Source organism: Periplaneta americana, chromosome 1, assembly GCF_040183065.1.
Source record: "Periplaneta americana isolate PAMFEO1 chromosome 1, P.americana_PAMFEO1_priV1, whole genome shotgun sequence".
NCBI classification, from domain to species: domain Eukaryota; kingdom Metazoa; phylum Arthropoda; class Insecta; order Blattodea; family Blattidae; genus Periplaneta; species Periplaneta americana.
In genome coordinates this window covers 3,053,451-3,197,629 of record NC_091117.1, presented here as the reverse complement: position 1 = coordinate 3,197,629, position 144,179 = coordinate 3,053,451, and the positions used below count along the sequence as shown (strand labels likewise).

General features: G+C 35.8%; 1 protein-coding gene and 1 pseudogene across 3 annotated transcripts; both read left to right on the top strand.

Moving 5' to 3' along the window:
• Positions 1-16,730, top strand: part of LOC138699219 (uncharacterized) — a 126,180-nt pseudogene extending 109,450 nt beyond the window's left edge.
• Positions 16,731-52,305: 35,575 nt separating this feature from the next.
• Positions 52,306-114,869, top strand: LOC138698910 (nuclear factor related to kappa-B-binding protein-like). Of its 3 annotated transcripts, none has more exons than XM_069825190.1 (22): positions 52,306-52,448; positions 52,875-53,095; positions 55,289-55,482; positions 56,686-56,933; positions 58,540-58,763; positions 61,380-61,604; positions 64,501-64,700; positions 67,573-67,911; positions 71,442-71,671; positions 74,525-74,817; positions 77,129-77,303; positions 80,204-80,434; positions 82,431-82,765; positions 84,421-84,690; positions 91,546-91,647; positions 93,243-93,509; positions 96,245-96,431; positions 98,004-98,222; positions 100,090-100,241; positions 103,314-103,604; positions 108,574-108,811; positions 110,380-114,869. In XM_069825190.1, exons 2-22 carry the CDS (start codon positions 52,883-52,885, stop codon positions 110,547-110,549), a joined length of 4,803 nt encoding a protein of 1,600 aa, XP_069681291.1. In that variant the 5' UTR covers positions 52,306-52,448; positions 52,875-52,882; the 3' UTR covers positions 110,550-114,869. The 3 variants fall into 3 exon arrangements, with proteins under 3 accessions (XP_069681291.1, XP_069681281.1, XP_069681244.1); XM_069825180.1 differs by having other exon boundaries at positions 91,543-91,647; XM_069825143.1 differs by having other exon boundaries at positions 91,414-91,647.
• The last annotated feature ends 29,310 nt before the right edge of the window (positions 114,870-144,179 follow it).

The following is a 144,179-nucleotide window of genomic DNA, read 5'->3' as shown; positions in this document are numbered from 1 at the left end:
TGATTTCACTAACACTTCAAAAACATTTCACTGTTCAAATACTTTGCACTGCCACTATAAACTATAAAGCTTCCCTGACAGGAACACGTTTCACTGACACAACACACTTCACTGACACGACATACTTCTTCACTGATACAACACTTCAATAACAAAATATCATTTACACCCTTTAAATACTGTGTATAATTACCGTCTATTAGTAAAGTCCTTAAGCCTATTTTTAAATACGTTTTTGGTTGTTGGTAAAGCCTTTAGTAAGTCTGCAGGTAAAGCATTCTAGTCCCTGATAGTAAAATTGAGAAAAGAAAACTTTCCAGTGTCCGTCCTCTGTCTTCTTTCCCTCAATTTATATGAGTGGTCGTTCCTTGAAGAGTAATTTGGCGGCTGCAACCTATTTTTTATTTCTCTCCAGGCAGGCTCACCTCTGGATGAATGAATGAATGAATGAATGAATGAATGAATGAATGAATGAAAAAGTTGAAGTAGTTTGTAAATCATAATTCAGTATTGATAGACAATTAAGTACCTATTCGTTTCCTGCATTAATTTAGAGTCTTCATTGTACATAGCTACGGAGTTCTTAGAAATCTCGGCATATTTTAAGAATTTGGTTGAATGGATTAAGGAAAACAGCGAGGTGGGCAGGATTCTCATTGCTTCAACACGATGCCCCAACGTAATCGATTCACCACACAGCAAATTATATAATACTAGTAGCTTGTGCAGCAAATACTGCTGCAAACTAAGTTCGTTAGACGTTCAAATAAAAATTTTTCAGATTTATTTTCAATGAAGAATACTTGTCTTTTTGATAGTTAGGCCTATTTGCTTCCATAATAATGAAACATACTCCCTCTGAATGGATTTTTTTAGGCCAAATACTTTTTCTTGAACCTATCCAACTTCAGTTTTTGAGTTTCAACGCGAAAACTCAAGTATCAATGTCAGGACGATAGCAGTAGCTATTTCAGGTCATTGTGGATTGTAGGCGAAAGTTAAAAAAATGTCAGGTTTGATAAGCTTTCGAACAATAGCATTTTCGTATAGCTGCTGCATGTAGAACTTAAAATGTAGAGCGTAAAATCATTTTATCCTACTAAGAGATCTTGCTGAAATGATCTCTTATTTTATCAGTAAGTAATACCTTTTGATCTTTCCTTAAGAATTGTAATTTTTACGCTCTCTCGAGCCAATACTGAAGACAATGACACATATCAATATCTACACTACACCGCTATTAAGTATATGAAAAAGACCCAACCCCACTGGGTTAATAAGTATAAAAATATTTGATTTTTAATAACAATATTTTTTATCTTACTTAAGTTTTGTAGTTATATATAGCAACCACTCAGTAAATTATAGAAATGAAGATATAAATTAAGATATTCTCTACATTTACTTACATAATCACAAAACATTTCACTTTCATGTCATCAATATAGCATCAATATTATGTACAATTAATGAAAAATAGATTCATTGTGATATTAACTATAATAATATTTAATTTCTAATGGTAATAATGTCATCAAACCACCTCAAGTTTCGTAGATTTCAATATCCAATACACAGCTGTACTCAGAAAATTATACACTGCAGAATCAGTTTTTAATAACAAATTGAATTGAGCTCTAAATATGTCGGCAATCCTGCAGGTCATGGCCTTCGTGTAATAGCCTGTTGTTTATTGTAGTGTGTGTTTTGTTCTGAAATTCAATCAAGTCGGCCGTGATTCAATAAAATTAGTTCTCAAAACTGACAACAGATGGATTTTGGAAAATAGGAAAATTATGTAGGAAAATCGACATTTCACTGAAAACTACTACTTTTCCGAAAAACTTTGGATGCCAGGCATGAAAATGAGGGGTCACTCATTAAAATCTGTTCAGCCGTTTTCCCGTAATTTCCATTACCAGTTCAAATTATATATATATATATATATATATATATATGTATATATATATGTATATATATATATATATATATATATATATATATATATAGATTAAGATTATTAATTATGACCCAAATTGCATTATTAATTCTAGAATCAGCACTAGCCATTACACTGTGTTATTTCTACGGCAGGACAGGGAAGGTGAAGGGCATCGAACGCCTTCTGGGGACCGTGGAGACTCTGGAGCAGTCGCTCATCGAGGTGACGTCGGGTCAGGCCAAGTACGAGCACCAGCACAGAGCCATTGTCTGGCGGATGAGTCGCCTGCCCAAGGAAGGCCAAGGTGAGGCTCAACTTAAAGAGTAGAGCGGTAAATCCGAAATTTTACTGAAGTCAGCAGTAATTGAACACTCAGAAACTTCACTGAAGGCTAGAAGAATGAAAAATTAAGTTTATATCCTTCTTCTGTCAATATAAAAAGGCTTATTGTCCTTTCTATTGCTGAGGAATTTGTCCCTGAATTTCTCTTTATTACAATGTCTTAACACATGTTGCTCGAATAGTCTGAATGATTGGAAACGCACAATTTTCAAATGTAACCGTGGCCTGCACAGTCACCAGACCTAAATCAGGGTGTCCACCCATATATATTTGAAAATTCCCTGCCATCCTTGATCTACAGACACAAAGTCATATTTTCCATTCAACATTACCTTACTACCCATTAAATCACTTTTCGTACTCCAGCATTATAATAGTACATTATGCAACGAGCCTATAGTGGAGGTAATTAAGGAGCGATTATGGATATTTATGAAACGAGCGCAAGCGAGTTTCATAATTTTCATACGAGCTTCTTAATCACCATTATAGGCCAGTTTCATACGACTTTTTATGCTCGACCATATTTCTAACTTGATATTATTAATTTCTGAGCAATGTCCCGTATGTTGTGAGATGTGCGCAGACGCGAAAGTATTGATTTTTTCCGTGGAACAGATGTGCACATTGACCTTGCTAGGCCATAAGAACCTACAGAGATAACATTAAAATTAAATTAGACATTGAAAAACGAGATGACAAATTGAATTTATTTGAATATTATTTACAATTAACGCTAATTATTATAGTAACAGAACATAACCTTCTGCGACAGTATTGGATTTCCAGCCTCCGTGACTTTTCGCTAATTCTCTTTCGATTGCATATCCGAGAATAATCGATACTTGCGGTTTTATAACGGTAGAAAGCTGACCTGTCATTGGCTGAACAGTTGTAACCTGAGTCGTCATTGGCTGAAAGACCTGACCTTTAATGAGTAGGTGTACTTTAATGACATGCATTAAAGGTCTGCTACCAGGTGTATAATTACTACATTTCGGCATGGTCGAGCATAAACAATCTTTATCGTTAGTAAAAATCGTGCATGATATGCCACATTATTGTACTAGAGCCATAAAATATCACCATGCCAACCAAAACGTCACGACTTCTATTATGACGGCATAACTTGTGCTATAAAGTTAACATTATGAAACGATTTGACATGCTATAATATTTAATACATTACTGTTGTCATAGCAACCTCTTTCTTCATAGACCATGATATCAAACTGCTCATCATTACAAATCTGATGTTATTTCTTTATTAATTGTTATTAGAAACAAATAACATACGAAACACATTTATGATATTATACAGTTATTGCACGCATCAAAATTAGGAATTCGATTCGCCCGTTTCCTAAACATTGATTCATGTAATAAAGTATAACCACAGTCTAGTATACACAGTCACGAAGCTTAAGTTGCGAGAGTGCTAGGAACAGTAGTACTATTTCGCATTGTCTGTAATGAGGCGATATTAGCGATCCTAGTGGTGAGCAACTATCTATGGATGCATATTTACTACGTATTGAGTTTCGTCACTGAATATACTAGCCTGTGGTATAACATTATAAACTTGTTTCATAATACTGGGTGTTCAGTTCAAAGTGTGTCATGGCTCGCTGTATGCCGTCATGTGGCTAGCCAATGAGCCTACAGAATTCAATCTTCCTACACTTCCGCAGAGGTGTATAACCTATGAGGCAGAGAAGTTGCCTATCAAGTACGGCGTTCATTCTGAAGAGTACGTATCGATACGTACGGTAACGCCGGTAGTGGCAAGAATGTGAACTGTTTGGAAATACGTACTGTCGGGATATGGGGAGAGGGTTAAGACGATTACTTACGTATTTGTTGACATTAATTTCGACGGTCAACATGGACACGGAGCAAATTAATTTGTATTGTGGAATGTTGCCGTATGCAACCGATGATAACAAATACCCTGCGTACGACTTGCCGGCGCAAAACACAGTTCGAAAGAGGTTATGGTAGCACACAGACCGTACAGACCGCCATCTGTTGCTACGACGTTCAAGTTATACCGTACACGTTCTCAAGTTCAGATTGAAGAACGCCTTAAATAATAGGCAACTTCTCTAACATATAAGCTGAAACTCGCTTCAAATCGGTTACCCAACAACTGTGACGTCATGACACACTTTGAAATGAACACCCAGTATTAATACTATTATGAGGCTAACAAACTTTAATGACGCAGATTTATAATATTCTATTTGCTTGGAAGCAGTGTTAAATCTCTAAAGGCTTATTTTGAAAATAATTACGTAAATATGTTCCAAATGCTTTACAAACGAAGATATCTTAGCACTGAAATATTTATTTAATATTTTAGTAAAATTTTGTTGATATTGTTACTTTGTATAATGATCACCATTCCACATGGCGAATACTTGAAACAAACAGTACAAGGAATGAGATACTTTAGTATACTGGGTGTTCATTTCAAAGTGTGTCATGACGTCACTGTTGAGAGTCAGCGATTTGAAGCGAGTTTTAGCTTTTATGTCAGAGAAGTTGCCTATTATTCAAGGCATTCAATCTGAATTTGAGAACGCGTACGGTATAACTTGAACGTCGTAGCAACAGATGGCGGTCTGTACGGTCTGTGTGCTACCATAACCTCTTTCGAACTGTGTTTTGCGCGGGAAAGTCGTACGCAGGGTATTTGTTATCATCGGTTGCGTACGGCAACATTCCACATCACAAATCAAATGCTCCGTGTCCATGTTGACCGTCCAAGTTAATGTCAACAAATACGTAAGTAATTGTCTTAACTCTCTCGCCATATCCCGACAGTAAGAAAAAAACTCACCTCAGTACGTGTTTCCAAACAGTTCACATTCCTGCCACTGCAGGCGTTACCATACGTATCGGTAAGTACTCTTCAGAATGAACGCCGTACTTGCTAGGCAACTTCTCTGGCACGTAGGTAATACGCCTCTGCGGAAGTGTAGGAAGATTGAATTCTCTAGGCTCATCGACTAGCCACATGACGGCATACAGCGAGCCATGACACACTTTGAACTGAACACCCAGTAGTTAGACTAAGTTATGAAGGCTGACTGATGGTTACCAACTACTGGTGATGGTTCAATTACAGGTGCGTACACCACCCACTCGTTCGTGTGTCGGATGGGCCTGACGTCGTACGACCAGATCCCGGAGCAGCTGGCAGAGTACTGCTACGTGGAGTTCACGATGCCGGCCACGCAGGTGTCCCACACCACCGTGCGCTCCGTGTCCCTGGCGAACGGCGCCAAGGACGACCCGCCAGAGAAGTACGTGCGCTACCTCGCCCGCCACGAGTACAGGTACGGCTCCTAACCTAGTACCTCAATCCATGAATGGGAGGGGAAACATTTATGCGAAAACACGTCCTGCAAAGGAGTTTGGAGCTGAGAAGAACTGAATGTGTGAGCTCCAAGCCTGTTGGCCACTTGTCTCACTCCGAGTTTCGCTGTTCCACTGAAGGATCTTCAGAGAATTTTGAAGGGGAAATCTAAAAATGGACGTAACCTAACAGCTACACCGCGTCGTCACTAACACCGCGATTTGGCAGTGCGTTCGTAGCTCGGCCGGACCGTTCCGCGGCGGCCTTGGACTGAGTGAAGATTGGCGCGTCTGCCGCCAGAGTTACACGTAAACGACCGGCAAGTCATGGGCATGGAACATTTTTATTTTTTATTTTATTGGGTTATTTTACGACGCTGTATCAACATCTAGGTTATTTAGCGTCTGAATGATATGATGGTGATAATGCCGGTGAAATGAGTCCGGAGTCCAGCACCGAAAGTTACCCAGCATTTGCTCGTATTGGGTTGAGGGAAAACCCCGGAAAAAACCTCAACCAGGTAACTTGCCCCGACCGGGATTCGAACCCGGGCCACCTGGTTTCGCAGTCAGACGCGCTGACCGTTACTCCACAGGTGTGGACGGCATGGAACACTAACTACTCTACTAACATTAGGCTTACCTGATGACCTTCAACTCGAACACATTCCCTTTATCTCCGAAAACAATTCTGGTTCACTCGCAAAAGTTCGTGTTGACTGATTGCCTGTATTTCTCTCTTGATGTTGTCCTTCAATTCTTGTAACGTGTGCGGATTTGATGCGTACACTTTATTCTTTAACGTTCCCCATAAATAAAAATCGCATGGAGATAAGTCAGGGGAACGAGGTGGCCACAATCCTCGACTAATCATTCTGTCACCAAACACACTTCGCAATTCATGCATAGAATTCGCAGCAGTATGCGCTGTAACTGAATCCTGCTGAAACCAGCCACTCAATCGTTCATTTCTTGTTAGTTGCGGAAAAACATTATTTTAAATTGAAGTTACATAAACGTGTGAATCAACGGTTGTGTCGAAAAATATTCTATTCGCACTCACTGCACACCAAACCCCAACCTTTGCAGCGTGGTGAGGAACTTCACGAATAATATGGGGATTTTCGGTAGCCCAGTATCTATTGTTCTGAGTAGAAACGTGACCGTGAAGATGAAACCACGCTTCATCAGTGAAGAACGTTAAAAGTGGGTTGACGTCGCCTTTATGAACGGACTGCACAAACCAATTGCAATAATTAACCCTACTTACAGGATCTTGTGGTTATAAAGCATGAACTACAGTTACCCTGTACGGCTTAAGTTTCAGAATTATTAATAAGTATTTAATGAATTTCAATCTTAAGGCATATAAACTTGCAAATGTTTATTTGCTATTTAATAACAATATATGAACGTTTTCGCCGTTTAGGGCATCTTCAGATATAACAAAACATATTATCTAGACCTATGATAACATATTATACAAATAACAAGGAAAATAGAGAACAATATATGTGGTACATGAAATTCATGAGCTTTATGTAGATATAACATGAAACAGGATGAATATTGAGATAATCTTTGAATTTTAACTTAGACTGGACGAATGTTTTATTTTATACATATAGCTCATGTTACAGTTAATATACAATGTTTAAAATTTGTCAATGATGTTAATTTTAAAATTTAAAATGATGATAATAAAATATTTAAAGTAATCATGGCTGAAAGTTGTCGTAAGTTACAAGATAGTATGCGTAGTAATGTTCTTGTGTTTTGTAATTATTTCGCTTAGAGGTCATTGACTTTGAAATGACCTCTTGTGTGTTTTGTAATTGTTTCACTTAGAGGTCATTGACTTTGAAATGACCTCTAAGTGAAACAATTACAAAACACACAACATCAACTACGAAAACTATCTTGAACTTACGACAATTCCCAGCCATGATTACTCTAAATATTTTATTATCTTCATTATAAAATTTAAATTTTAACATTGACTAATTTAATCACTGTATATCAATTGTAAAGTAGTCATCAACGTCAAACAACATTCATTCAAATGCCAACGGCCTCTCTAAGCGAAATAATTACAAAACACAAGAACATTACTACGCATACTATCTTGTAACTTACGACAACTTTCAGCCATGATTACTTTAAATATTTTATTATCATCATTTTAAATTTTAAAATTAACATCATTGACAAATTTTAAACATTGTATATTAATTGTAACATGAGCTATATGTATAAAATAAAATATTCGTCCAGTCTAAGTTCAAATTCAAAGATTATCTCAATATTCATCCTGTTTCATGTTATATCTACATAAAGCTCATGAATTTCATGTACCACATATATTGTTCTCTATTTTCCTTGTTATTTGCATAATATGTTATCATAGGTCCAGATAATATGTTTTGTTATATCTGAAGATGCCCTAAACGGCGAAAACGTTCATATATTGTTATTAAATAGCAAATAAACATTTGCAAGTTTATATGCCTTAAGATTGAAATTCATTAAATACTTATTAATAATTTACCAGGCATATTGATATATTAAAATGAATTGTAAATTAAGTTTCAGAAGTTTCGTCGCCACAAAAGCTGACGTCTTGGAAATGTTAACCTCTTGTGCTAAACGTCGCAGTGATTTGCGGGATGAGTGCTCTAACCGGCCCTACTTCATCAAGCTTCTCTTCTGTCAGTACACGGCGTTGTTGAACACGTTTCTTATTCAAAAAAGATCCTGTACGTCTGACTTTATTGACAAGGTCATGAATAGTTGACCTGCTAGGAATTCGAACACCTGCAAACCGATGTTCAAATTCTCTTGGACACCTTCTTGCAGAAGAGTATTCCACATACGCATCACAGAGAAAAATACGTTGTTCTAAAGTGTACTCAACCATTATTAATAGAACTTTATCACCACGAGACAACACAATTTTACTCACAACACTCGCACAGACGTCTTTCCCTCACGACAGATCCAAATCGACTAACTGGCGCGTCAGCGGTAGCTACAGCGCTACTCTGGCGGCAGGCGCGCCAATCTTCACCCAGTCCAAGGCCGCCTCGGAACGGTCCGGCCGAGCTACGAATACACTGTACCACATGAGGGGTAAGATGAGAGAAGCATGATAGGACAGCATCAGGACAGGAATGCCGGAAGATTTTTAAAGCCTGCACATTGAGAGGAACTGCCGCAGTCCTCGCCCTTGCACTGTGCGAGTAAACTCGCCCCAAGTGCCGACGGTATATGCAAAAACTAAGGCTGCTGTCCCGAAGGCTTTAATTTGGAAGAATGCAGAAACTTCTGTGGAGAGAGGGATGTAGGATCCTGATCCATTTCTTTTAGTGCTCATCTCGACATTTGATTTAGCGCCTTAGGCGCAGTAAAGGCCCATTCACAATGAAAATTAAACATAACCGTAACATAAACACAGAAGTTTGCGCCCAGGCTACCAAATGGGATCATTCACAATGATTCACATAAGCATTGACATAAACATTACCGTTAGACGTTAACATGAAAGTTTGCAAACTCCAAACTTTCATGCTTATGCTTACGTGATTTGCAAACAGAATACAATCGTCGAGCGCTGAAGTATACGACAGAATATGAGGAAATGGCGTCGTTGTTATGTTTCCATGGTTACCAAGTATGTTTGCTGTTATGCTGCCATAGGATCTCACGTGTTAAAATCATCCCTAGCTATAATTAGTAATCATTTGTACCCAACAAAATTTTTATTGTAAATGATTTCCTACGTTTTCTTATCTTAATGTTTTTTCTTTTTCTTTCCAAGTGTCACAAAATTGTTTTGTTTACTTATTATTCTTTATGAATTGATTAGTAGGCCGATCTATCGAACCCTTATTTAGGGCGGCTTTTGTTTATACAAATTATCTCTTCCCATCGTGAATGATGGTATGACTTCTTGATTTTACTGTAACGTTAAGTTAACGCTTACGTTATGTTTAATTTTCATTGTGAATGAGCCTTAACACATCTCTGTCATCAGCTGTGCACAGGACGCATTACAAGAAATTTTGATTATGTAATTACCCTGAGTTTTAATTGCTGGAATGTTTCGGAGTGAGTGTTGCAATTGATTGTGTTCAGGGTGGGAATCGAACACACGCAAGGAGAGGGGCCAGGTGCATACATATCAGCGACCCTGACGAAGCCGGCTGAGCCCACGCCGATCCTGGAGGAGAAGCCAGAGCCTGTCGCTCCTGCTGCGGATTCCGACAGCGACTCCTCCAGTTAAACGCAAGGTGAGCACTGTCATAATATCATTATGCATTTCCAACACCAGATGATATACCATTGCCACAAACAATTTTCTGAACTAACCCAAACAAATCTCGTCTTTTGTTTCTAAGGGCCATATTCATAGACATTCTTAGCGCGGGCTTCCGGTGGATGATCAGCGAATTAGCGTTTTTTCGTATTCATAAACCAATGTTAGCGATATGATATGATATGAATCCAGTACAAGTAATCAGTCGATAGCCGGGGCTAGTTTAGCACGCTCGTAGCGCGGGCTAGTGAAATGTCTATGAATAGCACCCTACGTGTTTATAAAAGTGGAATATTTTATTATTAAAAGTACAGTTCTCACATTTATTTAGTAGTACTACTCAAAAATTAATTTTTTATCTTAAACTGGGGGAGGGGGGGCAATCGCCCTACCTTGCCCCCACTTAGTGACGTCTCTATATACCTTCTATTTTTAACACCTGTGGAGTAACAGTTAGCACGTCTGGCCGTGAAACCAAGTGGCCCGGGTTCGATACCCGGTCAGGGCAAATTATCTGGTTGAGGTTTTTTCCGGGGTTTTCCCTCAACCCAATATGAGCAAATGCTGGGTGACTTTCGGTGCTGGACCCCGGACTCATTTCACTGGCATTATCACCTTCAACTCATTCAGATGCTAAATAACCTAAGATGTTGATACAGCATCGTGAAATACCTACTAGAAATGTAACATAATTAAACTTTCTAAGAGGAATTTTAATTACTTAATTGTCCTGATATTTAATTTCAAGAATGTTTTTGAGTGTGGAAGTGTGTCTGTTATATTTGGTTAGCGTAGAAAACAACCAGAAGAAACGACTGAAGGATGGTGCCAGAAAATTATTAGAATGTATCATCATTGTCATCGGCTTCGAGGTGAGCTCACAGTTAGTTCTCCCAGCGTCTTCAGATTGTAGCATCTGTTATGTGGGTGTTGTTTCTTTCATTTTTAAAATGTAGGTATCTTTTCCAACTTACTTACTTTGTTTTTAAACTTTAAACTTTCCGTTAAAATTAAAGATTTTTATATTTTCATTTATATATATCCAGCAAATCCTCTTAGCATTCTCATTTGCGCCATCATTCTGTTAAACTTGTGCACTGTATCGTTTCTAACTTTGTTCCTCAATACTGATACGTATTTTTAAAGGAAGAATGGGAGAACCCATCTGTTGGGTCCATCATCAAAACCTATTCTCTCGAAATTCCTTTTCTCTACTTTCCTTGATGAAGAAGTCGACATAGGAATCCGAAACGGTACCGGTAATGTCATCACATCTAGGAAATGGTGAAAGTCTCACATTATACTTCTGTGCTAGGAGGAAAAAGTCTTAAGTAAAAATTTTATAATTTTCAGGAGAGCAGTAGAAAGATTGAAATTGGTGTCAATTATAGAGTTCTTTTAATTAAGAGGTTTTTCCTGGATATTATTTGTTATATTTCTTCTAAAATAGGTAATGTTGCTCATTTAACAATTTTCTTGATTATTTTCAAAAATAGCCGCACTTAAGTCCTTTTAAGACTGGAACCCAAACTGAGTAGAAGGGACTATTTAAACATAAGACCTTTTCATGTCAAAATAAATGAGAAATGTAAATTATCAGGAATGCAAAATGGGTCTTAAACAATTATAGGACTGTTTACCTGGTGCTTAAAGTTTTAAAAGGGAAGGGCATCAGTATGTGATAAAATGGCTAAAATACAAGTTAGACCTTTTTAATAGGGAAGCATGGAAAGTAAACATGTGATGGTTTGTAAGGAATAAAGTATTAAATATTCTCAAGTCCTTTATTCTGTGTGTGTGATAAAGTAACAGTAAGACCGCCAGAATTTATCTGTTTAGTTTCTGACCACATGTGCGGATCATAAAATGGCAACATCAGCTCCTAGTTTTGTTTGGAACCCATATCCTGCTGCCAAATTTAATTCCCTAGTTTTAATTAACATTGTTACTACTACTAACATTCCTAAAATTGTTACTGTACTAGTTTTAATATTGTTATTACTACTAGAATTATTGCTATTTGCATTATTATTACTACTAGAATTACTACTACTATTACTACTACTACTACTACTACTACTACTACTACTACTACTACTACTACTACTACTAGTAGCCTACTAACATTACTACTAACTGGTACTAGCATTGTTACTACTGCTAACACTACAAAATTGTTACTAGTTTTAATAGTGTTATTAGTACTAGAATTATTGCTATTCACATTATTATTACTACTACTACTACTACTACTAGTAATAGCCTACTAACATTACTACTAACTGATACTAGCATTGTTACAGCTACTAACACTACTAAAATTGTTACTAGTTTTAATATTGTTATTACTACTAGAATTATTGCTATTCACATTATTATTACTACTAGAATTACTACTACTACTACTACTACTACTACTACTACTACTACTACTACTACTAGTAGCCTACTAACATTACTACTAACTGATACTAGCATTGTTATAGCTACTAACACTACTAAAATTGTTACTAGTTTTAATATTGTTATTACTACTAGAATTATTGCTATTTGCATTATTATTACTACTAGAATTACTACTACTATTACTACTACTACTACTACTACTACTACTACTACTACTACTACTACTACTACTACTACTACTAGTAGCCTACTAACATTACTACTAACTGGTACTAGCATTGTTACTACTGCTAACACTACAAAATTGTTACTAGTTTTAATAGTGTTATTAGTACTAGAATTATTGCTATTCACATTATTATTACTACTACTACTACTACTACTAGTAATAGCCTACTAACATTACTACTAACTGATACTAGCATTGTTACAGCTACTAACACTACTAAAATTGTTACTAGTTTTAATATTGTTATTACTACTAGAATTATTGCTATTCACATTATTATTACTACTAGAATTACTACTACTACTACTACTACTACTACTACTACTACTACTACTACTACTAGTAGCCTACTAACATTACTACTAACTGATACTAGCATTGTTATAGCTACTAACACTACTAAAATTGTTACTAGTTTTAATATTGTTATTACTACTAGAATTATTGCTATTTGCATTATTATTACTACTAGAATTACTACTACTATTACTACTACTACTACTACTACTACTACTACTACTACTACTACTACTACTACTACTACTAGTAGCCTACTAACATTACTACTAACTGGTACTAGCATTGTTACTACTGCTAACACTACAAAATTGTTACTAGTTTTAATAGTGTTATTAGTACTAGAATTATTGCTATTCACATTATTATTACTACTACTACTACTACTACTAGTAATAGCCTACTAACATTACTACTAACTGATACTAGCATTGTTACAGCTACTAACACTACTAAAATTGTTACTAGTTTTAATATTGTTATTACTACTAGAATTATTGCTATTCACATTATTATTACTACTAGAATTACTACTACTACTACTACTACTACTACTACTACTACTACTACTACTACTAGTAGCCTACTAACATTACTACTAACTGATACTAGCATTGTTATAGCTACTAACACTACTAAAATTGTTACTAGTTTTAATATTGTTATTACTACTAGAATTATTGCTATTCACATTATTATTACTACTAGAATTACTACTACTACTACTACTACTAGTAGCCTACTAACATTACTACTAACTGATACTAGCATTGTTACAGCTACTAACACTACTAAAATTGTTACTAGTTTTAATATTGTTATTACTACCGGTACTAGAATTATTGCTATTCACATTATTATTACTACTAGAATTACTACTACTACTACTACTACTAGTAGCCTACTAACATTACTACTAACTGATACTAGCATTGTTACAGCTACTAACACTACTAAAATTGTTACTAGTTTTAATATTGTTATTACTACCGGTACTAGAATTATTGCTATTCACATTATTATTACTACTAGAATTACTACTACTACTACTACTACTACTACTAGTAGCCTACTAACATTACTACTAACTGATACTAGCATTGTTACTGCTACTAGCACTACTAGCATTGTTATTAATACTACTGGCATTACTTCTACTAGCATTACTATTACCGTACTAACATTGCTATTATTACTAGTACTACTATCACTACTACATTACTGGGATTAAGAGAGCTAAAATGAACCAACCAGAGAACGGGATAAATGAAACAGAGTCTTGGAATAGTGAAAGAATTGTATAAAGCATGCTATGAACTATCCACAATTTTTCAGTTAGTACGTTAGAAGTTAGAACTCCTCACTAGCAATAAGTGCGGAAATCAATTAATACTTTTAAAACCAAGTACAAATACAAATTCACATGTAATATTTGCGACAGTTTCTACATTGGACAGACAGGCAGATCATTCCAAACTCGATACAAAGAACACATTAAAGCAATAACCAGAGGACACAATACATCTACATATGCCGAACACATAACTAATGCTAACCACACACACAATAACATAAATACAGACATGGAAATCCTACACATACAACCCAAGAACCAAAAACTCAACACATTAGAACAATATGAAATATACATACACACTAAAACACACCCTGATCAAATTCTCAACACACAGATCAATTTCAGAACACACACACTATTTGACACAACTCTTCATCACACGAACGCACCCACACAACAGGCAGCGAAGTTGAGATAGTGCCGAGATCTAGTAGGCTCTGAGGATGGTGTCGAATAGCACCGAAACAGCTGTAAGCCACACAAGCTTACATAATTAACACGAGTAAGATCGCCATTTAATCAATTATTCATTATTATTATTATTATTATTATTATTATTATTATTATTATTATTATTATTATTATTATTATTATTATTATACACTGCCCTCTTAAATTGACAGAGCATATTGGGAATTAAATCAATGGCTTTTCTAAAATACACTATGAAATGTTTCGTATAAAATAATTTTTTTCTCGAAAAGGAAGCAAAAACGAGCAATTGTATTAAATGTTTTCGTTTGAAATAATACAAAAAATAACCCTTTGAAATTAATTATATTATTTACAGTTCACTCTTTGTAGTGTATACTCTATTTAGCGATTCTTATAAAATTAACTTTCAAACTCTTTTTTCGAAACTTACAGTACACAATGAATTAAATACTATTATAGTCACAATCATGCCATGGTATGAAAGAAAAATTTCACAACCTCAAGCGGGAATCGAACCTGCGACTTCCTGTTCTCCGGTCAGGCGCTCTACCACTGAGATATCGAGTTCGTCTCACGCCAAAGGCTTGGAATTATCCTTTCATACTGGCGACTCTGTTATAGAGTACTGTCCATAGCGTCTGATCTTAGTCAGCACTGCTTATGGGTTGAAAGAAACTTTACAAAAGTAATCTTCATCTTACGATGTTTGGATGACGTATATACGTCCGTTGATGTGACATATTAATGAATTAAATACTATTATAGTCACTTCTATAACAGAGTCGCCAGTATGAAAGGATAATTCCGAGCCTTTGGCGTGAAACGAACTCGATATCTCAGTGATAGAGCGCCTGACCGGAGAACAGGAAGTCGCAGGTTCGATTCCCGTTCGAGGTAGTGAAATTTTTCCTTCATACCACGGCATGATTGTGACTATAATAGTATTTAATTCATTAATATGTCACATCAACGGACGTATATATGTCATCCAAACATCGTAAGATGAAGATTACAGTACACAGTTTAGGCCTACTCAAATTTGATTTGATACTTCAACAGCTTTTGTTTAATTCGGTTGCAACTTACATAATATTTACATGTTTAGATATCAGATTCTCTGTCCAGTTACGTAACAACATGCCACTAAAAACTAAAGCTGTGTTCAGCATAGTAGTGGTCGTGTTTTTTAACTCTCATCTCATTCTTTCAGTTCTTCATTTCTGGTTCTCTTTGTCTCAGGAATACAATGTGTGTTGCTTAACTCACGGTTGTGCATGTAACGCTAACCCACTAACCTCTTGTCTTTTTAGATTCCAAATGTGGCATCCGTCAGCGCCTATGTCCTTCCTGAATGGACCAAAATGAATCCTATTTGATGATTGTAAAGCTTGAGCTTACCGTGTCAAATACTCTTCAACAAACGGACAATACAACCCTAGGGTAGGCGTTCCTTTAGCACTAGTTATTTGAAACAATTATGTCAGAGTGGTACGTTGAACTTGTAAAAACTCCTTGTTTTAACGATGATGTTTCGTTTGGATGACATTGCCACTGTTTACATACATGCATGTGTGATCTGGATGTGTGTCTGTGTGTATAACTACTATCTTCCATTCTAAACAGTGTTGCTAACATGATGAACGTCTCGCAATGAAATGGAATGGATTGCGTTGCCTTACTAAGAACCTCTAGCATTGAATATTTTGTTTTACAAATCATATTCTTAATTTGTTACATTATTGTAATGATAGGCTTTATCAAAATTATGCAGCATAGACTTCCTACATAATTCCAAGAATTAACCTCATAAAAGTTGAAATAAAATGTCAGGATGGACCTACGACAATTGCTTTATATGAGTAAATCACTTTAAAAATATTTTAAATAGTCTAAAATTGTTGAAATCAGTTAATACACCAATCAGCCAATTATACTGATAAGTTTAAGAACTGTCCATTCGATAAAAAAAAGAGAGTCCATGATGAATATCAGAAAATTCTAAACTATACCCACAGTTTGTATAAAGTCAATATTAATTAATTCATTCATTCATTCATTCATTCATAATTTTCTGCCCAACCTAGCATTCTCCAATCTATCATCTGATATCTTCTTCTGCCCTGAACTCTTGTCCCATTCACCATTCCTTCCAGTGCATCCTTCAGTATGCAGTTTCTTCTCAGCCAGGTGACCCAACCAATTCCTTTTTCTCCTCCTGATCAGTTTCAGCATCATTCTTTCTTCACCCACTCTTTCTAGCACAGCTTCATTTCCTATTCTGTCTGTCCATTTCACATGCTTCATTTTTCTCCATATTAACATTTCAAATCCTCGTATAATGCCACATTCGAGACAAATCACTTCACTAGTCTCTTCCTTAGTTATTTTTCCGAAGGTCAGCAGAAGATGCCCCTTTTTTATTAAAAGCTTCCTTTGCCATTGCTATCCTCCTTTTGACTTCCTGGCAGCAGTTCATGTTACTGCTTATAGTACACCCCAAGTATCTGAAGCTGTATTGTTATTTCCTAAAGATATCTAATTCTGAAAGCAATATTCATTTAATGTCTTTCGTGAAATTCTTCTAAGGACTCTTTTGCATAAAACAGCTCTGAAACATTCCAGGCATTAATGGAACGATCTACTAAAAATTAACTAATTGATTAACTAGCGGACTTACTCATGTTAATTATGTAAGTCTGTGTGGCTTACAGCTGTTTCGGTGCTTCTTCACACCATCCTCCTGATGGATGGATAGATGGATGGAGGATGGTGTGATGAAGCACCGAAACAGCTGTAAGCCGCACAGACTTACATAATTAACACCAGTAAGTCCGCTAGTTAATCAATTACTTATATTCAAGTGTTAAGTAATGTACGCAAGATTCAAAATGGAAAATTGACTGTATTTATTCTGTGCATATGTCCTAGTTATAAACATCAAACAAATTTATGTCAATTTAAGAATGCAATGTAATGTCGAAAAATGATTTTCAATCTTAAGTCTTCCTGAATTTTGTAATAATATTTTCTTCTGCAGATCTTAACGTTATACATGCATATATGCATACATACATGTAAGGGAAAGTAATCTATATAAGTATAGTTGATGTTAGTTCTATATTTCATTGTGAAGAAGTATCAGGTATGTTTGAATAATTTCAAGGGAAAAATTGTTCCGGGGCCGGGTATCGATCCCGGGACCTCTGGTTGAACGTACCAGTGCTCTTACCAACTGAGCTACCCGGGAACTCCACCCGACACCGTCTCAACTTTTCCCTTTATATCCATACAACTCGCATGGGCTGACGAAACGCCAGAGACCCACATCGAGTGCACACAATCTCTTTGTGACTTGGAATTGTGGGAGCTTTACCTGAAAGATTAGATTTGTATCAGGTATGTTATTTTATTTTTTTGTTAGGTACCGGTACTAAAATCTTGTGTATATATATTTCTGGCTGAGACACACTCTAAAATTCTGTTATGTGCTATTGCTTTCATATTTACTTGTATGTTTATTCCTTTCGACAAAATAAAACACATTTAGTACTAATATCAAGACAAATTGTTGGCAACACTGGTTATGATGAATACTTTGTGACTGAAGTTTGTTCTTCAATGTAGGGCTGGTCCTATTAAAAGTAATAGAGAAAATATACTAGAATAATGTTGTCACTTGCTATCAAGCAAAGAAAACAATGTGTAGCTCAATAGATAAGCACTTGTAATATCAGATGTAAATATTATCAGATATTTCTTAGAAAACGGCAAGTATGGGGCCGGCCTGCATCCCTGTAGCTTGCTCATTATACATTGTATTGTACATAAAGCTAACTACTTCGACAGGGTTGTTTGTTTCCAATGTAAACTGTAACATATTCTTCAGTGGCATGGTAACTGAACACTAAAAAGTTTCTTGGACTTTGCAGATTCATCTTAGTAACAGTAAGCCAACATGGATGGTCGAACTGGGGATAAGAATAGCAGATTAGCAGATTACCATTCCTTTTATTGTCAGATATTTAATCCTTTTTGTACGGGACCATTTACACGTATTTTCAATCTGCAGAATGAATGTTGAAATGGCAGTGTGAGGATATTAGTGAGCATATTCATTATGTGAACACTGAAATTGCGAGGAAAAGAAAATAGATATTTAAGAAGAATATTCAGATCCTGAAGACTAAATCACATGAATTACCAAATTTCACCTACATTAAGATCACCCAAATTTATACAGACTAAAAGGACAACCTCACCTGAGCTAACCGTGTGCTTCCGGAATGTGAAACGCTGCAGCAAGTCTGTTTTCTTATACCGGTACACTTCGCTTTGGGTTCACTGCAGCATTGCTTTATATTCAAGGTTTGTTGGACAGTACATCATGACGGAATGCGTGTTTTCGTCTTTTGCAACGTTTATTATTGTTAGAATCTTCTCGTAATAATAATTCCATCTCATTATCACGGAAGTTGTAACTATTTAACATGTTCGGTTCTATTAAGGTTAAGTTTATTACTACAGTTGTCCACCATTTTGCAGTCAGCTGCCAAATTACGCTTTTTTTTTATTCTGTTTTTGTTGCAGCCTGCATGCAGCACTTTACAGAACTGCGTTAAAAAATAATGCACGGTAACCAAACTCAAGCCCATCTAAACAAATCTAACTCAATTTCGCCTATGCAAAGCTAACCCAACATCGACCAACCTAACCTAAGTCAACATAACCCAACCTCATCTATCATCTATCCTAACCTACCTCAACCAACCTCACCTACACCAACCAAAATATATCTCACCTGAACTAACATAATTCAATATCACCAAAGCCAATCTAACCAAATCTCACTAACCAAACCCAGTCTAACTTACGCTAACTAATTTACAATTCATGTTGGAAATGTTCAGCTAAGCCTCGTGTTAATAATATATATCAAAATATGATTCATTATTTATTCCGTCAATATGGCTTAAGCATTGAATTACATATGAAAGAAAATATTGATGTGTTACATCCTATTTAATATTGATACCGTACTAACGTTTTAGCCCCATAATGGGGCATCTTCAGGTACAATATATAAGTATCATCTAAAATCAATTACAATACAAGCTTTACATATGAAAATGCCATGACTAGAGTAAAATGTGGCATAGTGACAATATTATCCATATCAACATTAAATGTCCTGTCAAAATATTAAAAACAAATTTAATTTAAAACAATGTGAATTTGCATAGCTATATAAAGTAGATCCCCTTGTATGAATATCTTGTGTTGTTGCCAATAAGGTGATGATCACAATAAAATCAATAAAAATACTAAAAATATACAAAATTAAAACCTAATATTATTAAATGTGGAGTCATAAAAGCATGTATAACTAATTTTGTAGAGCGAGTGGAATTCTCGTTAAATGTTCAATGCTCTCGTATCTGAAAACAAACATATATCTATGATAGGTGAAATAGAGATTATTTTAAAATGCCATGTGAAGGTATGAAATTACTTACAACATCATGCAAGTCTATCATCATACACAGGTTGTTGAACAGAAGGGATGTGTTTTTTGCCCGTAATCAGTCTAATGGAATAAACTGCAATCTGATGACAAGTTGTTTGTATTCATTTTAATCTGCAACTTATATCTTGTACCTGAAGATGCCCCATTAGGGGCGAAAACGTTAGTATCAAGATTAAATAGGATCTAACACATCAAAATTTTCTTTCATATGTAATCCAATGCTTAAGCCATATTGACGGAATAAATAATTAATCATATTTTGATATATGTTATTTATGCTAACTAGCCAACCTTCAAATAAACTAACCTAAACTAATCTAACCTAATCCCACCTAAACTAACATAACCAAACGTCAAATTAGCTAACTTAATCGAACCTCACCTACGCCAACCAAAATAAATCTCACATGCACTAACATAACTCAATATCACCAAAGCCAATCTAACCAAATCTCACTAAGTTAACCAAACCCAACCTCACTTAAGCTAACCTAGCCAAACTCCAAATAAGCTAACCTGAACAACCCTAAGCTGAACTAACCAAACCAAACCCCACCTAAACTAACATAACCAAACCTCAAATTAGCTAATCTAACCCGAACTCACAAACTAATCCATTGAAAAATAACCCAGCTTCATATGACCTAAGTTTACCCAACCCAGCTGAACCTTATTTAACCCGCTAAACTTCAACTAACCCAACATATCCCAAAGAAGGAAAAGTACTAGGGTATGTAGATATATGATTTATCATATCGTATTAGAAGTAACTATTTAGAATACTGAATGGCACAGAGGTAGATGAGAAATGATGTTCACGCATCTCTGAAGTTAATTTTTGCACCCTTAACATTTTCGGTTTGAGTAAAACCATGTAAGACTAGATATTTAACTAATATTAAATTATTTCCGATTATATTTTCTTTGTAATTGTTGTACATAGAGATTTGCAAGCTATGGACAAGGACAATTAGTGCTACAATGTCTTCGTTAGCAGAACAGATAATTGCAACCCTCCTGTCTTGGTTCACATCCTTTGTCTACAGATTCTAGCAACGCCACTATGACTGGCATGCGTTGTTAATCTGTGACACTGAAAGTACCAAGAGACTGACTGACTGTAAAAAAAATTTCCATTTTCAGGTGGGAAGAAAAATTAATAAATGTCCAAAAGAAGCCCGAAACTCTAGTTGGCAAATTAATAGGTATGACTGAATGTTTTAACCACTGTCTGCCTCTACATTTAGTTTTTCGTCACAGAGAATCCTGCACTGTATTTCTGCCACAACCCTGTCTATCCTCAATAGATTCTTTGTATTTTTCAGTACGTACGGAGTCCGTTAAATATAGCTTGAGAAATTTACTTGATGACAATTGGTGGAATGCAGATTTTTGCCCATTCTGATGAGAGTGTTGTCCGAGTTTGTTGAACACAGCTATATTTTCACAAATACTGTCTTTAGATAACTTGTACTAGGATGAATACCACCGACTTTGCAACTGTTGAGTGAAGTGGTTGCAATCTTGCTAAATGAAAAGAATACAAATGTTATTTTCATACGTAACATTGGTTATAATTTTACCTTTCGCAGTGGATTACTTTCATTTGCAAATACGATGCCAGCACGTACCTTATATCCTGAATGAAGTGTGTCGTGATACATATTGAATTAAAAACAGTAGTCTATAATTTATTATTGTGTTCGATTTTTATCTCGAATTTTCATTGCAATTTCTCATAAAAATAATTCGTAAGGATGTACTTACCGGTACATACTATATTTAACAGACTGTAGAAAAGATGTAATATAGAAAATCATAAAATTGCTAAGGTAATAACGACTGTATAGTGCAGATAACATATTTTGTAACGGTAGTTGTTAATCAAGTCCCGCGCCGTGGCATCGTGGTCTAAGGCATCCTGCCTAGAACTCGCGTTACGGAATGTGCGCTGGTTCGATTCCTCGTGGGGGAAGAAATTTTCTCATCAAATTTCGGCCAGTGTATGGGACCGGTGCCCACCCAGCATCGTGATGCACTTGGGGAGCTACGATAGGTAGCGAAATCCGGTTGCGAATACCAGCTATAACAGCTGGGGGGATCATCGTGCTAACCACACGATACCTCCATTCTGGTTGGATGATCGTCCACCTCTGCTTCGGCATGTGGGCGTAAAATACAGTTTAACTATAGATATAGAAAGGCGCTGTGCACATATTGCCATTACATTTAGATACTTTTCTCTCTCACATAAAGTTTTGTTTGTAGTAGTTAAAAATTCTGAGCATAGCTATTTTATGTTCGATAAGGAAGCCTTGTATGTAATTCCTTCATCAAAGTGCTCTTGTTTAAGGCAAATGCCTCACTTTCAAATCTCTCTACTATAAGAGAGACATCACTTTTAAAACTATGCAATTTTCCATGACAGGTACAGAAGTGTAGTGTACCAAGTGTGTGAAGTATCAGGGTAGGTAATATATCAATAATTTATTTGGGAAAGTCTCGCATTCTTGGCAATCGTTTAAATTTCTGCTCGTACTTTCGTTTTCATGAAGCTCACATTTAGATCCTTTCAGGCAGATGGTACTACTTCTTTAGCATAGACAAAAAGCACTGACTTCCACTTGGTTGATCGCTGGTAGATGTTGACATAGCTCTCTAGAGTATGTTAGAGTTAGGGTGGTTCTCGTACTGCCAAATGCGTTACACCACGTCCAAGAAACTTGGCTATTTTCTGTGTATTGGAAACACACAGAGACTTCACTTCGTAAAAAAGTAGGTTTTACAGTCATTCTAGTCATAACTCCATGCTTGGCAGTGTGAAGAGGTGATGGGGCATGGAATACGAAGTGTTACAGTTCTTTCAGAAGACAATTAGATCTACATTTCGAAATCATTATCACTGCAACATCTCTTTTTAGCTGCGGTGTACACAGCACTAGCTAAAATTCATTGCCTGCCATCGGTATACTTGATTTAAGGAGGGGAGGAGACGGGTGAAATTTCTAGCATTTCTGGTCAAAATTACTTTTTCGTTTCACTGCAAAAATAAACCTACAGATCCGAATCTGTCCAGGATTCTACCATATTTGGAGTTGCCAGTAATGACGTCATATTTAAATGTCTGCGCTCTTTAAATACTTCGTTGTATATTTTGAAAGTGATTTTTCGAAACTTTCATTCTGCATTACTATTTAATACGAGAAAAATTCGTACCGGCACCGGGAATCGAACCCAGGACCTCTCAGCTCTGCGCGCCGAGAGGGGTTCGGTCGGCGCCGTGGATCGTGTCCTGGCATAGCTCAGTTGGAAAGAGCGCTCAGCGCGCAGAGCTGAGAGGTCCTGGGTTCGATTCCCGGTGCCGGTACGAATTTTTCTCGTATTAAATAGTAATAATACATATTGGCTAATTCATATTAGCCGTGTAATATTCAATGAGGTGGGTGAGATCTCATACAAATGAATATGTGATGTATTCATTCTGCATATTTAACATCTAAAAGGTTCTACAATTTCAAAGCTATCAAACTGAATTATTTCGGAATATGTATGATAAGAACTTTCTTGTGTTAAATTTTACCGTACCTTGTTAACATGTTTCGACCTATTTTCGGTCATCTTCAGAACTGGTCGTTGTTGGTCTTGGCGCCGCTTGTTTCCTGTGAGGGTGCGTTCATAGTGTAGAGTCAAAGAGTGTATGTGTTTTGAAATTGAGTTGTGTATTGAGAATTTCGTTGGGGTGTGTTTTCGTGTGTCTGTATATTTCATATTGTTCTAGTGTGTTGAGTTTCTGGTTTTTTGGTTGGATGTGAATTATTTTCTGCATACTTTATAAAGCATGTTTGGTTAAGTAGCCTACAACATCTGATTTTTTATATACATCTTGATTACACAACTTTTAACATAAAAACACACACAAGATTGCAACCTCATTCAAAAAATTAAATTACAACGTTGTATACAGAACAAAAAACGCTCTACACAAGTATCTCAACACACAAACAACACAAACAAATACAACCACACAGATGTAGGCCTATACAAACTCAAATGCAACATCAGCAACAATTTCTACATAGGACAGACAAGCAGATCATTTCAAACACGTTACAAAGAACACATCACAGCCATAACAAAATTACAAAACACCTCCACATATGCAGAACACATCAGAAATGCTAACCACACCTACAGTAACATAAACACAGACATGGAAATTTACATATTCAACCGAAAAACCAGAAACTAAACACACTACAACAATACGAAATATACAGGCACACAAAGAAACACCCACACGAAATCTTCAATACACAACTCAATTTCAGAACACACACACTTTTTGACTCCACATTACACTACACAAACACACCCCCACAGGAAACGCGTGGAAACCAGGACCACTCAGTTCTGAAGATAGCCCACAACAGGCTAAAACTAGTCAACAAGGTACCGTACCTAATATTTAACACGCAAAAACAATAAGCTACATATTCCGAAAGATATTTATATTTTAAAAACTTTTTTAAGTAAAAAATAATATCTATACAAAAGGCACAAAAAACCCTGAAAATTATGTCTCAAGCAAGTAAATATTTTCATTCCTTTTTCTCAGGATATATTTTAAACATATTGATAAGCAGTGTTTTTCTAAATTTAGCCTACATTATAAATCTTTGTGCATCATATACATAAAATATGTAGTAGGAGGTAGATTTTCAAAATATATCATATTTTCCAAAAAAAAATACATAACTCAAAAAATACTTAAGTGACACAAATTAAATTTTGTAGTATGTATACATATTCCAAGAGTAGCACGTGTGCGAAAAATAAACTTTCTAGTTAAAAAATTGTATAAATTAGAATTTTCACCCATCTCCTCCTTTAGATATCGGCAGTATGTGAAATATAAAAGCAAAGACAGGACTCAGAATAAAAAGTGTACACCAGAATTTTAAGAGTTTCTCGAACTCGGGCAAATGATTCATGTAGATATAGTGAGAAACTGGTAACTAACATTGAACAACCATGCCTTGCCACTGACTTCCACTCAGACATGTCAGCCTAATTTGTATATAATGTGTGCGAAGAAGTGTTCAGACCGCTTATGGTGGTATTTTTAATAGTAAGTGTGTATTGCTTTGCAGCGTAGAAGAAAGAATATTGACTTTAATCAATATTACAGGTGAAAAATATATCGCTACTTTTCTTGTTTAATATCAGCATTGAAAGAGAGTATATATAACTAAATAGATTTGTGACAAACCCTGAGTGTCTCAAAATAACAGACGTTGAAGACTGTTTTGGATATACTACCATGTTGATAGCTTTCCTCACAAATCCAGATTCTAAGATATACTAAATGACGATAATTTTATACAGGGTGAATCGTAAGTAATGTCATTAGTTTCAGGGGGTTATTCTATGAGGTATTAAAAAAATTTTAATACAATTTTGCTCGTTTTTGCTTCTTTTTCGATATAAAAATTGTTTTATGTGAAACATTTCATAGCGTGTTTTGGAAAAAATTTTCATTTAATTCACAATATACTCAGTCAATTTAAGAGAGCAGTGCATTAAGGGAAGACTCCACTGAAAATCATGAAAATTTTTCCAAATTTTTTTAGCTATTTCACTTATTCAGAATTTATATTTTCATATCCCAAATGGATTCAGCTCAATTCTGATTACAAATACTCGTATGTTTACACTTTTTAAATTAAGGCTGGAAGGGGGCGTGGAATTTAAAGAGCTGTCAAAATTGTTTTTCATCGAAGAATTCTTTTTTAAAATTTCTGATTACAAATCTAGTAACTTTTTGTTGGCTCCCTGAAGTTACTAGATGAATGTAGCGGAGGAGAATATTAATTTACATAAATATTCATTTTATTTTCAAATCTATTTTTCTGTATTCATTTTTGTTGATTCAACACCAATTTTCTTGTGCCAAATATTAATAAATCTGGATGAAATTTTTACTGCAAGTATTTATGAGGTAGCTGCATGTTTCTATGCATTTATTTTGTGTGAAATGCAGCTAGTTTTTTTTATTAATATTTTTGTTAATGCTGCTAGTTTATTTTATTAATATTTTTCATAATGATGCTAGTTTTTTTATTAATATTTTTCTTATTTACTTTTATTTTTTTATTCTATTTTTATTTTTTTTTCCAGATGTATTAATATTTGGCATAAGAAAGTTGGTGTTGAATCAACAAAAATGAACACAGAAAAATAGATTTGAAAATAAAATGAATATTTATGTAAATTAATATTCTCCTCCGCTACATTCATCTAGTAACTTCAGGGAGCCAACAAAAAGTTACTAGATTTGTAATCAGAAAGTTTAAAAAAGAATTCTTCGATGAAAAACAATTTTGACAGCTCTTTAAATTCCACGCCCCCTTCCAGCCTTAATTTAATAAGTGTAAACATACGAGTATTTGTAATCAGAATTGATCTGAATCCATTTGGGGTATGAAAATATAAATTCTGAATAAGTGAAATAGCTAAAAAAAATTTGGAAAAATTTTCATGATTTTCAGTGGAGTCTTCCCTTAAGATAATAAATGATTGAAAGAATTTTAGTTTTATCTTTTAAATGTGCAGAAATTTGATCTGAACAAATGTAACATTTTAAAATTTCTTTTCAGAACGAAAAGTTACATTTTGTTCAAATCAAATTTCTGCACATTTTAAGGACAAAACTAAAATTCTTTCAGTCATTTATTATCATAATACACTGCTCTCTTAAAGTGATTGAGCATATAGAGAATTAATTCAGTAGCTTTCTCAAAATATGCTGTGGAATTTTTCATATAAAATATTTTTTTTTCTCGAAAAGAAAGCAAAAACGAGCAAAATTATATTAAACATTTTTGTTTGAAATATCCCAAAGAATAACCCCTTGAAATTAATATTATAATTTCCAGGCATGATCTCTTTCTGGCTGTTAAATACAACTGGCAGTGCTATAAATATGTAACATTCTTTAAGTAGGCCTAGTTGAAAGTATATTCAAAATTTTACGTTCCAGATCTTGCTATATTAGCACTTGAACTTCCTGTACTATCTTGAAGGCATTGAAATTAAGGTGATGCGTTATTGAGTTTTTTTTAATTTATACAATTTCCAACATATCTACTTGGAAATTACAGATAAGTTGTTACTAAAATACATATGCACAATTTTTTTATCAAAGTTTTATGTTCAAAAGTATGCCAAGAAAAAAAAAAATTATATTTTTAGTGAACATTTATCTCGATCTCTAATAAAGATATTCAATTTTCTAAAAGTTTAGAATGAAGCTGAGACTACCTATGATGAAATGGTACATTAATTTTCTTTCTGGTCAATATACTTTATTAATAAAAACAAGTACTTTCAACTTTTTTTTCTTTTCATCTTCACTGGCCGACATAAAAAAATCACATCTTTTTTAATAATCATTCGTAAATTAATGCAGCATTTTATGCACAGACCTGTAGTGAATATGTGAGCAAAGTTTCATTATCCTGGGTATAGCCATTCAGGAGATATTTTATTTCTCGTAAGTTAAAGTGTAAAAACTCTGATTTGCTGGAAAATCACTTTAAAGTTTATAATATACATTATGAATATAGTAACTATTTATATGAGATAAACTAAATTGCTAACTTAGAAAAAAAGATATCGCGATGAAATCTTCACTAAAGTATTTCTCAAGAAAACGTAGATTTTTGGCACCATATTTAAAAAATGAAGAAAATGACCAAAATTGACCAAAACTCTGTAGAGCGCCCCCTTAAATAAATGAAAATGTTGATTGCAGTTATACTTCGTAATATGAAAGAAGTCGCCTGACAACTGTCAAGCTAGCAGTATAGGTGGGATTAAAGTTGCTATGGAAACAGACAGGCAGTAGCACAGTTTTAACGTACCTTGTTAACATGACCGAAAATAGGTCGAAACATGTTAACAAGGTACGTTAAAATTTAACACAAGAAAGTTCTTATCATACATATTCCGAAATTAATTATTCAGTTGTTAAGCAATACAAAATGCAATAGACTTCGTCAAATACAGTTTAGTATACATTTTACAATATAAGTTGCAATAAAAAAGTGCAATATAATGATACTAACATAACTAAGACAGACTTATTACAATCTAGAAATTCTTTACAAGAGTAAAATGATTTTTCTTTTAGACACTTTCTAATTATTATAATTAATCTTTGTTCAGAGACCGACCCTGTAACTTAATACTTAGATTTTTTATAGCTATTGCTTGTTTTTCTGTAGGTAAATATAATATTTGAACTTCCGTGTTCAACTTGTTTTTTTTTTTTTTTTTTTTTTTTTTTTTTTTTTTTTTTTTTTTTTTTTTTCATAGTCGTGCTTTAAGTTTACAGTTACCAAGATATTCTTTCACTAATATGAGATTGGACTATACATTCGAACTTGGCGAGGTCATCATTTTTAATCTCGTGTAAACGGGTTTACAGGACTTATCATCATTATTTTAATTGCCTTTTTTTTGCCATATAAATACCCGAGCTTGAAAAAACACAAAAGCAAACCATATTGTAAATGGAATTGAAAGGATGTATAATATGCTGTACGGAAATGATTTTGTCAACACTTAAACAAGATTTAACTTTCCGTAAAAGATCAGTAATTCTTGACAATTATTCGGATACATTATTAATGTGAACTTCCCAAATTAGAGTTCCATCAAGGTGAATTCGTAGTAATATTACTGTTTAAGGTGTGTCCTCATAGTGATAGGTATTAATTACTAAAGGAATTAACTGCTATACCATCACAACTGTTATTTCTTTTAAAATAAATTTAAAGGAAAATGTTAACGAAGAATAACAAAGCACGAGATGGAATTCAAGGGCCTAACATTACTCAGTTCCTGTTCAGTGACGTTGCACATGCCAACAACAAAACTCAGGGTTAGGACTCGAATTTGGAAATGCTGAATAATTCCGTTAGGTTAATGTTAAGTAGTGTTACAATATTCAGGGCTACTGGAACTGGAATCTGTGTAAAGAGTTGGACAGTCCAACATTTCATTTTATAACAGATTATATGTTACCCTCGACCAGAGCGTGGTGCTGACCACACCACCTCATTCTAGTGCTGAGGTCAAGAAAGCATGGGGCTCTACCTCCATGCCCCCCAAGTGTCTTCATGGCATGTGAAAGGGCTAGCTTTACCTTTTATATGTTACTATAAGGGCAGAACGTACATACCACATCATGAAGAAGCATGAAGATGCGACCCACGCCCATCCAGATGTGCCAGCAATTCAGTTGCAGTCTCTCCGTCTTCAGATGGACCTCGTCCCTTCACCTGTAATGTTGTTTATGGACATGATACCACATTGCGTGTGTTGTTAGAGTAAAAGTGTTTTCAAACAGCTAACCCTCATTGTGTACATATTTAAAAAAAAAAACATAAAAATATTTTCAATCATATAACTACCGGTACATTAAATAAAAGAATATTTTATAATGTTATATCATATCTTGCAAAATAAAACCTAAAAAAAAAAATATATATATGTATATATCAGCATTGCAGCACCAAATTAAAAATAAATAAATACAGTGGAACTTGTCCGCCCTAGTGTAACATTTTATATATCAGCTGGTAAATGACATTCATTGCCTTTAATGACTCTAAATGTCATTTGCCTTTTTCTGTCTGTATATAAAAACAGTTGAATTCAACTAATGTATTTTTAATGCTTGCAAGTTTGTACCAATTTACTTTTATGTAGTGTTAAATATTATGCAGCAATTAGCCATCTTTAGGCAGATTCGCAAGTTTTTGGTTTTAGTCAGACATTTAAAATAGTGTTTTTAAAGGTTTTTACTTATGAAATTGATGATGGTCATAAATATCATTTCTCTTGCATCAAGTTGTGTATTTCATTACAAATGAAATATTCAAGGTTATCAAATGCGAATTGCAGGACTTTATAATATAGTACCGGTAACTTTCACTTAATAGGTTTAGGAACAAAAATTTAGTTTCTCATTATATCTACCAAACTGAAAAAAAAAACTTTATTATGAGATTCTATGACATCTCAACGTTCAATTAAAAAAAAGTTACTTGCTATTTTTTCATAGAGATGTTGCAAAAATGGAATATGTCCAGCAATAATAGGTCCAAACTAAATAATAAAATCGAACTGTGAAGACAAACTGTGCCAGTACATAATACAGATTAACTTTGCACAATTTAGTTACCGGTACAACTAATAGCATTCCTTCCTAAATTATAACAGAAAACATATTTGGCAACATTGTCTGCTATACAGAAATAAAGTACCGAACTAAGCTTTATATTATGAAAAAAGACGCCAATGGGACAAAAATGAAAGTTCACATAGGAGTTGCTATGGAAACATAAATGTACAATGCCACTTTAACTTACTAAAAAAGTAAGATCACAGCATAGAAGAAGATGTATTAGGTTACTGGGATGTACTTGAGTACTAAATTACAGACAACATTACTAAAAGACTTGGTCAATTTCTGGAAGAAGAGAAGGATGACATCCATCATGAATCTTCTTTCATAAATACACAGACGTACTGGTAGTGATCGAACAAACGCGTACAGGTGTAGAAAGGGAGAAAGTTGTTGTTTTCTAATGCCAGGCATTTGACAATAAAGTCATTTGACCTCTTGCACTCCAATATTTTTCAAAGATATTGAAAATGGCAAGTTGTAGCCGATTTAAGCGAACACCATATTTTAACGTTGTGGTGCCTACTTCATTCACACACAACCCCCAGAATGTCTGGAGGACCACACCTGCTGTTGGTCGACGGGTCCATTGGACCTAGCTGGGAGATCTTGTTGATCACCAGCTTTCCCTCCTTAAGCCACTGGAGGACGATTTTAGTGCCATAGCAGGTCAGCACTAGCAACAGAAAAGTAGAAAGAGGAGGAAGGAAAGGGAAATGAACCCCTAGGCCTCGAATGCTCTAATGCCGTCGGGGTCGAAGAAAGTAAGAGTTCAGTCAGAGGACTGGATAGGAAAGGGTAAAGAGGGAATTAGGTATTGAATAGAGGAAATTATACCAAATTCGGTCATTAACTCATCAAGCTGACCAGCGCTAACTGATGAGTAGCCCCTCCCTTTAGTTCAGCTTGTAAAATTATGCTTACTAACAGCTGCACCACGGGAAGGTAGGGATGGGACATTGGGTATTTGTCCAGGTTGGTTCCTTAAAGCCTTCAATGGGAAGGATCAATGGCTTCTCCCTCGTATTCGACAAATACCGTTTTGCAGCCAGAAAGGGAGAAAGTAGAGAATATGAATTGACTGTATAATGTTAATAAACTGGGGAATAAAATCTTAACAGGAATTAGTTGTGACGAATTATCTTATCAGCCCGTGCTGATAATCCCACGATTTAATTGCTTAGAAAGTAACTTTAAAATTGTCCAAAAGGGCAAGAAGTCAGTCCCCGACAAGATTCCCTAAGAAGAAAGATATAAATATGCTCCTCACATTGGGAAATATTTTATGTCAGAAATTATTTCATATAGTTGCTGTCGAAAGTCGTGCTAGTAACATAAAAGATGGCATTTGTTTTCTGTTGTTGATTTTGGATGATATCGATATTTATAATTGTTCTTTATTATTATTATTATTATTATTATTATTATTATTATTATCATCATCATCATTATTATTACTATTACTGTTAAATTAATAATAACAGAACATTCATTGTTGTCAGAAAAGAATTCATAACAGGAATGTTAACTAAAAGAGAAGTTGATGTCGCCAATCATTAATGTTCTTCAGGCAGTGTTCAGTTTGTACATATATCGCCGTTACTTTGTGACTGAAGCGGACAGGTTTCACTGTATAGTCTCCTGTTTATACTCACATAAATGTATATGCAATTTTTATGTGGGGCAAGCGAGAGTTGGTCTTTAGTTCGCAGATGATTTCTCACTTGCCTGAAATTCTGAGAATCTGATAATTGTAAGTTGTGCTGACATTGAATAATGTTATTCCAGGCTGTGGACCTGTACTCATAGTGCAATATTATTTGTAAGTACATTTGTTTCCTGCAGGGGACAAGGCAGGGATTCACATGACATACAAATGTACGAATGATGAAATTTCATTATTTCTAGATGTTATTGTAATTGTGAAATATTCTGCCCTTCGTCGTTTTAATTTACCTACTAAAATGAGGACAACTTAGAAGCTTTAGGTGATTATTGACTGTTAAATAAACCATCTTTTGTTTTTTGCTTATACATGTGTTTTTCTGGGTATAGCACATAGCTGGATTTAACATTGCCATACGAAACCTATGTATAAAAACAATGAAGAAAAATAACTTAATCGGTGGGCTATGTTTGGAAATTAGGAGGCTTTGACGATTTGTGAAACAAGAGAACATCATTTAAAGCGTGATGTTCACTTGTTTTACAAATTGTCAAAGCCTGCTAGTTTCTAAACATGGCCCAATGATTTAAGTTACCGTATTTCTTCATTGTTTTTATAATTATATAGGTTTCTTATGGCAGTGCTAAATCCATATGTGCTATACCCAGAAAAACACGATATATTATTTTATTTACATTTAATGAGAGTGACGTATGGACTTGTTAACTGTTGCCAATGGACATATATCTTAAAATTTATGTAAAACATTTTCATTAAATGCACAACTTCTTATACTGTATGATTTTTATATGCATTTTTTAAAGCAAAATTAATTTTTATATAACTTATTTATCACAAGAAAACAACTTTAGAGTTGGAGTAATATTTCTGTGGCCAGGAGGAAAAAGGTCTTAAGTCAATTTTTTGTGAAAATGAGATTTTTATATATTCTGAAAGCGCCAACAATTCTCTACAATCTGGTAAAACGGTTAAAGTCAAATAAGACTCCTGACTGGATTTATAGAGCGTTACCAAATGTCCTAAGTACTTTTTGAATCGAGCACACACAGAATAAAGGACTTAAGAATATTTAATACTTTATTCCTTACGAACCATCACATGTTTACTTTCCATGCTTCCCTATTAAAAAGGTCTAACTTGTATTTCAGCCATTTTATCACATACTGATAGCCTTTCCTTTTAAAACTTTAAGCACCAGGTAAACAGTCCTATAATTGTTTAAGACCCATTTTGCGTTCCTAATAATTTACATTTCTCATTTATTTTGACATGAAAAAGGTCTTACATTTAAATAGTCCCTTCTACTCAGTTTGGCTTCTAGTCTGAAAAGGGCTTAAGTGCGGCTAGTTTTGGAAATAATCAAGAAAATTGTTAAATGAGCAACATTACCTATTTTAGAAGAAATATAAACAAATAATATCCAGGAAAAACCTCTTAATTAAAAAACTCTATAATTGACACCAATTTCAATCTTTCTATTGCTCTCCTGAAAAGTATAAAATTTTTACTCAAGACCTTTTTCCTCCCGGCCACAGATTTGCAATCAGTGAACAGTTTATGATTGAAGACAATTATAAACGTGACTTGTAGAAATACAAGCACTTACTGCCTCTCACATTCTGCTGTGTTCATTAACGAAAAGGAAAATAAGTTATTTTAAGTCTTGAAGAAATCCAGAACTTGAAAGAAATTATAAAAATAAACTCCAGTTTGATTATTTATCTTTGCAATTTTGATTAATAAAACAAACTTTGGAGCACAGAGGAATTTCAAATAATAAAATGTTAACTTGCACTGGAAGTCTTCTAAGTATGTAAGTAGGCTAGACTAGAATTGTATCTGTGTACTTCATGTAGGTCTATACTTTGATACGACTTGAACAAATGTTCCTTTGTTTTATACATACACGGTAAATTAATTTGTATGAATTGTAAATTTTGACAAGTCCCATAACATCTTTAATGTTCCAAACAGTGATAACAAATTATTGATTTCTAAGAAATCAAAAGTACAGTAACAAAATTTATCCATGACCATAACGAAAAGCATGCCTTTACTAAATACTTTTGCGTTTGTAAAGTAGGCTTTTATTCAACATTACTTTATTTCACTAGTGAATTATCCTAGTACCCGGGTACACACGTATTCTTTTCCATTCAACTATTACTCAAGAAGTTAATATATTAGTTACTAGATGTCACTACCTCTACTTCTTTATTACCATTTCTTAAATATACATACACTCAATCTCCTTCTCTTTTCTCTATCTGCTACGTCGTAATTTGTGCATTACATCCATATCTAACATGTATTTTTAAAATTTTTGTAATAATTTACCTTTTGGGATGCGAGGAGACTTGAACCTGCGAAGTTGAGTTTATAGGATTTTAAAACTTTTTAAATTAAAACTTTTAAAACAACATGCGTTAGTCAACTGAGCTAAACAGACACGATGATAAATTACGTTTTAATATTCCTCTTAAATTCACAGAAGTAAAATGTGAAATTATTTTAATCACATTAGTCCCGTGAACGCTTCTAAATAATCCCTGAAACTTAAAAAAGATGAAAATACACATTTAAAGTAAAAAAAATATATATTAAAATTATATAATTAATTATAATTTGTTATTTATCCAACGCTTTAGATACCATTCTTCACTAATCCTACATCATGACCTACCTAGTTCACGTATTGATTCTAAAATCCATGCCATGATATGTGATTATATGAGGACTTATTTTCAACATATTTTCTTTTATAAAACATAATTTTTCGTTATGGTCTTGGATAAAATTACGTATGGTACTTGTGAGCGTGATCTTTATCGTACCCGGCTGACGCCTCGTCCTTAAATCTTTCCACTCATGCAATAAAGATGCACTTACCTCACAAGTACCATAAATAACTATTATGCATTCACACAATTTGGATGCCTCAAGAAAGATGAAATAATTCTATAGGCTATTTGATACCGGTAATCCTCGATATTTAATATGTAGGCATACCGTACACTATTAATAAAGTAACTACTTGATTACAGAACCATTTCCAACAATTATTGTTGAAAGCATATTGGCTTCAGCTTCATGTGAATCATATCTCTCCCCTGCAGAAGTTCTCTCACATAACTTTGCAGTTAAAACTGTGAAATGTGTGACATGCAGCGGCATACCAAAGACGAAAATATAAGCAACATGTATATATGTTCCATAGCACTTTATACATATGCATATATACATATACAGATCATTATTTAAGTGAAATCAAGTTCTATTTTTATTCATAAGTGTGCAATACGAGCTGGAAGGTTATTAGTCACTGCACACCGGTATCATTGCAAGACTTCAAGCAAAGAATTATTTGAAGACATTTCGTGGCTCTCTTTATCGATCAGTTATTAGTCTATCATTTTCTGGTTCAAGTACTCTATGCCGATGATCAAGTCATAATTTCCAATTCAGAGGATAATTTACAAAGAGGATTATATACATTAAATAAAATATTAAAAGATTTTGGGATGGAAATTTCAGCACAAAAATCAAAAGTAACGGCATTTTTAGGACAAGACCCAGTCAGAAGTAAGATAATACACAATAACCAATGCCTCGAACAAGTAAAAAAATTCAATTATCTGGGTTGTGAAATATCTTATCAAAATGAAATAGATGTGAACAAGAAAATTACCAAATTTACACAAATTCTAGGAATAATAAACAATACATTAAAAGCTAAATTAGTACAAAAATCTACAAGAATAAAAATATATAATACACTAGCATTACCCTCCGTTTTATACGGAAGAGAGATTTGGATATTAAAGAAAAAAGACATGAACAGAATCAAAGCAACGGAAATGAAATTTTTCAGGAGGACAGCAGGATATACTCTTTTAGACCGAAAAAGCAATGAAGAAATTTTAGAACAATTAGAAGTAGAGTCAGTAGAAGAAAAAATCAACAGATACAAATTAAATTGGCTAGATCATGTAAGAATGGGAAATTCAAGAATCCCAAAAATTATGATGCAGTATAAACCTAGAGGACATCGTCGACCAAGGTAGACCTTTTAGAAGACTGTTAGATGGGCCGAAACAGGTCTACAGAGGCCTAATTCGTGAAGGATGATGATGATGATTTCTGGTTCAAGCTTAGTTTTTCTGTAAAAAAAAACAAAATACAGTAAAACCCCACTTAACTGAAATCTGACTTAACTCAAACGTTGGAGTAAAAATACGTAATGTATTTTTTGGAGCATAACACGCATTTCTTTCTGAAGGGGTGGGGAGAAACTGTCTAAAATATAAATATCTCTTATGTTCCAAGGGTCTGTCAATGCATGTCAATGAGACAGACAGCTACCATCTTGTTTTCACCCATGGCAAGGCTACAAATAAGGGTGAATGCCCTTAAGGAATGCAGTAGGCAGAGAAATCAGCTCTCCACACTCTCAGTTCACTTGTTTTGAGTTCAGTAAGTCACCATTTGTATATTGGTCTTGTAAAGTGAAAGCTATTCTTTGTTTATGCACCTTTTGTTTCACCCATCCCATTCATTCATAGTTTTTGACCAAGGACAGGTCTTTCACTGCAAACCCAGCATTCCCCAATCTTTCCTCTTAGTGTCCGCATATGATCCATATATCTTAATGTTGTCTATCATCTGATACCTTCTTCTGCCCCGAACTCTTCTCCCGTTCACCATTCCTTCCAGTGCATCCTTCAGTAGGCAGTTTCTTCTCAGCCAGTGACCCAACCAATTCCTTTTTCTCTTCCTGATCAGTTTCAGCATCATTCTTTCTTCTCCCACTCTTTCCAACACAGCTTCATTTCTTATTCTGTCTGTCTATTTCACATGTTCCATTCTTCTCCATATCCACATTTCAAATGATTCTAGTCATTTCTTTTCACTTTATCGTAATGTCCATGTTTCTGTCACACTCCACACAAAGCACTTCACTAGTCTCTGCCTTAGTTCTTTTTCCAGAGGTCCGCAGAAGATGCTCCTTTTTCTATTAAAAGCTTCCTTGGCCATTGCTATCCTCCTTTTGACTTCCTGGCAGCAGCTCATGTTACTGCTTATAGTACACCCCAAGTATTTGAAGCTGTCCACTTGCTCTACTGCCTCATTTTGAATTCACAAGTTTACCTTCTTTATTTTTCTTCCGATAACCATGGTCTTTGTCTTGTTTGCGTACTCTTCACAGCTGTCATTTAGCTCCATTAGCATATCCCTTAGTATCAGATGTATTCATTAGCTATTTTTAAGATGGTCTGTATAAAAAGTGATTTACAATGTAATGTGCCACTGTTTATACAGGTACGTCCTATATCTTTGTTCATAACAAACCTTTCATCAGCTGATAAAATTTTCAACTTTATTATTCTGCTAATCTCATGTTCAATGTGACCATTTTTACTAATTTTGCTCTCAAGGTACATAAACTGTTCTACGTGTTGAATATTTTTGTCTTATGGAAGGTTCGGGGTTCGATCCCAGGTGGTGACAGGATTTTTTTCTAGTTGCCAAACTTTCAGAATGGCCCCAAGGTTCACTCAGCCTCCTATATACACTTTTTGCTGGTTGAGTGGAAGAGAAGGCCTTACGTCCTTAACTCTGCCAGCTAAAATAAATCATTATTATTATTATTATTATTATTATTATTATTATTATTATTATTATAAAATCGAGTACCGGGTCTTTCCCGGGGATAAAAGGCGGTCAGAGCGTGGTGCCGACCACACCACCTCATTCTAGTGCCGAGGTCATGGAAAGCAGGGGGCTCTACCTCCATGCCCCCCAAGTGCGTTCATGGCATGTTACGGGGATCCTTTTATATTTTTATCTTAATAGTTTTTCTTTCTCTTGCTGATGTGATGAAACTTTTTTTTATTAATTTTAAAGCAAACATTTTAGCATTTTTAATTCCACCTTGTTAGTAAATATTTTTGTCTCGATTTGATTCTAATTAATAGTCTTGTTGTGTATTCAACCTACAGACAATTAACTACTACTTCCTCATGAGCAGTTTATACCAAACAGAAAATAAAATTCCTTAATTGGGTGATTGTATTGATTACCTGGGTTACATGAACTGGTCGTGATCCTTAAGATGGCGCCATCTGGGAGGAAAGAAAAGCTGGTAGTCCGTGTCGTAGTTTTATGGCATGAAAGGAACCTGTTACTGGTAGAGGGCTCCAGGCAAAATTTGTAGGCAATTTCTCGCTCATGTTGAACTTCGACGCTGGATACCTGTTCAATTAAAAGCATTGTGAAATCTATACTAATAATAAATCTGTAGCCGAAATTTTTCTGGTAATTTTCGATTTTCCAAAAATAATTGGTCCTAACATATATAATTAACCACCCTGAAACCGAAAATCGCTTTTTTGAAATTTTTGTTTGTATGTCTGTCTGTCTGTCTGTCTGTATGTTTGTTACCTTTTCACGCGATAATGGCTGAACGGATTTTGATGAAAATTGGAATATAAATTAAGTTCGTTGTAACTTAGATTTTAGGCTATATGGCATTCAAAATACATTATTTAAAAGGGGGGTTATAAGGGGGCTGAATTAAATAAATCGAAATATCTCGCTTATTATTGATTTTTGTGAAAAATGTTACATAACAAAAGTTTCTTTAAAAATAATTTGCGATAAGTTTTATTCCTTGAAATATTTTGATAGGACTGATATTTAATGAGATAAATGAGTTTTAAAATTAAAATAACTGCCATCTAAGGCCGTGTAATGAATTAAAAAACAAATGACTTCGTCTATAAGGGGCCTTGGACAGCAACAATCGAAAGCTATGAAAGATAGCCTACAGAGAATGTTTGTGTGTTTGTATGAAGTAATATTGGAAGCTAAATTAACCGATTTGTATAATTAATTATTATTTCACCATTGGAAAGTGTAGTTTCTCTAGATGGACATAATGGTATAATGTTATTACAGTAACTTCTGATATAATATAATATAATATAATATAATATAATATAATATAATATAATATAATATAATATAATATAATATAATATAATATAATATAATATAATATAATATAATATAATATAATACCAGTATGTAATATTATATAATATAATTTAAGTTATTTGAAGGGTTCAGAACCATAGTGGGCCAAGCGCCATTTACTGAATATGTAGACAACAAGGGTTAAAATTAAGTTATTACCAAAATTCAATGGAAACCTATACCAAGTAAAATAAAATACACACATTAAATCTAAATGATGTCAATGTTCATTAAACTATGGTTGCATGTAATAAAAATTAAGAAACATGTTAAAGGAATTGTCATTGCACCAAATGAGTGTCTCTGGACCAAAATGATCGCATTTCAATTATTTAAATACAATTTAAATTAAGTAACATATTAAACGATTTATCCTTCTATCAAACACGAATGTTCCTTGGATCAAACGTCCTATTTTAATTATGTAATTACTTTATATTTATTTCTAACGGGTGCAGCGGAGCGCACGGGTATGGCTAGTAAAATAATAAATTCTTATGAAGTCTTGTTTTTGACAATATTGGTACTGGTGTGCAGAATAATTTATGTAATATCATATTAATAAACAACAGATTTAACATATGCTAAGACTTGTAAGTAGTGAACATTTTCATAGAGTCATACTTTATATCCCCAGTCTTTTTTTATTTCTTCGAGATGTATAAAACTTATATTTATTATGTTGTAAATAATAATTATTGGTTGTACAGTTGAAGTTTGATAAATAGCTTCTATATATTAGCAAGTAATCCGTAGTACACTACACTTAGAGCTTCTGTAATAGAGTTTCGTCATTTATTTTTATTATAGAGCATTACTGTTACTGGAGTGTGGTGTCCGTGCTGTAAATATAGTGGTATGAAGATAATACGTAAGTTATCTCAAGCTCACAGACTTTGGTTTCATTGTGATACTCATAGTAATATATTGTGCTTTTATTTACTATTATAATATTGGACCCAAATATGAGGAACAATGGAGTGCAATCTAGTCAACTGTGTAAATAGGAACTCGAAATGTAAATAACTCACTGTGCCATATTAATACATAAGTCAGCTCGTGATCTCATGACGTACGTAGCTTGTAAAGTTGCTGTTTGTTTGTACTTAGTAACAAAATGTCCACTGTACTTATTTGGTAACTTTAAGTACCGGTATTGTTCATTAAACCAGAGTAGAAGAATCCTTACTTGAAGCGAATCTTTATTCTCATTTTTAGAGTAATAATGGTCTTTATATTGTCGACCTGGTTGGCAAGTTGGTATAGCGCTGGCCTTCTATGCCCAAGGTTGCGGGTTCGATCCCGGGTCAGGTCGATGGCATTTAAGTGTGCTTGAATGCGACAGGCTCATGTCAGTAGATTTACTGGCATGTAAAAGAACTCCTGCGGGACAAAATTCCGGCACATCCGTCGATGTTGATATAACCTCTGCAGTTGCGAGCGTCGTTAAATCAAACATACCGGTAACATTAAAAAAAAAAGTCTTTATTAAACACAAATGTGTACAATTTTCAGATTTTTTTTATTTGTTCTGGAGGCCTGGCTCTGGACCTCGCAGAGAGAAGGTAAAATGATAATAATTGTCAGGGGAAACTGCAAAACCCCGAAAAACACCTCTTTGCACCCGCTTTGTCCACCATAAATTCCTTCATGACTCAGATGGGTATCGAACCCGGGTCACCGTGGTGGAAGGCACAGATAACTAATCACTCAGATGAACAGGCTTTTTGCTACACTATGCAGTAATTTGTAAGTGAAAACAAGAGCAGATACAAGTACAGCTGTAATTATACAGAGTGTCTCAAAAATAAACTAACAAGATTTTCTGGGATGTTCTTTAATTAAGAAAAAAATGCTTTCAATCTTTCAACTCAAATAGTTTTTGAGGTATAAAATAAACATAATTTGTGATTAGGCAGTGTTATTAGTGTACATCATACGTATTGGACAATTGTTTACTACCTGGCATCGAACTGTACAACTAACTTGCCACTTGGAATCCGAGAACACCTCTCCATACACTGCCTAATCACTCTGAGTTAGGTTGAGTTTACATAATTTTAACTACGATATTAAAAAAGTGTAAACCATTTGAGCAAAAAGAAATCGAACATTGGGAATATCTTTCCTAGAAACTCTTTTCCTTCTTTAAGGGGAGGCAGAGGTAAAATTTTCGAACAAAACTGAAGAAAAAATGAAAATTTGGTTTTTTCCATTTTTATTATCTTTATTTTGATATTCCGATGTTAGTTTTTGATTTTGTGCCCTTAAAAGTATGAAATTAAAACCAAGATAACTGTATTACTATATTATTCCCATAATAAACTAATACTTATCATTATTTATATACATTCTCTGAACATATAAATAAAAAGAAATATTGAAAATTTCTTACAATATGGTGCATGGAGCATTTTATATCAAATGATATAAAGTTTTATAAAATTATTAATATTTACAGAACTATTGTACTTAGAAAGTTGAAACTTGGTATGTCCATTACTAATAACATACTTAGTATCCATGATCAATTTCAAACAAATCGGATAAATTTTGTGGATTTTGAAATATTCACCTCTGCCTCCCCTTAAGCTTTTTAGAGATTGTCTAACTTTTACTATTGGGACTGGACTGTAACAAATTCACAGAATGATAACATGAAAAATATTTAAAATAGAACTGTGTGGTTTTCACTGGAATATTTATTTATTCTGTGGCTAATATCATAATTACTTTGTCAGTCTATTTTGAGACACCCTGTATACCAATGTGTACTCTGATTAAGTAATTACTTACGACTTAAAGCTGTATTTTCTGCAATTCAAAATAGTATAACTTTCGCACTGTAAATGCGATGAAATCAAGTATGTTGCGAACTTCACAAAATTATAAAAATCGACAATGTATGTTAAAGACATGGAAGCGAAAAATCAATCCTAACCATTTCATATCTTTTGCTAATTGAGGGAAATGAATTTCCAAACAAGTTTTTGGAGTTAAGAAAGTGTTACTAAAATAACATGATTTATACACTTCATTTTGCTGATGACCAAGTTGTTATGGCCCAAGATCAAGAAGATATGAAATACACGATTAAAAATTATCCGAAGAATATCATAAATGGGGATTGGGTATCAACACAACTAAATCATATTATTGGAGATGCAGGAAAAGATTTAACAATTGAAGGTGGAAAGGTTATTAAATGTTAAGATAAATTCAAATATTTAGGAGTTTAAAATAAACAAAGAGGAAAATATGGTGAAGAAATTAAAGGCAGAAACAATAAAGAAAAATTATATGCTATATTAACACTACATGAAAATTTATGGGGCAAAAACATTAGTAAAATACAGAAAATGGACATTTATAACACATTGTTAAAAGTATAATCACCTATGGAGTAGATATTTGGTCTCAAAATAGATTGCACCATTGTTAATGCATTGAAACTGTTACAGGTTAACCAAACAGTAAAGCAGGAAAAGTTAATTACCACAATTGCATAAAAATACCTCTTCCAAAGCCTCCTTAGTACTGTACCATTTTACAAATTATCACAGTTATCTTTAAATAACTTGAAAATGATAGAGATATCTCAAAACAGATTGCAACATGTTTGTTTTGTTTTATTCCAGAAAATTTCATATGATTTTAAGTACCTACATGACCCAATTTCCATTTAAAATTTCAAGGTTGCATCCAAAATGGCGGCTTTTGAGATAGCTGAGGGCTAGAATCGATTATGTCACTTGGTCTTACAAATACTGGTAACACCTATAGTAATCGAAAATCAAGCATATGGAAGATATTTATATGGTTCCAGACTTTTGATTCATTCTGTATTTTGAGGACCTACTTAATTTAACGAAAACGGAGTTATTCATTTCAGTTTATTCTTCAATGTCTTGAAAAGAATTGTTTAATAAAATTGAATTAATAAAAGGTTGTCAGAGAGGATGCCTGAAAATGTCAAATTAAAATTTTAAACTTGATCCTGCAATTAATTGTATAAAATGAAACCTCCTATATTAAAAAAAATATATATATTATCGTATAAATAATATTTACACGTAAATAAACAAACATTTTAACTGAACTTCGCTAAAATTATTAATACAGTACTGGTACCATCTTTTTCATTTGACACTCGTATTGTTTGAATTTTTGTAACTGCAATTATGAAAAATGGCACTAGGTCTACGTGATGCAACAAACAAAATTTTTGTACTCTCTCTGAAGATCGGAACTCTGGTTTAATGGACTAAACTCCAGGTTTTATGACATTAGATTCACTTGTGTAGATGGGGAAGCTTTCTTTTAAAGATTAGGAAATATTAAACGGAATGGCTGTTGGTGGATACAAAAACCACTTTTTAAGAAAGCTTCATTATAAGTGATTAGTTAAGGAGAAAAGTCTTGTAGTCTAGCTTCTGATAAGAAACTAATTGTGTTCACTTCTTTTATTTGTGATATCAGTGAACATAATGGTCTGCAACAGGCAATGGAAACTCTAATTTCTGGGGGAGAGGAGGAAGAAATCTTTTAATTGAATTTGAATCTCCTCGTATTAAAACTTTTACATTTTGTTGTCTGGTTCCAAAGGGTGCAATTGAAATAATATGTACTAAATATTTTGGATATTTGTATATTTTTCTTCGCTTTAAATAAACGCAACCATAGTATATTTGCATATACTTCACAATGTTGTTTGCAGTATTTTAAGAGACACTAAATGATTTCAAAATAAAAATTTACAGATTTGTTATTATTATTGAATTGGCTGTTTATAATTACGCAAATACATCCACGGTATGGTCTCTTAGGCGGGGATGACACCTGGTCAATTTACTCAGTTCATTTGACTTTACAGCTTTGAAAACGTAATATTGTTGAAGTCATCAGAAACCGTTTCTGAGAACAAAATTAATTAAATGAAATATCGTAACTTTTTCTCATAATTCACACTTCCCACTAAGACCTACATGCCTTTGGAATCTTAAGAATTAAATAGAAAATGTAGCTGATGCAATTACGAAAGTAACTTTAGATCAGAAAGTCTTAATTACATGTAACTTAGTAAAAAAAGATAATAGAGTAGCTAGGAAAACAAGGCAAGATCAAGAAATATGAAATATGTAAATAGATGAACTATCATTTTTGTAAAATAATATCATCAAGTATAATATTTATTTGACTTCATTATAGTCTTGTGACCATCATTTGTAAATATACGACACATACACCCCATAACATTTATGTGAAAATTGAGTTGATAGTACAGGGTTATGTCTCCCCACCTCTAGTTGACAGTGACAAATACTGCCGACTAGCTTTGAAGTCGATTTATGACGAAATCCAGAAATGTTTTGTAAATATATAACATATAGTTTTAAAAAAATGTGTAAAATATAAGTATACTTGTTATGTAATACAGCAAAACTGCATTTCAACAAGATGTAAATAAATAAATAACTTATTGTTAATTTTCATCTCTCTGTGTAAGATATATATAACTTATCTATTAACAAGTTCATGTTTCATTGCGATGTTGTAAAATTAAAGGGACTTCTCAATCATTAAGTCATAAATAGCAATTAACCTGGGCATCTAATCACACTAGGGATCAGACTTTGTGCAACTCCTCTCTGAGATACCGGTACCGGTACGTTTTAGGCATAAAATACTAAACGTTTTCGTTGGTATGAATGAAGTGTATACATTTTATAACTTCAGGACAGTGCAGATGTGACATTATTATTGTTTTATTTAAAAATTTGTTTTTAAGAATGGACGGTGGAAAGATGATTGTGTGCAATCATTTACGGACAGCTGAACGTACTATGCAGGTATTTTTGAAGTGGGGATGCGGCTTATTACATATGATTCTAGAAATAAAATCCTTGGTCACTGAGTATATATTATTTGGTTTCTAATGTTAAATGCTTGATTACTGTCGTGTTGATCTTAGTTAGCTTTTGTATAGTATAGTATTTATCAGCTGTCGTTACAGCAAAAGCTAATGGCATTGTCAAATTACACGTGTGAAATTATCGTGCAAAAATGAAAATTATTCTATTACAACACTAAACATAAAACAAAATGATCACAAATACTCCTTAGAGTTTACAATTGAGAGTCAAGATTATCAAAAACAGGCTAATATCTAGATGAAAATTGTAACACACTGATCACAAATATTATTTGATTTGCTCCGTTTATATACAATAAAACAAGAATTAACTTAACAATTTATGAGAATTTCCTAATATATTACAAAATAATAATACAATTCAGAGAAAGAAACCTAAAAAATATCTACAGCTTGATTTTCTGATTCAAAATATTCTTGCACAGAATAGAATGGGTTTCTAAGAAGCCACGTTTTCACTTTGACTTTGAATATGTCTAGTGACACTTCCTGTGCTTCTTGTGGTAACATGTTGAACATTCTACAGCCCAACATGTTAGCACTACTTTTAACTTTGGATAGACTGCAAAATGGTATGTCCAGTTTTTCTTTATTCCGAGTATTATACTCATGTTTATCCATCCTACTGGTGAAGCCATAAAGATTTTTTTTGATGTAAAGAAGGAGTTCCAGAATATATTCATTAACAACTGTTAAGATGGACTCCTGTATGAACGGTGGTTAGCTTCATTGATATCTAATTTGAAATTGTAAGATTTAAGAGATTAAGGTATTTTATTTCTCATGTCAAAACTAAACCTTGTAGCCCACAGCAAAGAAATATTAGGTAACTACATTCTCAATATTATAAGAATTTAGATTCATAAGTCATCTGTTTAGAGTTTCACGATCGTGTCTTCCCTAGTGTATGCCCATGATCAAATGCGTATCATTTCATCTACGTTAAGCAGTGAATTCTTGTTTAATGCTGTAGTTACTATTAAAACCACGGGGAATTAAACTGAACAATTTTATTGTAACCAAAAATCATTATGTATTGCCCTAGCCTACAACAACCACGTTACTGAATTTAATATATATTTTGTTCCTAAAATTAGTACCGGTACATTTCAAGCTGTTTCATTTGTCCATGAAAGGTTCTAATGCGTGTTGATTTACTTCATGTTCGAAAAAAAATTAAGTGAATCTTGTATCACAGTTATTTTGTAATTCCCCTGGTGTGTTAATTACTTCAGCAGTAAACAAAACACCACTGCAATATGAAAAATAACTTTAGAAATAATGCATTCCCTTATAACATTACACACATCTGAAAAATAAAAGTCTCTGAGATGGCAAATGCGACACTTATGCAATCATTCCATTAATAATGTTTTATAAGCATTACGGTCCAAAACAATGGAAAAGGTTGTATAACTTATCTGAAAATACTTAAATAATAATTAACTAGATGCAGTTAGAAGTTTACCTTACAAATATTCCTTCACGACTTAAGCAAACAACACAAATTACTCTGCAACAATGACATTCTAGATTGCGTCAGAGCATTAGTTGAAAAAAAGAAGCTTTCTGCGAATGTGCTGACACCTATCTGTCTGGCTGGCAAGCTGCACAAATATAAACAGCTTCCATGGTTTTGGCCCATAATAAAAACAAAGGAATACATACTCTGTATTTTACATTGAAGCATGCCATTAATATTGCTGACTAAATAAATAAAAAAAAAACCGTAAATTCTGTACTGTGGCATAATTGTTAAATTTGAAGTTAACAACAGTTCAAAGAAATTTGTAAATAGTGTTCTATAGTTGAATGTTTCACAAGTTATATTACCAGCGGGACACGTGAGGCGGATTTTGAAGTATTGTTGTCACAGGGCTTAAATACTAGTGGTACTTAAAAGTACAATTATTCATTTCTTCATAGTTACATGGACTTTAGAATACCCATACTGCGTATGTTTATTAAATGTAGTACTTTATATAACATTATGTGACAAATACTTGAATACTCTGGAGTAATCAACAAATTAAATATTGCAATTGTAATTATTTGTAATACTGACTTGGACCTTGATGAAAGTGTACATTCCTTCCGAGGTTATGTGTAACGAGCAAATCTGTGTATGTGTGTGTGTGTGTGGTGTGTAATAAAGGGGAAATGTAAGCAGTGGCAACAACTGTAATTTGTGTTTATTCCAGTGTGTGTAATGTTTATTTGAACATAGAAAACACAATTTAATATAATTAAATATTGTTATGTGTATTTTGCAAATTAAAATACAAAAGAGTATTTTTTAGTGTTGAAGTTCAAAGTATTGCTATAGCTTTGAATGGAGTTAAATGCATTAACTACGAAATTTAACACACTTTCTCCTCCGTGTACTGTACTGGATCCCAATGCGTATGGTCTGTCTGTTGTGTAAACAAACACAACACAGAGTGTCTTTTTTTTTTTCCGAGTGTTAAATGCAGTATTAAGTAGCAAGTCTTGTGAATGGGAGAGGACAGGCATTTGCATCGTTTAATTGTGTGGGTTGGCAACAATGTGAAGTAAATATGTTTGAATGTGATCATGTTGATTTGATGTCTTTCTGTAACAATGTTGTGGACCGACATTATTGAGTTTATTTTTGTGAAAGTTGTTTTATCCAATTGTAATGATGAATAGATATTTTATTTTTATTATTACTTATTATTTGTGAAGCATTTATTCTGAAGTGCAATAAATGTATCAGAGATACGAATATTAAAACCAGTTACGGACGTAAGCAGCCTAGAGTTTTACTTTACCAAATAAAAATAAAGTCCCAAAAATTAGTAGTGTACCGGTAATTGGAATGGGAGAAAACTGTACAGCAGGGCCATATGAAATGGTTCCCTTATAGAAAATTGGGAATCACTGCAGTAAACCTTTCTTGGGTCCTCTTGTTGGCACAGATCTGGTGCATTGCGGAACTGCTATAAAACAATGGTAACTTACTTACTTACTGGCTTTTAAGGAACCCGGAGGTTCATTGCCGCCCTCACATAAGCCCGCCAGCGGTCCCTATCCTGAGCAAGATTAATCCAGTCTCTATCATACCCCACCTCCCTCAGATCCATTTTAATATTATCTTCCCATCTACGTCTCGGCCTCCCTAAAGGTCTTTTTCACTCCGGCCTCCCAACTAACACTCTATATGCATTTCTGGATTCGCCCATACGTGCTACATGCCCTGCCCATCTCAAACGTCTGGATTTAATGTTCCTAATTATGTCAGGTGAAGAATACAATGCGTGCAGTTCTGTGTTGTGTAACTTTCTCCATTCTCCTGTAACTTCATCCCTCTTAGCCCCAAATATTTTCCTAAGCACCTTATTCTCAAACACCCTTAATCTCTGTTCCTCTCTCAAAGTGAGAGTCCAAGTTTCACAACCATAAAGAACAACCGGTAATATAACTGTTTTATAAATTCCAACTTTCAGATTTTTTGACAGCAGACTGGATGATAAAAGCTTCCCAACCGAATAATAACAGGCATTTCCCATAGTTATTCTGTGTTTAATTTCCTCCCGAGTATCATTTATATTTGTTACTGTTGCTCCAAGATATTTGAACTTCTCCACCTCTTCAAAAGATAAATTTCCAATTTTTATATTTCCATTACATACAATATTGTGCCGTTCCCACAAAGTCTATTCTATATCTAGCTAGTTCTTTTGCTACTAATGTTACCCCTCCTGTTCTATATAGACTTGTAACATTCCAAGTACCATATCTCAAAACCTTATTCCTTTGGTGTGGTCGTGCCAGAGAATCAGTCCCATTCCGAGGCTTATTTGAAGGATTCGTAACAAGCTGTTTTTTACGGTGATGGGTTGTTAGCCCTTTGCCCAACTCCCAAGCTGGAGGACCACCCCTCATCGGCTGTCCGCGACTGCTTATTCAATATATTCACAGCTACCCTCCATATCTGGAGGCTGTCTCCTCACTTTATTAAGAAAAAATGTTTATTTTCATGTCCTCTACCACATCAGAAAATTAGGAATAATTATTCTGTTACACCCTGTATAACAAGAATATGTAGTTTGCACTAACAAATGAATAGACGAAAATAGGCTGCAGAGTTTGAAAGGATCTGTAAAGAATAGCATCATGACATGACGTTCAGTGCTGTACGATCATGATGTGTGAGACAGAGGAGAAAGGGAATGATTGAGGGTATAAATCTCCAGAAAAAGAAAGTTTGGGGTAGTCCGACATCAAAACTTCTATTGTAACTTAGAGTTTGCTACTGAAAAGAAGAATCCTGTCTTACTGCTACAAAGCTTAAGGGGAGAGGATGTTATTTTTAAAAACGTTTTTCCTATTTGGTGTAAAATATTAATTTTTTGTATGTAGAGAGCTCATAGCTGTGGCAACTCAACCAAATAAAAATATTAAAAAAAAATTTTGAGGGCGGGGGCAATATTTGAAAAAAAATATATCCAATGCAGGATTGTACTAAAACCGATATGTCTAAACCGTTTTTAAAGATAGATTGAAACAGTTTTTTGCAATGTATTTGCAAAAGCATGTTCTACAAACTGTCTGTAACAGAATTTTGATATTAGTCCCTACGTTTGTAAAATAAACAATTAAAATTTAATAACAATTTTCTGATTTCCTTTCTTGCAAACAAACGAGCGTATTTTTAAAATGAAATCAATTAACAAAATTCTGTTACAGAGAAAAGTTTCCTAATAGTCTAAAGAATGTGTGTTCTAAATTTCATTCATGTATCTTTAATAGTTCAGAAATTATATCCAGTTTTGTCTGGCAATGTAGCAAAAAAAATGAAGTTACTGAAAACTGATAAAAGCGGGCATGTGATTTAAAAGTTCATAGTGCAGGAAGTTTAAAAATGACGTCTCAACATCCGATAAGGGCACAAATACCCTCAAAATGTTATGCAATGCATTCCACAGATATCAAAGGGCATTTTAAAGAAAAAAAAATTTTTGAAAATTTAATTTACCGGAAACAACAATAAAAGTGGACGAGTGATTTAAAAATCCATAATGCAGGAAGTTAAAAAATGACGTCTCAACATCCGATAAGGGCACAAATACCCACAAAATGTTATGCTATGCATTCCACATATATCACAGAGTATTTTAAAGAATTTTTTTTTTGAAAATTTACTCATTTTTCACCAAAAAATACCATCCTCTTCCCTTAATGTCCCCGTCTATCTTTGTCTCTTGCATACTACTAGAACAGCTAGGTGGGATCATTGTGCTGGACACACGTTACCCCTGTACTGGTTGGGTAAACGCTTATCTATACTGAGGCATGTGGACCTGAGGCCAACAGCCAGGTGGTCAGATTTCGCCCTCCACATTAGTGTGGTAACTACCAGAGGGACGAAGTGGAATACATTTGAATTTTATGGAGATGGAACAGACGCATAAGTCTGGTAAATTGTACAGTCTGTGATATTAGTAACTGTCAGTGGGACCAAAACAGTTTTGAGTATGTAGAGATCGTGTCATCATCAGCATTATTTCAGACAGCGGTCTGTGCAACAATTCTAGGCTAAGCTTACTATTCATAAATAATTTATTAAAAGGGCACAGCTTCAGGAAAATATAAGCGAAATAAGTAATTTTCATTAAATGTTAAGCACAGGAACGCTATTTAGAAATTACCAGTAAGAAACACGACAAACGAATTATCTTTGCACCAAAAACGGATGCTCCATGGACCAAATGATCGTAATCTAATTGAATGCAACAGAAGCCACAAGTCTTGCTAAAGATGTTGTTGCTAAAGCGCTACGAAATGGCGTTCCTGTGCTTACCAGTTCTTTCAATAAAGACTTATAATTACATACTTAAGGCTTTTAAGGAACCCGGAGGTTCATTGCCGCCCTCACATAAGCCCACCATCGGTCCACATCTTGAGCAAGATTAATCCAGTCTCTGCCATCATATTCCATCTTCCTCAAATCCATTTTAATATTATCTTCCCATCTACGAAAGATTTATAATACGATATGTATAGTTTTTGTAAATTTTATACAAGTTATTTAAAAAAAAACAGCTGTAACTGTTACTTCCTTTGAAGAGGAATTCCCTGGGTGTCTAGAGTCTGGAAATTTGTATGAATGTGAGTGTGCCGGGTTAATATTAATTAACCAATCATCACAAATATAAAAATACATCAGGACTGTCGCTGGGCAGTAACCTGAACACACGTTTCAGCGTCACATTGTTGACAAGTAACTCCATCTTTTAGCACAACGATAAAGCATCTAATAGATGCTATAGAGTTACCAAACGAAAAAAAAAAAACTGTTACTTCCTGCTCCCAACATTGTAACATTTCTAACGTACCAGAAAATATAATTATGTCCCCAATATAATTTAAGATGATGTACATTATAATACGCAAATGTATGTTACCATATGCAACTAATCTATCGTTGGTATTATTGCTAAAAAGAAGTGACAGTTGAATTAAAAGAAAAAAAAATAGGTACTGCATATTTGAATAACGCGGCGAATAATATTGTAACTCTTATAGACGACTCCAGAGGGGGTAGTGTTCAGAGGCATTACAGATAATACAAGAGGCATCGAAGCTTACAACCCAAACGTACAGTTTAGAGAGCGCGCCGATAGTTACGCTATAGTATCACGAGAGCGATAGAGAGGAAATGGAACTGGGAACAAATAAAGAGAAAATGCTGACGAATATGCCTGGAGATTGCATTATTTATTCACTGTAAAATTTGGTCTGATATTGTTCCTTGTTCGCATGATAAGGAATTTTATTTGACACACTCGCGCAGTTCACACAATTTGCAGTAGCGGCTTTGTGGTGTAGATGGCACTCTTTCTGTTTGTAACGTGCTGCCATCTGTCCATGTGCAAGCATTTTCGTGTGTCATCTGTTTCCTCTCTTCGACTACCGCTATCATCTGTGTTCTCTATTGCCAACTACCAAACAGGATTTGCCCACCATTTCTCAAACGTTGGTATTCCTTATAAAAACAGTTTATTCTCTAATCTTGAATACTTTTATACATTCTTTTAAAATATTATGTTTTCAGATCTAGAAGTAATTTATGTAATTTAATATACAATATGCACAATTTAAATTATATTTTAGTCCGCAATTATATGTCTCTTCAGTTGGTGCCTATCTTATCACATCCCAATTATGTTGGTGGTACTGGTACAAAGATGGTTCCCGTTCCGTCCGCCATGTCCTCCACGGTTGGATTCTATATTATCTGCATTGCAGACCTGGGATACCAAACGTGGAGGGCGTTGAAATTAGACAAAACTTAAAAACTACACCTTTAAGGTCGGTACAAATATGAATAATTACTATCCACTCAAAGTTTAAATTAGCCCCAATACCTTGTTGGTCGGTATCAGTACCGAAACACTTCTATTTGCCTTCTGCTTTATAAATATTATAGTTTAAAACTCTTTGATTTTTATGATCATTGCTGGGAATGGAATTTACAGGAAACATAGTGTCTTTAGACGAATATGTAATTCTGAGCTTATGTATTACTTTACATAAAATCCCCCCTTACGTGCTACAGTGAAGGGGCCCCTCGTACGCTTTATGGTTGCTTAAAATAAGAGCTACGCATTCACAATTAAATCATTATAATTTTTAGGTTAATTGCACGAACGGTCGGAGCAGGATTTTTATGTACGTTCATATAGAGAGATTAAACCAATATTAAGGTATTAAGGTTATCATATTTCATGTTTCTAGGCTCAAGTATGGACCTGGAATATTCAACAATGTCCTCTGACGGATCGTCAGTTGGTTCAGAACTGTCACAAGAGTCAACGCGTTGTGAAGAATGTCATATAGAAGGTGTACGCTTGCAACTACCACAAGGGTTGTGTGAAAATAAGAACATCTTTAAGGAATTCTTTTCTTATCGCACTTGGCGTGAATGCTTTACAGAACAACAAAGGCAACATCTTAAGGTATTAGTAGAACTTACTTTCACTAGCTATACTGGTACGTACATAATATTTCAACAATAATAATTTTACCATAATTGTTTGTAATTTTAAAATCATGTGCAGTTGTAAGCACTACTGACATTCTGCAAGCCATTATTATTTTTTTTTTCTCAGATAGCTCAGAATTGTTAAATGCTGTTGTAGGTAGCTTATGTGTAGCGTATCCTACTCAAAAGGAATCATTTAACAAACATGCTAACATGCAATTGAATTGTGTGTGCTTTACAGTGACTTGCTGAAGAGCATTTTGTTGTCAGTTGCATCTTTTATGAAAATGTGTATTCTTTTTTCCTTGAATTAAACCTAACTTAATCGTGAGTTACAGTTGCCCTGTTGTTTGCGTGGTCAGTACTTTCTCGGCCTATCAATTTGTCTTCTTACTGGATAGCACTATACGATTCTTATGGAGGTAATATTGTTTAATACATCCATTATTTGTGATCACTTCAGCGATTTCAATGCTTATTACCTCTTTTTTCCAAATTTCAGATTAATTGGTGTCTTACGTAATATTCTCTAATTTTTTGCTTGTTATTCTCTCATCACAAACCATAAATAATCATGAAGGAGACATTAGGTCTATGCTTTCTCTATACATTATGTAGTCATGTCGAAACAATTCAGTTATCATGTCATCAGTGATATTTTTGAAGTCTGAAGTAGTTGTGTGTTTGTACCTATTCTTTTCCAATACTCATTTACTATTTAGGTTATACCACAGTCTAGTACATACAGTCACGAAGCTCAATACGTAGGGAATATGCATCCAGAACTTTTTATAGACTCCAGTTTAACATGCGAAAAACATATCGAATATATATGCACAAAATTATCAAGAGTTATATATTTATTAAAGAAATTAGTGACTTGTGTTTCTCAAAATTATTTAAGATGTGCCTTCTTTTCGTTCTTTCAGTCGATAATTAGGTATGCCTTAATTTTCTGGGGAAATGGTAGCAAAATTGGGAGCGTCTTGATTTTGCAAAAGAAAGCCATTAGAATTCTATGTCAATCAAACTATCTTGAACATTGTCGACCTCTTTTCAAACAATCACAGATATTAACTGTCATAAATTTATATATATACGACCTAGTCCTTTACACTCGACAAAATATATACAATTACTCATTAATAGCCAATATACATGATCATGAAATTAGAAATAGTGAACAAATTAATATTCCATACTGTAGATTACATAAAACTAGTAGGCCTACAAATTTTTCTGTCATGGGATGAAATTATATAATAAGCTTCCCAGGCAATATTATAAGTTACCAACCAATAGTTTCAAAGCTAGATTTTATAATTGGCTTTTAATTAATCCTGTCTACTCTGTAGATGAGTTTCTTCACATAAATTCACACGAAATTGTTTTTTAATAAATAAAGTTATTTAGATTAGTTACAATCATTTTTCTGTTGCTGAGTTTTTCAACACAAATTTGTATGAAATTGTATTTTAATAAATAAGTTTAATTGCAATTTAGTTAGTTTTCTTCAATTTAAAAGTTTCAAATTATTTCATGTTTTCATTGTATTACTTAAATTTTACTGTTTCTATTATTAGTGTTTTTTAAAATGTATTTATATGTTTTTTCAATGTATTCTGACGAAGCCTAAAACTGTATTTCTAATGGCCAAATAAATTGAATTGAATTGAGTGACAGTTGAACTTTAGTTGCTAGCCACTAGGATCACATGGTTGCTCATAGGGAGGGAATTTTTCTTTTTGCTACATTTTATCCATTTTTTTTTTTCACTGAATTTAATAAATATTCAACCCCTTCCAAAATATTAACACACCTTTTTTTTTTTTATAATTTTTAGCAATAACAGTCCGATTGCTACCTGGTATACCTGCTTGTATAAAAAATTCAGAAACGTAGCTCAAGCCTTTTTTTACTAAAAAGTAGCATTTCTACTGTACTTTCAGGTCGAATATTAAAATGTGTATGTTAGCACAAAATTTAAGGCCTATAGCTCATTACCTGTTTTGAATGGGTGTCCTTAAACTTTTGCCGACAATGTGTTTCTCTAGACATCATTGGTGACATTTTTCTCCTTGACAAAATTTATATCATAAGAAATTCTTCATGTGAAAGCTGCCAGGTTCATACACTCTGCAGTCTCATTATTCTATATTCTGTTCAGAACTTTCTACCGACATTCCCTGAGAAGGATGCCCAGGAGAAAGAAGAAACATTACAGTGTCTGTTTGCGAGAGCAAACATGAGGTTTGGATCCCCGTTGTCAGACTTCCAAGCACAACTGAAGAACGGCTACTACAGGCCAGACATCGCCAAGATGCGTTCGTTGATGAGGAAGGCTCAGTTTCGGGAGTACAAGTAAGCATGACTAAGTGTGGATGGTTTTTGAAGTTCAGAAATTGCTTGGATGGAACACTTGCACTGATAGACTTCTGTAAAAAGTAGCCAAAATTACTCTCCTTCCCAACAGAGGTGTACAAGTTCATTCTCACATGTACAGTTGCAATACTAATTTCTCTCCTTAAAAATGCTGTTTGTCTGCCTTGAGAATTTTAGTAGCTTGTCCGGTATGCTATAACTCAGGGTTGGGCAGAATTATGCACTCTGTGCTTGCACGGTGTACTGCGAGAGGAGTGTGCTTATAGAGTGCACGAAAACCGGTTTATTCAAGTTGCGGTACGTACTGTATGTTTCAAAAGAAAATGTTATTCTACCAAACTAAATAAGAACACAAAGTAATGAAACAGTTCCTTAAACACAAAACAAAACATGTCTGTTGCACATTAATTCATATTACTCAATTTCTCAAGATTTGGAGAAACTGTATTAGCACAAGCTGTGCGAAGAACTGCCGCAAAAAGCCCATCATTTCTTGTTTGAGATTTGTTTATTTTCGTAATAGAAAGTAACTGTTCACATCTATAAGTGGAACCAAATAAACACAAAACTTTCTCACACAGTTTACACAGATTGGGAAAGCGTCCTCTTGGGAATCCGTCATAAAACTGCATAAGACTCGACCTTGAATCATATTTCACTTGCATCGCAGGTCAATCAATTCACACTATAATGAAGGGGGACGTTATCAATAATCAGTTGGAATCAGAACTTGTAGCAAAAATACGCAAATCCATTTCCAGGCAATCTAAACCGTGGAACCTTGATGTAAATTCCTGTAATAGACCGGATAGAATACATGCGTACATTTCGAAATTTTCATTGTTCAAAATTCTATGTGCTTAGATAAGGATGAGAAATGATATATTTCGCCCTTTTGCATTTGACGTATCCATAACAACAATTTCTCCTTAAAAGCTGCAATTCTACATGCAAATTGTGTATTAAGAATTCCTTTTCCCTGAAGTCCTAAAATTAGCTCATTTAAAAGCTGTAAGATCTGTTACAGCTGCTGGCACACTACAGCGTTCTGCAGCGCTCGCACTTGGAATTTCCCGTGCATACGGAGGGCAAATGCACTCAAACGCCTATTGCTGCTATAACTTGTAGAAGATTGGAAATTGTTGTTCAGTATTCCGAAATTGTCAACTTCACAATTTGTAGATACCAACAAAGAAGATACTACTTCCGTCTGATGAAGGAGATACTGCTGTCACGCCAACACCTGCTGGAGACAGCGTTCAGCCAGCCCCCCGGGGCACTGCCGAAGATGGAGCGCATTCCCCACCACCCCCCACCTCGCAACTCCCCAGCCGAGCAGAAGGCCAGGCGACGTTACTTCCAGGAGCTTGCGGCCATCAGACAGGAAGTGGGGGAGAGCGACCACAGCTCAGAGGACGACAACTATCCTGGTAATAGCCTGCCAAGTGAGCTGTTTCCAAACTTTATTAGGCATTTATGCTCTTGGCCTTTTAAACACATCAAAAGTTACATTTTTACTTTTTCCTTGTAAGAAGTATAGAGAGAAATGTAAGAAATGCTAAAGCAACAAAATAGAAATTTCACGCGCTATACTGGAGAATTACCACTGTCACTTTGAACCGTGCCGTTACGTTTACCACCAAATTTAAGTAAATACACAATGTCACCAACATAAGAACATGATGTTGGTGTGTGGCATAGTTGGCGGGAGAAATTTTTTTCTCTCTCTCTCTCTCTGTGCCTCCTTCGTTCTGAACATTACTGAGAGATAGCACCAGTGTTAGCTACAAAGTGTATTTGCGCAAATATATTGCAAGTAGATTACGTGACTTATTACGTGTCTTAGACGAGAGTCTCGAGACAAAACAGTTTTGTGCTATATTTCTTTTTTTTATCTACCTGTCTACCTCCTTCGATCTGAACATTATTGAGAGATAGCACCACTGTTAGCGACAATGTGTATTTGCGTAAATATTGCGAGTAGGCTAGGTTAGCTTAGGTTAGCTTAGCTTAGCTTTGGTTTGGTTAGGTTAGGTTAGTTTTGGTTAGGTTAGGTTAGATTAGGTTAGTTTTCGTTAGGTTAGGTTAGTTTTCGTTAGGTTAGGTTAGGTTAGCTTTGGTTAGGTTAGGTTAGCTTTGGTTAGGTTAGGTTAGCTTTGGTTAGGTTAGGTTAGCTTTGGTTAGGTTAGTTTTCGTTAGGTTAGCTTTGGTTAGGTTAGGTTAGCTTTGGTTAGGTTAGGTTAGTTTTCGTTAGGTTAGGTTAGCTTTGGTTAGGTTAGGTTAGCTTTGGTTAGGTTAGGTTAGCTTTGGTTTGGTTAGGTTAGGTTAGTTTTCGTTAGGTTAGGTTAGCTTTGGTTAGGTTAGCTTAGCTTAGCTTACCTATGTAGTAGTTAAAATTATATAATATGACAGTTTTTGATACGTAATATTGATAAAAAAATAATAGGCCTATAATGAAAGCGGTGAATAATTTCATGGTCTCTAAAATTTTTTTTCGTAAAAGGCTAGGTATTTTTCTATAGGCCAGAAATAAAACAGCAACGCCGTTATAATTACGTACTTTACGCTTTGTGGAACATTAACTGGAAATTTACTGTCCATCATTTTAATGGTATTCCGTGAAACACACTTTTTTTCCTGTTAATTTCCTTGTGATAAACTATTTTATGATCTTATTACATCTTCATTTTCTTTTAATGCATTCAAAAAACCGCCGTTGTACTACATAGAACCTTGAACTTGACTAATGGAGTGAATTATTTAAGAACATAGTGGCGAATTTGACTACCACCATTTCGATTATATTTTGTTTGATACGGCTCGGTACGGCCCGGTGACTAGTGGCCAGCGAGTAGTGTCGACTATCGATATTGGTCTGCCGTGAGTATTATCCAGTTGTTCCATTTCACGTATTTCATCCCTTAATATACAATTTTGTGATTACACACAACAAATCTGATTGAAACCCAGGTAAAAATCCTGCATACACCACTGTATAATATCATCCCAGTAACTTCATTGTGGTTGTGCTTGCAGAAGGGCCTCCTCCAAGACTGAGTAAGAAGCAGAAGAGGCAGTTGTCGACACTGGAATGTTCCCTGAGCCCCGACATGCGGCACGTGACGTCAACACTCTCACTGAAGCCGTCTGGGTTCGACCTGGAGTCCAACGTCACAACCAGCTACAACCCGTACGAGCTGAACGAAGAGCTGTACAAGGCCCTGCTGCTGAACCACAAGAGGAGGAGAATGGAGGGCGATGTGAGTGATGAGCAGAATGTAGGCCCGGTTATAATGACGAGGGGTGTCAAAGTTTACATTACTTTTGTTAACAGTTCGTTTTCAATGTTCATAATGGGGTGATAACTGTGGAAATTACGAGCATAGCTTAAGGGGTTAGGTACAGTTTAAAGGAGTAAAATTTTGGAAATATTCAACATTGAATAATTTCAAGGGAAAAATTGTTCCGGGGCCGGGTATCGATCCCGGGACCTGTGGTTGAACGTACCAGCGCTCTACCACTGAGCTACCCGGGAACTCCACCCGACACCATCTCAACTTTTCCCTTTATATCCACACAACTTGCGTGGGCTGACAAAACGCCAGAGACCCACGAGTGCACACAATCTCTGTGTGACTTGGAATTGTTGTTTTCTGTTAACGTACACAGTAACGTATATATTATGCAAATCTAGTCTTTCAGGTGAAGCTCCCTGTAAAGCAGATTTGAATAATTTTAGTGGTAGAGCGCTGGTACGTTCAACCAGAGGTCCCGGGATCGATACCCGGCTCCGGAACAATTTTTCCCTTGAAATTATTCAAATCTGCTTTACAGGGAGCTTCACCTGAAAGACTAGATTTGCAAAATATTCAACATTTTTTTCCTCCATTACTGTATCTTGTACAATAATGAAAATTAGTATATGTAAAACACTGTCCTTCTGCTATATGATAAACATATTTTTACGATAAAAAAAATTATTTATATTTTTTTTCAAAGTTCACTGTGCATTGATGAAGCATTTCCCTCATAACTCAAAAACTATCAAACATTCTGTGATGAAATTTTTTGTGTGTATTTATGCATGTCACATCTACAATATGATGCAAAATCACTCCTCTACCTTTGATAGATTGTCTGATAAAAAATAAATTAATTTAAAAAAATGGTCAAATATCTAACACAAAATTTAAAAAAATATTGTTTATTAAGGAATGTAGTTGAAAGAGCATGATATTGTAAACATGAGTTTCAGCAATAAAATAAAAGAGAGAGAACATGAAAAAGTTAACAAGTTTATGAGTTGTGAGGGAAACGCTTCATCACTGCACAGTGAACTTTGAATTTTGAAAAAAAATATAAATATATTTTTTTTTAAATCGTAAAAGTATTTTTTTAATTTAGCGGAAGGACAGTGTTTTACACATACCAATTTTCATTATTGTACAAGATACAGTAATGGAGGAAAAAAATGTTGAATATTTCCAAACAATTTACTGCTGTAAGCTGTACCTAACGCATTAAACAAAGTGCGTTTGCCTTCTGACCAGAGGTTGCATTTAGATGTGGGTTCGATTCCTGCTTGGGTTGATTAGTAAGATTTTCCCCAACTGCAAGGCAAATGTCAGGTAATCTATGGCGAATTCTCGGCCTCATCTCGCCAAGTACCATCTCGCTATCACCAATCCCATCAATGCTAAATAACCTAGTAGTTGATACAGTGTCGTTAAGTAACCAAGTAAAAAAAAAAAGATATACAGATTGGAAGTAAAATAACCCTGCAGAATTTGAGAGCAAATAACTCATGTTGTATGTAACAAAAAAAGTGTAATACCATATTGGTGGAAAGTTAATAGTTTTCTCAGAAAAAAATGTTCTTTCCCAAATGTTTAACACCCTCTTATTCGGTAATTATTGTGAGTATGATCGTGAGTTTTGTCCATATTAATAGAAAATGTAATAAAGAATCGTTTATCCCTCTAGTGTGTTTCAATAGAATGGACGGTTTTTGTGTAAATTTAATTCTAAAACCACTAATTTTAATACGATGAAAGAGTAATAGAATGGAGAAAAATTCTCTCCGGCGCCGGGATTTGAACCCGGGTTTTCAGCTCTACGTGCTGACGCTTTATCCACTAAGCCACACCGGATTCCACCCCGGCAGAGGGCGGCCACTAGAGGGAACCCAAGAGTTGGAACTTAAAACTGAGACGATTCTTTCGACGCCGGGGTGGAATCCGGTGTGGTTTAGTGGATAAAGCATCAGCACGTAGAGCTGAAAACCCGGGTTCAAATCCCAGTGCCGGAAAGAATTTTTCTCCGTTCCATTACTCTTTCATCGTATGATAACACAGAATATCTGCATGGAAATATCATATGTACTTCGGTACATTAAAATAATATATACTAATTTTAAGTCACTGAACGATGCAAACAGATTGCAACATTGTAGCTAGAGAGGGAGGGATGAGGTATTCACGTACAGAAACAGACCTGAGTTCGTTGACCTCTTACATCTGTTTTACGAGAAGAAAGAGGAGTGTGCTAACGGTGATGTTGCCAGACTCCTGAAACTTCCAACTCAATTTTCTAATTAACCGTGCATTTAATCACAAAATGTAATATAGGTTTCTATTCATTTAAGTGTACTCTAATGCCCCTTTCAATCTGTAGGATTATTTCACTTCCACTCTGTATTTGTGTACCAAAAATGAAAGCTGTCTCTTGAAAAACGAAGAAAGAAAAATTTTTTTTGTAGTCCTCACTTAAATTTGTGCCAGTTATTAAAACTGTATGCTTGCTGCAGTTTCTGGGCAAGCTTAGATACTGTAATTAATTTCCACCTCATTCTCTGAAGGATATAAAACTTTGCACAGGATCACCCGGAGCTAAACATTCTGGGCATCACAACACAGGACATTGCCATGCGTGCACAGCTGGGGAAGAGGCCACCGGTCAGTCGTACAAACCATAATGTGGGGAGTGAAACGAAGACACCAACAAAGAAGCGAACCAAGAATGAAACCAGCAATAACAAGGGAACGCCCACACTTGTTGCGGCACACATCTCACAGATGAGGCATAGCATAAGCAGTCCACAGGTGAGCTGGTACTTCCCGGGGTCTATTCCACAAAGATGTGGTGTTGTACATCACAAGTTGCTGGTGAAAGTTGTAAAGTGTGGAGTTGTGTCTTTCTTTTCCATGAAAGAATTAAAGTGTCTTGTACATTACCAGTGGCGGCCGGGTAGCTCAGTTGGTAGAGCAGCTGGCTAGGACTGGAAGGTCCGGGGTTCGATCCCAGGTGGTGACAGGATTTTTTCTCGTTGCCAAACTTTCAGAACGGCCCCGAGGTTCATTCAGCCTCCTATAAAATTGAGTACCGGGTCCTTCCTGGGGGTAAAAGGCGGTCAGAGCGTGGTGCCGACCACACCACCTCATTCTAGTGCCGAGGTCATGGAAAGCATGGTGCTCTACCTCCATGCCCCCTCCAAGTGCCTTCATGGCATGTTACGGGGATACCTTTACCTTTACCTTTTGTACATTACCAGTGAATCACTACAAGTGACATATGGTATGATGCATATAATAATTCAAATAATGGACTTAAATTAATAAAAAAATGGTTTGACATAAATTATCTTTCTATCAACTAAAATAAAACCTAATTATTCCATTCTCATTATCTGAAAAATGTAACAAACCTCCTACATCTATATTAAGTATTAAATTACATAATTCTGATTGTGTAAATGTCCGATTATTAAAGAGTCCTCTGAAGTTAAGTATTTGGGCATAATTTTCGATAATCATCTAAAATGGCACCAACACATTAATTACCTTTGCAATAAATTACGTAAAATAATATATTATTTTGTTTCATTGAGGAATTACTTGTCAATATTTTATTACGTACAATATATTTAACTTTATTTCAATCGGTAATTATGTATGGAATTATAGGATGGGGTAGCTTATTTAAATCCAATTTTAATCCACTTTATTTATTACAGAAGAAAATAATTAAAATATGTCTTCATAAACCTATTGATTTTCCATCTCAAAATTTGTTTCTAGACTTTAATGTACTTAACATAAGACAAATTTATTATATTGTATTAATAAAATTCATACATAAAAATCGAAATAATTTTGAATTGTATTCTCATAGTTATGAAACAAAAGGTATGAATTCTTTAAGATTGTTTGAACCAAAATGCAACACTGCTACAGTATTTAATCATAGTAATAATTTAGGCCCAAGAATATATAACGAATTTATATTTAAATATCCTAATCTTGTCAATTCTAATAGTTCTAGTATTAAATTAAAAAAGTTATGTATGGATTTTATAAAAATTGAAAAATTGTAAATTTAAATTTATATACTATAGTTGCACAGTAGACATAAGACAAATTGTATTGTATAATTATTAATTTCAATTCAGGGATCTGCCCCTGAGCACGAGTTCTACTCTTTCAGGGGCGAGCTAAAGTTTTTCTGTATATATTATATCTTATGTTACAATTGTTAGTAAAATAATAAATAAATGAATAAATAAATAAATAAATATCAATAAACATACTACGTCACAACATGAAACAGTCGATCTGGCTGGCGTAGTTGGTATAGCGCTGGCCTTTTATGCCCGAAATTGCGGGTTCGATTCCGGGCGAGGTTGATGGCATTTAAATGTGCTTAAATGCGACAGGCATATGTCGGTAGATTTACTGGCATGTAAAAGAACTCCTGTGGGACAAAATTCCGCACACCGGCGATGCTGATATAACCTCAGCAGTTGCGAGCGTCGTTAAATAAAACATAACATTTAACATTTTTTAACATGAAACAGCTGACTGCCTCCGTGGTCAGTTGGTCAACATGCTGGCTTCCAGATCAGGAGGTCCCGGGTTCGATTCCCGAGCTCGGCTCTCGGTGAATTTTTCTTGAAGGAGAAGAATTCCCTGGGTGTCTAGAGTCTGGAAATTTGTATGAATGTGAGTGTGCCGGGTTAATATTAATTAACCAATCATCACAAATATAAAATACATCAGGACTGTTGCTGGGCAGTAACCTGAACACATGTTTCAGCGTCACATTGTTGACAAGTAACTCCATCTGTTAGCACAACCATAAAGCATCTAATAGATGCTATAGAGTTACCAACAACGAAAAAAAAAAAATTGAAACACGTGTTTATCTTTGTACTTCGTCGAATTAGGTGATGTTTGTCTCTTTACTCATAATGTCGTATTTTAAGGTAGGTTATACAGCAAAGATTCATAGTGCTGTAATATTTCTGTGAATTTTGTAATCCTGCAGTATTATTTATTTTAATTCACTTCTTTGATAATGAAAAATTACTTTCCTATTATTATTATCATGTTCTTCTGCTATCTCTGCATATGCTCAGTGATAGTTTCCTGTAATAGCCAACAGATGCCACTAATAACGATCTTCACTCACCAAACTTAATTGTTACGAAATTACAAACACTGCAAAAGTATTAAAATGGTGCCAAAGGAGGCAAAATTGTTTGTTTTGAAGGAAATAGAAATGAGAAAAAATATTCTAGGCCAGGTAGCTCAGTTGGTAGAGCAGCTGGCTACGGACTGGAAGGTCCGGGGTTCGATCCCAAGTGGTGACGGGATTTTTCTCGTTGCCAAACTTCCCGAACGGCCCCGAGGTTCACTCAGCCTCCTATAAAATTGAGTACCGGGTCTTTCCCGGGAGTAAAAGGCGGTCGGAGTGTAGTGTCGACCACACCACCTCATTCTAGTGCCGAGGTCATGGAAAGCATGGGGCTCTACCTCCATGCCCCCCCAAGTGCCTTCATAGTGTGTAACGGGGATACCTTTACCTTTTTTTTTATCTTAATATTATGAAATAAATTTATAGAATTAGAATTTGGTATATTTTTGAAAATCAATGTTTCCATACCACTGAAACTTTCGTTTCCAACAGGTCAGCGGTGCTAATCTTTGTGTGTATTTTCAGGCCTTGGGTGGCTGCAGCTCGAATGGATCTGACATTGGAGACTCGGAAGATGATGATGCGACGTTGGATCATTCTGTGACTGATGACATGGAGCGAGTGGATGTTGAAGGAGAGGTGGAAAGCCCCCTAGTTGCTAGCAAGACCACGCCTGTCAGAACGCCCGTGGCTGCAAGTCGCAGCAGGCGCACAAACAGTTCTGGGTGAGTGCTGTGAGGTCATATGAATGAACGGATTAATTATAAGAGCAGGGCAACCTTATATGAACTCAGGCCAGTTAACTGGGTCCATTCTGCTACCTGTTAGAACTTTTATTTTGACATTTGCGAGAAATGACCGGTAAATTTTGCCTGAAGCCCTTTCATTTAGGACAGGGTTCTCTGAACGTATACATTGACTCTAGAAATGTCAGATTTCTTCAAAATTTTGATAAATGTTTTGCCTCATCCGAAAGCTCTTTTGTTCTCGTTTCAAAAAATATATAACTTGTACTCATTATCTCAATAATTTCATAATTATTTGGACATTTATAATATAAGCGCACTATAATTTCCATACCTTACGCCATCTTCAGTGTCTGTTTTCTCCTGTTTCACATTTTCCGACATTTATTATCTTTCCGACAGACAAAAGGCACACTTCCAACTGGGCAAAAGACTTCATTGAGGTATGAAATTAAAGCTTAAACAATTAGCGATATTCTAAACTAAAATTATCTTCAATCGATTATATTTGAAGAGTCCACTGCAAGAATGATGGATGTCATTTGGAATACATTTTTCAGGAGAAGCAATTGAAAGTTTGAAATGCTTAGCGCTCAAAGCTTAACTGTGATTTTCCGATCATTACTGGGCAATGACTATCAGTGTTTTTTTTTTTATTTTAGTAGGTTATTTTACGACGCTTTATCAACATCTTTGGTTATTTAGCGTCTGAATGAGATGAAGGTGATAATGCCGGTGAAATGAGTCCGGGGTCCAGCACCGAAAGTTACCCAGCATTTGCTCATATTGGGTTGAGGGAAAACCCCGGAAAAAACCTCAACCAGGTAACTTGCCCCGACCGGGAATCGAACCCGGGCCACCTGGTTTCGCAGCCAGACGCGCTGACCGTTACTCCACAGGTGTGGACGACTATCAGTGTTAATGCCATATAACTCTCTATGTACATTCTATATGTCTTAAGCTATGCATTGACAGTCTTGGTTCATTTTCGACAAGAAAGTGACATCCATCATTCTTGCAGTGGACTCTTCAATTATTTTATTCCAAAAAAAAAAAAACATATATATATTACAGTATATACAGGGTGATTCACGAGGATTTACTGCCACTTATGGAACTATTTCGGAAGTCATTTTGAGCAAAAAAGTCATATAAACATGTACTCTAATTTCAATATTTTCAGAGTTACATTAATTTGAAATTGTTTGTAAAATATCATTATTCTTTAGTTTTAAGAGTAAAAGAATATATATATATATATATATATATATATATATATATATATACTTATTTCTTAATGGTTCTGAGTTTAATCGGCCATGAAATCGTGATCATATAACCTCTCCAACTTGAAATTTTTATTTAATGTAAATTTGTGCTATTGTAGAAAAAAATATTGCATGATAACATCCGTAAAGTTGTCTTTTTGGCCCTCGTGTGTTTGTGAAACTTCGCTTCGCCTCATTTCAGAAACTTCGCTTCGTCTCATTTCAGAAACTTCTCTATGCCTCATTTCAGAAACTTCGCTTTGCCTCATTGTAGAAACTTCGCTTTGCCTCATTTCAGAAACTTCGCTTCGCCTCATTTCAGAAACTTCGCTTCGCCTCATTTCAGAAACTTCGCTTTGCCTCATTTCAGAAACTTCGCTTTGCCTCATTTTAGAAACTTCGCTTCGCCTCATTTCAGAAACTTCGCTTCGCCTCATTTCAGAAACTTCGCTATGCCTCATTTCAGAAACTTTGCTTCGCCTCATTTCGGAAACTTCGCTTCGCCTCATTTTGGAAACTTCGCTTTGCCTCATTTCAGAAACTTCGCTTTGCCTCATTTCAGAAACTTCGCTTTGCCTCATTTTAGAAACTTTGCTTTGCCTCATTTCAGAAACTTCGCTTCCCCTCATTTCAGAAACTTCGCTTTGCCTCATTTTAGAAACTTCGCTTTGCCTCATTTTAGAAACTTCGCTTCGCCTCATTTCAGAAACTTCGCTTCGCCTCATTTCAGAAACTTCGCTTTGCCTCATTTCAGAAACTTCGCTATGCCTCATTTCAGAAACTTCGCTTCGCCTCATTTCAGAAACTTCGCTTCGCCTCATTTCAGAAACTTCGCTTCGCCTCATTTCAGAAACTTCGCTTCGCCTCATTTCAGAAACTTCGCTTCGCCTCATTTCAGAAACTTCGCTTTGCCTCATTTCAGAAACTTCGCTTCGCCTCATTTCAGGAACTTCGCTTCGCCTCATTTCAGAAACTTCGCTTCGCCTCATTTCAGAAACTTCGCTTCGCCTCATTTCAGGAACTTTGCTTTGCCTCATTTCAGGAACTTCGCTTCGCCTCATTTCAGGAACTTCGCTTCGCCTCATTTCAGGAACTTCGCTTCGCCTCATTTCAGGAACTTCGCTTCGCCTCATTTCAGAAACTTCGCTTCGCCTCATTTCAGGAACTTCGCTTCGCCTCATTTCAGAAACTACTTTGCCTCATTTCAGGAACTTCGCTTCGCCTCATTTCAGGAACTTCGCTTTGCCTCATTTCAGGAACTTTGCTTTGCCTCATTTCAGGAACTTCGCTTCGCCTCATTTCAGGAACTTCGCTTCGCCTCATTTCAGGAACTTCGCTTCGCCTCATTTCAGGAACTTCGCTTCGCCTCATTTCAGGAACTTCACTTCTCATTTCAGGAACTTCGCTTCGCCTCATTTCAGGAACTTCGCTTCGCCTCATTTCAGAAACTTTACACTCATGCCAAAAAGAGAACCTTTACGAACTTGTATCATAAATAACTATTAAGAAAATGAGAAACTATTGAAGGCTGTTGTAAGTGATATTTTCTGGTGAGGAGTCTCAAAGCTCTGGTTGTTTTCCAGATCCTCACCCCGAACCAGCAGGACAGGGACGAGTGGTGCAGGCAGCAGGAGCATCCTGCAGAGGAGGATAAAGGTGGAGGCAGAGGAGGAGGTGAGTGAGGTGTTCCCAGTGGCCTCCACAAACAGCAGCAGCAACTTCACGGTACCGACCAGCGGGCAGCCATTCCAGCAACTGGCCAACAGCATCGCCTTGCCCAAGACAACCAACCCACCGTACACTGGCAGACACATCACGGCTGCCACCTTGTCTGACCTCGATGGGATCGACATGATGAACCTCCCTGTAGACCTGGACGAGTCCCCGACTGATCCTATGGACATCAGTCTAGACGACATCAAGTTAGTATTCGTGTCTTCTTCACTCGAGAGTATTTGTGTGGCATGTCTGTTACAGCAGTTCTATCCTTTGTGGAAGGTGATTCATTTCTCTAGTTCCCAGTGCTTATTTTACAGTAAAATTCTGTTGCTAAACTTTCCTCAGTAACTATAATTTATGTACAGATCTGTATGAAAGTTGACATGTTCTTCTTAAGGCGCGTCTCCACTATTAAACATTTAACAACAACATGTTAAATATAACATGTTGAATTTAACAGGTATATGGACATTTCAAGTCTCAATTGACTTACCATGGTAACTAAGTATGTTAGTTAGACGTAATGGAGTGGACGAAAGAAAATACATTAGAATAAAATTAATGCACTGATGGAAAGACCTTGTTTGTGGGATGTGTCTGCAAAAGAATACACGGACAAAACTAAGAAGGCCGACTGTTTTAGGGAACTGGAATTATTATTTAATATTGTTCTCAAGAATACAATAGAGAGTTTTCGCACTCTCATTGTACGCTAAACGTTAATGCTATGTTGACGTCAGTAATGGTCATATTTGGTGATGTATGTTAACATTCGTAAAACTTCGGAAAGAATAATTATACGATATTACCCGCTACTTTAACATCTATCATGTCGTAGGTCCTATGATAATCACGCTGTAATTTTTTAAATTGAGATGAAATGGCTGCTCTTAAATTGTGTATTTCTTTGATGTAACAGGAAGTATTTTTGCAGCATTATATTAAAATCGTGTTCTGACATTCTCAGCAAGTTTTTGAATCCAAATCAATACTGTATTTAATTTTAACCTCGTTTAGAATGTATCCTGCATAGCGTCTTTTACTAAGATATTGCCACATCCACATTCTCATTTTCTTCCTTTTCAAAGCCTTGTAACAAGCAATAGAGGCAATTACAAAAGTCATATCATCATCTGAGTCCATTGTCCAAGGTTTGAAAATAAAACACTATCTATATTAAAATCTCATAGACTGTTTATGGTGGACTACGCAAAGAAAGTCAAGTTTAACATGTTTAACAGTGTGGACAAAGTGTTAAATGAAATTAGCATTAACATGTTCAATCAACATGTTGGGATGTTAACGGTAAACAATTTAACATTTAACGTGTTGTTGTTAAGTGTTTAATAGTGGAGACGAGCCTTTTCTTTATATGTTGCAAAACAAGGTATGCCTAGAGCATATCGTCGTTGTTCCTGCAATAACTCCTATGTGCAAAATATACAATTTTTCAGTAGAAGGAAAAAACACATTTATTCATCCTATGACAGCCGTACGTAGGGGATTATAAATTCTTACATTTACTAAATCTACGTATTACTCTGTGAAAAGATTTATTAAAACTACATACTTAGATTTCAACAAACAAAATTTGATAACACAATCTCAAGGGAAAAAATGGAACTCTCTGCATCATAATCCACAGTTGATTCCCGATTTACCACGAAAATCGTCTGTAGCTGCATTTAGATTGGCAACAGGCCATGATTGTTTGGCCAAACACCTGCATAGAATTGGAATATATCAGTCCCCTAACTGCCCATTGTGCAACTCAAACCAAGAAATGGATTCGGAACACCTCAAAATCTGTGCTTCAGTGGCTGACCATGACAATATCTTTGAAAAATATTGGAGTGCAAGAGGTCAAATGACTTTATTGTCAAACGCCTGGCATTAGAAAACAACAACAACAGTGACATGAAATTTTCACAGTTTTGAATACTTGTGTCTTAGTTCCTTTTTCTAGCAATCAACAGAAATTTTTACACAGTTTTGTTACTTTTTTCTATCCATCAGAAGTACCAACATCAATACAGCATAAAATTCTACATATCAATCAACCATAACCTAAAAGTCCATGTTTTGGCACTTACTTCCTTTTGCCTTCTGATGCAAGAGATGTGTTATCTTCACTTAATTGTCGAGTCACTTGCCACTGTTGTGCCAGTTTTGGTCTGTCCCACGTATTTTATGTCCCTGATACCTGTCATATCTGGTAGACTTTCCTCTTTCTTCATTTGAGTGCATATTAAATGATTTCATTTGGTTTTATATTTTTAATTATATTATAATATATAATTTTTAAATTATATTATGTTATATTTTTAATAAGGCTGCAAAAGGGTATCTGTCGGATACAGGGGGGAGAGCCATTAATCCTTCCCATTGAAGGCCTTAAGGAACCAACCTGGACAAATACCCAACGTCCCATCCCTACCTTCCCGTGGTGCAGCTGTTAGTAAGCATAATTTTACAAGGGAGGGGCTACTCATCAATTAGCACTGGTCAGCTTGATGAGTTAATGACTGAATTTGGTATAATTTTCCTCTATTCAATACCTAATTCCCTCTTTACCCTTTCCTATCCAGTCCTCTGACTGAACTCTTACTTTCTTCGACCCTGACAGCATTAGAGCATTCGAGGCCTAGGGGTTCATTTCCCTTTCCTTCCTCCTCTTCCTACTTTTCTGTTCCTAGTGCTGACCTGCTATGGCACTAAAATCGTCCTCCAGTGGCTTAAGGAGGGAAAGCTGGTGATCAACAAGATCTCCCACCTAGGTCCAATGGACCCGTCGACCAACAGCAGGTGTGGTCCTCCAGACATTCTGGGGGTTGTGCGTAAATGAAGTAGCCACCAAAACATTACAATATGGTAAAGGTAAAAGGTAAAGGTATCCCCGTAACATGCCATGAAGGCATTTGGGGGGCATGGAGGTAGAGCCCCATGCTTTCCATGACCTTGGCACTAGAATGAGGTGGTGTGGTCGGCACCACGCTCTGACCGCCTTTTACCCCCGGGAAAGACCCGGTACTCAGTTTTATAGGAGGCTGAGTGAACCTCAGGGCCGTTCTGAAAGTTTGGCAACGAGAAAAAAATCCTGTCACCATCTGGGATCGAACCCCGGACCTTCCAGTCCGTAGCCAGCTGCTGAAGGACAGATGATATATTGTGTTCACTTAAATCGGCTACAACTTGCCCATTTAATCACTCCAATTGAAATGAGTACCATTAAGATAAAATTATCTGGAGGTAAAATAGTCCCCCCTCCGGGCGGGGACTACTTTAATGGTACAGAATCAACTAAATATTTTACAACAGAATGCTGGCGGTATAACATCAGCTAAGAAGACTGAACTAGCCAGTATACTCTCAGATAATAATGTAGATATCTTCCTTATTCAGTGCAATTCAAACCAAGAAATGGATTCAGAACACCTCAAAATCTTTTCTTCAGTGGCTGACCATGACAATATCTTTGAAAAATATTGGAGTGCAAGAGGTCAGATGACTTTATTGTCAAACGCCTGGCATTAGAAAACAACAACAACAACAGATTTTTAATAATAATTCAAGAAGATCAACTACAAATGGTAATATCATTTCCAACACAATAATTGAAATGAATTTTTGTGAAATGCTTGAATATGTGACAGTATATCATGTGTCCTTCAGCAAGGTGCAGCATTCATATCTTTCATCAGGTTGACTCAACAATGTTTCTGTATTGTTGCAGACCTACGCCTGAGCTGATGCAGGAGACCCATGCCTGCTTCTTCTCGTTGATACGGGACGTGATCTGCTCAACCCCAGACCACCGCATGAGCCTGACCACGCTGGAGGACAGGCTGAAGGCGTGGCAGGAGAACCCGATTTCGCCTCTGAATGACTGGTACTGCATCGCGGCTGACTCCTGGCTCCTCATGCTGCCTTCGGCCATCAGCTTCCTCTCAGGAGACTTTCCAGGTATTGCTTCTGAGTTTCATGTCAAAGTATTGTGCTGTGGCAAGAATTTGTTTTCTGCGTCCCTTGTACCAAAAAATTCTGAACTTTATCAGGGATACACTGGCATGCAAGAATATATCGTCCACCTTTGGGAATGAATACATTTCGCATTTTATCGCATATTCCAAATTCATTAAAAAGAGATGCAGTAGAACCCATTGTAAGGAATCTCTGAGGGATTACTTTTTTTTTATTTAAATAGAGGTTTTCCTTAAATAGGGGTTTGCATAAAATGGGAAGAAAAGGCTAAATAGTATTAACGTGTGTATTTTATAGCAAACATTATAATTATTTAATTAGATCTACATTTATATGTACTTAGACTTCAACAAACAAAATTTGATAACTCAATCCCAAGGGAAAAAATGGAACTCTCTGCATCAAAATCCACAGTTGATTCCCGATTTACCACGAAAATCGTCTGTAGCTGCATTTAGATTGGCAACAGGCCATGATTGTTTGGCCAAACACCTGCATAGAATTGGAATATATCAGTCCCCTAACTGCCCATTGTGCAACTCAAACCAAGAAACGGATTCGGAACACCTCAAAATCTGTGCTTCAGTGGCTGGCCATGATAATATCTTTGAAAAATATTGGAGTGCAAGAGGTCAAATGACTTTATTGTCAAACGCCTGGCATTAGAAAACAACAACATTTATATAATACATTTCATAACAAAATATTTTCCAACTCTTCAAATGGTGAGACAAGAATGTTTCATTCATTCATTCTATTCCATAGATCTTACATGAGCAATGAAGCTTTAAGATATGGAACAAGTCAAAATTTTACAATATTACAATTACAATTTTTACAAATTTTTATAGTTTTACAATTTAGTAATTTTCTACAATTTTTACAGTTTTGTGCAATTTTTTACAATATTTTGGCGAGATGTAGTGAGATGAGGTGAGGTCCGAGGATTCGCCAAAATATTACCGGCATCCGCCCCCCCCCCCCCCCCCGGTTGGGGAAAACCTCGGAAAAACCCAACCAGGTAATCAAATCAAAGTGTTTTTCCATTAGATAGAACTTGAATCACACTTAAACTTGACATTGAAATTTTTTTTTTTTCATTATTCCCTGTAATAAAACAGTTGGCAAACCATGCCTTTTTGCCATATGTGATAGTGTTATTTTAGGATTAACCTTGAAGTTTCTTATTATTTTCACTTTAAGTCCGATAGTTCATTTCTCCCATTTAATTGCCATTATAACGATGCAGAAACAGGATCCACATGGCTTGCGAGAACAAAGTAAGCAAAGCAATCACTCTGTGAAAGCAATACAAAGCAAGACCATAAAGAACTGTAAAGAATAATGCTGTCTCATAAATATCGATTGAGTTGCGTTATTGAATATTTGGTACTACTGTATTGTTTATCGATATTTTGGGCTTCATCATCACAAAAATCACGTAAAAAGTATTCCTTAAACCAGTTTCCTTAAAAGTGGGATGCCTGGGTTAAATCCCAAATCTCTCCGCAGTGCATAAGAAAAGAGAAGGCATATGTGACTGTTGATAGTGATTCATCCGTCGGATGGGGACGTTAAGCCCGGCGACAGGAGTAGGCTATGTGGCGGCACCAGGTTTTCCCTTCTCCCTTTCTCAGCTTCTTCATCATCCTCACCCATTCCCTACAGTACACTTAATCTAGACTCACCCTAGCACACGACATTCTCTTAGTTAATGTTTTTAGGTATTGCTAGAAGTTTTGATTTGTGTTTTTTTCTTTTTCTTTTTTTAATCTACATTAAAATTGCAAGTTTCTTGTTTATGTTAGTTAATTAGTTAGGATACAATTAATTATGATACTTAATCACTCATTTAAAATTTGTGTGACTGCAACCTGTGTATATTTTTGTGTGACTTTACTTAGTTTTTTTTCTCTCTCTCTTTATTTTTTGTGCAGCTTTATTTTGTATATAGTGTATTTTTTCTGTTTATTTCTTTTATTGTATTTGTATTCCTGGTGTTGTGGAAGAGAAGGCTTGATGGCCTTAACTACATAAATAAATAAATAAATAAATAAATAAATAAATAAATAAATAAATGAATGAATGAAATGAATGAATGAATGAATGAATGAATGAATGAATGAATGAATGAATTAATTAATTAATAAATACGTAGATAGATAAATAGATAAATAGATAGATAAATAAATAAATAAATAAATAGATAAATAAATAAATAAATAAGTAAATAAGTGAGTAAGTAAGTAAATAAGTAAATAAGTAAATAAATAAATAAATAAGTAAATAAGTAAGTAAATAAATAAATAAGTAAATAAATAAATAAATAAATAAATAAATAAATAAATAAATAAATAAATAAGTAAATAAATAAATAGATAGATAGATAGATAGACAGACAGACAGACAGACAGACAGACATACAGACAGACAAATAAATAAATAAATAAATAAATAAATAAATCAATCAATCAATCAATCAAGCTTCACAGATATAGATCATGCATAACGTGGCCTGCCGAAGCGGTGTGTAACTTGGAAATTGGTCACAGTCCTGCCCGAATCACCTAAGTAAAGTGGGTAGATACACACACACACACGCACGCACGCACACATACTCCCCACCTCTCTCACCCTCCCCCTCTCTCTCCTGATGGTACTTCGGCTGGGACTTAACAGATTATTCCTTAAAAACGTTTACATTCATTTCACATTTCATTTTTTATCACTCTTGCGAAAGTCACTCCCTTACTTACTATATGTCAAAATACATCTGTGAAAGAATGGGTAATATATGTAAAGAGGAAATGTGCGTGATGTTGATGATTTGTACAGACGCACAGCCGGAGGACTTTGTGCCGTACGTGGAGTACAAGCCCAACCTGCAGGCCTACCAGTGGATAGGGGCGGGCCGCGACTCCGACGCCCACCTGCAGCCTCTGTGCCAACACTGGCTGGACCACCGTGACGAGATGACGGCCAGGCCTGTCAAGGAGGAGGAGGCGGAGGAGGAGTTGGGAGAGGGGGCTGGGGAGGAGAGGGCTGCTTCCCCCCCTCCACCGCGGTGCCCCACCACGTGGGTGGTGCACTCCAGCACGCAGGAGGAGAAGGAGTGCTTCAGAGAGCAGGTACAGTACAACGGCGAACAGCTGAAAATTGTGGCTTAGTCGAACCTCTTGCACCATATGGCAGGGGTGCAGAAATCCCGGATGCCACTCTGACAATGAAAATTACATAATCATGTATATAATTTATTGTATATGGTTGTGAAACTTGGACTCTCACTCTGAGAGAGGAACATAGGTTAAGGGTGTTTGAGAATAAGGTGCTTAGGAAAATATTTGGGGCTAAGAGGGATGAAGTTACAGGAGAATGGAGAAAGTTACACAACGCAGAACTGCACGCATTGTATTCTTCACCTGACATAATTAGGAACATTAAATCCAGACGTTTGAGATGGGGAGGGCATGTAGCACGTATGGGCGAATCCAGAAATGCATATAAAGTGTTAGTTGGAAAAAGACCTTTAGGGAGGCCGAGACGTAGATGGGAAGGTAATATTAAAATGGATTTGAGGGAGGTGGAATATGATGATAGAGAATGGATTAATCTTGCTCAGGATAGGGACCGATGGCGGGCTTATGTGAGGGCGGCAATGAACCTCTGGGTTCCTTAAAAGCCAGTAAGTAAGTAAGTGCCTGGAACTTTTTGCTAAATACCTATTTCATATCTTACACATACTGTACGTCCATATTACCATTCACACCAATTATAACACTGATAACCATTCACAGCCCTATGTGGGTTTCCTACAAAGGTATTTCGTTGGTTATGTGATTCTGTAACTATTAATTAAAAAAAAAATACATAGTGGATGTGTAATAACCCTGTGGATTGAAAGGGACGATAGAGTACACTTAAATGATTAAATGCACGGTTAATTAGAAAATTAAGTTGGAAGTTTCAGCAGTCCGGCAACATTGCTGGAAACACACTGCTCTTTCTTCTCGTAATACAGATTAAGAGGTCAATGAACTCAGGTCCGTCTACCTAGGTGAACCTCTCCCCTGTCACTACAACATTGCAATCTGTTGCATCATTCAGTGGCTTGAAATGAGTGGTTTGTAAATTAAATTCACATGAAAACCATCAATCAATCTCCTTAATATATCCAGCTGTTTGCTGACAACATAAAGTCCACTATAGTCTATTGAGTTGTTGTTTTTCACGAGAAATGAGGGGTATTCTGATCGATGTTCATTATAGATGCCTGTTGCTAGTAGCCAGAGTTGGGGTGTAGTCAATATATACTGCAGGGCTGTGTCTTCTGCAACTGGTACTGATGATTTTAATTTACTTCTTTTGTGGTTTATGGATGGACAGTATAGAAGAATGTGTTCCAGATCTTCATCATGATTATTACACCACAGACAAGTAGGATTATCAGAAATGTGAAATCGGTCTAGGTACAATTGAGTGACAATGTGACCTGTTCTGGCTCTTGTTAAAAATGTTTGAACATGTCTGGGCAAGTTTTTGTACATTTCCAGGTCATTTGGTTTCTTTTGTACAGACTGTAAAATTTTTCCTTAACCTCTGTTCCTCTCTCAAAGTGAGAGTCCAAGTTTCACAACCATAAAGAACAACCAGTAATATAACTGTTTTATAAATTCTAACTTTCAGATTTTTTGACAGCAGACTGGATGACAAAAGTTTCTCAACCGAATAATAACACGCATTTTCCATATTTATTCTGCTTTTAATTTCCTCCCGAGTATCATTTATATTTGTTACTGTTGCTCCAAGATATTTGAATTTTTCCACCTCTTCGAAGGATAAATCTGCAACTTTTATAGTTCCATTTCGTACAATATTCTGATCACGAGACATAATCATATACTTTGTCTTTTCGGGATTTACTTCCAACCCTATCACTTAAAATTAGTGGCTTGTAATTTAAATTTTCATGAAAACTATCCACACTATTGAAATACGGCAGAGGGATAAATAATTCTTTATTAGATTTTCTATCAATTATGGACAAAAATCACGATTCTACTCGCGATAGTTACCAAATAAGAGGGTGTTAAACATTTGGGGAAAAACATTTTTCTGAGAAAACTATGAACTTTCCGCCAATATGTTATCACACTTTTTTGTTACATACAACAGGAGCTATCACTCTGAAAATCTGCAAGGTTATTTCACTTCCAGTCTGTATACTTCGATTCCTATTCACACATTCAGGTTTCTTTTCTGACCAATACTATCAAATGTACGACTATTTCTACCATAGAATACCCGAGTATCATATTCTAACAAAAAGTACCGGACCAGCATTCTACAGGGCCAGTATTCTTTCACTGATTAAGTGATGAAACATTAAATTTGGCGACCTCAAGCAATATTATGTTAAAATGTCTGTTGTGGTATGTGCAGGAGAGACTCCGATATGAGAACCCGCATCGAGCCTTCACTTACCGGATGCACAACTACGAGTCTGTGGTTGGGCCTGTGAAGGGCGTGTACAACCAGAGCATAGGGGTCAACAAGCCACGTGGACACTCCCTCCTAGTGGCCGACCGACCCAACTTTGTCACCATACTGGCACTGGGTGAGTTTCACAGTGAAGATACCTACTTTCTTTCTTACGGTGACATCAGCTAATAAAGAATATATATGGGGGATGTTCAGTAAGGTCCCTGGGTCAGGTAAGTTTACATATGGCAGGTTTACAGTAAATGTTACCCACATAATTAACCTAGTTCTCCAGATGATCATCTTCAATGTTGAGGCAATTTTCCTACCTCCTTACCCTTTTTTCGAAACTAGGTGCAAAGAAAGTGCGGCTCTAACACGTCATACTGAATACAATGATTAACAACAGATGGAAGTTACTGAAGGTCAATGTATTGGATGGTAAAGTTCCCTTCACGTGTTCTATTATCATCATCATCATTAGGGCTATGATTTTGATGACCTATAAATCATGAAAAAATGTCCTAAAAACAATGCATTTATGACCTAAAATCTTTCAAAAATGCCCTAAAATTTATCTTACATATTAGGCTTAGTAGGAATATTAATATTTACACTAGTAATTAAATTCAATTACATTCTAGTACCAACATTCAAGTTTATTTAATTTTGCATAATTTTTTCTAAATGTTACACTTCAATTAATTATTTTATCTGTTTTAGTTTCCATGTAGTCCACCACAAGCCCACTCTTATACGGAATTAGCAGGTATAGAGGAGTCTTTATTGAAGGGGTGGTTGGACTGATCCATTACATGGGGTGTACTACGTTAAAATGGCAATATTTGTGTAGAAAAACGATTAAAATATTGTACAAAATAATGGGTATTAATGGACAAAATATGTAGAGAATATATCGAAGGATATAAACATTATTTTACATTAATAATGGGGATTTATGGCCAAAATTAAATGAAAATGACTAAAAAATTACCGAATAAAACAAAAGATGCTCTTATGAGTTTAAACAGGCAAAAAATGCCCTAACAAATATGTCTTAAAACATTCAGTTTATCATATAACATATAAATACTAAAGCAGCTATGTTTCTGGCTTACAAGAAAAAAGATGCAATTTCATCAAAATCCTAGCCCCAATCATCATCATCATCATCATCATCATCATCATCATCATCATCATCATCATCGATATTGTTATTGTTTTTTCTCATTCATTCATAGTGTTCTGCCCAAGAGCAGGTCTTTCACTGCAAACCCAACATTCTTCAACCTTTCCTATTTTCTGCCTTCCTCTCAGTCTCCACATATGATCCATGTATCTTAATGTCGTCTATCATCTGATATCAATCTTCTGCCCCGAACTCTTCTCCTGTTCACCATTTCTTCCAGTGCATCCTTCAGTAGGCAGTTTCCTCTCAGATAGTAACCCAGCCAATTCCCTTTTCTCTTCCTGATCAGTTTCAGCATTATTCTTTCTTTACCCAGTATTTCTAACACAGCTTCATTTCACACGCTCCATTCTTCTCCATATCCACATTTCAAATGCTTCTAATCGTTTCTCTTCACTTTGTCGTAATTTCCACGTTTCCGCCCCCCATACAAGGCCTCATTCCACACAAAGCACTTCACTGATCTCTTTCTTAGTTCTTTTTCCAAAGGTCTGCAGAAGATGCTCCTTTTTCTATTAAAAGCTTCCTTTGTCATTGCTATCCTCCTTTTGACTTCCTGTCGGCCTTGGTAGCATAGTTGGTATAGCTCTGGCCTTCTATGCTCGAGGTTGTGGGTTCGACCCTGGCCCAGGTCGATGGCAATTAAGTGTGTTTAATTGCGACAGGTTCATATCAGTAGATTTACTGGCATGTAAAAGAACTTCTGTGGGACAAAATCTCGGCACACCAGAGACTCTGATATAACCTCTGCAGTTGCGAGCATCATTAAATAAACTATAATTTAAAAATTTAATTTTTTGACTTCCTGGCAGCAGCTCATGTTACTGCTTATAGTACACCCCAAGTATTTGAAGCTGTCCACTTGTTCAACTGCCTCATTTAGTATTCATACGTTTATCTTCTTTATTTTTCTTCCTATGACCATGGTCTTCATCTTATTTGTATTTATCGTCATCTCTTACTGCTCACAGCTGTCATTTAACTCCAGTAACATGTCCCTTAGTATCATCTCTCTTCTGCTAACAACGCCATATCATCAGCAAATCTTATGCACTTTACTCTTCCTCCTTCTATCACCCCTCCGATATTCTTCACTAAATCCCCCAAGCAGATGTTGAACATAATGGATGATAAGGGGCAATTTCTGTTGTGGTTATTATTATTATTATTATTATTATTATTATTATTATTATTATTATTATTATTATTATTTATAAGGTAATGGCAGTGCCAATGTTGCGTTATGGGTCTGAATTTTGGATCCTGACTAAAAAAGAAGAAAGAAGAATAGAAGCAGCAGAGATGAACTTTCTGAGATCTGTAGCAGGTTACACCTTATTGGATGGGAAAAGAAGTGAAGATATAAGGGGGAACTAAGCATTTTTAAATTAATAGACAGAATAAAACAATATAGAAACGATTGGAAGCAACATATACAAAGAATGGAAGCAGACCGCATACCAGAGCTGATGATGAACTATAACCCAATAGGTAGAAGAAATGTTGGTAGACCGAAAACAAGATGGGCTCAACAGTGTTAAAAAAATGAGACCGGAACGAGCCTTATAAGGCTTAATCCATGATGCTGATGATGATGGTCATGATTATTATTATTATTATTATTATTATTATTATTATTATTATTGTTTTGTGTCAATTTATAAATTTCTGTTTAAAATACAGAGACAGGTTGAGTTTTGAGGAAAGAGGTGATGGATTACGTTTATTTAGCCTATGGTTGCCTTGCATTAAAAGATGGTGATTTTCGGAACATTAGAGCAGGGAAGAGAGTGTCCATGTAAAATTGTGTATATGTATTTTTTCTAATTCTTGTTTCTTCCTTGCAGTGCGAGATGCCACGGCCAGGTTGCCCAACGGTGAGGGCACTCGGACAGACATCTGCGAGCTTCTGAAGGACTCCCAGTACCTCGCACCTGTGTCACAGGAGAGCTACCTGCACTCCGTGGTGAGCGGCGCTTTGGACCGCCTGCACTACGAGACAGACCCGTGTGTCAAGTACGACACCAAGCGCAAGATCTGGATCTACCTGCATCGGGGTCGAACCGAGGAGGAGTTTGGTGAGTGCCTGGGACTTTGCCTATACATTGTACAGTAATTATGTAGTAGCCACTTTCCTGAATTTCAAAGTATATAAAATTCCATTCCCTGATATTAAACCCCAGAATAGTATTGCCCTACATGGTGTGGGTTATTTTATTTTTAATTGCTATATTATAAAGCAGAAATATATTATTTATGCTGATTGGTCTATATGGAGGGTAGCTGTGAATATATTGAATAAGTAGTCACCGTAAAAAAAAAACAGCTTGTTACGAAACCTAACAATAAACCTCGGAATGGGACTGATTCTCTGGCACGACCAAAATGGATATAGAGTGTTAGTTTGGAGGCCGAAAGGAAAAAGACCTTTGGGAAGGCCGAGACGTAGATGGGAAGATAATATTAAAATGGATTTGAGGGAGGTGGGATATGATGATAGAGAATGGATTAATCTTGCTTAGGATAGGGACCGATGGCGGGCTTATGTGAGGGCGGCAGTGAACCTCCGGGTTCCTTAAAACCCAGTAAGTGAGTAAGTATGCTGATTGGTCTGGTGTAATATTATCATTGAATAATTGCTATTACATAATTAAATTTTATATACATACAGGATTCGGCAAAAAGATCTGACGTTTTTAACTTGGCTAAGACAGTTGTTGTTTTTAACCAATGCTAAGTTCTGAACAATAAAGGCATTGCTCTCCAATATAGCAGAGTTATGTAGCAAAAAGTATAACTGTTTTAATGTAGGCACCATATTTACATGTTATGGCAGTTATATCATCTACACACAACCCCTAAACTGTTTGGAGGACCACACCTGCCATTGGTAAGCAGGTCCATATGACCTAGCGAGGATTGTCAGACAGCTCCACCGACCATATCCCCTCTTCACCACTTACGGGACTCTTATGCATGCCATGACAGGTCAGCATGCAGAAAAGGCATTTCCTCCATTTTTGATGGAACAGTTACACCACTGTGATTTGGTACCCAGAGACTCATTTGGTAAAAACAGGTTGCATCATGGGAAGGTGAGGATGGAATTTGAGTAGGAGAGGTTATGGAATGCATTTTACTACTCCTTGCAACTCACTCTGCAAAAAGAAAACTGTTCTTTTAATTCATTAAAGTAAATGGTGATAAAGTGTGTACATTATTTTTGGACGTCCTGTATTTTAAGTCTCAATTGAAGTAAATGGTGGTGAAGTGTGTGTACATTATTTTGGGACGTCCTGCATTTTAAGTCTCAGTTAAAGTAAATGGTGATGAAGTGTGTGTACATTATTTTAGAACGCCCTGTATTTTAAGTCTCAGTTAAAGTAAATGGTGATGAAGTGTGTGTACATTATTTTAGAACGCCCTGTATTTTAAGTCTGAGTTAAAGTAAATGATGAAGTGTGTGTACATTATTTTAGGACGTCCTGTATTTTAAGTCTCAGTTAAAGTAAATGATGAAGTGTGTTTATGTTATTTTAGGACGCCCTGTATTTTAAGTCTCAGTTAAAGTGAATGATGAAGTGTGTGTACATTATTTTAGAACGCCCTGTATTTTAAGTCTCAGTTAAAGTAAATGATGAAGTGTGTGTACATTATTTTAGGACGCCCTGTATTTTAAGTCTCAGTTAAAGTAAATGATGAAGTGTGTTTATGTTATTTTAGGACGCCCTGTATTTTAAGTCTCAGTTAAAGTGAATGATGAAGTGTGTGTATATTATTTTAGGACGCCCTGTATTTTAACTCTCAGTTAAAGTAAATGATGATGAAGTGTGTTTATATTATTTTAGGACGCCCTGTATTTTAAGTCTCAGTTAAAGTAAATGATGATGAAGTGTGTTTATATTATTTTAGGACACTCTGTATTTTAAGTCTCACTTAAAGTAAATGGTGATGGTGTGTACATTATTTTGGGACAACCTGTATTTTATTTTAAGTCTCAGTTAAAGTAAATGATGAAGTGTGTGTACATTATTTTGGGACGCTCTGTATTTTAAATCTCACTTGTTGTTCCAGAGCGACTCCACCAACAACAGCAAGGCATGGCCAAGACGAAAAAGTCGTCAAGCCAGCGCAAGGCGAGTCGCAGCAAGCAGCAGAAGGAGAATGCAGCGGTGGCAAAGGAAGCCAGCACTGCACCGCAGGTGCCTGCCACGTCCGTGCAGAATCCTCCCCTGCAAGCCAGCCTCCCTGTCGTCACCTCAGTGCCTGTAGTAACTGCGGCCGGGAAGTCTGTCACCACACGAGGAGCTGCCCGCAACCCGGTCATACCCAGGACATTCACCCTGCCATCTGGGCAGACGGTGCAGAACCTCCATGTGTCCACGTCGTCTGGGCTGCAGACCATACAAGTGAGTGTGATGACAGCCATCAAACCAGCAAGGGGGGGCAGGCTTTTGCTATGAAAACATAATCGCACGCTAACATTTAAATTAGGCCACCGGCTTAGCTCAATCGGCTAAGGCACTTGTCTGCCGATCCGGTGTTGCGTTCAGGTGCGGGTTCGATTCCCGCTTGGGCTGATTACCTGGTTGGGTTTTTTCCCAGGTTTTCCCCAACAATAAGGCAAATGTCAGGTAATCTATGACGAATCCTCGGTCTCATCTCGCCAAATATCATCTCACTATCACCAATTTCATCAATGCTAAATAACCTCGTAGTTGATACAGCGTCATTAAATAATCAAGTAAAATAAAATAAACATTTAAATTAGTGTTTTAAGAGGGGATTTTAACTTAGTATAAGCAAGGAAGGACTGAGAGTAGAAATGAAATCACCCTTAGGCCATGTGATTACATCATATTTACATATTCTTAATACCATTAAATTAATCATTAGTAAATACACATTAACCATAAACTTTTGCAAACTTACTTACTTACTGGTTTTTAAGGAACCCGAAGGTTCATTGCCGCCCTCACATAAGCCCGCCATTGGTCCCTATCCTGAGCAAGATTAATCCAGTCTCTATCATCATATCCCACCTCCCTCAAATCCATTTTAATATTATCTTCCCATCTACGTCTCGGTCTCCCCAAAGGTCTTTTTCCCGCCGGCCTCCCAACTAACACTCTATACGCATTTCTGGATTCCCCCATACGTGCTACATGCCCTGCCCATCTCAAACGTCTGGATTTAATGTTCCTAATTATGTCAGGTGAAGAATACAATGCGTGCAGTTCTGTGTTGTGTAACTTTCTCCATTCTCCTGTAACTTCATTCCTCTTAGCCCCAAATATTTTCCTAAGCACCTTATTCTCAAACACCCTTAACTTATGTTCCTCTCTCAAAGTGAGAGTCCAAGTTTCCAACTTTTGGAAAAACACTGTATAATAATAAAATTTACGATTTTCATGTAGAAACACACCTGGTGAATTGTAGGCTATTAATACTGGTCTAAACAACTGTGCTGTAGTTCTTATTTTTGTTTTTAAGACATTACGTTTGGCCCCTTGAATGCAGTTCCACCACCAAAATAAGCTCGTTAAACGTTTGACATTAGGGGGGATGATAACTCTTTAAATATTTTTATGATTTTAAATTTTGTTTATTCATGTTGTTTTTAAAATAATTATAAATTTAAGTTTGTTAAAATTTTATTTTACTAATTTAGTAATTTTATTGTTATTTGAGCCATTCAGAGCAGAAGTGGTGTAAGTCAAAATTGGGTAATGAGGTTTAAAGTAAAAATTCTGTAAAAATATAGTGCAAAGTAGCAATTAATATGTCCTTTGTGCTATCCACTGACTACTAATAGTTTAAATAAATTGAATATTAATTGCTACTTTGCGCTGTATTTTACAGAATGTTTACTTTAACCTTCATTACCAATTTTTGAGTTACAAACTTTTGCTCTCAACGGCTCATTTATGTTTTTTATTAAAATTTTTTGTTGAATTATTAAGCCATCTTGGTCACGGCTGATGAAACCAGCCACTTGTATTGACTGATACATAGGCAGTAGTTCAGTTCTTGTGCCTGCAGCTTTCTGGTAACTGGTTTCCAGGTCACCACCTCGCCAACTGTCCTGGCAGGCGGTGTGGCAGCTGGCAAATCCCTGCTGACAGCTCCTGTCACCCAGCAGCAGCTGACACCGACGTCGATAGTGAAGACGGTGGCTGTGACGACACCAGTTGCTACCAGCACCAGCACGCCGATCCTCAAGACCGTGACGCTCACCCCTCAGCAGATGCAGGCCATGAGTGCGGCGCGGGGCCTTACTGCTGCTGCGGCCATCAAGACCAGCGCGGCCAGCACCCCCACAGCGCTGAGAATGGTGAGCATGCTTGCCATCATACCTCACGCTGGATGATTCAGATTTGGATACGTTCATTCATAGTTTTCTGTCTTCTCTACAAACCCAGCATTCTTTAATCTTCCATCTTTCCCACATTCCTCTTAAGGTAAGCGTTCACTACATCGTATCGCACTCCTCGTACGAATCGCACGCAACGGATATTTTAAGGCCCGGTTTCTTTAACCTTTGTTAAATTATAACAGTGTGTTATTCCATTTTAACTGTAAACTTAACAGTTGAAGCATTTCTTCAACTACTGTTAGTACTAACAGGCTGTTAAAACCTATGTTAATTTAACTGCCCAATTTCATGCAGTTAAATCATTTAACTCTCTGTTAGCATAGAAGTATCCAATATGGCTGGTGCGTTAGATGCTGAACTTATATATCTGCATTATTTTGAAAATGATATCCATGAATACATAAACAGAGGGGATGATTTCTGTGATTTCACAGACCAGAAGTTCATACAAAGGTGTAGGATATTTTCTGCCAAGCCTCACTTTTCGCTTTCAACTTAGATCCGTTTGTTTATTCTCATTAATTGGTTTATACTGCGAAATAATTTCCAGCAGAAGGTTTCTTTTGAACGAAGAGAAATTAGTCCAAGATTTCTTTTTGTTCCAGTGTTTTCCATTTCATAACAGCAATACCAATACGCCGCTCCACGCTATTGTGATGCAGATGAGGAAAGAAGCAGAAATCAAACCTGAGAGAATAGAAAGACTTCTATCCTCTCTGAATGAAACAACGGAAACAAGCGAGAATCACAATTGTCAGAGTTCAGAAAACAGAAGTGAGCCTATACTTGTTTGTAGGTTATGGTTAAACTCTAGAATCTCTGGTCCTAACAGAGAGTTAACAAACAGAATGTTAAAATGTGAAATGTAAAGTCGAAGAAACGCAATATTTTTAACAGCAGTTCACACTTTTAACTAACAGTTAATTAACGCTATGTTAGGTGCATTTTGACAAAGGTTGAAGAAACCGGGCCTAAGTGCAGTGCGTTCACTGTAACGGCTCCATCTCATCGCCTCATAGGATTCCCCTATCAGCTGTTTGAAACATGACGTCGTACGATATTGACATTGCTGAAAACAGAGGAGTTGAGGTTAGGTCTATTAATTACGTCTGTTAGCAAATAAGAATTTGTAATTGCTTCATGCATCTTAATTGAAGAGGAAGAAACTAAAGAGATATTGGTTACATAATATATATGTAAGAAATGACTTGATTACTGTAATGGGAACGCCTCAAATTATGTAATTCTTCGCAGTTTTCTACAAGCAAAATAAGTTTTCCGTCTGCCATTTTGGCACGACACTGAACATGGCACAACATAATAGTAACAGTTGACCAATTAAAATTGATTTATTAAAGAAGGCCATGATCGCACGCATCAGAAAAGTTGCTCATCCAAGAAACATGGACGGATTTGCCGAGAGGCGTTGCGTCCGATACGATGTAGTGAATGCGGTTACATAACAATTACAGCAAAGATAGTCTTTTTCCGATCCGTGCAATTCGTCCTATGCATGCGATACCTTCAGTCTCCGCATATGACCCATATATCTTAATGTCGTCTATCATCTGATATCTTCTTCTGTCCTGAACTTTTCTTCCATTCACCATTCCTTCCAGTGCATCCTTCAGTAGGCAGTTTCTTCTCAGCCAGTGACCCAACCAATTCCTTTTCCTCTTCCTGATCAGTTTCAGCATCATTCTTTCGTCACCCACTCTTTCCAACACAGCTTAGTTTCTTACTCTGTCCATTTCACACACTCCATCTTTCTCCATATCCACATTTCAAATGCTTCTAGTAGCTTCTCTTCACTTCGTCGTAATGTCCACATTTCTACCTCATTCAATGCCACACTCCACACAAAGCACTTCACTAGCCTCTTACTTAGCTGTATTAGTTCAGATTCTCATGTTAATAAAATTCAGTGTGCACTAAGAATTTATACACTTAGAATATTTTGTACAAACAGAAATCAGTCAAGAACAAGTACTCTTGGATTAGGATATTAGGAGTGGTTTTGAAAATGTTCACATAGAGGTTTGGCAACATTTCACCATTGCTTTTAAAAGAATAACACGTACCTAACCTGTCAGAGCATATTTCAGCATGTCAAATGAAGGTTATTTGTTCATTTTTTTTTTTTTTTTTTTTTTGAAGTTGACAACTTTATCATTTACACTTGTGCAGATATTACACTTTTAAAGTAACATTTAGGAAAAGACAATTTGTTTCCACCAAACATAGACATATATAGGTATATATATTTTTTGTAAGTATTGTAATTACTTTGTATGAAAACTGCATTGGCCTTTTGTATTAGTTTTTAGTTACTTATTTCCTTCTTCTGCTAATAACCATGCAAATGTAATCCATAATTCATATACAGTACCGTGTTTTTTGTCTGGATGTACCACATAGCGATTTAACATTGTCATAAGAAACCTGTGTATAAAACCAATGAAGAAATAATGAGTGGGCCATAGAAATAAACAGACCTTGTTAATAATTTTGTAAAACAAGAGAACATCAACTTTGACTTAGCAACCATAAATAATGTTCTCTTGTTTTACAAATTGTCAAAGCCTGCTAATTTCTGAACACGGCCCACCAATTAAATTATTTCTTCATTGTTTCTGTACATAGGTTTCTTATGGCAATATGATATGTTAAGATTATAACTATAATTATATTTGTGTTGTATTTAGAAATATAAACAACATTAAACTTAAAAAAATGTTTCAGTAAGTAATTGTTAAGTAAAAAAATAATTCACGCCGAAAATGTGCCTGTTTTTGAGAAAATAAGTTCTCAAATCTGGACTCTGTATTGGATACACATACAGTGATATTATTTTTAATTTAAAGGCGATTTCCCACTTTTGTTTTGATGGCAGTCCTAGACTAGAAACTTGTTTTGCATATATTAGAGTTTGCAAATGCTATAAAAATTTTTAAGAAATTCTTCTTTTGCAAGCTTCAGGTATTCTTGCATTCTTTTGATCCAAAACTGGTCTAAATTCTGCGAAAAAAAGTATAGTTTTAACATTCTATCAGTAGGAATATATTTCAATGAATCTTTTCTTAATATCCTTTTGGAATTTCAGCCAGTTGAATGCAACTCTCTAAAAACGGATTCAATATTCGTCTGTGACTGTCGTATTTGTTTTGAGTTTCTTCCGGAAATTACTCAGAAAACTGTTGTTCAAAATAAATGCTGTCCAACAAAAAACAAACTCAGTAATTGTTGTATTGTATGGTGTGTAGCTAAATTTTCCGTACACTGGAATGAATCAAATTTCTTTTTGTTAAGTGATGACCAAAAATCAAGTTTCCTTATAAATTCGTCGATTTTATCTCTTAAGTGTTATTCTGTTAATATCTTGACTTTGAAAACTATTATTCTTATGGCCGGTTTTTCCAAGTATTGTTAGAAAATTTAACGACTTTAAACTCTAAACAGTTAAGTTTACAACACCAGTTTGGTTTAACAGATTGTTAACAGTTTGTTAATTTTAAATGTAGGATTTCGGGCAGTTAACTTGTTTAACAGTTAGTTAAATATGGCCGATGTCTCCACAGCTGTTCGAACAGAAGTTGCGAAATTAATATTTTGTGTCTCTCTGTAGGGTATGTTTAGCATATGACTGGTAATATAACATTTAAAAAATACTTTGAACTGTTTAAATACATCAGTGTTACTTTATTTCTTTCGTATTTCATATCCATAATAGCAATGAGGAAATATAACCTTACTTTGTAATTATTATTGAGCACTTCACCTACAACTTTCATTTGTCAACTGTTTGTTTATGGAGCGTGGCCTACTATAACAGGTTGTCATTTTATGTAAGTTTCATGACTCACTCTATAATATAGAATTTAAAGATTAATTTTAGCCAATCAAAAATTGTCTTACATGTGTAGAATCATTACCAACTGCTGTTGAGTAGTTAAAATAGTGCTAACAGACGTTATAGTTAAGTGTTGGTTATCTTAAACAAAATTATGTTGAACAAATGGAAAATACATTAACAAAGCGTTAAAAATAAACAGACTGTTAATTTAACATTCGTTAAGCAAAATTAAACATTACTTGGACAAACTGGCCACAAGTGTTTAAATGTTAAAAAATACATAAGCAGTGAGGACCTAGCCTAAGAAGCCAAAGAGAACTGTAATAGTAATGTGCGTTACAAGAGCGGTATGTTGAAGTTTTCATGTTTGAGGAAAAGTTTGAAAAAGCGAAACGTAGTTGAGCTTTTTTAATTTCCGAGAATCAAAAGAAAACATACCGCTCGTGTATCGTACATTATTTTGTGCGAAGATCGTTTATTACATACCTGAAAGAGGAATTTCTAATTAGTTGCAATGAAATCACCATCTTGGTTTCTGTTCAATGACGGCAAATTTGCAAAACAAAAATATCTATCTTCAACATTGTTGCTTTAAAATGTTTTCTGTGTTTACTATACTCCAGCAGGCCATGATATACGTCTGTCTTTTTTTTTTTCCCCCAGTCTATGATGAGTCTGGAATGTTGTTGATTTTTTCACGGCTTCCTTAATGTTTTTTCATTTTGTATGATTCTCTGATAAGCAAGTTGTAATATAATAATATTGAATTGGGCTAACCGTCTATACTTATCTAGTTTATATTTGGATTAAACATGAACGTTTTCGGCACTTATGTGCCATTTTCAAATGTATGGAATTGCCTTATTACATGATCAAATAGATACACCTTATGTGTATGTACCCTTGATGATTTACCATCGTTTACAAAATAATATATAAATTAAATTAAAAACACTTACTAATAATTAAAATCTATACTAATTTACATCTACAATAAAAGTCCCATTGTTTTATGTAACAATATGATTATCTTGAAGTTGTTATCACATGCAGTTCCTATATTTATTAAAATGTTTTTGAGTTGCACTGTGTTGCACGTATTAAATGTTAAAATTCTGTTTGTTATATATTAACACGCCAAGGATTCATGTTGTTTCACTTTTGCAAGTGTTGATATGACAAACAGAATTTTAACATTTAATACATGCAACACAGTGGAACTCAAAAACATTTTAACAATAACAGCGACGTGAGATTCGAACTCACGACCAGCGTCCCGCGAGAGAGAGCATATCGCGCGGGCTTCATGAAGCATGAGGAATGGCGCGCGGCGGAGAGGGGAAAGGGCCAACGCGACGAGGGGAGAGTGCGCGCGCAACTGCTGCGTACGCAGTGAATGGGGAACGGACCTTCCCGACTCTTCGAGAAGTCCGTCGAAGTGGAGATATCCAGATAATTCTCTACACACCTGTAGAAATTTCTCGCAACTATGATTTTGCTATAAAAGAAGAAGCGCCAGCGAACTCGAGCAGTTTTTCAGTTATTCAGTCAGTGAGTAAGCCAGAGCAAGCAAGCCAGACTTGTGTGCCGGAGTTCGACTCGAGTGTGCGTCCGCATCTGCGTCAGCATCCGAAGCCCTGAGTTCGAGTGCAGTGGACCGCAGTTGGAGGGACCCGAGTTCGAGTACAGTGAACTGTCTCTGAAGGTCTGTTGTTCGAGATACTGTGAACTCGAGTGACTGAGATAGAAGAACTGTGAACTGAGAACTGGTAGTTCTGATTTGTAAATAGTGCTTTGTAAATATTAGTTAAGATTAACAGTTCATTGTTGTGCGTAATAGTCAAGTAAATTGTCATTGTCGTCGGTGGAGTGCTATAACGAATACTGTGTTGAGTGAAGATCCAATTGTTGACGAGAGCGTTTAAGGTGAATTGTAGAAAGGAATTATTGTTGTGACGAATAAATTACATTGTTGTTACTAATAAAATTTACAATATTATTTTGTAAACGATGGTAAATCATCAAGGGTACACACACATAAGGTGTATCTATTTGATCATATAATAAGGCAATTCCATACATTTGAAAATGGCACATAAGTGCCGAAAACGTTAATGCTTAATCCAAATATAAACTAGATAAGTATAGACGGTTAGCCCAATTCAATATTATTATATTTCTTAATGTTGCTTGCATCACGAATGCAGTAACTTTAGTGGAGTTGTAGAGTTTACTTAATTTTTGCAAATATTTAAAAACAATAATTAACAATGCAATTTAGGTGAAATTGCAGTGGTAAGTTTCCAATTTATAATTATTACTATATTGAACGTCTCTAAAAATAATATGTTAAAAGCCTAAAGCAGTAAAATCAATATGTCACTTAAGCGGTAAGAAGAGGGAAATTGTTATGTGTGTTAGGTTGGGAATACTGAATGTGGAATTTTAGACTTTCCGCGGATTGGTTTTGTGCAGAAACCAAGCAAATACGCACGATCTCGCACAAAATATGTTTGCATATTCCAATTTCTTATTTTGCAGGTATCAGTATGTTAGAAGTTGTATGGTATGGTTTTGAGTAAAATTTTCGTAATTTTCGTTTTACAGCAATTTGTATTTTTGAAATGGGGTTAAGTACTGGTATGGTAGTGGGTGGGGGAGTCGCAAATAAAATATATCACCCAAAAGTGGGTTGCGCTTTGTAGAAGTTTGGGCACCACTGCTGTAGATAATAATGCTTTGCATGACTGGTATTGAAGTAGAGACCTGTGTATTGGTGCATTGCTGTACGAGGTCCAGTGTTGAATGCAGATTTCTATTTCCCGTAGCCAACCTCGTCATTGGTTGGAAACATTACTTCTTCTTCTACTTCTTCTTCATCTTCCTCCTCACCACGAGTTGTAACCTCAACGACTGTAGCAACAGCTGTTAGCTCGACGCCATCTTGTACTGTTCAGCAGCAGAAGGCGCCCCCATCAAATCGACCCACCGCGCAGCCGTCACTCCCCAGTCCGAAGGCTATGGTCAACGCCACTTCCGCTCAGCTGGTAAACGTGTCACAGGTGAGTCGTCTTCTGCTGTTATACAAGAGTGACTTTATGTGAGTCAGTCTATATTCTCACTAGGTAAAAATCTGTGCTGTTATGGCAGAAGCTGATATGTACAATTCTGGCAAAAATATTTTACTGTCTAGATATGTTAAAAATTTTGGTTTAATGTTAAGGGAAAACATGGTGTGTTTACTCCTATTACCAGCTAATACTAATACTAATACTTACAAATTGCTTTTAAGGAGCCTGGAGGTTCATTGCCGCCCTCACATAAGCCCGCCATTGGTCCCTATCCTGAGCAAGATTAATCCAGTCTCTATCATCATATCCCACCTTCCTCAAACCCATTTTAATATTATCCTTCCATCTACGTCTCGGCCTACCCAAAGGTCTTTTTCCGTCCGCCTTCCCAAGTAACACTCACTAGATTCACCCATATGTGCTTCATGCTCTGCCCATCTCAAACGTCTGGATTTAATGTTCCTAATTATTTTACAATTCATGTTGAGAAATAGTCAGAAGCCTCTTGTTAATAACATATATCAAAATGTAATTAATTGTTTATTCCGTCTTATGGCTTAAGCATTGATTACATATAAAAGAAAACACTGATGTGTTACATCTTATTCACTCTTAATAGTAACGTTTTCGCCCTTTGTAGGGCATCTTCAGATACGAGATATAACAGATATCATCTAAAATCAATTACAAAACTTTGCCTTACATTTGGAAATGACATAGCTAGAGTAAAAATATGACATAGTGACAATATTAATCATCTAAAGCAATATTAGAAAGATCATGTCGAATATTAAAAACAAATTAAAACGACGTAAGTTTGCATAGCTATGAAGTAATACTGAATACGTTATGTTGGCATACAAAGTAGATCTCAATATATTGGTGTCCTAAATATATTGTACTGTTGTCAATAACTTGTTGAATGTGAATAGAGAAGCATACAGAGAGTGGAAATCAATTTGCTGATCATAGTGAAATCAATAAATTACTAGAAATATAATAATAATATATATTTCTAGTATTAAGACTAAATAAGATGTAACACGTAAGTGTTTTCTTTTATATGTAATCAATGCTTAAGCCATAAGACGGAATAAATAAATAATTAATTATATTTTGATATATGTTCCTAATTATTATGTCAGGTGAAGAATACAATGCGTGCAGTTCTGTGTTGTGTAACTTTCTCCATTCTCCTGTAACTTCACCAAACACCTTTAATCTCTATTCCTCTCTCAAAGTGAGAGTCAAAGTTTCACAACCATACAGAACAACCGGTAATATAACAAATTCTAGATGCCACGGCGACGATAAGGAACAAACGTGTGAAGCTGCGAAATGCTACACATGCTGTTCACACCCGTGCGGACCATTGCCTTGAGATTGAGGGAGGCATTTTCAGAAATATGTTTTAAATCCATTCTAAATGAAAGAGACTGATACATAAACAATCAATTGTTTGTATTTGAATTATTTTTTGTATGTGATTGTTCAGGAAAATGAAATACAAACAAGTAGCAAGATAAAGAACTGTAAAATGAGTTGTATGAGTTGCTTGTAAAAACTTCGAAATTCGTGACTTGCAGGTACAGTTGGTTGGTTCAAAGAGTCCACAGCCTGTTGGATCGCCAAAGCCCATGCTGACAGCTGGTGGGAAGACCCTCATGACGACAGGAATCTCAGGTGTGAAGCTGGTGAATGCAGTGAAGGCGATCACCACGCCAGATGGGTCACAGCAGCAGACCATCTTCATCAAACAGCAGCAGCAGCAACAGCCAGACCAGCCTCCGCAGACGATCATCGGGACGATCCAGCAGCAGCCTCAGTTGCTTCAGCATCAGCATGCAAATAAGGTAAGCAGTGTTAGATGTGTATACACAATAATTTCATCAAGTTCATTAAAAAAATTGTTCACAGACATAATTGGATTTAAAGATTGCCAGCGTCTTAGCTGCGAAATTACTTACGTTAGTAGACTTTTTTTTTTTCTTCTTGCTGTTATTTATACTCGCTTTAACATCTTTGGTCATATCGTGAGTTAGTTAGGAGACTTGTTATTATGTAATAATTCATACAATTCTTTGGCCAAACACCTGCGTAGAATTGGAATATATCAGTCCCCTAACTGCCCATTGTGGAACTCAAACCAAGAAATGGATTTGGAACACCTCAAAATCTGTGCTTCAGTGGCTGGCCATGACAATATCTTTGAAAAATATTGGAGTGCAAGAGGTCAAATGACTTTATTGTCAAACGCCTGGCATTAGAAAACAACAACAACAATTCTTTGCTCATTTTACCTGACATTAGAAAAAGGGTATTGTTCTCTGTGACTCGCATATGTGGTTGAAATGTAATAAATTGGTCGAAGTGTATTTCCAACTAATAGTGATTGTGGATTGACTTTTCCATTAACAATTATTCTTGGACAGTGTGACTTTTGGTGTTCCAAATAAGTACTTTAGTACGATTCTTGGCATCTCAGTGCAGTCCCTACCCGGAGATCCGATTGAGGGACTATTTTACCTCCAGAGAATTTTACACTGAGGGACTCCATGAATCATAAGCAGTGAAAAATATAGTGGGACTGCGTTGGTAGTAATGCAGCTTATGTGGGTACCTGTTTGTTACTTGTTAGCTTAAACAACAAGTTTAAGCCCCCTCACCACGACAAGGTGAGTACCCACGAGAGGGAACAATTATTTTTGTAGAACCTCGAAAACTTTCTCACTATTTCAACCTGCACAACAAATTACATTAAAATAACACTTTGCTTTATCGCATGTAACAACATGCGATAGAAAGAAATGGGGTTGCTCTAGAAATACTTTGAACATTACATACAAAATGTTTATACAGCCATTGCTGACATACTGCAGAGAAATTTTAATTACTTCACCTTTCATAAACGAAATAGAACGTGTTCAAAATCAAGCTCTCAGACTCATCACTGGTGGAGTCAAAACAACTCCAATAGATTCTTTGAGATTCCTCACTAATATTAACAGCATCAAAATGACAATAGAAGAAAAAGCACTGATTCAATATGAAAAACTTATCAGATTACCAGGAAACAATTGGCATTCATACAGTACTCTCTGTAGATTGAAAACTCAAAAAAGTTTGATATCCATTGTTCAAGAATTAAAACAGAAAATCAATATCCCGAATTTAAAAGAATACTTACAAATTAAACCAAACCCTTTAACTCTATTAAATATAGAGTATAATCTAAATTTAACAGAAGAACTACTAAAAGAATTGTCTTTAGAGACAATTAATATTAGGTACCCTCCACAAAACTGGCTTCATTTATACACTGACGGATCCTTGATCTCCAGAGAACAAGGTGCCGGTGCAGGTGTTACGTGCTGTCTCTTCTCACTTTATAGATCTCTTGGGTATGGAACAACAAGTTTTGATGGTGAAATCATTGCAATAAGTGCAAGTCTCAGGAATCTTCTATGCCACATCAATAAATTTAAGAATGCAGTTATATTGTCAGACTCCAAAGCAGCTATTCTATCAATAGTCTCTAAACACACACCTTCATCTCAAACAGCAGAAATAACTAAAATGCTCTCTCAATTAATATCACTCAATAAAAGAATTGTATTCCAATGGATACCATCCCACTGTAGAATCCTGGGAAACGAGAGTGCGGATGCTTTAGCAAAGAAGGGCAGCACTGCTACTTACAGACCTGTTACTAAATCTACGTATTACTCTGTGAAGAGATTTATTAAATCTACATACTTAGACTTCAACAAACAAAATTTGATAACACAATCTCAAGGGAAAAAATGGAACTCTCTGCATCATAATCCACAGTTAATTCCCGATTTACCACGAAAATCGTCTGTAGCTGCATTTAGATTGGCAACAGGCCATGATTGTTTGGCCAAACACCTGCATAGAATTGGAATATATCAGTCCCCTAACTGCCCATTGTGCAACTCAAACCAAGAAATGGATTCGGAACACCTCAAAATCTGTGCTTCAGTGGCTGACCATGATAATATCTTTGAAAAATATTGGAGTGCAAGAGGTCAAATGACTTTATTATCAAATGCCTGGCAATAGAAAGAACAACTATTTTATTAATATAAACAATTTTCAACAGTTCTGTTTAAACTCTTACGTATTATGTTTATGTTTGTCAAAATCCTTCTTATGTTCAAATCGAAGTGCCATCTGATATTACAGTGTTTTATATAAATCTCAACTGAACAGTTGAGGCGTTGAATTTTACCTTTACTCATAATAACAAAATAGTCATGTTCCCATGTTTCTTGGAAATTTAAACGAAACCTACAATTTATTCGCCATATTCCACCACTTTACACACCCCTGATTAGAATGCTATGGTACCGAGTTCAACCTCTGCTTGCTGTGCAGGAAATTTTGCCCATTCCTGAGAAAGATGAACACCAACGCTACCACTAACACAAACACCAATAACAGGAACACCAACACAAATGACGGTTTTTCCAGACAGAATGAAAGTTTCTTTCTTTGGGTTGAATCCCTCATTGCTGGGAAGAACTGGAGGAATATTTTTTTATGAGTTGTTATTTTTTATGAACAGCAAGCTGCAGCAATTGCTCAACTTCAGCAGCAGTTGAAACAGCAGCTGCAACAGAAACAGCAGCAGCAGCAGCAGCAGCAACAGCTGCAGCAGGCTGTGACAGTTGGGGCCACGACATCACCTGCAACCCCTCAGCGAGTGGTCACCACCATGTCTGTGCTGGGCCAGCCTCGTGTCATGGCGAGAGGTGAGCACGGCTGACAATTCAGTATTCAGTAGTGAGGAAATGGTTTTCAGCTTGCTGGAAGGGCATTCGTGATGACAAAAAATTGCCTTGTGGCATGTCACTTACCTTTGGTAGAGCAATTTCTTCCGAACTATTAGATGGCTTCTCTTCATGGTGGGTATCTTCTCTTTTGTTTCTTCATTTTCTTTTTTTCCCCCTTATTTCTTTCTCTCTTTCTCTCTTTCTTTCTTTCTTTCTTTCTTTCTTTCTTTCTTTCTTTCTATTTTCCTTCCTTCTTTGTCTCTCTTATCATTCTGTTATTAATATTTTCTTTTCTTTCTTTTGTATTTTTTCCTGCTAAATTTTCTTATCTTTGTCTTTCTTGTTTTATTTATTTCGTTCTTTCTTTTTCTCCTTCTTTCTGTCATCATTCTATTAATCATAATATCCTTTTCTTTCTTTTGTTTTTTTCTTGCCAAATTTTTCTTTCTTTATTCCTTTCTGACTGTACTTTATTTTTTCTTTCTCTCTCTTATCATTTTTATTATTCATATTTTCTTTTCTTCTTCCTTTGTTTTTTATCCAACAGTTTTCTCTCCTTGTCTCTTTATTTCTTTCTAATTTTTTTCTCTCTTAGTTCTTTTCCATTCTGTTATTCATCTTTTCTTTCTTCGTTCTTTCGTTTTTTTCTTGTTACATTTTTTCTGACCTTTCTATAGTAAGTTCTTTCTTCTTTTATTCTGTTATTCATCTTTTGTTTTTATCCTTTTCCCATTGTTTTTCTTGCTATATTTTTCTTCCTGCATTTCTTTATAACTTTTTCCTTCACTTTTTCTGCTCATTTCTTCTTTGGTTTCTTGCTCACTTTGTTTCCTTCTGTTTTCTTCCTTCTTTCGTTTTTCTTTCACAATCTTTTTGTCCTTCGTTTTACATTTCACATTTGCACTTCTTTTTCTTCCTTGTTTCGTTTCACTCTTTTATCTTCCATTCATATAATAATAATAATAATAATAATAATAATAATAATAATAATAATAATAATAATAATAATAATAATCCGTGGTGCTACAGCCCGTGAAGGGCCTAGACCGACCAGCCGGCTGCTCGCCTCACGCCCACATGTCGAAGCAGAGGTGTACGATCATCCAACCAGAATGGAGGTATCGTGTGGTTAGCACGATGATCCCCCAGCCGTTATAGCTGGCATTTGCAACCGGATTTCGCTCCCTATCGTAGCTCCCCAAGTGCATCACGATGCTGGGTGGACACTGGTCCCATACACTGGTCGAAATTTCATGAGAAAATTTCTTCCCCCATGAGGATTCGAATCAGCGCGCATTCCGTAACGCGATTCGTCGGCAGGATGCCTTAGACCACGACACTATGGCCCGGGACTTATCTTCCATTCTCCCTTTCTTTTTCATTCTTTACCGTTCTTTAATCGTTCCTAGTTTTTATGTGTGTATCTTCTTAATTTGTTTTCTTTTCCATCTTTTATTTCTTTTCTCTTTGTATATTGTTATTGTATTTGGAAATTTGAGCAGTGCTCACTTACATACCTGTTGGTATACGCCAAGTGTGTCTGCTGTGCAGTTGGGGGGAAGCCCATCCCCGTGTCCCACATGGCGCTGCCCACACAGCTTCAGCAGCAGGCTGCGGCCACTACGAGTGCGCAGCCCGTGTCCGGTGCCGCCACCGTGGTGAAGCAGCAGCCGCCGATGGTGGCCAAGGTTCTGACGAGTGCCCAGGGCCAGGTGATCTCCATGGAGAGCCTGCTGGCGCACCAGAAGCAGCACGGGACCCTTCCTCAAGGTACAGGTCCACTAGTACTTACCTGGACCTGGAGTACAAGGGTTCAGTCTCAATTGACATGTTAAGGGCAACCCTTAAAACACTCTTTCTTTGTTTCTCAATATGTGGGGAAAACAATAAGAATGTTTTTCTTTGAAAATGTGTAATCTTATTTGAAAACATATACTGATGAAACAAATTAAATCATAAATGTATGGCTATTCCATATGAAATCGATCAGTAAAAAGCCTCGCATTTGTTAATACTCTAATTTTTTCCCTACTTACACAAGGTGCTGAGGACAGTGCATTTTCAAAAATATACCATCGAAAGTCAAACGGTTTTCGTACTATTGAGCGACAAATTTAGCGTATTTTATAAAAACAAGCCTCTTTCAGCGCTCAGAACTCTGGAACCGTTTACTGCAGAACATTGAACGAGAGCTTATTTTGAAGCTGACATTTGGTAGGTTATGTTAAGAAGTAATCCTTATTTTTATTGTACACAGAGAGAGACAGATAATCTGATTTTACTTGCTTTTAGGCTTTTTGCCAATTTGTAAAAATGTAAAAAATATTGACAAAAAACCTTGCATTATTAAGAGGGATTCGGCATTGTTTGCTTAGTGGCACGGCAATAAGTTTCAGGGGTATTAAATAGATTATTTTCACACACCTAGACTTGAACGGCGCAGTACCACAAGCACTGGCCGAGAGCTGAAGATAAGCGAGCGTTGGGCGTCATTTTACTCCTGTGTTTATGAAAACTTGTGATAAAGCTAGCCCAGCTATGCGCTACTAGACGAAACATCACGTGTTTATGTCTCCTGGCCTTCCTTGCCTAGGCTAGCTCCCGTCTCACAGTCAGCTGGTTAGTTCACGCGCGTACTATTTATTTTCTTTATTTGATATTTTCAATACTTTCTTATCAGTAAAAAATATGTGTTTATTTGTACTTTCAATGCGGAATCTAACTATATATTTTTAAAATATTTTTTCCTAACCAAAGGCGTCTTAATGAGGAAAAATCTAAATTTCTCCATTTCCATAAAAAGTAAGAAAATCTGTTTATATGTCAATATAAACTTTAACTCTTCAGCATCAAAATAAACCATGATTTTGATCATTGGGTGTAAGGATTTCGGAGCCACAACAGTTTAAAGTTGCTAATATTATAAAAATACGATAAATTTAAATATTTTTAATTTAAACACTATGAAGTTCTGATGCCTCAAACTTTGCACAAAGCATTGTATCACAGTTGTCAACGGACAGAAAAAGTTTCATTGTATTTGAAAATTGCAAGGTCAATTTTCTCTATATTTCGGTCGATTTGAGATGGAATAGCCCGTATAGACCCCTCTACAATCATATAATCACTGAAACAGCCAAGAATTAACAGTTCACTGATCACAATACATCTGTTATTTTTTTCCCCCACTTTCTGTGAGTTATTTTCTTCCCCACCCAGACCCTATTTTGGAAATTTTTATGTAAATATTTTCAAATATTCACATAAAAACGCGTAAAAATTAAGTTTTCATCAAACAATTTTCGACAAAAACCCCATTTCAGATAAATCACCACCCTAATTTTCAGTGCAGTTGATTAGACGTGACAGCCGGCAACTGTTTGTCGGAATTGCCTACCCATGGAACTGCACTTTGCTCTGTCACCACTGAAAATTGTACTGTAACTAACACACATAAACACTGATGTGTCATTTAGGAGTGTCTTGGCAGTTATCATAACGCTGTTTCAGGAAGCAATTATAATTTCATAAACAACATCCATTTTGTATGCAGTGAATGAAACGAAATGCCTTCTTCTTGTTGGTGTATGTTCAGTGAATGTTGTGCAAGTCTGAGACTGAATGATGTTGTGGGCAGGCACAGCACTGCGGGTGACGACGGGAGGCAAGCCGGGGCAGACCAGTCTGATCCAGATTCCGAGCAGCACGCAGTTCGCTGTCGTGTCTCAGGGGAACTTGCTGTCTGTGGGCCAGCCACGTGTTCTGCAGACTCAGCTCACCAGCCAACAGGTACCTCATCATAAAACTATCATAATTTCTTCGGCGTATACTAATGGCATTTCTTGAGTAACTTTTGTAATATCTTACTGGTAGCTTTCCCATACGTCCAGTAATGGAATATGGTGCTGCATGTTGGGATCCTTACAGATTAGAACATATTAAGACACTGGAAAAGATTAAAAAACGGGCTCTCAAGTGTTGTCGGAAAAAATCACCATTAAAATGGGACGCACTCACGGACAGGAGAACGCGAATTCGATTATGCGCACTGTTCAAAACATACAGAGGTGAGCCTGCCTGGAGAGAAATAAAAAATAGGTTGCAGCCGCCAAATTACTCTTCAAGGAATGACCACTCATATAAATTGAGGGAAAGAAGACAGAGGACGGACACTGAAAAGTTTTCTTTTCTCAATCGTACTATCAGGGACTGGAATGCTTTACCTGCAGACTTACTAAAGGCTTTACCAACAACCAAAAATGCATTTAAAAATAGGCTTAAGGAATTTACTAATAGACGGTAATTATCCACAGTATTTAAAGGGTGTAAATGATATTTTGTTATTGAATTGTTGTATCAGTGAAGAATTATGTTGTGTCAGTGAAGTGTGTTGTGTCAGTGAAGTGTGTTCCTGTCAGGGAAGCTTTATAGTTTATAGTGGCAGTGCAAAGTATTTGAACAGTGAAATGTTTTTGAAGTGTTAGTGAAATCAGGATAGTATCAGTGAAATTTGTCGTAGTTCCAGTGCAGTGAGTGAGTTGACAGTGAAATGAGTGTAGTGCTGAAAGGTACTTGTGCAGATATTTATTGTTAGTATTAATTATTAGTATTATTATTATTATTATTATTATTATTATTATTATTATTATTATTATTATTATTATTATTATTATTATTATAATTGTATTTTTAATTAATAAGTTTATTATTGTCATTATTGAGTGTAATTAGTTACCACTGTCACCGGGTATATACCCATTGCAGTGTGAATAAATACATACATACTTACGTACATAAGAAATGAACTCGCACAAAAAACCATTTTTGTTAAAAGTGTGACTTTGGACTATCTCATTCTCACCCTTTCAATCAATCAATCAATCAATCAATCAATCAATGCATGAATCAATGAATGAATGAATCAATGAATGAATGAATCAATCAATCAATCAATCAAACTCGTGTATCTGCTCGTGAGGAGCATAGGGCATTCACAAAGTGCCTCCATCGGACCCTATTTGTAGCCAACTTCTTCACTTCGCTCCATGTTTTCCCCTCCCTAGCAATTTCCTCCAAAACTGTTCTCTTCCATGTATTTTTTGGCCTTCCTCTTGTTCTACTACCCTGGGGGTTCCAATCCAAAGCCATTCTTTCTACTGCTCCATTTTCTTTCCTGATTGTGTGCCCTATCCAATTCCACTTTCGTCTTTTGATTTCTATTGTGATTTCTTTCTGATTTGTTATCTTCCATAGTTCTGAGTTTGTGATTATATTTGGCCATCTAATTTTTAAAATTCTTCGTAAACATCTATTAACAAATGTTTGCAGTTTATTTTGTATAATTTTACTTGTTTTCCATGTCTCACAGCCATATAATAAGACTGATTTCACATTACTGTTAAAGATTTTAATTTTTGTAGATCTAGATATAATATAAGATTTCCATATTGGGTACAACTGGACGAGTGCACTATTTGCATTTTTTATTCGGTTCTTTACATCCTCAAAGGCTCCACCATCCTTGTCAATTATACTACCCGAATATATTCTCACCCTTTCAATTACAGTAAACCCTCGTCAAGATGAACATCACAGAACCGAAAAATCGCCTGTTTGCATTAATGAAGTTCGTTCTATCCGAATTCTGATCGATTTTTGTTACAACGAATCCACTATCACTCCTTCAATTCAAAACACTTTCTCATGGTTTGTAGTGAGTAATAACGAATTTCGAATTACGTACCTGTGAACCTTTCTGAATACTTCATTAGAAGAATGTATCATCAATACTTAGAAGTCTCCATATCTGGCCTCTTCTTTTCCTTCGTTGGTCCAACTTCCTCTTCCAGATATAGAGATTATCCAGTTCATAAAAGGTATCACTTTTATTACCACAAAAAGAGTTGAATTTAAATTACTTCCAATTCACTTATATCGCCCTCATGTTGTTAAAACATTCCAGAACTTCAGATTCCACTTATTCATATTTTGCTGACGAATTCGCTTAGTTTTTCCTGATGAAGAACGGGAAGCTGCAGGAGCGTCAATTTTATCTTTGTTTTTTTATTATGGTCGTAGGAGAAGATTTTAGAATTTGAAAATGTTTTACAGTTTGAGTTTTTGTCGTAGTACCGCAGTCTACTATATACAGTCACGAAGCTTGAGTTTTGAGGGTGCTAGAAACAATAGACTGTGACGGTTCTATTTTGCATTGCCTGTAATGAGCCGATATTAGCGATCCTAGTGGTGAGCAACTATCTAATGTTTGCATATTTACTACGTATTGAGCTTCATGACTGTATATACTAGACTGTGGTAGTACTGTGAGACACTACATTCAAAATTTTAACTTTGTAATATGTATTATATGTCTTTCTCGTGTTAAATTCTATCGTACCTGGTTAACATGTTTCAGCCTGTTATGGGCCAGCTTCAGAACTGGTCCTGAAGTTTTCGAAGTTCGTATAAACAGAAATTCGTATTAACCGAATAAAAATCCATTAAAGTCACTGTATTGGAGCTGGGACTGGGAAGATAGTTCATATTAAGGAGCTGTTCGCCTTAACGAGGGTTTACTGTATATGCTACTAAATTCCAAGGAAGTTCGCTTATATCTTCTTCATTTTTTGTGAATATCTTTTTTTTTTTTTTTCCTGAAACAAATCTGGGAACTCTAATCCAGATTTACGTGAACTTTCCTTTAAATTTTAGTCAGTGTAATGTTGAAATATCTTTACACGCATAGACAACGTAGTTCCTTGTATTTTATTTTAAAATGAAATGGTCACTTTGTCGTAACTGTGTTATTTGAGTGTGTTACATGCAGATTGTGGAAGATTTATTTTGTAACAAATGTTTCAGGCGCACGCTGTGACTACCCCCACCTTACAGCAGCAAGCCGTAACAGTGCAGCAGCCACAGCAGCAGCAGCAGCAACAGCCACAACAGCAGCAACAGCAACAGGCACAAGCCACGAAGCTCGTCACAGCTGCAGGGAAGCCCCTGGTGGCAGGCACGACAACTACAGCTACAGCCAACCTGCGGATGATTGGTCCTACAGCTGGAGGGCTGAACCTGGCCCATATCGGGGGCAAACCTGTGCTGCTGGCCAGCAAGGCCCAGTCCGCGCCGATACAAGGCCCCGCCGGCCAGGTATATACTTGTGTTCAGTTTCTATTGAAATGCGTTAGAAGTAGCATGTCATTGGTGTCACATAAGATATTCTTCCTAATATTAAGGCAACATGATACTGAGTTTTTTAATTTCTACAATTTTCGATGTTTCTTCTTACCGACTCCAATATAATTAAATATGTACCAAACCTATATGCATATAGAATTATTCCAATTCAGAAACAACTACGTAAACTAGAAGAACTCCAAAAGGAAATAACATTTCAATGGATACCTAGTCATTGTGGTATACCTGGAAACGAGAAAGTCGATAATATTGCAAAACAGGCAACATATCGAACCCAATTGAAATTACTTCCGGGGTCCTGCAGGGGAGTGTCTTGGGGCCTCTTCTATTCTTGGCTTTTGTAAATGATCTGCCAGTTAATATCTTGTCTAGGGTTCGCTTATTCGCGGATGATTGTATGGTATACAGGGAAATAAAAAGCCATGAAGATACTACTCTTCTCCAGAATGACCTCAATAGAATAAACGATTGGGCAATAGCCAACAAAATTAAAATAAATTCTCTAAAGAGCAAAGCCATCAGCTTTACAAGGAAAAGAAATAAAATAGTCGCATCGTATACGTTAGGGGGTGAAACCATTCCGGAAGTTAACAAATGTAAATACCTCGGAATAACATTTAGCAGCGATCTCGGCTGGGGGGAACACGTTACAGACACAGCGGGAAAAGCATGGAGAGCGTTACACTTTGTGATGAGGGTACTAAGAAAAGGTTCTGATAAATCCAAAGAGATTGCATATAAATCACTAGTTCGTCCAGTAATGGAATATGGTGCTGCATGTTGGGATCCTTATAGACTAGAACATATTAAGACACTGGAAAAGATTCAAAAACGGGCTCTCAAGTGTTGTCGGAAAAAGTCACCATTAAAATGGGACACACTCACGGACAGGAGAACGCGAATTCGATTATGCGCACTGTTCAAAACATACAGAGATGAGCCTGCCTGGAGAGAAATAAAAAATAGGTTGCAGCCGCCAAATTACTCTTTAAGGAACGACCACTCACATAAATTGAGGGAAAGAAGGCAGAGGACGGACACTGGAAAGTTTTCTTTTCTCAATCGTACTATCAGGGACTGGAATGCTTTACCTGCAGACTTACTAAAGGCTTTACCAACAACCAAAAATGCATTTAAAAATAGGCTTAAGGACCTTACTAATAGACGGTAATTATACACAGTATTTAAAGGGTGTAAATGATATGTTGTTATTGAAGTGTTGTATCAGTGAAGAATTATGTCGTGTCAGTGAAGTGTGTTGTGTCAGTGAAACGTGTTCCTGTCAGGGAAGCTTTATAGTTTATAGTGGCAGTGCAAAGTATTTGAACAGTGAAATGTTTTTGAAGTGTTAGTGTAATCAGGATAGAATCAGTGAAATGTGTCGTAGTTCCAGTGCAGTGAGTGAGTTGACAGTGAAATGAGTGTAATGTTGAAAGGTACTTGTGCAGATATGAACATATCATACTCGTGGGTTTTAGTTCGATCTTAGTTTTAAGATACAAATTAGATTTATTTCAAATGTTATTTTAAGTGATCGTGCTTCATTTAATTTAGGATATTCCCTGTTGTTGTTGTTGTTGTTATTATTATTATTATTATTATTATTATTTATTATTAGTATTAATTATTAGTGTTATTATTAATTGTATTTTTAATTAATAAGTTTATTATTGTCATTATTGAGTGTAATTAGTTACCACTGCCACCGGGTATATACCCACTGCAGTGTGAATAAATACATATATATTTGCAACCAAAACCTCTTCAAGTGATATCTCTATCCAGTGCTTTTGCTTCAGTAAAGTCTCATTTTACAAACCTATGGATCAACAATTGGCTCTCTTCTAACAAAGGAAAAATTTTACAGTCTGTACAGTAGAAACCAAATGACCTGGAAATGTACAAAACTTGCCCAGACATGTTCAAACATTTTTAACAAGAGCCAGAACAGGTCACATTGTCACTCAATTGTACCTACACCGATTTCACATTTCTGTGGTGTAATAATCATGATGAAGATCTGGAACACATTCTTCTATACTGTCCATCCATAAACCACACAAGAAGTAAATTAAAATCATCAGTACCAGTTGCAGAAGACACAGCCCTGCAGTATATATTGACTACACCCCAACTCTGGCTACTAGCAACAGGCATCTATAATGAACACCGATCAAAATACCCCTCATTTCTCGTGAAAAACAACAACTGAATAGACTACAGTGGACTATAGTGGACTTAATGTTGTCAGCAAACAGCTGGATATATTAAGAAGATTGTTTCTTCTTGAAAAATTTACATCAGTTAGATACTGCTGAAATATATGTGCACAGTTTTTCTCAAACTTTTGTCTTGAAAAATATGTCCAGAAAAATTATTTACTTAAAAATAATAATTTATATTTTTAGTACCTAACATTTATCTGAGCCTCATATAAAAGTAATAAATTTCCTGAAAGTTTAAAATGAACCTAAGACTCTCTGTAATGAAATGCTGCGTTGGTTTTTCCTGGTCAGTTTACTTCATTTGGGAGGGTGGGGGGGATGAAGTTTTCTTTTTTTTTCTTTTCTGTATTTTTTAATTTTTCAACAGCATTGTCCGACATAAAAAATCACAACTTTCTTAATAATGATCATGTGTGTAAATGAATGCAGCATTTCATGCACAGACCTGTAGTGAATATGTGTGCAAAGTTTCACAGCCGTTCAGGAGATATCTTATTTCTAGTAAGTTAAAATGTTGTTGTTGTTTGTTGTTGTTTTCTAATGCCAGGTGTTCGACAATAAAGTCATTTGACCTCTTGCACTCCAATATTTTTCAAAGATATTATCATGGTCAGCCAATGAAGCACAGATTTTGAGGTGTTCCGAATCCATTAAAATGTTGTTGTTGTTGTTTTCTAATGCCAGGCGTTTGACAATAAAGTCATTTGACCTCTTGCACTCCAATATTTTTCAAAGATATTATCATGGTCAGCCAATGAAGCACAGATTTTGAGGTGTTCCGAATCCATTAAAATGTTGTTGTTGTTGTTTTCTAATGCCAGGCGTTTGACAATAAAGTCATTTGACCTCTTGCACTCCAATATTTTTCAAAGATATTATCATGGTCAGCCAATGAAGCACAGATTTTGAGGTGTTCCGAATCCATTAAAATGTTGTTGTTGTTGTTGTTTTCTAATGCCAGGCGTTTGACAATAAAGTCATTTGACCTCTTGCACTCCAATATTTTTCAAAGATATTATCATGGTCAGCCAATGAAGCACAGATTTTGAGGTGTTCCGAATCCATTAAAATGTTGTTGTTGTTGTTTTCTAATGCCAGGCGTTTGACAATAACGTCATTTGACCTCTTGCACTCCAATATTTTTCAAAGATATTATCATGGTGAGCCAATGAAGCACAGATTTTGAGGTGTTCCGAATCCATTAAAATGTTGTTGTTGTTGTTTTCTAATGCCAGGCGTTTGACAATAAAGTCATTTGACCTCTTGCACTCCAATATTTTTCAAAGATATTATCATGGTCAGCCACTGAAGCACAGATTTTGAGGTGTTCTGAATCCATTTCTTGGTTTGAGTTGCACAATGGGCAGTTAAGGGACTGATATATTCCAATTCTATGCAGATGTTTGGCCAAACAATCATGGCCTGTTGCCAATCTAAATGCAGCTACAGACGATTTTCGTGGTAAATCGGGAATCAACTGTTGATTATGATGCAGAGAGTTCCATTTTTTCCCTTGGGATTGTGCATTCTGAATACAGTACGCACTTATACGGGATGAACTGAATTTCTAACTTAGAAGAAAGATGTGGTGATGAAATCTTCACTACAGTATTCCTCAAGAGACTGTAGATTTTAAAAATTGAAGAAGATGACCAAAACTCAGTAGCACTTTCCCTTAAGATACTGTTTTTAATATTTTACGTGGAAAAAAAAATAATTTGCTGAATTCTGTTACTTAGTCATGACGCGATAATTTGTCTAATGGCTAGTACATGATATTTACTATCATTGACTGAGGGAAAAACAAGAAAGTAGTGAACAAAACTACGGATTAAGTAATTAAAAACATTCGGGCTCTGGCTTCCCAGTAGCGGTCGACTTCCTTGGAGGATTTCAGAGCAGGGCATTTTGCAAGATGTTGTCTGTCCATGTCTTCCTGTTGATGGCACAAAATGCAGGATGGCAAGACGATTGAGGTGTTTACCCAGGATGCCATGTTCAGTGTTAAGACGAAAGCTTGCAACTGCCAGTCTTCTGGGTTGAGGAGGTATATCCTTCAGTAACTTCCTACGTTCTTGCGAAATGTTTACATCCAGTTCTTGTTGGTGATTATTTATTGTAGTTGCTTGATACATTGTTTTACTGAGCTAAATGACAAAGGTTTCCGTGTGTTTATTTTGAGATTGGCACCCTTCTTAGCTAATGTGTCAGCCTGTTCATTCCCACGTAGATTACAATGTCCTGGGATCCATTGTAACACAACTGTTTTGCCACGTTCTTTTAAATTTGCAAGTATTTTTTGACAGTTATTGATTTGTTCTGTGTAGGGGTGGTCAGTTTTATTTATGGACAAAATGGCTGCTTTTGAGTCTGAGAGGATGACGGCATTTGTGAATTTATCCATATGGAATAAAAGTTGATTTAAGGCAACATGTATAGCTTCAATTTCTCCATCATAGGCAGATAGATTATAACCAACTGGAAGATAGAAGCAAAATAGATAAAGAGGATAAAATATTATTGAATTTTCATAATAAATAAAAGTGAGACTGAGAACAGCTGTTTTTATATTTTTCATCTTTAAAATGGTGTATTACATATGATTGTACTGAAATTAGTATTGTAAGTGGTTAATTGCACATATCTGCCCAAGCCACACAAAGAAGTTGAATATGTCTCTGTTTGTGTCGTTGCAGAACGTGATCTTGACGTCGCAGGCAGCGGGTGGCCACCAGACGGTGGTGCTGGCCTCCCAGGCACTGAGGGCGCAGGGCGGTACTCTGGTGCTGCAGCAAGGTGGGGCACAGCAGATACTGCTGCCACCGGGCTTCCAAGGTGGCACACTCAACATAAAGACTCTGCAAGGCCTGCAAGGTCTGCAGGGCCTCAAAGTGATCCCTCTGTCACAGGCCACGGCTGCAGCAACCAACAAAGGTATGTCTTGTCGGTCATCAAGCTGTGCAGCTACTGCTATAATATAATACCATGGTGTATCATAACTTGTATTGTAGTGAAAACGATCCTTGCAAGATTCTACTCTGATTACTAGATAATGATCTGTGATGTATACTCACCATACTTTGTTAGAATATTATGATACTTGTCAAGTCCAGCATTGAAATCACCTCCATAATCAGTACCACAACCATCATTATCGAAACTACCATCACTGAATAATAATAATAATAATAATAATAATAATAATAATAATAATGATGATGATGATTAAAATGACGATAATGATAGTAATAAGGATAATAATAATAATAATGATGATGATTAAAATGATAATGATGGTGATGATAGTAATAAGGATAATAATAATGATGATGATGATGATTAAAATTATGATACTGATGACGGTGATAATAATAATAATAATAATGATCATGATGATTAAAATGATGATAATGATAATGGTGATGATAATAATAAGGATAATAATAATAATAATAATAATAATTATTATTATTATTATAATAATAATAATGATTCAAATGATGATAATGATGACGGTGATGATAGTAATAAGGATAATAATAATAATTTGATGATGATTAAAATGATGATAATGATTACGGTGATGATAGTAATAAGAATAATAATAAAAATGATGATCATGATGATTAAAATGATGATAATGATGACGGTGATGATAGTAATAAGGATAATAATGATGATGATGATGATGATGATTAAAATGATGATGACGGTGATGATAGTAATAAGGTAAGGATAATAATAATAATGATTAAAATTATGATAATGATGACGGTGATGATAGTAATAAGGATAATAATAATAATAATAATGATGATGATTAAAATGATGATAATGATGACGGTGATGATAGTAATGAGAATAATAATAAAAATGATGATGATCATGGTGATTAAAATGATGATAATGATGACGGTGATGATAGCAATAAGGATAATAATAATAATAATAATAATAATAATGATGATGATGATTAAAATGATGATAATGATGACGGTAATGATAGTAATAAGGATAATAATGATGATGATGATGATGATGATGATGATGATGATGATGATTAAAATGATGATGACGGTGATGATAGTAATAAGGATAATAATAATAATAATAATAATAATAATAATAATAATAATAATAATAATAATAATAATAATAATTTCCACCATCAAAACCAGAATCACCAAAGTCACTATTATTATAACTAATATCACCATCACAAAATATTGTCTTTGCTGCCATCACAATCGCACAGCAGCCATAATCACCAATGTGATCCTCACTACAGTCACCATCACAACCACCACTCAGTCTGGAAACCAAAAATCTGAGCGGTATGATTTTATAATTTTCACTCTTGTCACCAGGCACTAAATTACTGTTACTTCGAAAAGGAATGAAACATATTATAATATTACGAAAGTGTGAGGAAATTCTTTTTGTAGCTTTCACAAAGAGTGAGTAGCATCACTGACTGGTGAACTTTGATGTGTGTGTTGCAGGTCGACAGCAAGTGTATGCCAGAATCATCAGTCCCGGACTGCGGCCCGCTACTGCCAACATCATCCACCAGAATGCAGCCGCAGCTGTTACGTTACAAGGCACGAGTGGCGAGGTCAGTCCTGCCAACACGCAGCTGGGAGCGGGACCCTCCAGCACCACAGAGCAATAGACACCAACCAAGTGAATCTCACCGTGTTTTAATACGTTTTAAACTTGAGATGTTTTATTTTGTTCAGAGTTGATGAAAATTATAGCTATGAAATTGAAGCAAAACTATTTAAATTGCAATAAAGTAAGGTAAATTTTGTTTACGTGAGGTAATTTTACATACTGTTTGTATATAGTAGGTTACTTTGCTAAAAGCAACGTTAAGTATTAACCGTGGTTGGTTTTATGGTGACAAGAGGTCGAGAAGGTTTTGAAGATACGTTTAAAAATAACCCACTTGTAAGTTTGTACTCCTGGTCTGACACAGTATTTAATTATCTGATATTTTATAGATCTGTGAATAAAGTGGGAGAGATATGTTGTTCGTTCATCTGCACATTTCAGACTGTACGCATTCTCTCAAATTCTTAGGTGAATGTACACATGATCAGTTGAATTTTGTTCGGAAGATAAATTGACTTTTATATTTATCTGATTCATTGTGTACCAAAGTTACAGATCTTAATGAGGTATATATTTTATGCCATGTATATATTTTTATATGACATGCCACTTTCGAGATTGACAACTTTTCTAGTGAACCTTCAGCTTTATTTACAGTCTAGAACTTTTCTGGATAGATGTGTGTCCACTTAAACTTGGAGTGACTTGATTTGCTTTTAATGGTGCAATTTTGTAACATATGCAAGGTCATTGATTCCTAATCGCTTGTGGGGGTGTACTACAAGTTGTGAATGTGATTTTAGTGACCTAAAAATCAGTCAAAAATGATGTAAAACATCCATGAAATAACTTTGCAATAAAAACTACATAAAAACAAGAGAAAACGTGTTATTTAGTTCCTGTAGGTAACAAATGAATGTTAATAGACAAATCTGTGCATAAGACCAAAGTTCAAACTCTTTAATTTTCATTAATGATTACAGAAGTGTTGAAATTAGTATTTGTTAATTAATTACTCATTTGAAATGTGGATATGGAGAAGAATGGAGTGTGTGAAATGGACAGACAGAATAAGAAATGAAGCTGTGTTGGAAAGAGTGGGTGAAGAAAGATTGATGCTGAAACTGATCAGGAAGAGGAAAAAGGAATTGGTTGGGTCATTGGATGAGAAGAAACTGCCTACTGAAGGATGCACTGGAAGGAATGGTGAACGGGAGAAGAGTTCGGGGCAGAAGAAGATATCAGATGATAGGCGACATTAAGATATATGGATCATATGAGGAGACTAAGAGGAAGGCAGAAAAATAGGAAGGATTAGACAATGCTGGGTTTGCAAAGGAAGACCTGCCTTTGGACAGAACACTATGAATGAATTAATTATCTGTGACTATTTGCCAATGCTGCGGTAGTTTTTCGATTCCGTGTCTAAGAAATTGGCTAGTTTGGAGTTAAAAAAGTCGCCAAACCAGTTTGTATTTTATTTTTATTTTATTGGGTTATTTTACGACGCTGTATCAACATCCTGGTTATTTAGCGTCTGAATGAAATGAAGGTGATAATGCCGGTGAAATGAGTCCGGGGTCCAGCACCGAAAGTTACCCAGCATTTGCTCGTATTGGGTTGAGGGAAAACCCCGGAAAAAACCTCAACCAGGTAACTTGCCCTGACCGGGAATTGAACCCGGGCCACCTGGTTTTCCGGCCAGACGTGCTGACCGTTACTCCACAGGTGTGGACTAAATAACTTAAATAGTGATACAGCAAATAATAAAATCTCCTATATGTAATTATCTTTCTTTCTTTCGAAAATGTAAGAATTCACGATCTCCTATGTATCGCTGCCATAGAATGAATTATTTTTTTTCCTACTGCAAAATTTTGTATTTTGCACATAGGAGTTATTGCAGGAACAACGACAATATTTTCTGTACTGAAAGTAGTGATAGATAAAATATGCTGATTACATTCTTGTTAATGTAATTTACTAGTAACTAGAATAAATAATGTCAAATACATCTAGTAAAATAAGATAGATGGCTTGTCATGCATGGCCTTCATGATTCTAGTATCCAGGCCTGATACGTTAACTGCTGCACCAGATTCATTGAAATAAAAGTTTGATATTTCTTTTCATTTCTGTCTTCATACTCCCCGCATTTAAATTTAACAAGGCGGAGCCTTCTCGTTAACTACTTCATAATGGCTTCCTCATTCCAGGAGGCCTAGTCTGCAGACAACAAAGCAATTGATAGTCGAAACGATTCACACATCAATATGACGCCATTGAGTTGTTTGAAATTGTAATGAACTAGTAATATGTGTTACAAGAGCGGTATGTTGACGTTTTCATGATCGAGGAAAAGATTGAAAAAGCAAAACATAGTTGAGCTTTTTTTAATTTCCGAGAACATGAAAACAAACATACCGCTCGTGTATCGTACATTATTTTGTGCGAAGATCGTTTATTACATACCTGAAAGACGAATTTCTAATTAGTTGCAATGAAGTCTCCATGTTGGTTTCTGTTTAATGACGCCAACTTCGGAAAACCAAAATATCTTTTTTCAACATTGTTGCTATAAAATGTTTTCTGTGTTTACTATACTCCAGCAGGCTGTGATATACGTCTGTCTTTTTTTCCCCCATTCTATAAATGCGAACTTAAAACAAACGGTAAGGTTATGTAGTGATTTATTTTTCATTTTAATATTTTAACAATATTATTTATATAACATATTGCGGTAATAACATCGGCATCTGGAATCTTGTTGATTTTTTCACGGCTTCCTTAATGTTACTTGTATCAGGAATGCAATAAGTTTCGTGGACTTTACTTAATTTTTGCAAATATTTAAAAACAATAATTAACAGTGCAATTTAGGTGAAATTGCAGTGGTAAGTTTCCAATTTATAATTATTACTATGTTAAACGTCTCTAAAAATAATATGTTAAAAGCCTAAAGCAGTAAAATGAATGTCGCGCTTAAGCGGTAAGAAGAGGGAAATTGTTATGTGTGTTACGTTGGGAATACTGAATGTGGTATTTCACACTTACCGCGTATTGGTTCTGTGCAGAAAAAAAGCAAATACGCACGATCTCGCACAAAATAATATTATGTAATTTACAGAGAATTGAATTCATTTAGTAATTAATATCACAGTTAAGTTCTGTAGAATTAGATTGTTATGAATTACCTATTTCTGTCTTTATAGTTTATGTGGGATATTGTTAGTCTAAATTCACGATTATTGTTACAACATTTTGTTTCGTTGATATCTTTAATATTCATGGGATTTATTTTTTCAATTCTTTGTTTTTTTTTTTTGTGTAGTGATGATTGTAATATATAGATGGGAATTTAATTAAATCGTTTATTTTCCAATCATTTCAAAATAATAATTTGTTATTAAATTAAAATTAAGTTCAATGTTTCGTTAAGATTTTACAGGTTAAAAAATGGATCATTATGTTGCATTCAATTGTTTCCCCTTTACAATTTATCATGGCTGGCTGGATTCAAAAGTGCATTTATAAACATATCGTAATTTCAATCCTCCAAGGCCTGCTGTAAGTAACGACATCACCATAGTAACAAAAAGTCAAGCTAAGCCCCATTATGCCAGAACATTTGTTAATATTTTAGTGGCCTATGAATATCAAGAAACAAAAAAAAAAATATATATATATTTTTTTACCCTGTGAGCTTCATTGGTAAATTTCTCAAATATGAGAACATCTGTTCGATTGTGTGAGCTGTGTGATAGCGTGTGATGGTGTTAGAAGTGTAAGCCAACAAATATCGTAATTGAAATTGTTGAATTGTTGTATTGTGACAACAGCCATATAATATTGATTGGAAAGCAGTTTGTGTTAAAACTACATATTGTACATAGCTGCAAGACAGCTGATGTCTTCATTATTGAGATAACTTGCAGTCAAATTTAATGAAATTTCAGTGCATTGAAATAATTAAGGTACACTTATGAATTCATCGTGCTGGCACGTCACTAACAAAAACATTTTTGAATTGCTAGCAAAATTATGTCAGTCAGAATTGTGATGTCATGGATAAGTACAGACAGGAAAGATATTTATTTCTCTTGTAAAGAGTTTGTTTTTGTGGACTTCTTTCACTGGTCATGATGATAATCTCTGACTTGTAGTACAGCCCTTGCAGGGAGGTTATTCCTGGTCACAATTTTTGTGCTCACTCAAAAAATGTTCTGTTCTTACACCATCCTAACAAGCTACTAATTAGCATTTAGTGAGCTGTATCTATGCAATACATGTGGATTATACGTAAAAGTACCTAAAAACTTGCAGTGTCAGACGTGTGTTTTAACAATGCAAAATAAAACAATTGAGAACTGATCTGCTGTTTTAATGCTGAGCATAGATGCTTCGAGGTTATGCACATCCTAATCTTGTTCCTGATGTAAATAAAAAGAAGCTGTGGTATTTTTTACTTTCGGAACAAGTGCCTAGCTGGCAATGATGTAAACATGAATGCTTGCTTGCTTTTTTTTTTTTTTTAGTTGCACTTCATCGTATATGCAAGGCATAAGAACAGCCAAAACTAACCAAATCTACGATGTAAGAGTAATGGAACGGAGAAAAATTCTCTCCGGCGCCGGGATTTGAACCCGGGTTTTCAGCTCTACGTGCTGATGCTTTATCCACTAAGCCACACCGGATACCACCCCGGCGTCCGACAGAATCGTCTCAGATTAAGCTCCAACTCTTGGGTTCCCTCTAGTGGCCGACCTCTGCACTACGTCATAGATGTCTATGAACGTAGGACCGAAGTCCACACATGTGCTGAGGTGCACTCGTTATGAGTTCCATTACTCTTACATCGTATGATGACGCAGAATATCTGCATGGAAATATCATATGTACTTCGGTACATTAAAATAATATATATAACCAAATCTAACCTGTCACAGATTCGTATATGCAAGTTGTATAAGCAGAGTACGAAGGGAACTACCTCAGCACTGGTTTAGCTGCGTATCGTAACTGCGGATTTGGTTCTGCTCGGAACGGCAAGGTAGATCTCGTGCCGACCTATTGTAAATTTAATTTAAGTGTTACTTTCTCTTTAGGAAAAATATTGTGATGCTGCAAAAAAATCAGTTTCAAGATTTTCACTGACATAGATTTTCAGCGATATTAAAAAAGTGGTTTTCAGGTTGTATATTTTTGCCAGTGTACAGCAATTCCTCCTAAATTATTGGTCGTATGTACATCATGAACAGGGCCCGAATTTTGATGACCTAAAAATGTTATAAAAATAGTTATAAAATAACAGGAAAAACCCAGTAAAATAACCTTAAAAAATCTTAAATATATTTTATTTCATTTAAAATAGTTGTTGTTGTTTTCTAATGCCAGGCATTTGACAATAAAATCATTTGACCTCTTGCACTCCAATATTTTTCAAAGATATTATCATGGCCAGCCACTGAAGCACAGATTTTGAGGTGTTCCGAATCCATTTCTTGGTTTGAGTTGCACAATGGGCAGTTAGGGGACTGATATATTCCAATTCTATGCAGGTGTTTGGTCAAACAATCATGGCCTTCATTTAAAATAGTGAAAATATACATTTACCATTTTTATTCTGTCATTTATATTTGTTACTGTTGCTTCAAGATATTTGAATTTTTCCACTTCTTCAAAGGATAAATCTCCAATTTTTATATTTCCATTTCGTACAATATTCTGGTCACGAGACATAATCATATACTTTGTCTTTTCGGGGTTTACTTCCAAACCTATCTCTTTACTTGCTTCCAGTAAAATTCCCATGTTTTCCCTAATCGTTTGTGGATTTTCTCCTAACATATTCACGTCATCCGCATAGATGAGCAGCTGATGTAACCCGTTCAATTCCAAACCCTCTCTGTTATCCTGAACTGTCCTAATGGCATACTCTAGAGCAAAGTTAAAAAGTAAAGGTGATAGTGCATCTCCCTGCTTTAGCCCGCAGTGAATTGGAAACGCATCCGACAGAAACTGACCTATACGGACTCTGCTGTACGTTTCACTGAGACACATTTCAATTAATCGAACTAGTTTCTTGAGAATACCAACTTCTATAAGAACATTATATAAAACTTCCCTCTTAACAGAGTCATATGCCTTTTTGAAATCTATGAATAATTGATACCCACAAAAAATCTGGTCAGCAACAGTATTATAATAGCCATCTCCTTCACACCACACAAACCTTCCCAAATTAGCTATTATAGGAATGCAGTTTTTCCAGAAATGCAGGTGAAGTGTGTACAAAGTTACTTTTATTACTGTGTTCGATAACTGAGTGAAACTTTTGATGTTTGAGATCTATTATGCTTATTCATATCTGCTTTAATATTCAAATATTAACGAAAGGCACAAAGGCAAATGGCAGATTGGAAATTTACATGCCATGATTATTCATCACCACCTCAATCACCAATATAAACTTCTTCTTCTTCTTCTGCCTTTCCAAGGATTGGGGTTTATCCCATTCCGCGCCAAGGACATTTATTCTTGAAACTGGTCTTTCCATCTCGTTCTCGGCCGTCCTATATCTCGTCTGCCATTCGGTTTATAAAATAAAGCTTGCTGGGGTAGTCTTATGTCTGCACTTCTCACTCTGCCTCTTAGAGATACTCCCAATAGCCATCTCATGAATCTCATTTCTGAGCTTTCAATTTTATTTTTGTCTTTTTTCCTCATTATCCAGGTTTCACTACTATAAAGTAACATCGGTTTCGATATTATATAATGCAATCTGAGTTTGATCTCCTTCCTCATTGAATTTCCTAAGTATCTGTTAATACATCCATTATATTTTATTACATTGTTGTCAAGATCTTGGTTCAAATTATATATGGATAGGTCGCATCCCAGGTATTTAAAAGTATTTACCTGCTCTAGTAACTGATCTTTTATAACGATTTTAGCTCTTCTGTTGTATTTTCCTTCCATACCAATATAAACATTAATCAAAATCTATAATCAGTTACATGAACACAAGCCATCTACAACACACAATAGAAACAGGAACTCAACAATAGTAACAACGACCTACTGGTAGACTCAAAGGTCCTATACTTGCGATACGACCACAGATTCTTCCGAGGTTTTCCCTCAAGCAATTGCAGCAGAATTGCTGGGTAATTTCGGCGTTGAACTCGGACTCATTTCACCATCAACAACAAATTCCACAATTTGTGACATCTGGCCGAAATCTACGGCTGACCACTAGGATCCAAAATACAAAGAAGAGGTTAAATTAAAAATGCAATATGATTGCGGAGAGAATGCGGAACAATGACAAATTTAAAAATAAAATACAATTTGATTTCAGAGAAACATGAGATGAAAATACATTGAAGAGTAATGAGATGAAGTGAAAAAAAAAATTACATACTATTATACAAGTGATTGTGTAAAATGGATAATGAATCTCTCAATACCATTAGACAAATTTTGTTAATGTCCTCATTAGAAAATTTAAGAGAAAGGAGAATGGTTTTGGTTATCTTAAATGAAGTTCCCCTAGCGCCAAAAAGAAGTCCTTTCACTTCCCGTGTATTAATATTCATTTTGTATCTCCCACTGAAGTGAGGAATACAAGGGTTGTAAATAGACTTCTTTTCATCGTTAACATTATTGGCTTGTTGATCATCCTTCTCAAAACGGACAAGAATGAGGCTTCTTTGATTCCGGCGATCGATGACTATAATATCTCCTCTTCTCGTTGACCCATTCTCAGCCAAGCAGTGCACTTCTTCGTAAACCTCCCACTTTGCCTTCCGAAGAGTGGTTGCGATTGTTCCTCAGTAGTTCTCCTTTAGGGCAATAACCCAAAACATGCCCAAGGGTTTCTACTTCACTGCATCCTGGATGACGACAGTTTTGATCTTGAAAGGAACAACCTGGCACCGATCGAACTGCTGCGATGTTTGTGGACATCTTTATGGCATTGGTCCACTCTGAGGATGATATCCCTCTTCTATTACTAATCCAAGAGTTTTTTTTTGGATCTTCACTGTACGTTACCACTCCTTTGACTTTTTGTGGAAGACGACATCAATTCGACCTCCACCGTAACTTTCCTCTTTCATCATGATCTCCATTTCTTTCCTATATTTTGGGATTGCTCTGATGTAGAGTCAGCTGTGAGTTGCCACCGAACTTGGAACCTGTGGATATGTGGTCATTAGTTACTGGTGGTAGTGATCTGTACCGTGGACTCTCCTCTAGGGCTCATGGTAACTCGTGAGACCAGGATTGAGGAACCGTGGTAATGCCTATGTGGAAAGATAAAAGGGATTCTGCAGACTGTAAGGGGATTCGGAGGCGACCTGTAGGGGAATCTGTAGCGCGAGGGGTATTCACACCATTCCATTCCAGGTAGTACAATGGACCCATCCAAGTGGCATACATGCGATGGCAGTTACCAGTCCTCAAAGGGGACTAACAGAGAGACCTAAACGGGGATCGAACCTGGGTAGCCCCTGTGGAAGGCAGAGCGAGTCTTTCAGGCGGGATGAGGCCTACGATTAGCCATGCGATTACCTGATGTTTGCCTTAGAGTAGGGAAAAAATTTCTGGAAAAAAAAACTCAAACAGGTAATCTGCTCAAGCAGGAATCGAACCGATGCCCGAGAACAGTTCAGGATTAGCAAGCTAGTTTTTTTCTCTTCTTGTACGGGGGAGGAACCCGAAGGCTTGCACTGCAGCTTGGGGCTTATTGTGCTTACCACTCCTATTCTGTGAATGAATGGGTAGACGAACGGCCACACTCTTATACAAGTACAGCATGCCGCACTGTGAACTTAACCCGGGCTATGATATGGATGATGATGATGATGATGATATGTGCATTTTTTTTATTTTAGTAGGTTATTTTACGACGCTTTATCAACATCTTTGGTTATTTAGCATCTTAATGAGATGAAGGTGATAATGCCAGTGAAATGAGTCCGGGGTCAACACCGAAAGCTACCCAGCATTTGCTTATATTTGGTTGAGGAAAAACCCCGGAAAAAACCTCAACCAGGTAACTTGCCCCTACCGGGAATCGAACCCGGACCACCTGGTTTCGCGGCCAGACGCACTGACCGTTACTCCACAGGTGTGGACTATGTGAATTATTAATGATGGCGAAATGAGTTCGAGGTCCAACGCCGAAAGTTACCCAACAATTCTCCTTTAGTTGGTTGAGGGAAAACCCCCAACCAGGTAACTTGTCCCAACCAGGATTCGAACTCGGACCCGTTCGTTTCAAGGTCAACGCGTTTACCGTTACTCCACACAGCTGTGACTAGCAGGCTAGTTGTAGCAAATCTTTCCATTTTTTGTAATTTCAGTATTTGTTATTGCCAATTCGAATACGAAATGTGCCACGGAAGGAGTCCTTCTTTTGTCTCGTCTCTTGGCGGTCATGAGAGTGAAATATGGAGGGGGTAAGGAGAAAGGGCGCGAGACGGGAAAATGAGTCTACGTGTTTGCTTACTGTGGAGTTGTGTTACGTGTTATAGGTATTTCCTGTGGTTTTCTTTATGTTTTGTCAGTTCCTATTTCTACCAGATTCTTTTGCTTAGCGAGGAGATTTAAGTGTTTATTTATTTATTTACATATTTAAAGACATATTCCATAGTTTACGAGATTTTAGTTGGTGTAGACTCAAGTAACTGTTATGTGGAAAGTTACATTAATGTATTAATCAAACCCTTCTTATGTTTTGTCGCTATAAAAAGAGTTCAGTTTTCGGTTTCTAGGCAATGGAATAAAATAAAAGATCCTCCGCGCTTGCATTTGTGTGAATATATTACGTATTTTTATGCTGAAATCGTCAAATAACCTCCTTGTTGGAAACCCTCTTCCTGAACTATAAAAACAAGACTGCGCGGAAAGGTTTTTTTTTTAAGTTCATTTAGTCGTAAGAAAGTGAAATAAAACATATGACAGTGATTTTGTGTCCTGAAAAAACTGCTACGTTAGTTACGTATGTTATTTCCAGATATCTGTTCATAGTTGCTATGCTGTAAAACATTTGAATAACGAAATGTTGCCATTTTTTTCGTACCGATATCACAGCTGATATCAAGTTTCATTTGTATGTGAACAATCGTGTGCTGGGACAATATGGCAGGTCTTGTGAATGTAGAAAATGTGTGGCAATGCTGAGAAGGAATGAAAGTGCCTACCTCCTGTTTTGGAAGATCATCGTTGTATCGGGTGAGTGATATGTAAAATTGCTAATACTATTTTTATTCTATTCATTCTATAAATCAGTGTTTGTCAACCTTTTTTATGATGCCCCATTTTCCTCTTGACTTTAGTGTGGCCTCTCGCCTAAGATGTAGAATATGATAATCAGAAATTTGATATCAATTTGAAAATGAAATAATTTGGTTATATTTTTATTTAACGCAAAATGGTCGGATGTCAAAGTTTTTATAAAACAATTAAAAATTGCAGAAACTAGTTAACGGGTACTTCCGGTGATTTTGGAAGTGAAAATCGTTTAATTTACAAGGGAATTTTATGGAGATGGATTTGAAAATGTAAAGATTTTATAGCGATATATTTGGAGGAATGAAAATAGTTGGAAAATGTAGTAAATTGCGTTTGAAATGAAAGCTACGTCGTAATGGTGAATATGTGATGGTTTCAAGTGAGAAAGGAAGTGTAGCAATATAAAACATACGATACGATGTTATGTGAAATATGTATAATTTTTTTAATGGAGTGAACACTAAAATAATAAACCAGAACAAATAATAAGAAATAAACGCATAGTTTTCGTCATATGACTTCGTTTTTATATCCGTTAGTGTGTCGCAGAGCAGTACTGACGTCACTAAAAAAAAAATAGCTAGCCATTCCCAGCGCTTGAAAATTCCCGAACTCAATCATGTCATCCGAACCTTCTCGTAGACCTTCTGGATAGAGGGCCATGCTCAGCTCAGCTAATCTAATCTAACCTAACATAACGTAGTCTTTGGGTAAACCGTTAGAATAGCGTTATCAAAGAAAGGTGTACAGCAAGAAAGTTTTCGCTACGTACAGTACCTTAAACTGTGTATGCTGGTTCAGATCAAGATCTGATATACATTTAAGACAATACAAGATAAAAAAAATCGCCAGGATTCAAGCTATGATTGGACTGCATTGCTTATATTTTACATCTAGTTATTCTATAGTCAATTGTTTTTTTAATTCTGTTACATTCATTTCTTCTACAGTCAACTGTTTTTTTTAAATTTATGTTATATTATTTTATTTCTTCTACAGTCAGTTGTTTTATTTTCTGTTGTATTTAATAATTTCGAGTTCCGTGGGGGCGTTGCAGAAATAATACAAAATTAAAAAAAAATGGTTGATACAGAAGAAAAGGTAAAATCCAGAAGCAAATTAAGATACGTTTTAAAATTTGATTCAATGTTAATTCGTGTGAACCCATAAAAAAATAACATAATTGAAGACTTCCCCGGAACAAGAATGTAACCAATAAAAGTGTGATTAATGTTTCAGGAGAAAGGAAACTAATTTTAGGGGCATATTTCAATAGGCCTACTGTAAATTTACCATCGCAACCATTTGACTAATCAAGGATGAAGTTTATACAGTCATTGACTACAATGATTTATTTTTATAAATAAATGCTTTAAAATTACCTTTTCCATCAAATTCACTCTATTTCAAGAATTTGATGTTTCATACTTTTTCCGGGGAGGTTTTCAGTTGTACAGGGACATCATTTTATTTTTACTAACATTTTTAATATTAACCTGGGTATACCTTTGGATTAAATGTCTAGAACCGGAAACACCGCTTGCTCCCCCTTCCAAGACTGGAGTTCGATGATACTGCCGTAAAATACAAACAAATCACTTTACTAGGTATAGGAGGGAAGAAAAGTAGTTCATCCATTTACGTAAACTAGGGAATATCGCAATTTTGAGTTTGATAATTTTCATTAGGTTTTTGTTTAATCAAAATGCAGTACAGTATTAACAATGAGTGTTTTTACTCACGAACTGAGCTGTCCATGTGGACGTATTCATTTTGCAGTGTATATTATTCTGTCTACAGCACATTAGCGTACACTATAGAGAAAGAAGTTAAATTGAAAAATAATCATAATATGGATATTTAAACACATTTTTGAAAATGGTGGCCGTTCATTTCGATACAGGCTTCAGTTCTAATGTGCATATTATCGCACTATAGACTATTGTACCTAATCCCAATTACCAATTTCGTCCTTCATACTAGTAACTCATGTTGAAATAATTCTGTACCTACTCTATAAAAGAGTACCTTACGTACTGTAAATTCAATCTTCACTTCTGCCCGATCCGAAAAGATAAAATTACTCAGACATGCTATCTACTGTCTGCCCAAGTGGTTATGTCGTAGGGTCGTAGAAAAAGAGGAAATCACGTGACAGTTAATCACTTAACGAGGCCCTTTTATTTAAGTTATTTTAAACAGTTGTATAATATTACGTAAACGTCCAATTCCTAACAGAAATTAATGTTTTCAGAAAAGAGCTAAGACATCCCAGCCACTAGCTTTTACAGAGGGGCGTGCAGAAGCAGGTGGGGGAAATCGGGATGCGACGTAGGCAAACGGACGACAGTACCTGTGCGAAAATATGATTCAATATTGAAAGCTCTTTCGTCACTGGAAAACGCGAACATATTTCTGGAACGTACTATACTCATTAACAGTACTGTTTACTATACGCGGCCTTGGTTCTGTGTGGAGGACAGTTGGAAGTTTACTAGTAGAAGGGGTGGGAGTGAAATACATTCAAAAACTCAGGTACAATAAAAATTGAAGTAAAAATAAAATGATGTCCCTGTATAAGCAATATTTCTTTAAGCCGTTGCTATGGTGATTGTAAATTAATTGCAATAGATGTAGGCTTCATGGGACGACAAAGTGTTGGTTGGATAAACAAGCGCAAACAAGTCAAGTATGCTGATATTAACAGCATTATATTGACATTGTCATGGCTGTCTTTATCAGGTCTAGCTGCATTGTCCTGGATTATGCATGTATTAATTACATCAGACACATCAGTCATGTCGTACTGAAATCCTTCATTGATTGACATATGCAAAATACCGTGGTTCGATTAAACGACATTTGGTTGAATTTAAATGTGATGAAATGCTCACAAATGTCATTCCCGAATAGGAAATGAGAATCGCTGAATTTAACACAAACTTCCTCTTTATTTTTTTTTACTCGTTTCGTAAAAATCCAATCCATTTAGCGTACTAAAAATATTTCTGTTTGTATTTTATTTACGTGGGCTGTAATTGAAAGATGTGTATACATCAGCCGTGGCGAAAATGTAACTCACGAGCACATTGTGGCCCGCAATGATAGCTGTGCATGTCTCTTGCTCCCCCAACCCCCACCCTCTCACTCACTGGAGTCAAACTCCGTTCCATTTGTATTTGTCTCTGACCTGAGAGTGGCGTAGTGCAATGTCTCTCTCGAAACCATGTACCTCTACAAAAACGAAAGTTTCAAAGTAGAATGGGAGAACGCGTTCTTTTGCTGCCAATATGATGAGAATATTAAATGTATGATTTGTTCACAAGTATTACGAGGAAAACGGTTGTATAACATAAAACGGCATTATAGGCTACTACATGTTACTGATGAAACATTAAAAGGTGAATTGTTATTATTATTATTATTATTATTATTATTATTATTATTATTATTATTATTATTATTATTATTATTACTTACTGGCTTTTAAGGAACCCGGAGGTTCATTGCCGCCCTCACATAAGCCCGCCATTGGTCCCTATCCTGAGCAAGATTAATCCATTCTCTACCATCATATCCCACCTCCCTCAAATCCATTTTAATATTATCTTCCCACCTACGTCTCGGCCTCCTCAAAGGTCTTTTTCCCTCCGGCCTACCAACTAACACTCTATTATTATTATTATTATTATTATTATTATTATTATTATTATTATTATTATTATTATTATTTCGATCCTTTTTCAGCAGATGTACGAATAATGCTGTTAGGTCTTCAGAATTCACAGATTTACAATGTAATGTTACAATGAAAGCTAGATGTAAGAGCTTGACAAATGTTGAACTTTTCAAATCTTTGCCAAAAAATAAATATCCGAAGCTTCGTTCTTTCGCTTGCTCTTTTGAAGCCATGTTCGCTACAACTTACGTTTGTGAACAATTATTTCCAACAATGAAAATAGTAAAAACCAAATTTAGATCACGACTGACAGACAAATACCTTCATGATCAACTACGACTGGTAGTAAGTGACATAATTCCTGATTTTGAAACTCTGTCGCAGAGACATTCTGAAGACAGTTAATTTTAGTTTGTGATAATGTGTCCTATGTTTTCTTATTCATTTCTTTCTTCGTTACACGTAGCAAACATTAGTTTGTAACCTTATACTCTATAAAATTATATTTAAGTGCTTGACGTAAGGAAAATGAAAATCCGTTAATAAGTCAGACAGTTGCTTCACTTCCCCTTCGGGTGTCCGCCTCCCTCCATAGGTGCTATGCACGTTGCAGGTTACACAGTGGCTCGGCGCACGATTACATTTTTGCCACGGTTGGTATACATTATACTGTAGTAATTTATGTTGATATTTAATCCCAGACAAGGGAACGGTCAATACTGGGAGGTTGCGTAGGACCTTCAAATTTTGCACACTGATACGTTTTATTACTGTAAAGGCCCATTCACAATGAAAATTAAACATAACCTTAACATAAACACAGAAGTTTGCACCCAGGCTACCAAATGGTATCATTCACAATGATTCACATAAACATTGACATAAACATTACCGTAAGACGTTAACATGGAAGTTTGCAAACTCCAAACTTTCATTGTTACGCTTACGTGATTTGCAAACAGAACACAATCGTAGAGCGCTGAAGTATACGACAGAATATGAGGAAATAGCGTCGTTGTTATGTTTCCATGGTTACCAAGAATGTTTGCGGTTATAATACAGGGACATCATTTAATTTTTACTTCAATTTTTATTGTATCTCAGTTTTTGAATGTACTTCACTCCCACGACCGCATATAGAGTCATAGTAGCCTTACGGTCATAGTAAACAGTACGTTCCAAAAATATGTTCACATTTTCCAGTGACGAAAGACCTTTCAATATTACATCATTTTCCATTTGCCCACGTCGCATCCCGGTTTCCCCCACCTGCTTCTATTCGCCTCTCTGTAAATGCTAGTGGCTGGGCTGTCTTAGCTGTTTTCTGAGAACATTAATTTCTGTTAGGAATTGGACGTCTATGTAATATTATACGATTGTTTAAAATAACTTAAATAAAAGGGCCTCGTTAAGTAATTAACTTTCACGTGATTTCCTCCCTTTCTACGACACTGCGACGTAACCACTTGGACGGACAGTGGATAGCATGTCTGAGTAATTTTATCTTTTCGGATCGGGCAGAAGTGAAGATTGAATTTACAGTACGTAAGGTACTCTTTTATAGAGTAGGTACAGAATTATTTCAACATGAGTTACTAGCACGAAGAACAAAACTGGTAATTGGGATTAGGTACAATAGTCTATAGTGCGATAATATGCACATTAGAACTGAAGCCTGTATCGAAATGAACGGCCACCATTTTCAAAAATATGTTTAAATATCCATATTATGATTATTTTTCAATTTAACTTCATTCTCTATATTGTACGCTAATGTGCTGTAGACAGTATAATATACACTGCATAATGAATACGTCCACATGGACAGCTCAGTTCGTGAGTAAAAACACTCATTGTTAATACTGTACTGTATTTTGATTAAACAAAAACCTAATGAAAATTATCAAACTCAAAATCGCGATATTTCCGAGTTTACGTAAATGGATGAACTGCTTTTCTTTCCTCCTATACCTAGTAGAGTGATTTGTTTGTATATTACTCCGGTATCATCGAACTTCAGTCGTGGAAGGGGGTAGCAAACGGTGTTTCCGGTTCTAGACTTTTAATCCAAAGGTATACCCAGGTTAATATTAGAAATGTTAGTAAAAATAAAATGTCCCTGCATTTATGTTCCCATCGTGAATGATGGTATGACTTCTTGATTTTACCGTAACGTTTAAATTTTTAAGTTAACGTTTACGTTATGTTTAATTTTCATCGTGAATGAGCCTTAAGATGTTGTGCTAGAAAAAATTGCGAAAAATAATATGCACGATATTAAAACAAGTTTCGAATATCGTTGTGAATCAGTAGTTGCAGAGCCTTTTGAGTGTAGCATGTGGCAGAAACGAGGGAGAAACAAGGCTGCAACTGAAGTCTGCGAGCGCAGAGTTAAATAGGGTCCATCATTACGAACAAAATATGAATTGATTTCATGGAATTAAACAAACTCATAGTACATTAAATCGGTAAGATATGTTTAATTGTCTCACAAATTAAACCTATAACAGTATATTTTACAATAAGTACAAAAATACAATACAAAGCCCACCGACACAACTTCGTCTTTCTTAGAACCTGTTGCTATCCCTTGTTTATTTCTCTTATTCTGTCCTTCCACCCCTTCTGGTTGTCTATACACACTACAGTCTCACCGAACGTAAACAGAAGAAAACTGTGAATTGTTCATGCAGTGACGAAAGCAGAAATTCTTATTGCACCACCCACAGCAAATTAAACTGTTGTTGCTGCATCCTACATAGTATATTTTTAATCCGTAATATGTTTACTGATTAAACGCAGAATAAATATGGGAAATGCCTGTTATTATTCGGTTGAGAAGCTTTTATCATCCAGTCTGCTGTCAAAAAATCTTAAAATTAGAATTTATAAAACAGTTATATTACCGGTTGTTCTGTATGGTTGTGAAACTTGGACTCTCACTTTGAGAGAGGAACATAGGCTAAGGGTGTCTGAGAATAAGGTGCTTAGGAAAATATTTGGGGCTAAGAGGGATGAAGTTACAGGAGAATGGAGAAAGTTACACAACGCAGAACTGCACGCATTGTATTCTTCACCTGACATAATTAGGAACATTAAATCCAGACGTTTGAGATGGGCAGGGCGTGTAGTACGTATGGGCGAATCCAGAAATGCATATAGAGTGTTAGTTGGGAGGCCAGAGGGAAAAAGATCTTTGGGGAGGCCGAGACGTAGATGGGAGGATAATATTAAAATGGATTTGAGGGAGGTGGGATATGATGATAGAGAATGGATTAATCTTGCTCAGGATAGGGACCGATGGCGGGCTTATGTGAGGGCGGCAATGAACCTACGGGTTCCTTAAAAGCAGTAAGTAAGTAAGTAAGTAAGTAAATCTGCTCTAAAAAAGGCTGAAAGTTAGAATTTATAAAACAGTTACATTACCGGTTGTTCTGTATGGTTGTGAAACTTGGACTCTCACTTTGAGAGAGGAACAGAGATTAAGAGTGTTTGAGAAAAAGGTGCTTAAGAAAATATTTGGAACTAAGAGGGATGAAGTTACAGGAGAATGAAGAAAGTTACACAACACAGAACTGCACGCATTGTATTCTTCATCTGACATAATCAGGAACATTAAATCCAGACGTTTGAGATGGGCAGGACATGTAGCACGTATGTGCTAATCCAGAAATGCATATAGAGTGTTAGTTGGGAGGCCAGAGGGAAAAAGATCTTTGGGGAGGCCGAGACGTAGATGGGAGGATAATATTAAAATGGATTTGAGGGAGGTGGGATATGATGATAGAGACTGGATTAATCTTGCTCAGGATAGGGACCGATGGCGGGCTTATGTGAGGGCGGCAATGAACCTCCGGGTTCCTTAAAAGCCAGTAAGTAAGTAAATCTGCTCTAAAAACAGGCTGAAAGTTAGAATTTATAAAACAGATATATTACCGGTTGTTCTGTATGGTTGTGAAACTTGGACTCTCACTTTGAGAGAGGAACAGAGTTTGAGGGTTTTTGAGAATAAAGTTCTTAGGAAAATATTTGGTGCTAAGAGGGATGAAGTTACAGGAGAATGGAGAAAGTTACACAATGCAGAGCTGCACGCATTGTATTCTTCACCTGACATAATTAGGAACATTAAATCCAGACGTTTGAGATGGGCAGGGGATGTAGCACGTATGGGCGAATCCAGAAATGCATATAGAGTGTTAGTTGGGAGGCAGGAGGGAAAAAGACCTTTAGGGAGGCCGAGACGTAGATGGGAGGATAATATTAAAATGGATTTGAGGGAGGTGGGATATGATGATAGAGAATGGGTTAATTTTGCTCAGGATAGGGTCCAATGGCGGGCTTATGTGAGGGCGGCAATGAACCTCCGGGTATCTTAAAAGCCAGTAAGTAAGTAAGTAAGTACATGTAGGCCTATTTACTATTGAACAATCCTAAGAAGAAACTAAAAACCTGTTTCATATAATCATAGTTAATATGTAAAAAAAAAGTCGTATCTCTAATAGGTGTTATTAATGACCGGGATCTGCATTTCGATGACCCAAGGAACTATAAACCTTATAATTCCCTTGCTAGCCTGTGTACCGTACGTATTTTCCATTTCGGGGTCATAAGACTCACTTTTTTCTTTGAAAATAGGTCTGAAAATCATGGCGCATCTTATGTGTCGATACTAACTTTGTGAATGGGTGAAAGCATAATGAGATTCTGTGAAATCTGAGAGGATAACCTCTTGGTTACCGCACTGTTCTTGAATTGTTTTTTATATACTTACTTACAAATGGCTTTTAAGGAGCCCGCAGGTTCATCGCCGCCCTCACATAAGCCCGCCATTGGTCCCTATCCTGAGCAAGATTAATCCAGTCTCTATCATCATATCCCACCTCCCTCAAATCCATTTTAATATTATCCTCCCATCTACGTCTCAGCCTCCCCAAAGGTCTCTTTCCCTCCGGCCTCCCAACTAACACTCTATATGCATTTCTGGATTCGCTCATACTTGCTACATGCCCTGCCCATCTCAAACGTCTGGATTTAATGTTCCTGATTATGTCAGATGAAGAATACAATGCGTGCAGTTCTGTGTTGTGTAACTTTCTCCATTCTCCTGTAACTTCATCCCTCTTAGTTCCAAATATTTTCTTAAGCACCTTTTTCTCAAACACCCTTAATCTCTGTTCCTCTCTCAAAGTGAGAGTCCAAGTTTCACAACCATACAGAACAACCGGTAATATAACTGTTTTATAAATTCTAACTTTCAGCCTGTTTTTAGAGCAGATTTACTTACTTACTGGCTTTTAAGGAACCCGGAGGTTCATTGCCGCCCTCACATAAGCCCGCCATTGGTCCCTATCCTGAGCAAGATTAATCCAGTCTCTATCATCATATCCCACCTCCCTCAAATCCATTTTAATATTATCCTCCCATCTACGTCTCGGCCTCCCTAAAGGTCTTTTTCCCTCCGGTCTCCCAACTAACACTCTGAATTCGCCCATACGTGCTACATGCCCTGCCCATCTCAAACGTCTGGATTTAATGTTCCTGATTATGTCAGATGAAGTATACAATGCGTGCAGTTCTGCGTTGTGTAACTTTCTCCATTCTCCTGTAACTTCATCCCTCTCAGCCCCAAATATTTTCCTAAGCACCTTATTTTCAAACACCCTTAATCTCTGTTCCTCTCTCAAAGTGAGAGTCCAAGTTTTACAACTTCCGTAAGATACACATTTTTTTATTATAATTATGTATTCTATTAATGTTTATTATACATTCCCCGTTATGTACCGTATTTTTCTTTGTAAATAGCTCTGAAAAGCAAGGTGCATCTTATGCGTCGATACTAAGTTTGTTAATGGGTGAAAGCTCCATGCGATTCTGTGAAAAGTGAAATATTAACCTGTAGGTTAGCGCGCTGTTCTTAAAGTGTGTTTTTTTATAGGCTACAGGGTTTTCGTTTCCAGTGGCGACTCGTGATATTTTTTGTATGTAGGATATGAGATTGATGACTGATGACCAAGACAGAAAACTAATAATAATAATAATAATAATAATAATAATAATAATAATAATAGATCATACGCAATTAATTTCTTGCTACAGTTAAATTCTTCTAAATGATCGAATACAACTTCAGATATTCTTTCGGCAGTCCTGCCACCTGATTATCCTGTTAATTCTTGTGTTTTATTATAGCTTATTTTATATACTTTCCTGTAATTAAAATGATGTATACTCTTCAAGAGAGAACATAAATCATCCTTAATATTTACCATAGGGTGACAAATTGATTAACGTGAACTACCTGTTACCAATGTTCAACCAATGGATTTTCATGGAAGACCTCTGCATTAAGGAGTAGCCATTAGGTTAGTGGGGACGATATAATAGGTGCCAAGACTTAACCATTACCATGGAAACGAAAATTAAAAAAAAAATTGAACGACCAACAGACTGTTTCTTTACGAATGCAGATGTGCATTTGAGTTTAGATACAAGTTCGGACTGTTTGAAAATAAGGTTTCTTTTTGAATGACAATGTACAGCATCTTTTAACTCTATAGATGTCGCATCAAGCAGTGTACTGGCTGGTTGTTATCTGTCATCCCCCTGGCGTATCGTCTTATCTTGCATCAGCATGCTTCTGGCCGAGAGTTCGTTTCTCTGCTTCTTCTTTATTCCCCCGCGTCCTCCGCCAACCCTTTAGCTGATTGAGTGATCGGGATATAGGGATGGGGTTGGAAGTGCCTCCACTCTGACCCCTGCTCGGTTTGTGTGGCCATAATGCTGTTTGCAGTAGCGGGAGAACTTTTTCCATCGTCCGAAAACAGGGAGATGATAGGGAGGCAGTTCATCACTAAAGAGACGCGTATTCGAGCCCCGGTTGATACTGATGTTTTTCTTTTGTGAATAGAATAGTCGTGGAGAAAATTTCTCCGAGCATTTAGATTTTTTCTGCTATTTCATTCAGTTATTGCTCCATTATCGCTGTCTCTCACCGTTTGCCATGGCTCCTTTACTTTTTACGTACCGGTTGTGATGAAGGTTAGGTAACTTATAGATTTAAATAATAATAATAATAATAATAATAATAATAATAATAATAATAATAATAATAATAGTAATAATAATAGTAATAATAATAATAATAATAGTAATAGTAATAATAATAATAGAAATAATAATAATAGTAATAATAATAGTAATAATAATAATATAAATAATAATAATAATAATAATAATAGTAGTAGTAGTAGTAGTAGTAGTAGTAGTAGTAGTAGTAGTAGTAGTAGTAAATTATGATTCATTCATTCATTTAGTGTCCTGCCAAGTGCCTGTCTTTCACTGCAAACCCAGCTTTCTCCAATCTTTCCTATTTACTGCCTTCCTCTTTGTCTCCTTATATGATCCATATATTTTAATGTCGTCTATCATTTGATATCTTCCTCTACCCCGAATTCTTCTCCCGTTCACCATTCCTTCCAGTGCATCCTTCAGTAGGCAGTTTCTTCTCAGCCAGTGACCCAACCGATTCCTTTTCCTCTTCCTGATCAGTTTCAGCATCATTCTTTCTTCACCCAATCTTTCCAACACAACTTCACTTCTTATTCTGTCTGTCCATTTCACACGCTCCATTCTTCTCCATATCCACATTTCAAATGCTTCTAGTCGCTTCTCTTCACTTCGTCGTAATGTCCTTGTTTCTGCCCCATACACCGTCACACTCCTTACAAAGCACTTCAGTAGTCTCTTCCTTAGTTCTTTTTCCAGAGGTCTGCAGAAGATGCTCCTTTTTCTATTAAAAGCTCCCTTGGTCATTGCTATCCTCCTTTTGACTTCCTGGCAGCAGCTCATGTTACTGCTTATAGTACACCCCAAGTATTTGAAGCTGTCCACTTGCTCTACTGCCTCATTTAGAATTCTTTATTTTTCTTCCTATGACCATGGTCTTCGTCAGAGACAATAAATTATGATAATGATAGTAATAATAACAATAATGATAATAATACTAATAATAATGACATGAAGAACTAGATGTCATTAAGTACAGAAGCAAGGCCCTATTCCAGAAAAGTATGGTAGGTAAGTTTAATCAGCAGACCGAAGATTCTTTGGAACCTCGTAACTACGGTTGGGATAAGTACCTGTATCAGGATAGGCATCCTTGGTCCGTGCGTTTTGTTTACAAACATTAACTGCTGGAAAGAGAGCTCCCCACCCCCTAGCTATAACATCAGTGAATGGAGAGTACAGCCTGCCCATACGTTGATTGAGAATCGGTGCTGATGTCTTGTTTCTTCAACTGCATGGGGATTTTCATCAGCCCACACATGCTGATTACGAAAATTCACAACACCATCTCTGCTGAATCCCGCTCATATCCGCAACCAGACTTTTGTTTTCAGTATTCCTTATGACATATCATTATCCATGCCAGGGGTGTCAACTACGGTATGATTATTTGTAGTCTGCTGTATTGTAGGGCAGAGAAATGCATTGCCATGAATGGACGTCAAATTGAGAACCTCCTATGAACAGGTGTTCAAATCTCAGAAAGTATGTGTTGTAGGATCCATGTTTATTGGACATTATTTTCTTGTTTTGATGCATACTATCACCTCCTAAAATACTGGACACTTTTTTTTAACACCCTGCATGTTATGCAAATCTAGTCTTTCAGGTAAAGCTTCCTGTAAAGCAGGTTTGAATAATTTCAAGGGAAAAATTGTTTCGGGGCCGGGTACCGATCCCTTGAAATTATTCAAATCTGCTTTACAGGATGCTTTACCTGAAAGACTAGATTTGCATAATATATACGTCACTGTGTACGTTAACAGAAAACCACGATTCCAAGTCACACAGAGTTTGTGTGCACTCGATGTGGGTCTCTAGCGTTTCGTCAGCCCACGCGAGCTGTGTGGATATAAAGGGAAAAGTTGAGACGGTGTGGTGGAGTTCCCGGGTAGCCCAGTTGGGAGAGCGCTGGTACGTTCAACCAGAGGTCCCGGGATCGATACCCGGCCCCGGAACAATTTTTCCCTTGAAATTATTCACTCTGTATGTTGATATAAAACTAATAAACCTGTTTAAAGATATTCTTGTATTAGCGATATTAGTTTACTTTCACTGGTAATGAAAATTGCACAATTGTACATAATAATACTACATTCCTTAAACAGCATTCGAAAATTCCTTCCGCTGTCACTCAAGAAAATACTAGTGGAAACATTAGTAATGCCCCACTTCGATTATTGTGATTTTCTACTGACTGACCTCAGTGTCAACCAGTCGCAAAGATTACAACGTGTTCATAATTCTTGTGTTCGCTTCGTCTGCGATGTCCGTCGCGCTGACCACATTACCCCATCCTTCCAAACTCTGAACTGGCTACGGCTTAACGAACGTAGAAATTTTCATTCTCTTGTTCTCCTTTTCCAAGTCCTTCACACTTCTACACCTACCTACCTTGCCTCCCGTTTCAGCTACCTGTCATCATATCATAATCTCTTCACACGCACGCAAAATAGCCGCATACTAGCCATACCAACACACAAGACATCATCGTATTCATCATCATACACAATCTCGCTCTCGCGCTTGTGGAATACCCTACCCAGTGACATCAGAGACTGTCGGAATTTAGTAGCGTTCAAAAGCAAACTTATTAAGCATTTTCTTACGGCGTAGAGTAGGTTTAATTTTCACTTAATCAATAAAAGAAATGCTTCTCTCTTCTTAACTTTTACTATAAACTGTCTAGCTTTTATTAATCAGTTAATTTATTTTAATTTCAATTTCAATTTTATTTATTTCAAATATACAGAATAAAGAAATATAATTACAAAACAAACAAAGAGAAATAGAAATAAAATAATACAAGCAATATAAAAAGAAGATACAGTAGTATTAACAAAATCTGAGACCGAATGAGCAGCGCTCGTGCTCGGTCGCAGTTCAGATATAATATTAAAATAAAAAATAATAATAATATAAATATATAAGTAAAATAAAATAGGAACTAAAATATAATTACAGCGGCAATGGAATTATATAATATAATATTAACACTAGAGAAGAATAATATCGCACGTGAAAAGTAGGACTAATATATATTTCAAAATTATAGAATACAAATATAATATAGGTTGATTAATTCATACACATAGGCTATAAATTTATTTAATCAAATTCAAGATATTAACACGTTTCTAATTTTCTTGTTATATGTTAGTGGGTTACATGTTAGAAGTTCTGGGTGTAATTTAGTTAAAGCATTGTACAACCGAGGGCCAAAATTAATGCTATGCTTTAGACCAGCAGATGTGAGACATTTAGGTTCTACTAATGTTGAATTAATATTTCGTCTTGTGTCATAATTGTGTGTCTGTAATACAAACTTATTACGATTTTTATGATAAAATTTTAACAGCGTATACTTATAAATTTGTTCAATATTAAATACATTAAATTCAGAATAAATTTAGTTGGATAATCGAAACGTTTCTTCAAACAAATTTTAATTATTCGTTTTTGTAGTAAATTTAACGGACTAAGATTAATTTTTGTACTTCCACCCCAAACAATTATACCATATTGAATGATAGACTGAATAATGGCCAAATAAACATTTCGTAGAACTCTAATAGGTAAGTAGCATCGAAGATTAACGAATTTATAAATTTTTTTACGAAGCCTCTTACAAAGATAAGTAATGTGATGAGGCCATTTTAAATTCTGATCAATAATGATACCCAGATATTTGACATACGTGGCTTCTTTCAAAGGTGGACATTTACAACTTTTGGGATCTAATCTTTTAGTACTTTGATTTTTATTGTACTTGTAAATTTAATATTAATTGTAATTATTAGGGCTAGGATTTTAACATTAAATCCAGACGTTTGAGATGGGCAGGGCATGTAACACGTATGGGCGAATCCAGAAATGCATATAGAGTGTTAGTTGGGAGACCGGAGGGAAAAAGACCTTTGGGGAGGCCGAGACGTAGATGGGAGGATAATATTAAAATGGATTTGAGGGAGGTGGGATATGATGATAGAGACTGGATTAATCTTGCTCAGGATAGGGACCAATGGCGGGCTTATGTGAGGGCGGCTATGAACCTTCGGGTTCCTTAAAAGCCATTTGTAAGTAAGTAAGGATTTTGATGACCTATAAATCATGAAAAAATGTCCTAAAAACAATGCATTTATGACCTAAAAATCTTTCAAAAATGCTCTTAAAAATGCCCTAAAAATTGATCTTACATAATTGGCTTAGTAGGAAAAGAGGTTTTGTACAACTTAATATTTAGACTAGTAATTAAATTAAATTTTACATAATTTTTTATAAGTAGTACACTTTAACTAATTATTTTATCTGATATAGTTTCCATGTATAAACGTTCACCTCTGCGTCGGCATGTGGACGTGAGGTCAACAGTCAGCTGGTCGGTCTTGGCCCTTCATGGGCTGTAGCGCCATGGATTTACTTTACTTTTAGTTTCCATGTAGTCTACCCCAAGGCCACTCTTATCCTAAATTAGCAGGTATAGAGGAGTCTATATTGAAGGGGTGGTTGGACTGATCCATTACTTGGGGTGTACTACGTTAAAATGGCAATATTTGTGTAGAAAAACGATTAAAATATTATACAAAATAATGGGTATTAATGGACAAAATATGTAAAGACAATATCGGAAGGAAATAGACATTATTTTACATTAATAATGGAGATTTATGGCCAAAATTAAATGAAAATGCCAAAAAAATGACCGAATAAGACAAAAGATGCTCTTATGAGTTGAAACAGGCAAAAATGCAAAAAAATTCCCTAACAAACATGTCTTAAAACACTTAGTTTATCACATAACATATAAATACTAAAGCAGCTATGTTTCTGACCTACTAGAAAAAAGATGCGATTTCATCAAAATCCTAGCCCTAGTGATTATAATTGTAATTGTGTTCCTAATATTGTAGTTGCAATCCCCTGGTAGAGGAGAAGAGAAGGCCTGATGACCTTATCTATTACTTACTTACAAATGGCTTTTAAGGAACCCGAAGGTTCATTGCCGCCCTCACATAAGCCCGCCATCGGTCTCTATCCTGTGCAAGATTAATCCAGTCTCTACCATCATATCCCACCTCCCTCAAATCCATTTTAATATTATCTTCCCATCTACGTCTCGGCCTCCCCAAAGGTCTTTTTCCCTCCGGTCTCCCAACTAACACTCTATATGCCTTTCTGGATTCGCCCATACGTGCTACATACCATGCCCATCTCAAACGTCTGGATTTAATGTTCCTAATTATGTCAGGTGAAGAATACTATGCGTGCAGTTCTGTGTTGTGTAACTTTCTCCATTATCCTGTAACTTCATCCCTCTTAGCCCCAAATATTTTCCTAAGCACCTTATTCTCAAACACCCTTAACCTATGTTCCTCTGTCAGAGTGAGAGTCCAAGTTTCACAACCATAAAGAACAACCGGTAATATAACTGTTTTATAAATTCTAACTTTCAGATTTTTTGACAGCAGACTAGATGATAAAAGCTTCTCAACCGAATAATAACAGGCATTTCCCATATTTATTCTGCGTTTAATTTCCTCCCGAGTGTCATTTATATTTGTTACTGTTACTCCAAGATATTTGAATTTTTCCACCCCTTCGAAGGATAAATCTCCTTATCTCTACCAGGTTAAATAAATAAATAAATGAATGAATGAATAAATAAATAAATAAATAAATAAATAAATAAATAAATAAATAAATAAATAAATAATGAATTACTAATAATTTTGTCGAACAGAAGAGTGGTAATTTCACTTGTAATTCGTAAGTATGGAGTAATAAAGTGAAATTGTACACCATACTCCCCTGGAACACAATTCTTATAAATTGTACAAATCACAGGTGAATTTACCTGTAATGTATTATATAATATTGTTTATGCTCGATCATGCCGAAATGTAGTAATTATACACCTGGTAGCAGTCCTTTAATGCATGTCATTAAAGTACACCTCTTCATTAAAATACAGGTCTTCAGCCAATGATAACTCAGCTTACATGTGTTCAGCCAATGACAAGTCAGCTTTGTACCGTTATAGAACCGCAAGTATCGATTATTCTCGGATATGCAATCGAAAGAGAATTAGCGAAAAGTCACGGAGGCTGGAAATCCAATACTGTCGCAGAAGGTTATGTTCTGTTACTATAATAATTAGCGTTAATTGTAAATAATATTCAAATAAATTCAATTTGTCATCTCATTTTTCAATGTCGAATTCAATAATCAAGGTTATACCAAGTTTAACGGGATTACGTCAAGGTCAATGACATTATTGTTCCTCGGAAAAAATCAATACTTTCGCGTCTGCGCACATCTCACAATTCACGACCTAGAACAAGGTCACTTCCGATCTTGTCAGATACAAATAAAATGTATACATCTGAATACCGGAAATTTCAAGTTAGAAAAATGGTCGAGCATAAAGAGTCGTATGAAACTCGCCTATAATGGTAATTAAGAAGCTCGTATGAAAATTATGAAACTCGCTTGCGCTCGTTTCATAAACATCCATACTCGCTTCTTAATTACTACCATTATAGGCTCGTTGCATAATGTACTATTGTGGATTTTGGCCATAAGTACGTAATATTGTAACAACACATCAAAGATTTATTTTTGTCGAAGAAGTTGAGAATACTGTTGACAGATGGCAGGACATAGAACTACGCCAGCTCCACCTGTCGTGTGTTTGACACCGTGTCGCTTTTGCACGCAGTTCTCGCTGTGGAAGGTAATTGATCCGTTACTATAACGACCACCTGCAGCTCCGTCGCTGTGAGTATTCTTGTGCTAAAACCAACGTCATTTAATAGTTTCAGGGAGAAATATGGGGGATCTTTGACTGCAGGAGGCTATTGTAATTTAGGTAAAGCAATTAGAAGTGTTTTCTCTCCTCACATAGGAAACCCCTGCTGTGCCCGGAGAATCTAATATCTATTCTAAACAAATCATAATTCTGTGGTATCCTTTTACTTCATTGGTTTATCTATTTAGGTCACTTGCGGCCGCAGAATACCTGTTGCGTCCCATTTTATTTTCTCATGAAATAAAGTACAGTGACGATGCAAAAAAATCAGTTACGATGACCGTAGACCCGAAGCTCAGACCTCGGCGTTGGAAATTTGTATGGGCTATTCGATATGAAATCGATCAGTGAAAAAGCTCGTTTTTTTTTAATACTCTCATTTTTTCCCTATTTATGCAACGTGCTGAGGACAGTGCATTTTCAAAAATATACTATCGAAAGTCAAACGGTTTTCGTACTATTGAGCGACCAAATTTAGCGTATTTATAAAATCAAGCCTTTTTCAGCGCTCAGAAATCTGGAACTATTTACTGCAGAACATTGAACGGGAGCTCATTTTGAAGCTGACATTTGGTAGGTTATGCGAAGAAGTAATCCTTATTTTTATTGTATACAGAGAGAGAGATAATCTGATTTTACTTACTTTTAGGCTTTTTGCCCATTTGTAAAAATGTAAAAATTATTGAGAAAAAACCTTGCATTATTAAGAGGGATTCGGCATTGTTTGCTTACTGGTTCGGCAATAAGTTCGAGGGTATTAAATAGATTATTTTCACACGTTTAGACTTGAACGGCGCAGTACCGCACGCACTGGCCGAGAGCTGAAGATAAGCGAGCGTTGGGCGTCATTGTTACTCCTGTGTTATGAAAACTTGTGATAAGGCTAGCCCAGCTATGCGCTACTAGACGAAACATCACGTGTTTGTCTCCTGGCCTTGCTTGTCTCGGCTAGCTCCCGCCTCACAGTCAGCTGGTAGTTCACACGCGTACTATTTATTTCCTTTATTTGATTTTTCAATACTTTCTTATTAACGGTGCACCAGTAAAAAAATGTGTGTTTATTTGTACTTTCAATGCGGAATCTAACCATATATTTTAAAAATATTTTTTCGTGGTCAAAGGCGTCTTAATGAAGAAAAATCTAAATTTCTCCATTTCCATAAAAAGTAAGGAAAACAGTTTACATGTCAATATAAACTTTAACTTTTCAGCATCAAAATAACCAGGATTTTGATCATTGGGTGAAAGGGTTTCGGAGCCACAACAGTTTAAAGTTGCAAATTTTACGAAAATACGTTAAATTTAAATATTTTTAATTTAAAACACTATGAAGTTCTGATGCCTCAAACTTTGCACAAAGCATTGTACCACAATTGTCAACGGACAGAAAAAGGTTAATTGTATTTAAAATTGCAAGGTCAATTTTCTCTATATTTCGGTCGATTTGAGATGGAATAGCTCATATGTATGATGAAAAGAAGCCAAAGTTGTGTAGGTTTTTTTTTTTCTCCGTTTTTCCCTCGTCATTCTACTTGCACATTATACTATTTCCCTTTCATTACCATCTCCGTCTTGAAAAATAGGGAATGTCCTGTGTTTGCGTGAAGTCAAATCCACCACAATAGATATTTCTCTCGGTTGTTCAAATATTTGTAGATGTCAATAGTGTGTGGCTGTAGACAACTTATGGATCTGTGTAAGAGGAACCGAAGAACCCCAGCTTCATTTAATGAATAAAAATAATACGATTACAGAGACTGAAAGCGAATACAAGTCATTTATAACTAGGGCTGAAGGAAGTATTGATATCAGGGTAGTAAATAATTTCTATATACATTGCTTTACAAAATGTGTCGCCTTGCCGGGTGCCTCTACTGTCTGTAGGAGGAGAAAGAGTGAACATCAGATTCTCCTCACTAGCAGACCTCCTTGAGTGACGTGAGGTTGTATCAGAATGCAGAAACAAAAATCCAACCAGTGGCGGCTCGTGATATTTCTTGTATTATGTAGGATATGAGATTGATGACTGATGACCAAGACAGGAACTAATAATAATAACTAATAATAATATAATAATAATAATAATAATAATAATAATCTTTTATCATCCAGTCTGCTCCCAAAAAATCTGAAAGTTAGAAATTTATAAACAGTTATATTACTGGTTGTTCTTTATGGTTGTGAAACTTGGACTCTCACTTTGAGAGAGGAGAAATTAGGTTAAGGGTGTTTGAGAATAAGGGTGCTTAGGAAAATATTTGGGGCTAAGAGGGATGAAGTTACAGGAGAATGGAGAAAGTTACACAACACAGAACTGCACGCATTGTATTCTTCACCTGACATAATTAGGAACATTAAATCCAGACGTTTGAGGTGGGCAGGGCATGTAGCACGTTTGGGCGAATCCAGAAATGCATATAGAGTGTTAGTTGGGAGGCCGGAGGAAAAAATACTTTAGGGAGGTCGAGACATAGATGGGAAGATGATATTAAAATGGATTTGAGGGAGGTGGGATATGATGATAGAGAATGGATTAATCTTTCTCAGGATAGGGATCAATGGCGGGCTTATGTGAGGGCGGCAATGAACCTCCGGGTTCCGTAAAAGCCAATAAGTAAGTAAGGAAGTAAGTAATACATCTGGAGACCGGCGAGGATGATTTAGAATTTTCTAATTTAGAAGAGTTTGTGATGTCTCGTGTCCTTCATAGGAATACGAAGGCTGACAGTGTTTAAGAAAGATTGACAATTATGTCACTTTAAGGACCTTACATAAGAATAAGTAATCGAGATCATGATGTCTGGCATACAGGCTTCGACATTTAAAGTGCTCCATTTTTTATCATAGTTATACTCAGAGTTATTAGGCAGGAATCTGTACGAACATAATGAAATAAATTTCCTTTGAATATTTTCCAGTTTTGCGAATCAGAACTAGTAATAGAGTTCCAAACTACAGATGCATATTCGAGTTTCGATCTCACTAATGTATAGTATAGTAATAAAAGAGAGTCAGGTGTTGAAAAAAGAATAAAAAATTGACTGAATTATTCCTACATTCTTATTGCAAAGTTATAAATTTAATCAATGTGGTTTGTGAAAATATAATTTATTGTCAATTAATACACCGAGGTCTCTAATTACAATCTTTTCTGTTAATTAATACATTTTTTAGATGATAGTTATATTTTAGTGTAGGCTAGAGGTTTTCCTTGAAAATGATATTACGTAAGTTTTGGATTCACTAATCATCATCCCGTTATCAACTGACCAATTGGTAATTGAATTAATGTCATCCTGAAGAAATTGACAGTCGGCAACACTATAGATTTTTCGAAAAATTTTAAGTTCGTCAGCGAATAATAGATAGTCAGAACTTATTCTTTTGCAAATGTCGTCAATGAAGATTAAAGATAGAAGAGATCCTAAAGTGGGGCACACCACAAATAATATTAAATGGATCAGAGAGAGTATTCGAAATTCGTACACTAGATTGTCTGTCGTGTAAATAATTTTCAAACCAGCTTACGTAGCTTACCGATAATCCTATATTATCTAATTTAGACAAAAGAATAGAATGTGGAACTACATCAAATGTCTTACTGAAATTCAAACGCCCTACTGAAATGATGATGATGATGATAATAATAATAATAATAATAATAATAATAGAGCATGCAAAATCAATACAAGTAGGCTTATGATAGTCTTCGACTCGTCATTCTGGAACTGGCAATTTATTTGTAGTGAAGTTCGATTCTCCTATCCTTCTACAGACGTGGACAAATTATTAGCAAAATTGAAGATTTTTATTAGTATATATTTTTACAAAATATCACTCTTCAATTCAGAATACAGTTGACATTTTTGCGTAATTACACGTTAAAAAAATGAAGATTTGTATGGTATATTTTCAAAATTTGACTCTTCAATTTGGACTACAGTTGATATTTCGGATGTTTCCAAATTATTAGCGAAACTTAAGACTTTTATAATTAAATTTGACTCTTCAATTTAGACTGCACTGGCATTTTTGCATATTTACAAGTTATTAGCAAAATTGAAGATTTTTAATATATATTTTTACAAAATTCGATTCTTCAATTTAGACTGCAGTTGGCATTTTTGCACATTTACAAATTATTAGCAACATTGAATATTTTCATTATATATTTTTTCAAAATTTGACTCTTCTATTTAGAATACAGTTGACATTTCTGCATAGGCCTATTTCTATCTACTGTAATGATAGAAATATGCAAAATTGTCAGCTGTAGTCTAAATTGAAAAGTCAAATTTTATAAACAGAATTATCATAAAAATCGTCAATTTTCTTAATAATTTGTCCACGTCTGTACTTGTGAAGATGACTTCTATGACCTATGGTAGCTGTGTCACTATCGTACTATTAAATTAATGGAAATACAGAAAAAAGCTACGAGCTTGTGCACCAGTCCAATATATCCGTGTGTTTTTTTCTCAAAATCGTGACCCCTGAAAATCTCAAACTATTAAAGTTGAGAAGTTTTTAAATGAACACCCTGTATATATTATGAATGTGCAGTAATTAACTTCGCCAGGTCTGTCTCATTTGACTCTGTATTGTTGATGATGTTCCTTCTTTCCAATTACAAAGAGAGCTGCAGCAGCGCCACGTGCACTCTTCTTGAACTACAGTTCGGTGTGCTGTCGCGATTGCTATTAGCTTCGATGGCAGCCAGTAATTGCGTCCCGACTCATAACCGAACCGTGGTGTAACCGCAGAAAATGGATACCGACACGAAATGGGGTTGGAAGAGGGCATTAGTGATGTTCCGCGAAGCGGATTTAGGAAAAATACGTTGCAGCTTGGAAATTGAGTTACACGAACCGAGAAGTCTTTAAATTTGGTTTTATACATTAATAAATCCCACCCAGCAGCCGATGCGGGCGGTAATCCCCGCTGAATCATTCGCATGTTCTATGTGGAGCAACTTCACAGGCAAATTTAATAATCTGGGCGACCTCAGTGCCATCTTTTATATAACCTCAGTACTACAAATGATTGGATTTGGAATTCTGCGTTCTTCCTCTTTTTCCCGTCGTTGCTTCTTTGATGTTGCTACAAAGGCTTGTGGGACAGTATTTTAGCGACCTTTAGTGTTCCGGCCGAATGCTAACGAAATTCTTCAGTGGAGTTGCAAACAGACGGATCTGACCAAGGTTTGTAATTTGGTCTGCGCTCCCTTCACGAAGCTTTTCAGGAAAACTGATCTGTTTCGTCAATAAACCGAGGATTTATATGCACTAGAAACTACCAAAGTATGTTTGTAATTGTGTACTACAAACCTTAGAGATGCACATTTAAATCTATACTAATAATAAATCTGTAGCCGAAATTTTTCTGATAATTTTCGATTTTCCAAAAATAATTGGTCCTAACATATATAATTAACCACCCTGAAACCGAAAATCGCTTTTTTGACATTTTTGTTTGTATGTCTGTCTGTCTGTATGTTTGTTACCTTTTCACGCGATAATGGCTGAACGGATTTCGATGAAAATTGGAATATAAATTAAGTTCGTTGTAACTTAGATTTTAGGCTATATGGCATTCAAAATACATTATTTTAAAGGGGGGTTATAAGGGGGCCTGAATTAAATCGAAATATCTCGCTTATTATTGATTTTTGTGGAAAATGTTATATAACAAAAGTTTCTTTAAAAATAATTTGCGATAAGTTTTATTCCTTGAAAAATTTTGATAGGACTGATATTTAATGACATAAATGAGTTTTAAAATTAAAATAACTACCATCTAAGGCCGTGTAATGAATTAAAAAACAAATGACTTCGTCT

What these genes read in the sequence shown, in the direction of transcription:
- LOC138698910 (XM_069825143.1), top strand. Translation starts at nt 52,883, where the DNA reads ATGGACCTGGAATATTCAACAATGTCCTCTGACGGATCGTCAGTTGGT. An exon ending in GCTCAGTTTCGGGAGTACAA is followed by an intron (nt 55,483 to 56,685) that starts GTAAGCATGACT and finishes CACAATTTGTAG; the next exon opens with ATACCAACAAAGAAGATACT. An exon ending in GGCTGCAGCAACCAACAAAG is followed by an intron (nt 108,812 to 110,379) that starts GTATGTCTTGTC and finishes TGTGTGTTGCAG; the next exon opens with GTCGACAGCAAGTGTATGCC.